At 37.8% G+C, this 144,179-nt stretch overlaps 1 long non-coding RNA gene across 1 annotated transcript; it reads right to left on the bottom strand.

Moving 5' to 3' along the window:
• Positions 1-57,926: 57,926 nt before the first annotated feature.
• On the bottom strand, positions 57,927-134,079 carry LOC309639256. The gene is made up of 2 exons (XR_014251561.1): positions 130,882-134,079; positions 57,927-58,045 (listed from the first exon to the last, which is right to left on the bottom strand). It is a non-coding gene; the product is annotated as an uncharacterized lncRNA (long non-coding RNA).
• Positions 134,080-144,179: the final 10,100 nt, after the last annotated feature.

Genomic DNA, 144,179 nt, shown 5'->3' with positions numbered 1-144,179 from the left:
GTAACAGCTATAGTGCTCTAAAGTTGAAGTACATGGTTCCATGACTGGTAGGATTTGATTCAGCCTGGGAAGTTAGGGACCTCTTCCTGAAGAAATGGTTATTGAACTATGAGAGTAATGACTGATGATAGTGAAAAACATTTCAAGTTGGAGGCAGAGAAGGCTCCACACTATCAAAATGCAAGGGAGGTTTGATCATAGAGTCTGAAAGGAACAAAGAGAAGAGATTGGAATGACTGAAACAGAAATAGTGGGGTAGATTAAACAATAAGATAAAGCTGAAGAGGTAGGTAGGAGTTAGATCATATCCGATCTTGAAGGCCAAGTTAAGAAATACGAAGTAGAATTTAAGAACAATGAGATTTGAATGATTTTAAGTTAGAAAAACATATGATTCAAACTTGCATTTTGAAAATAACACTGGCTAGAATAAGCCAGTGAAGAGAAGAGAAGTGATAAAGATGGACCAGTACAGTGGCTATCATCAAAATTCTAGAAAGAAAAGATGACAACCTGGACAAAAGTTGTAGATGTGGATACGAAAATAAACAGGTGGGATAAAAATATATTTAGACAGTGATATGAGTAACACTTGGAATTAAACATGCATAGTTAGTGTCAGGGTGATTCCTAGTTTCCAGATTGCATAAATTAGATATATGATAGGGCCTTGTGCAAAGATAAGAGACATGTAAGAGGATTACATCAAATTTAATTTTAAACATATCGACATTTAAGTATTTGAAATATTTAGGAGGAGATGTCAGGTGAGCAGATGGCTAGACACATCTGAAGTTCAGAGATATCTCACCTGAATGTGTGTATTTGTGAGTTATCTTCTTATAATTGGTAACTCAAGAAGTAGGAGTGAATGAACTTGCTGAGGCAGGGAGTCTGAGTGATAAGAGAAATGGGAAGAGGACTCAGTTTTCAAAGTTTGAAAAATTTTTTGTACCATGAATGACAGGGCTCCCCAAAAAATTGATGATTCAGTTTCTAGGATAGCCTAAAACTGAATTAGATGCAGAACTGGGAAACTGGATAAAAGATACATGAGAATTTGAGAACATAGATTTTCTAGTAGCTATAGTCATTTATTCTTACTATAGATATATCTATAGATATATAGATTGACACTTTGATAATTACCTCTTGACTTTTATTTGAAGATCAAAATAGTAACCGATTATATGTGTTAATTTTACACCTTTTCTGCCAGTAAATAGTGCTAGTAAAGATATCATTCATAATGTTGTTCAATGTCCCTGATATGAAGACTTCAGTGACAAATTTTCTCCATAGCTTTTGTTTTCACCTAATTCAGAATGTTTCTGAGAAGGTAACTCTCCCTGCTATCCAATAATCAGGTCATTCTTCCCCTCAAGCTAAACCCTTAGTATCTTTTTAAAATGTAAATATCTTTTCTTTGGCTTCAAAGCTCTTTCCTGCTTTGCTCATGTGTGTATTTGTTACCCTCAGATATCTAGGCTCCCCACTACCACACTATCTTTGCTGCCTTCAAATCAACTTAATTATGTAGGTCAGCGGTCCCCAACCTTTTTGGCACCAGGGACCAGTTTCGTGGAAGACAATTTTTCCTCGTATGGTTGGGAGAGGGGATGGTTCAGCGGTAATACAAGTGATGGCAAAGGATGGGGAGCAGCAGATGAAGCTTTGCTTGCTCCCCACCGCTCATGTCCTGCTGTGCTGCCCGGTTCCCAACAGGCCGTGGACCAGTACTGGTTCGCAGCCCAGAGGTTGGGGACCGCTGATGTAGGTCATTCTTTTCTTTCTTTTTCTAGCTTCTGTCACTTCCTTGCATCTTCTCACATCTTATCCATTGGGCATTCCTACAACTCATATCTCCCCATTTTCATTGCTCTTTTTTAAAGGTGAGATCTTCCTCCAGGGGTTGAGAGTTACACCCAAGGCTCTGAAGATAAACATGTGAGCAATATGCAAACTAAACTGATTAGTTAGTTCAATGCATTGTGGGAATACATAAAAATAGGTAAACATAAATGTTCCTGCCCTCCAGTTTTCTTATAATTTACCTTAAGTGTAGAGTATATTTCATCCCTGTTTTCCCCTTTCCAGTTTGAAAACCAACTCACAACTAAGATTTGTATGGAAGGCAGTATGGTTAAGACAATTAAAAAGTGCTATTTAAGGGAAGCCCAACCTCTTCTTCTTGCACCACTTTTGAATGTTCTAGTCAATCACTTCCCCTTACCTTTTTGATAAATCAAGACTATAATAATGCCAATATATTATTATAGACTTTTTTATCAATGGTTATAAAACCAATAGATTTTTATTGCACTAATTTGTTGCTTTGAACCTGTGTATGTATTTGAACTCACCATATGACATGTATGAATCCCGCCCCATCTTCAAAATTTGGGTCAATGTCTTCTTTCTCCTTTGATACTCAACACTAGGAAAGGCTAATACATTAGTCCTCCAAACCATTTTTAATTAATAATATTTGAGTAAAAATGACTTCTACTCTAACATTTTAATATGGAAGTTATACCTATCTGTCTGTAGTCAAGATATGATATGGTTTGATGTCTATCAATTCAAACAAAATAAATAATTAACCCAACACTCATGCATCTCACAGTGTAAAGGAGACATGGATGTAGGTGGCTGTATTACAGGTTTCCCCTGCTATCCAAAATTAAAGTGTTCCTATGAAATCTTTCATAAGCCAAAATGTCCTAAAGTGGATAAGCAATTACCTCAGGATAGATCTTGCTAATGGAGGCAAAAAATAAATCGAGATTAAGCACATATGCTACCAGAGATAGTTCAAAGCTATGGCTGCTTGATGAGAGATGCTGAGTGTGGTTCCCAGGGAAGGAGCTTGGCTGTGCCGCTTTCACTCTTTGGGTGCCCACTATCTCTATGATATGGAAAAACAAACGCTGAATAATTTTTGTGTTTTGTCTTTTTTTCATAAGAGAATATCTTCTTCAGATTTCTGTCAGTCAGTGAAAACAGGTATTAATGTAGGTCTTTTGTAATAGTGAAGTGGCATAAAGTAAACTCTTGAAGAGTGGGGAATACCTGTATAGGCTAGCAGTTCGCCCTGGGCAAGTACTTCATTCAAGGGGGTGGCACATTTCACTGGAGGACTTTAAAAGTTTTCTGATGGGAATTGGAGCATTTTCAAGGTGAAAAAATATACAGGTATAGAGAGTGGAAAGAATGCATTATGTCCAAAAATCCTATGAGTGCAGGAGATTGGGGCTATGCTTCTAAATACATGGGTATGAGGTTGTGAGGCTGGTTTAGGACCCAGCATGGAGAGTCTACAGTGCTACATTAATAGAATGACCCTTATCCTGGGATGTCCAGAATACTTAATGGCTCTGATTATTAATAGCAACCTTCAGTCTCTCAAAAGTACCTATTTTTTTTCTTTTCTGTCCATGCCTTGCGGCATGTGGGATCTTAGTTCCCTCACCAGGGATCGAACCCGTGCCCCCTGATGTGGAAGTGTGTAGTCTTAACCACTGGACTGCTAGGGAAGTCCCCAAAAGTACCTGGTTTTGATAGCAGAATATATGATTATCTTGTACATAAGGAGCTGTGACAGTGTTGTGTAGATCAATGCTTTCCATAGTGCATCCAACAGAATACAAGTACTGAAAAATGTTAATAGGGACTCTGAACAAAAGGCTTCTATAAACTGTTGTGAGAACGTTGTATATGATTTACATCCTTCTTAAAGATTTGCAATGCATGCTTACAAGTCCTGTAGTGTAGAAACTTATTTAAATGTTTTAACAATTTTTGACCACAGAAACCTTTTTATCACAGGACACAAAGTAACATCAAGAAAGTGGGAATGGTTATCTATTGATTGGAAGAGGGTTATAGGATAAGTGTTCATGCTGTAGGGACATTAATCTTTAGCAAGTTGTGTTAGTAGGTGACAAACACTGGAGGTGGCAAGATAAATTGTGTTTTTAATATTTTTGCTTATGTTGTATCTTAACCCAGGATGACAGATTGCATTTTCCAACAATGGATGCAATAACATCTTACATTGCACATGGTCCTCCAGAACCTTACCACTCCTCCACCAAAAGGTGGAGACTACATCTCTTCCCCTTGAAACTGAGTCAACTTTTGTGGCTGTCTCAAGCAATAGGATGTCACACAAGTTAAGGCATATGACTTCCTAATATGACTTCTCTTAGGGCCTAAGAGAGGATAGAAATCCTACCCAGCTCTTTCTCAGGATTTGCACTTTTGGATCCCTGAGCCACTCTTTAAGAGGTCCAGCTACGCTGAATCTGTCATGCTAGAGAGACCACGTAACAATAAGAAGAGATGCCAGATGCTCCCAGACTGTTCCTCTGCCAGGCATCTGGGTCTTCCCAGATCAGATACCAAACATGTGAGTGAAGGAGACGTGAAGATGACTCCAGCCCCAGCCACTGATTACAACTGCATAAGATGCCCTAAGTAAGAACTACCTAACTGATCTCAGTCAGCCACCCCCTAAAACTGTTAGAGATAATAATGAATGACTGGTTTGGTTTAATGTCACAATGCTTGGCATGGTCTGTTACAAGGTATTCAATGGCTGGAACATCTTTATTTATAGCAATTTTCAAAAAATCATAGAACATAATAAAATTTAAAAATAAAAGTAGTGTAAACAAGAAAGTAAAAGTAGAAGATAAAATGAAGGTAAATGTGAGGTCAGTCCATAACACATGATGTAATTTCCTTAAATTGGTTAAAGGTGTTCCCGAATTTGGTTATAAACTTTCTAACAGCCATAGCCACCTTGATCTCTTACATCATCAGCACTGGTCAAGGGGATAGGTGGAGTCTCATATTAGAGAAATGTCCCTTAAAAGAGGAATGGGAAGAATGGGCAATGAGCACAAAATGGGGAATATCAAAGTCAACAGCAGACAGGGATACTCAGAGTTTGAAGTAGGAGCACAGCAAGGGAAGCAAATAATATTGGATATGAACAAAAAACATTATAAAGGAAGATTTTTAAATAGCATTGATTTAACTTGACAAAAGAGAAGAAAGAATAGAATATAATTCTGGGACTTCGAGCCCAGGTAGCTAAGAGAATGGTGCTCTATTAAGAAAAGGTGGAAAACAGAAAGACAAATGCTTGCAAGAACAATCTTATTTAAAATTTTGCAGAGGGTCGGGCATCTGGACAGTAATATTCAACTCAGAAAGCAGACTGAAAGGGGGGGGTGGGATGCAGAAAGTTAGTCAAATTGTAAAAAGTTCTAAGATTTGTTAGTTGTTTCCTTGATGGTAACAGTTGAAGATGTGACAGTCAATGAGATTGTCTGGGGAAAGTGTTTAGGGAGAGAAAAAAATAGAGAATGCAAACTCTCAAGGAAGCAAGGGTGAGCATGCTAGAGAAGAAGATGGACAAAGGGGGAAAAAACATGGAATTAAAAGTTGCACTGTTAGTTAATCATTACTCCAGAATGCCAACTTCTTTTTGATGAAGGAAGAGGAGAGAAGTAAGGGAAAAGTTAAAAGACGTGACAAAGAAGGGAAAGGAAAGAAAGACGAAGAGAAGCAGTAGAAGAGCCTTAATCAGACTATGAAATATTGACCTCTCCAAGTCCTCCAGCTGACTCAGAACTTGGAAAAAACTGATTAGGGTTTTGTGTGTGCAGTGAGGGGCACCCCTTGTAATGCTCCCTGGAGCCAAAAAAGGACAGTCCCACTATATAGCCCTGGGTTGAGTTAATCAAGCTGGCTCTGTAACCAAGATGCTGGCTGTGCCACTCTGATCCCTTAATGTGCAGCACAAACCCATTTACTTGTTTGATTTTGCTCCTTTTTGGTAAAAAATTTACATAGTTTTGCATTAGCTCAATTTGCAAAAGTTGAGCAAACAGTGCAATTTTCTGTAATTATGCCAGTGCAAGACAGAAGTAAAGTCTGGCTGAGAGAGGTTTCATCTGAACTGAAAAGACATTTGGTGGAAATGGAGCATGAGAAGAAAATGAAGATCTGTTTAAATTGGCTCTGGCCAAAGTGAGAAAGAATAGAACACAATTCAGCTAACACTCTAACTGAAATAAAAGTCTTTGTTTTCCCTCTTCTCCTCTAAAAGTTGTCAGGTGGGCATAAGTACACTACACATATGGTGTTATGTCTGCCCTCCCAGAGAAGAAACAGACACCATTGTAATGGCTGCCAATGTGATTTCCTCACTCATAAACACATATACTACTTCTTCGACTGAACTCCTTTATTCTTCATGCTGACCCTCTATTTTGCACATCTCATTCATTTACTGTCCCAAAATATCCTATAGGAACAAAACCAGGAAATTAAAGAAGGAAGTTCATTTTGTCAAGGGCCAACCAAGTGCATGGCTTTGGCTAGAAATCAGTGATGAAATTTGGAAAGCTGGAGAAAGATGTAATTGTTTACAACTTTGGGTGTGGGGCAGTAGGGGATGCATTTCAACATCCCTGTCAATCTCTGAATTGTGGAAAATTGGTATGACTAGACCTTTTAGTCTTCTCTAATTGAAATGTGGTCTAGATAGGGATGGTTTGCTTCTATAAATTAAGGAATGAAGAGGAGACTCCCTGTTTCTCTGTTAATTTGATCTTTTTAAGCAACAGGTCTGGTTGAATCTAATCCCAAATTAGTCCTTTTCCTTGTTTATTTTAACTTACATAGTCTGATCCAGCTGGGTCCTGTCGATATCTAGCTATGGCTTTGACAGAGTCATTTGTTATCTTGATGCCTCTATCTCTTTATCTTTAAATTAGTGTGCTATATTATAGGACCTCTAAGCTCCCTGGCCACTCAATATTTTTTTTATCAGAATATCATTATAAACATTTCAATTAAATATAGATATTATTTTCTATATATTTAAAGGTAAAGTGACAATAATCACTTTTTATGGAAGTCTTAAGTGAAAAGATAACTTTGCAATCTGGAACTGAGGGAATGGTTTCCCTTTCTGAACACTCAGATAAAGGGTAAACCTGAACTTTTGTAAATGGGTAAACTCCATTAAATTCCATTCCATATCTATTTATTTTTGTGGAATCATATAATTACTATTTCATATATATGCATATTAATTATACAATATTGCTCTAATGGACATATTTTGTTTCATCCTGCTCAGCATTAATCACTTCTTTGCTTTTAACAACCACCCAGTTTTCCTTTGTGGTGCCATCTTACCCTAAGTCCACAGGATTCTACTGAGACTGTCAATTATCATGCCCCACTTTCTTAACACATGGGTTCATCTAGGTTTATCAGTCACATAGACTATTCCTCTGATTTTAGGTATATTAAACTAACCAGTTAATCTAAGCAGAAGCTTATGTGAGGTTTGATGTATCAATTCTGAGGGAGGAAAAGTCTCTTTTCCATCTGAATAATAACACATAACAATGTAAACCTCAAAGTACCAGAGGCTGTATTTTTAGTCATTTGGGGAAACCTGCCTGAGAATAAAATGAACATAATGAAAGATCAGGGATGGAGATGGAGGAAGTGAGAGCAAGAGAGAAGGAGAAAAACAATGACCTGATTTGGATCTGGCTATGCACACAGTTTAATTACTGCCCTTGGACTTCCCAGATACATAAACCAATATAATGCTCATTGTAGAGGATGAGATTACTGTTCAGATTACTCCTTCCCTTGCTACCACCTCCATGGGAGGTGTATACTCCCCTCTACTTTGATGTTGAGTTCTTCCCCACAACTTGCTTTGCCAATGGGATGCTAAAAAATGTGATGTTAAACAGAGACTCAACATGTATTTGTCCCACTGAGCTTATCCTCTAGTGCCCCTTTCATCTCCATGAAAAGTGCTACTTGTCTTCAACCTGAGCTTCATAATTTATATTCATGGAATGGACACGACCCATAGCAAGAAGCCAACCCTAGCTATATCTGCACCTTAAAGCTGAGCTGTTCAATTGAGATCAGCTCACCAACTAACTCTTGAAAGAAAATAAATGATTGTTACTTCAAGCCACTGAGTTTTGGGGGTAGTTTGTTAGACCAATAGCTCAATACATATGCTTTAAAAAATATAACCTAGTTTGAATCAGGAATCTGTTCCTTGCTACTGAATGAATTTTGACTAATATGGAAACGTTCATTTCTTTAAAATTATAGTTAATCTGAGCTTTTATAATTGGGAAAATTCCAGGATCTGTCTCACTTTGCAATGTTAGATGCAATAAATAGGAGAGAGGTAAAAAGAACTGAAGAATAAACAATGAGAGAATAGGAAGTGTTGAGAAAATAAGAGAGAAGTGGGAATGAGATAAGAGAATGAAGAGCAGTAGCAAATCAGTAATTCTAGCTACAGACTCCAAATTTCTAAAACTCACACCATAAACTTAAATATGATTAGAAATTATTAATTTTCCACCCACCCTACCTTTGCAAAGAATAAAATGAAATATTAAAGTTAATGTACAACAAACAAACAAACAAAGCAAAAAACACTCAGAAGAAAATTTGGAATAATATGGAACAATACAAAGGTATTGTCTGTAATATCATTTTGGTCAAAATAGAGTGCTTTTGTCTTTCTTTATTTTGTTTACTGTATCTTCCCAATGGTCATAATAGTTAACTGCCACACAACCAAGTAGACTATAGAATGGCCTATGGAATTTAATTGTTAATAAGATCAGTGAAATAACCAACATGACAGCAGAATTGTTTTAAACAGAGAAAGTGACAATCTCATTGATTTTTTGCTGGTCAGCCTCTGAATAGTCAATATGATGCCCATACAAAGTGACATATATATATATATTTTTTAATTTGTAGGTGTCTGAGTCAAGAGTAGGCAAAACCAAACCTAGTATAGAGACTACTCTGCATCTCCAAGAGATTCTAGACTTTGAGCTGGATTATAGGAAAGCCTGCAGGAAAAACTTATCAATTCATATTTAATACTGAGAGAGGTGATTCAGGGAAGTCATCCATGCTATTTAACCAATATGTCTGCTATCCTCCTTCTAGAAACATGGCAAGTCTTCACTTTCCTGTACCGCTAAAGCCAGGCCAGGCCATGTGCCTTACATTGGCTAATAAAATATTACCAGAAGTTACATGTTACTTCCAGGCAAAAGCCTTTACAATCTCTGTGTGACTTGCTATCTACTTGTACCCTTGCAGATGACTAGTAATGTTCAAAATCATGAAGTCTCCATTGGTGCCTGATTGAAGATGACATGGAACAGAAAACCCTGCTGACCATAGATGCAGACATAGCATGAGTAAGAAATAAAGTTTTGATTTTATGAGCCATTGAAATTATGGGGTTGTTTGTTAGTGTAATATAATCAAGCCCTGAATGATATTTGGGGGTCCTAATATCTCAGCAGAAAAGCAGTAATATGAGCTGGAATCTCTTAGATATATTCTACACTGAATGTTATCTCCTTTTCAGTAGTCAGTTCTTTGGTTGGTCTAGAGAAATTGAGAAATTAACTAATCTTAACCATTTTACATATAGTCATAGAAAACTTATTCCTTTTTTGTTCTTCTCTTTTAAAATAAATTTTAACCTTGGAACTCTTTCTTTGTAATGTATGTGTATGGTTGTGTGGATGAAGAGAGGTGACAGAAGATGAGGCTTTATTCATTTTAGTTATTCCTGCTGTTTTCCCTTATTACTGATGTTTCTCCTTCACCTCCTCCTTGGACAGCAGAGAAAGAACACTACAAAAAGCAATCTTTCACACTTAAAAGAAAGCCGATGGCTTGTCCTGGGTGTGTTGTCAGGAAAAAAAATAAGCTGTGTCACTCCAATAACTGTGAAATTTCTTTGCCCCTAGAGAGGGCTGCTTCCTGTATCTTGGCCAAGTCATGACTTTCTTTCTTTATAAATGCAGCCAGTGTGATCTCCAAAGAGATAAATGATGAACAAGGTGGAGGCTATTTATAGTCTGGCTAGGAAAAACAATTTCACTTAACAAGGATGTCAGTTAAAATAATTAATGTAGATCAAGTGGACATGTGAATAGAGGAGGCTGTTGGAAAGTGGTTAAATAGACAGCCTGATCCAGGAAGAAATATACCATTCAGATACTTGGGATTCATTTCCCTCAGTGACCTGGGCATTTATTGGTGAGATGCTCACCCAAGGCTTTGAAAGACCAGGGAAATGCTTTTCTAGATTTCATTAAATGCAGCATACACTCACATTGAACAAAGCAGGTGGGTTTGTGGTTAGAACCTCTGGTCTAATTCAAATTTGCCTCCCCATTTTAGATCTTTCTTTGAGTTTCATTCAGAGATAACAGAGATGCAAGTGAAATGTGTGGCTTTTATTTGGCAACAACTTACTGAGTACCTTCTATTGTTTTCCTTGGTAATAAGCCCTCACACCACATAGATATTGTCCTAGAATATCATGTTAAAAGGAAAACAAGAGAACAGAGAACTAACACCATGCAATTAAGTGTTATGTGAGTCTAAATAAGATTTCACAAGTAAGATATAGCAGCCTGTGTAGGTGTGGTCAGAAAGGAGTATATAGAAGAAAGTGGGCCTTGAATAAAAGAGTATATACCAGACCTCTTGATGAGCCTGAGAAGTAAGGCAATGTCCTTACAAGCACACTCAGGTGGTCCTCTACTGTAGGTGAGCCTGGGTGGCTCCCATCTAACTCCTAAAGTGACCATCCAAAACCTGGGTGTGACTCAAAACAGCCAAAGCTGAAGAATGTGAAGAGTTTGGAGAATTAGCTTTAGCCTACCAAAGTGCAGTGAACTTGGGTCTCATCTCTCCACTCTGGTTTAACTGAATGCTGAAGAAGTCATAATATCATAGCTACCTGATTACAGGCAGTGGAAATCAGAACACTCAAACTTTTTTGTTTTACAATTTGGTTTTACTCCTATGCACATATCTTCGTAGTGAAATAGAAACAATTATTTCAGATATATTTATTCTTTAGCATTTGTTATTTCCATCTCTAATGATACTTTTTTTTTAGTTATTTCTGAGATATACATTTTAAAGTAATAACTAGAATTATGACTTATAACATTATACCAGAACATACAAGATTTTTAGAAATTTCATGTAATGTCCGAAACATTTATATTAACATATTTCCATACAAATAACCCCGTGAAAGTTTAGTATTAGTTGTTCTGTTTGTTTGTTTTTTTATAGTGCAGGTTCTTATTAGTCATCAATTTTATACACATCAGTGTATACATGTCAATAGCAATTGCCAAATTCAGCACACCACCATCCCCACCCCACTGCAGTTTTCTCCCCTTAGTGTCCATATATCTGTTCTCTACATCTGTATCTCAACTTCTGCCCTGCTAACCGGCTCATCTGTACCCTTTTTCTATGTTCCACATACATGCATTAATATACGATATTTGTTTTTCTCTTTCTGACTTACTTCACTCTGTATGACAGTCTCTAGATCCATCCACATCTCAACAGATGACTCAATTTCATTCCTTTTTATGGCTGAGTAATATTCTATTGTATATATGTACCACAACTTCTTTATCCATTCCTCTGTTGAGGGGCATTTAGGTTGCTTCCATGACCTGGCTATTGTAAATAGTGCTGCAATGAACATTGGGGTGCATGTGTCTTTTTGAATTATCGTTTTCTCTGGGTATACACCCAGTAGTGGTATTGCTGGATCATATGGTAAATCTATTTTTAGTTTTTTTAAGGAACTTCCATACTGTTCTCCATAGTGGCTGTATCAATTTACATCCCACCAACAGTGCAAGAGGGTTCCCTTTTCTCCACACCCTCTCCAGCATTTGTTGTTTGTAGATTTTCTGATGATGCCCATTCTAACTGGTGTGAGGTGATACCTCATTGTAGCCTTGATTTGCATTTCTCTGATAATTAGTGATGGTGAGCATTTTTTCATGTGCTTCTTGGCCATCTGTATGTCTTCTTTGGAGAACTGTCTATTTAGGTCTTCTGCCCATTTTTGGATTGGGTTGTTTGTTTCTTTAATATTGAGCTGAATGAGTTATTTATATATTTTGGAGATTAATCCTTTGTCCATTGATTCGTTTGCAAATGTTTTCTCCCATTCTGAGGGTTGTCTTTTCGTCTTGCTTATGGTTTCCTTTGCTGTGCAAAAGCTTTGAAGTTTCATTAGGACCCATTTGTTTATTTTTATTTTTATTTCCATTACTCTAGGAGTTTTATAGTGTCCGGTCTTACATTTAGGTGTCAAATCCATTTTGAATTTATTTTTGTGTATGGTGTTAGGGAGTGTTCTAATTTCATTATTTTCCATGTAGCTGTACAGTTTTCCCAGCACCACTTATTGAAGAGAATGTCTTTTCTCCATGGTATATCCTTGCCTCCTTTGTCATAGATTAGTTGACCATAGGTGTGTGGGTTTATCTCTGGGCTTTCTATCCTGTTCCATTGATCTATGTTTCTGTTTTTGTGCCAGTACCATATTGTCTTGATTACTGTAGCTTACTTCTGTAGTCTCATGGGCAAGTTATTTAAATCTCTGCCTCAGCTTCACCAACTACAAATAACATCTATTGGAGCAGATTACACTTAGGTAAAGTAAAACAGTATATACAAGTAAACGAACAATAATAGATGCTTCCTAAATATTAGCTAGCTTCCTACTTAGCTTAGAAATCTGTCAAAGAGGGAATTGACTGAATGTCTTGAAAGTCAAGAAAATTGAAGCCATGAAGTTTCTGAGTGATAATAATCACTCTCATCTGGACAGGAATCTGTCTTGGATCTGGCCTCCAAATTCCTGCATGGAGTGAGTATTTTTATCAAATAACCTCTAATAATTTCAAAGTCTAAAATATCTAATTCTGGTACAATTTCTTGAGTTAAAAAGATTGGCTGACTTACCCAAAGACACAGAAAGTAATTACAATTTTTGAATTAGAAGTCAGATCTCTAGACTTTTAATCCAAAATACTTCTTCCAAATATAATAAGCACAGGAGAGTTAAAGGCAATTCTATGAATCAAGTCCTCTGTCCTCCCTCTCCTGAACTCTTACACTCCATAGGAGGCTGTCAGATGTGGCCCGTCTACAGCAGAGGACATGTTTCTATCTTGAGAAAAGTTTTCTTGATGTGAGGAGAGTTGGAGTTCACCAAGCCCAGCCTCAACAAGTGGAAACCCCAGAATCAAAAGTTAAGAACGTGGAACGCCAAGTCTACACTGCCTCGAGCTGAATTGTAATGTGGGTCATGCAGCAGGATTTCAAAGTTTAGTGGAGGTTGGATTAGAAAAAGCACAGATTTATAACAAATGAGGGGATAACAAAGAAACTGCAATAAGACCCCTAAAGCCCATGTCTGGATGTGTTTGACTGGTTTAAAGAACCACTGAAACAGGCAAAAAAACACAGTGATGCTTGATTTAGTGGGAATTGTTTTAAGCAGGCTCTTTCCTCTTAAACTAAAGGAGATTGCTTGTTAATGAGAAAACTGAGGTTCTAAAATAAGGAAACTGGGGGTTGCCTTCAAGGTGGAGAAGGAGTAAGACGTGGAGATCACCTTTCTCCCCACAAATACATCAGAAATACATTTATATATGGAACAACTTTTACAGAACACCTACTGAATGCTGGCAGAAGACCTCAGACTTCCCAAAAAAGCAAGAAACTCCCCACATACCTGGGTAGGGTAAAAGAATAAAGGAAAAACAGAGACAAAAGAATAGGGACAGGACCTGCACCTCTGGGAGGGATCTGTGAAGGAGGAAAAGTTTCCACACACTAGGAAGCCCCTTCACTGGAGGAGACGGGGGGAGTAGGGGTGGGGCGGAAGCTTCAGAGCCATGGAGGAGAGCGCAGCAACAGGGGTGCAGACGGCAAAGCAGAGATTCCTGCACAGAGGATTGGTGTCAACCAGCACTCACCAGCCAGAGAGGCTTGTCTGATCACCTGCCAGGGCAGGTGGGGGCTGGGAGCTCAGGGTCGGGCTTCAGAGGTCAGATCCCAGGGAGAGGACTGGGGTTGGCTGTGTGAACACAGCCTGAAGGGCGCTAGTGAACCAAAACTATCTGGGAGTGAGTCTGGGAAAAAGTCTGGAACTGCCTAAGAGGCAAGAGACCATTGTTTTGGGGTGCGTGAGGAGACGGGATTCATAGAACCACCTAAATGAGGTCCAGAGAGGGGCACAAGCTGCGGCTAACAGTGCAGACACCAGAGACGGGCAAGAGATGCTAAGGTTGCTGCTGCAGCCACCAAGAACCTTGTGTGCAAGCACAGTTCACTATCCACACCTCCCCCCCAGGAGCCTGTGCAGCCAGCCACTGCCAGGGTCCCGTGATCCAGGGACAACTTCCCTGGGAGAACACACAGCACACCTCAGGCTGGTGTAACATCACACCAGCCTCTGTCGCTGCAGGCTTGACCTGCATTCCGTACCCCTACCTCCCCTGGCCTGAGTGAGCCAGAGCCCCCTAATCAGCTGCTCTGTTAAACCATCCTGTCTGGGTTGGGAACAGAGGCCCTCAGGCGACCTACATGCAGAGGTGGGGCCAAATCCAAAGCTGAACCACAGGAGCTGTGTGAACAAAGAGGAGAAATGGAAATTTCTTACAGCAGCCTCAGGGGCAACGGATTAAATCTTCACAATCAACTTGAAGTACCCTGCATCTCTGGAATACCTGACTAGACAATGAATCATCCCAAAATTGAGACAGTGGACTCTGGGAGCAACTGTAGACTTGGAGTTTGCTTTCTACATCTAAATTGTTTCTGGTTTTATGTTTATCTTAGTTTAGTATTTAGAGCTAATTATCATTGGTAGATTTGATTATTGACTCAGTTGCTCTCTTCTTTTATATATATATATTTTTTTCTCTTTTTGTGAGTGTGTATGTGTATGCTTCTTTTGTTTTAGTATATTTTTTAGTGCTTGTTATCATTGGTGGATTGGTTTTTTGGTTTTACTGCTGTCTTCTTTCTTTCTTTTTCTTATTACTTTAAATTTTTTAATAATTTTTTTCTATTTTAATAACTTTATAGTATTTTATTTATTTTTTCTTTCTTTCTTTCTTTCTTTCTTTCTTTCTTTCTTTCTTTCTTTCTTTCTTTCTTTCTTTCTCTCTTTCTTTCTTTCTTTCTTCCTTTCTTTCTTTCTCTCTTTCTTTCTTTCTTTCTTTTTTTCCCTCCCTTTTATTCTGAGCCATGTGGCTGACAGGGTCATGGTGCTCTGGTCAGGTGTCAGGCCTGAGCCTATGATGTGGGAGAGCTGAGTTCAGGATATTGGTCCACCAGAGACCTCCCGGCCCCACATAATATCAAATGGCAAAAGCTCTCCCAGAGATTTCCATCTCAATGCTAAGATCTAGCTTCACTCAACAACCAGCAAGCTACAGTGCTGGACACCCTATGCCAAACAATTAAGAAGACAGGAACACAACCCCACCCATTAGCAGATAGGTTGCCTAAAATCATAATAAGCTCACAGACACCCCAAAACACACCACTGGACGTGGTCCTGCCCACCAGAAAGACAAGATCCAGCCTGATCCAACAGAACACAGGCACCAGTCCCCTCCACCAGGAAGCTTACACAACCCACTAAGCCAACATTACCCACTGGGAGCAGACACAAAAACAACGGGAACGGGGGCTTCCCTGGTGGCACAGTGGTTGAGAATCTGCCTGCCAATGCAGGGGACACAGGTTTGAGCCCTGGTCTGGGAAGATGCCACATGCCACGGAGCAACTGGGCCCGTGAGCCACAATTACTAAGCCTGCGCACCTGGAGCCTGTGCTCCACAACAAGAGAGGCCGTGATAGTGAGAGACCCACACACCACGATGAGGAGTGGCCCTTGCTCACTGCAACTAGAGAAAGCCCTCTCACAGAAACGAAGACCCAACACAGCCATAAATTAATTAATTAATTAATTAAAAAAAAAAAAACACACCAGCAACTCAGAAACCTCCTGGTGCACCCCCCCGAGCTCTGCCCATCCAAGGATAACCTGATAGCACACAGAAATGTAAAAAAACAAACAAACAAAAAATAAAACAAAAAAAAACACAACAACAATGGGAACTATGACCCTGCAGACTGCACAAAGGAGACCACAAACACAGTAAGTTAAGCAAAATGAGAAGTCAGAGAAATAAACAGCAGATGAAGGAGCAAGGTAAACACCCACCAGACCAAAAAAATGAGGAGGAAACAGGCAGTGTCCTTGAAAAAGAATTTAGAGTAATGATAGTAAAGATGATCCAAAATCTTGGAAATAGAATGGAGGAAATACAAGAAACATTTAACAAAGACCTAGAAGAACAAAAGAGCAAAAAAACAATGACGAACAAGACAATAAATGAATTAAAACTACTCCAGAAGGAATCAATAGCAGAATAACTTAGGCAGAAGAACGAATAAGTAACCCGGAAGATAAAATAGTGGAAATAACCACCACAGAGCAGAATAAAGAAAAATGAATAAAAAGAATTGAGGACAATATCAGAGCCCTCTGGGACGACATTAAACGCACCAATATTTGAATTACAGGGGTCCCAGAAGAAGAAGAAACACAAAAAGGGACTGAGAAAATATTTGAGATTATAGGTGAAAACTTCCCTAATATGAATAAGGAAATATTCAATCAAGTGCAGAAAGCACAGAGACTCCCGTACAGGGTAAACCCAATGAGAAACATCCCAAGACACATATTAATCAAACTATCAAAAATTAAATGCAAAGAAAAAATATTAAAAGCAGCAAGGGAGAAGCAACAATTAACATACAAGGGAATCTCCATAAGGTTAATAGCTGATCTTTCAGCAGAAACGCTGCAAGCCAGAAGGGAGTGGCAGGACATATTTAAAGTGATGAAACGGTAAAGCCTACAACCAAGGTTACTCTACCCAGCTAGGATCTCATTCAGATTTGACAGAGAAATTAAAAGCTTTAGAGACAAGCAAAAGCTAAGAGAATTCAGCACCATCAAACCAGCTCTAAAACAAATGCTAAAGGAACTTCTCTAGGCAGGAAACACAAGAGAAGGAAAAGACCTACAATAACAAACCGAAGACAATTAAGAAAATGGTAATAGGAACATACACATTGATAACTACCCTAATTGTAAATGGATTAAATGCTACAACCAAAAGACATAGATTGGCTGAATGGATACAAAAACAAGACCGATTCATATGCTGTCTACAAGAGACCCACTTCCGACCAAGGGACACATACAGACTGAAAGGGAGGGGATGAAAAAAGATATTCCATGCAAATGGAAATCTAAAGAAAGCTGGAGTAGCAATTCTCATATCAGACAAAATAGGCTTTAAAATAAAGACTATTACATGAGACAAAGAAGGACACTACATAATGCTCAAGGGATCAATCCAAGAAGAAGATATAACAATTGTAAATATTTATGCACCCAACATAGAAGCACCTCAATACATAAGGAAAATGCTGACAATCATAAAGGGGAAATCTACAGTAACACAATCATAGTAGGGGACTTTACCACCCCACTTTCAGCAGTGGACAAACAACCAAAATGAAAATAAATAAGGAAACACAAGTTTTAAATGATACATTAAAAAGATGTACTTAATTTATATTTATAGGACATGCCATCCAAAAAAAGCAGATTACACATTCTTCTGAAGTGCTCATGGAAGATTCTCCAAGGTAGATTAAGCTTTGGTAAATTTAAGAAAACTGAAATCATATCAAGTATCTTTTCTGACCACAATGTTATGAGACTAGATCTCAATTACAGCAAAAGATCTGTAAAAATTACAAATACATAGAGGCTAAACAATACACTACTAAATAACCAAGGGATAACTGATGAAATCAAAGAGGGAATCAAAATACACCTAGAAATAACTGACAATGAAAACAGGAAAACCCAAAATCAATGGGATGCAGCAAAAGCAGTTTTAAGAGGGAAGTTTATAGCATAGGATCCTACCTCAAGAAACAAGAAACGTCTCAAAAAAACAACCTAATCTTACACCTAAAGCCATAAGACAAAGAAGAACAAAAAAAGTCCCTCAAAGTTAGCAGAAGGAAAGAAACCATAAAGATCAGATCAGAAATAAATGAAAAAGAAATGAAAGACAGCATAGCAAAGATCAATAAAACTAAAAGCTGGTTCTTTGAGAAGATTAAAAAAAAATTTGATAAACCATCTGCTAGACTCATCACAAAAAAAAGAGAGAAGACACAAATCAATAAAATTGGAAATGAAAAAGGAGAAGTAACAACTGAAACTGCAGAAATACAAAGGATCATGAGAGATTACTACAAGCAACTATATGCCAATAAAATGCACAACCTGGAAGAAATGGACAAATTCTTAGAAAAGCACAACCTTCCGAGACTGAGCCAGGAAAAAATAGAAAATATGAACAGACCAATCACAATTACTGAAATTGAAACTGTGATTAAAAAGCTTTCAACAAACAAAAGCTCAGGACAAGAGGGCTTCACAGGCGAATTCTATCAAACTTTTAGTGAAAAGCTAACAGCTATCCTTCTCAAAATCTTCCAAAATATAGCAGAGGTAGGAACACTCCCAAACTCATTCTATGAGGCCACCACCACCCTGATACCAAAACCAGACAAAGATGTCACTAAGAAAGAAAACTACAGTCCAATATCACTGATGAACATGGATGCAAAAATCCTCAACAAAATACTAGCAAACAGAATCCAACAGCAACTTAAAAGGATCATATACCATGATCAAGTGGGGTTTATCCCAGGAATGCAAGGATTCTTCAATATCGCAAATCAATCAATGTGATAAACCACATTAACAAACTGAAGGAGAAAAACCGTATGATAATCTCAATAGATGCAGAAAAAACTTTTGACAAAATTCAACACCGTTTATGATAAAAACCCTCCAGAAAGTAGGCATAGAGGGAGCTTACCTCAACATAATAAAGGGCATATATGACAAACCCACAGCCAATATTTTTCTTAATGGTGAAAACCTGAAACCATTGCCTCTAAGATCAGGAACAACACAAAGTTGCCCACTCTCACCACTATTATTCAGCATACTTTTGGAAGTTTTAGCCACAGAAATCAAGGAAGAAAAAGAAATAAAAGGAATCCAAATCAGAAAAGAAGAAGTAAAACTGTCACTGTTTGCAGATGACATGATACTATACACAGAGTATCCTAAGGATGCTATCAAAAAACTACTAGAGCTAATCAATGAATTTGGTAAAGTAGCAGGATACAAAATTAATGCACAGAAATCTCTTGCATTCCTATACACAAATGATGAAAAGTCTGAAAGAGAAACTAAGGAAACACTCCCATTTACCATTGCAACAAAAATAATAAAATATCTAGGAATAAACCTACCTAAGGAGATAAAAGATGTCTATGCAGAAAACTATAAGACACTGATGGAAGGAATTAAATATGATACACAAAAATGGAGCTATATACCATGTTCTTGGACTGGAAGAATCAACATTGTGAAAAATGAATGTAATGCCCAAACCAATCTACAGATTCAATGCAATCTCTATCAAAATACCAAGGGCATTTTTCACTGAACTAGAACAAAATATTTCATAATTTGTATGGAAACACAATCAAAGCAATCTTTTTTTTTTAAATTAATTAATTAATTTATTTATTTATTTATTTTTGGCTGTGTTGGGTCTTCATTTCTGTACAAGGGCTTTCTCCAGTTGCGGCGAGCGGGGGCCACTCTTCATCGCAGTGTGCGGGCCTCTCACTGTCGCGGCCTCTCCCGTTGCAGAGCACAGGCTCCAGACGCGCAGGCTCAGTAGTTGTGGCTCATGGGCCTAGCTGCTCCGTGGCATGTGGGATCTTCCCAGACCAGGGCTCGAACCCATGTCCCCTGCATTGGCAGGAAGATTCCTAACCACTGCACCACCAGGGAAGCCTCAAAGCAATCTTGAGAAAAAAAAATGGAGCTGCAGGAATCAGGTTCCCTGACTTCAGACTATATTACAAAGCTACAGTAATCAAGACAGTATGGTACTGGCACAAAAACAGAAATATAGACCAATGGAACAGGATAGAAAGCCCAGAAATAAACCCATACACCTATGGTCACATTATCTTTGACAAAGGAGGCAAGAATATGCAATGGAGAAAAGACAGCCTCTTCAATAAGTGGTGCTGGGAAAATTGGACAGCTACATGTAAAAGAATGAAATTACAATACTCCCTAACACCATACACAAAAATAAACTCAAAATGGATTAAAGACCTAAATGTAAGGCCACAAACTATAAAACTCTTAGAGGAAAACATAGGCAGATCACTCTATGACATAAATCACAGCAAGATCCTTTTTGGCACACCTCCTAGAGAAATGGAAATAAAAGCAAAAATTAAAAATGAGATCTAATGAAACTTAAAAGCTTTTGCACAACAAAGGAAAACATAAATGAGACAAAAAGACAGCCCTCAGAATGGCAGAAAGTATTTGCAAATGAAGGAACTGACAAAGGTTTCATCTCCAAAATATATAAGCAGCTCAGGCAGCTCAATATCAAAAAAACAAACAACCCATTCCAAAAATGGGCAGAAGACCTAAATAGACATATCTCTGAAAAAGATATACAGATTGCCAACAAACACATGAAAGGATGCTCAACATCACTAATTAGTAGAGACATGCAAATCAAAACTTCAATGAGATATCACCTCACACAGGTCAGAATGGGCATCATCAAAAAATCTACAAACAATAAATGCTGGAGAGGGTGTGGAGAAAAGGGAACCCTCTTGCACTGTTGGTGGGAATGTAAATTGATACAGCCACTGTGGAGAACAGTATGGAGGTTCCTTAAAAAATTAAAAATGGAACCACCATATGACCCAGCAATTCCATGACTGGGCATATACCCTGAGAAAACCATAATTCCTAAAATGCCATGCACTATAATGTTCAGTGCAGCTCTATTTACAATAGCCAGGGAATGGAAACAACCTAAGTCCATTGACAGATGAATGGATAAAGAAGATGGGCACATATATACAATGGAATATTACTCAGCCATAAAAAGAAATGAAATTGAGTTATTTGTAGTGAGGTGGATGGACCTAGAGTTTTTCATGCAGAATGAAGTAAGTCAGAAAGAGAAAAACAAATACTGTATGCTAACACATATATATGGAATCTAAAAAAATAAAAAAAAGGTTCTGAAGAACCTAGGGACAGGACAGGAATAAAGACAGAGACATAGAGAATGGACTTGAGGACATGGAGATTGAGAAGGGTAAGCTGGGATGAAGTGAGAGAGTTGCATGGACATATATACACTACCAAATGTAAAATAGATACCTAGTGGGAATCAGCCCCATAACACCAGTAGATCAGCTCGGTGCTTTGTGACCACCTAGAGGGGTGCGATAGGGACCGTGGGAGGGAAACGCAAGAAGGAGGAGATATGGGGATATATGTATATGTATAGCTGATTCACTTTGTTATAAAGCAGAAAGTAACACCCCATTGTAAAACAAATATGCTCCAATAAATATGTTAAAACAAAAACAAAAACAAAAAACAAAACAAAAAAAAACCCTAAAACTAGAACTACCATATGACTGAGCAATCCCACTGCTGGACATATACCCTGAGAAAACCATAATTCCAAAAAATCATGTACCACAATGTTCATTGCAGCTCTATTTACAATAGCCAGGACATGGAAGCAACCTAAGTGTTCATTAACAGATTAATGGATAGAGAAGATATGGCATATATATACAATGGAATATTACTCAGCCATAAAAAAAAGAAACGAAATTGAGTTATTTGTTGTGAGGTGGATGCACATAGAGTCTGTCATACAGAGTGAAGTTAAGTCAGAAAGAGATAAAAAATAGCATATTCTAACACATATATATGGAATCTAAAAATAAATAAATAAAGGTTCTGAAGAACCTAGGGGCAGGACAGGAATAAAGATGGAGACATAGAGAATGGACTTGAGGACACAGGGAGGGGGAAGGGTAAGCTGGGACAAAGTGAGAGAGTGGCATGGAAATATATATACTACCAAATGTAAAATAGATACCTAGTGGGAAACAGCCTCATAGCACAGGGAGATCAGCTAGATGCTTTGTGACCACCTAGAGGGTTGGGATAGGGAGGGTGGGAGGGAGATGCAAGAGAGAGAATATATGGGGATATATGTATATTTATGGCTGATTCATTTTGTTATACAGCAGAAACTAACACACCATTGTAAAGCAATTATACTCCAATAAAGTTGTTAAAAAAATAAAATAGGAAACTATATGCAAAAATGAATTGTTTAGGGGCATTAGATACTGTGAAGGGCAAATGTAGATTAGAATGAGAAGTGTCATAGAAGGAAACTCCCAATGATCAAAATATTTCATAGTTATTATGGAAATGGGGAATAAAAAGGAATTAGAAGGGAGCTAGGGAAGTTCTTTGCCCAAAACAGAGTCATTTCAAATGATTACTCAGGTCCTCATATATGTGTCCAAGCCAAACATTTTATAATCTCCATTTCTTGGAATATTAAAATTTATTTTCATGAGTAGCAAAACATCATCCCTCTTTTAAAATAAAAAAATACAAGAATAGTGTTTAAACAAAACTGTAAACTGACATGGATACGTTTTTTCAATGACTGATTTAAATTAGCATCTTCCTGCTAGAGCAAAAAATAAAAATAAATATCATGAAACTAAGGGTTTCCAATTTCACAACTTCCAACCCACACTCTGCCTCACCACCCTGGTTTCCTTTGGAGAATTTGTCTCAGACAGATGGTAGTGAGTTAACAAGTCTAGACTGTGGGAGTATATTTCTGCATTTGCATCTATGTGGTTATATAGAATAATTTTTCACTGAAATGGCATGTATCATTGGGATGAGCTCCAGGACTTTACGACTTCTCCCTCCTCAGTTGAATATAGCATGTATACAATTTACTCTGGCCACTGCAAAATTCCACCACAGCTGGAATGGAGAGCAACAGCTGCTTGCCAGCACACAGCAACAGGGCACAACCGTTTAGAATCGTAAATGAAGAGTCAGCCTTCGATAGACACTGCAGGGGGAATTTAAAGCAAGAGGAAGCAATTAGTTGAACTGGAACAGAGCCAGGCAAGTAGGACCAGATTTTCCCCAACTTTGGGAAGGAGAACGCAACGTGTGATACGTGAGCATGCTGTCGGTCTAGGCTCACAGGTGAAGGCATTAGGAGCAGGGATGAACTGATCATTGGGATCCTCTTTTGGACTAGGAAGGTGGATTGAGTTCCTGATTCAACCAGAATACCTTCATTTTTAAGCCTCTTATCTAAGTACACACCCAACCCCAACGTTGTTTACCTTATGAGATCTGACAAGATTACAGTTTGAGGGAGGAGGTCTGTAACACTCTCTGACAGTGCTTGACTTGGCTTTTAATAGAAATGGGCCGAAATGTAGAGACCTTGTGCATTGGAACACACAAGATTGGCTAGCTTTTTTGTTTTTTTAACAGCTTTATTGGAGTGTAATTGCTTTACAATTGTGTGTTAGTTTCTGCTTTATAACAAAGTGAATCAGCTATACATATACATATATCCCCATATCTCCTCCTTCTGTGTCTCCCTCCCACCCTCCCTATCCCAACCTTCTAGGTGGTCACAAAGCACCGAGCTGGTCTCCCTGTGCTGTGCGGCTGTTTCCCACCAGCTATCTATTTTACATTTGGAAGTATATATAAATCTATGCCATTCTCTCACTTCGTCCCAGCTTACCCTTCCCCCTCCCCGTGTCCTCAGCTAGCTTTTATAGCAGAAGCTTCAGAGCTTCTCTGTGGCAGCTGGAGTGGAGACCTATAAGCTGATATAGAAAGAGTCTTTTCTTTCTAATGGGAGCCACCACATTACATTCCGTTAATTACATCACGTCATGTCGGGTCCCCATGTGAAATGACACAGAGGAATACGTGGTGACCTGAGATAACTGTGATGAATTGCATCCCGAACAGAGGCTGGCTTTGAAAGGCATCTGATGTGTCAAAAAAGGTAGTTCCTATGTCTGTGGGAGTCATGGGTGGTTTTACCATTACACATCACAAAATATTTTCACAAAATATTTAAGGATAAGATTATGTGTGAGCCAACAGAGGTTTTTTGCCAACTTGTATTTTTATTAGTGAAGTGCAATAATTTTACACCAAAAATAATAAAAATTATAATTATTAAGTAAATAAAACAGCTTCTTTCAAAGGGATTAATTTCCCAAAATCGGATTAGATGATAGAACTAACATCAGAGAGGGGTTCAGTCTAACAGTTGTTTGTTTCCTGAATTTGAGATTAAAAAGGAGCATAGGAGAAAGTAACAATTGTCTAGTCAGCCATCAAGTAGGATTATTTACAATAAGTTTCTCTGAAATTGTAATAAAAGATAAAAACAAACATCTAGAACCACACTGTACAATCTGGTAGTCACTAGTCGCATGAGGCTATTCAAATGCAAATCAAATAACAAAATTAAAGGGTCAGTTCCTTAGTTGTAATAGCCACATTTTAAGTGTTCAATAGTCTATGTGACGAGGGGCTGCTTTATTAGACAGCTCAGATACAGAATATTTCCATCATGGCAGAAAGTTCTAAAAGCAGCCCTGGATGAAAAGAGAGAGAAAAAAAAAGAAATTATCCCTATGTTTCTGATTTCCTCACATATGTTGACAAGTAGACTAAATATCTGAGTGATTAAATGAATTTTTTTTTCACTTTTTATGCAGATCTTTTCATGACATAGACAAAGTTTCATTTTATTGTGTGGAATTAGATGTTTATTTTCTCTTTGCTTGCCATGATTTGTAAATGATGTTTTCCCACTAAAATGCCCAGAATACAGGTTCCTTTGGAATGCAAATGAGCATCATTATTAGTAAAACCAGGTTTGGAATTTAGTTGTTGATGTTCTCAGCAGAATGGAAACGCACACACAGAAAACCACTTTACTGTTCCCTATAAAGAGGCCAGGGTACTGACTTTTTAGTTGGGAAAGACCCACTCATAATTTCTAAGTCATGTCATTCACAAGCCTTTTTTTTTTAATTTAATTTAATTTTTTTTAATACAGCAGGTTCTTATTAGTCATCAATTTTATACACATCAGTGTATACATGTAAATCCCAATCACCCAATTCATCACACCACCACCCCCATCCTCCCATGGCTTTCCCCCCTTGGTGTCCATAAGTTTGTGGTCTACATCTGTGTCTCTATTTCTGCCCTGCAAACTGGTTCATTTGTACCATTTTTCTAGGTATGGTTAATATATATTTTATATAATTCTAGGTATATATTTCTAGGTATGGTTAAAATATATATTTTCTAGGCATATATGCATTAATATATGATATTTGTATTTCACTTTCTGACTTATTTCACTCTGTAGACAGTCTCTAGATCCACCCACATCTCAACAAATGACCCAATTTCGTTCCTTTTTATGGCTGCGTGATATTCCATTGTATATATGTACTACATCTTCTCTACCCATTCGTCTGTCGATGGGCATTTAGGTTGCTTCCATGACCTGGCTATTCTAAATAGTGCTGCAATGAATATTGGGGTGTATGTGTTTTTTGAATTATGGTTTTCTCTGGGTATACGCCCAGTAGTGGGATTGCTGGATAATATGATAATTCTATCTTTAGTTTTCTAAGGAACCTCCATACTGTTCTGCATAGTGGCTGTATCAATTTACATTCCCAGTGCAAGAGGGTTCCCTTTTCTCCACACCCTCTCCAGCATTTGTTGTTTGTAGATATTCTGATGATGCCCATTCTAACTGGTGTGAGGTGATACCACACTGAAGTTTTGATTCACATTTCTCTAATAATTAGTGACGTTGAGCAGCTTTTCATGTGCTTCTTGGCCATCTGTATGTTTTCATTGGAGAAATGTCTACTTAGGTCTTCTGCCCATTTTTGGATTGGGTTGTTTGATTTTTTAATATTGAGCTGCATGAGCTGTTTATATATATTGGAGATTAATCGTTTGTCCATTGATTCATTTGCAAATATTTTCTCCAATTCTGAGGGCTGTCTTTTCATCTTCTTTATGGTTTCCTTTGCTGTGCAAAAGCTTTGAAGTTTCATTAGGTCCCATTTGTTTATTTTTGTTTTAATTCCATTACTTTAGGGGGTGTATCAAAAAAGAGCTTGCTGTGATTTATGTCAAAGAGTGTTCTTCCTATGTTTTCCTCTAAGAGATTTATAGTGACCAGTCTTATATTTAGGTCTCGAATCCATTTTGAGTTTATTTTTGTGTATGGTGTTAGGGAGTGTTCTAATTTCATTCTTTTACATGTAGCGGTCCAGTTTTCCCAGCACCACTTATTGAAGAGACTGTCTTTTCTCCATTGTATATCCTTGCCTCCTTTGTCATAGAATAGTTTACTATAGGTCTTTGGGTTTATCGCTGCGCTTTCTATCTTGTTCCATTGATCTATGTTTCTGTTTTTGTGCCAGTACCATATTGTCTGATTACTGTAGCTTTGTAGTATAGTCTGAAGTCAGGGAGTCTGATTCCTCCAGCTTCATTTTTTCCCTCAAGATTTCTTTGGCTATTCGGAGTCTTTTGTGTCTCCATACAAATTTTAAGATTTTTTGTTCTACTTCCGTAAAAAATGCCATTGGTAATTTGATAGGGATTGCATTGAATCTGTAGATTGCTTTCGGTGGCATAGTCATTTCCACAATATTGATTCTTCCAATCCAGGAGCATGGTATATCTCTCCTTCTGTTGGTATCATCTTTAAATTCTTTCATCAGTGTCATATAGTTTTCTGCATACAGGTCTTTTGTCTCCCTAGGTAGGTTTATACCTAGGTATTTTATTCTTTTTGTTGCAATGGTAAATGGGAGTGTTTCCTTAATTCCTCTTTCAGATTTTTCATCATTAATGTATAGGAATGCAAGAGATTTCTGTGCATTAATTTTGTATCCTGCAACATTACCAAATTCATTGATTAGCTCCAGTAGTTTCCTGGTGACATCTTTAGGATTCTCTATGTATAGTAACATGTCATCTGCAAACAGTACTTCTTCTTTTCCAATTTGTATTCCTTTTATTTCTTTTTCTTCTCTGATGGCCGTGGCTAGGAATTCCAAAACTATGTTGAATAATAGTGGTGAGAGTGGACATCCTTGTGTTGTTCCTGATCTTAGAGGAAATGCTTTAAGTTTTTCACCATTGAGAATGATGTTTGCTGTGGGTTTTTCATATATGACCTTTATTATGTTGAGGTAGGTTCCCTCTATGGCCACTTTCTGAAGAGTTTCTATCTTAAATGGGTGTTGAATTTTTTCAAAAGCTCTTTCTGCATCTATTGAGATGATCATATGGTTTTTATCCTTCAATTTGTCAATATGGTGTATCACATTGATTGATTTGCGTATATTGAAGAATCCTTGCATCACTGGGATAAATCCCACTTGATCATGGTGTATGATCCGTTCAATGTGTTGTTGGATTCTGTTTGCTGGTATTTTGTTGAGGATTTTTGCATCTATATACATCAGTGATATTGGTCTGTAATTTTCTTTTTTTTGTAGTATCTTTATCTGTTTTTGGCATCAGGGTGATGTTGGCCTCATAGAATGAGTATTGGAGTATTCCTTCCTCTGCAACTTTTTAGAAGTGTCTGAGAAGGATGGGTGTTAGCTCTTCTCTAAATGGTTGACAGAATTCACCTGTGAAGCCATCTTGTTCTGGGCTTTTTTTTGTTGGAAGATTTTTAATCACAGTTTCAATTTCATTACTTGTCTTTGGTCTGTTCATATTTTCTATTTCTTCCTGGTTCAGTCTTGGAAGGCTATACCTTTCTCAGAATTTGTCCATTTCTTCCAGCTTGTCCATTTTATTGGCATAGAGTTGCTTGTAGTAGTCTCTTAGGATGCTTTGTATTTCTGAGGTGTCTGTTGTAACTTCTCCTCTTTCATTTCTAATTTTATTGATTTGAGTCCTCTCCCTCTTTTCCTTGATGAGTCTGGCTGATGGTTTATCAATTTTGTTTTTCTTCTCAAAGAACCAGCTTTTAGTTTTATTGATCTTTGCTATTGTTTTCTTTGTTTCTATTTCATTTATTTTGCTCTGATCTTTATGATTTCTTTCCTTCTGCTAACTTTGGGCTTTGTTTCTTCTTCTTTCTTTAGTTCCTTTATGTGTAAGGTTAGATTTTTTATTTGAGATTTTTCTTGTTTCTTTAGGTAGGCTTCTGTAGCTATAAACTTCCCTCTTAGAACTGCTTTTGCTGCATCCCATAGGGTTTGGATCGTCGTGTTTTCATTGTCATTCATCTCTAAGTATTTTTTGATTTCCTCTTTGATTTCTTTAGTGATCTCTTGGTTATTTAGTAACGTATTGTTTAACCTCCATGTAGTTGTGCTTTTTACGGTTTTTTTCCTGTAATCCATTTCTAATCTCATAGCGTTGTTGTCAGAAAAGATGCTTGATATGATTTCAATTTTCTTATATTTACTGAGGCTTGATTTGTGACCCAAGATGTGATCTATCCTAGAGAATGTTCCATGCACACTTGAGAAAAAGCTATAATCTGCTGTTTTTGGATGGAATGTCCTATAAATATCAATTAAATCTATCTGGTCTATTGTATCATTTAAAGCTTGTGTTTCCTCATTAATTTTCTGTGTGGATTATCTGTCCATTGGTGTAACTGAGGTTTTAAAGTCCCCCACTATTACTGTGTTACAGTCAATTTCCTCTTTTATAGCTGTTAGCAGTTGCCTTATGTATTGAGGTACTCCTTGTTGGGTGCATATATATTTATAATTGTTATATCTTCCTCTTGGATTGATCCCTTGATCATTATGTAGTGTCCTTCCTTGTCTCTTGTAACTTTCTTTATTTTAAAGTCTATTTTATCTGATATGAGTATAGCTACTCCAGCTTTCTTTTGATTTCCATTTGCATGGAATATTGTTTTCCATCCTGTTCCTTTCAGTCTGTATGTGTCCCTAGGTCTGCTGTGGGTCTCTTGTAGACAGCATAAATATGGATTTTGTTTTTGCATCCATTCAGCAAGCCTGTGTCTTTTGGTTGGAGCATTTAATCCATTAACGTTTAAGGTAATTATCGATATGTATGTTCCTATGACCATTTTCTTAATTGTTTTGCGTTTGTTTTTGTAGTTTCCTAAAATGCGAATGTTGTTGCATTTAGTCTTGTCCCAGAGGTCTCTTAGGCTCTCTTCATTATTTTTTCTTTATTCTGTTCTGCAGCAGTGAATTCCACCATTCTGTCTTCCAGGTCACTTATCCGTTCTTCTGCCTCAGTTATTCTGCTATCGATTCCTTCTAGTGTATTTTTCATTTCAGTTATTATATTGTTCATCTCTGTTTGTTTGTCCTTTAATTCTTCTAGGTCTTTGTTAAACATTTCTTGCATCCTCTCAATCTTTGCCTCCATTCTTTTTCCGAGGTCCTGGATCATCTTCACTATCATTATTCTGAATTCTTTTTCTGGAAGGTTGCCTATCTCCACTTCATTTAGCTGTTTCTCTGGGATTTTATCTTGTTTCATCTGGTACTTAACCTTCTTCCTTTTATTCTTTCTGTGAATGTGGTTTTTGTTCCACAGGCTGCAGGATTGTAGTTCCTCTTGCTTCATCTGTCTGCCCTCTGGTGGATGAGGCTATCTAAGAGGCTTGTGCAAGTTTTCTGATGGGAGGGACTGGTGGTGGGTACAGCTGTCTGTTCCTCTGGTGGACAGAGCTCAGTAAAACTTTAATCCACTTCTGCTGATGGGTGGGCCTGGGTTCTCTCCCTGTTGGTTGTTTGGCCTGAGACGACCCAACACTGGAGCCTACTTTGGCTCTTTGGTGGGGCTAGTGGCAGACTCTGGGAGGGCTCATGCCAAGGAGTACTTCCCAGAACTTCTGCTGCCAGTGTCCTTGTCCTCACGGTGACACGCAGCCACCCGCTGCCTCTGCAGGAGACCCTCCAACACTAACATGTAGGTCTGATTCAGTCTCCTTTCGGGTCACTGCTCCTTCCCTTGGGTCCTGATGCGCACACTACATTGTGTGTGCCCTCCAAGAGTGGAATCTCTGTTTCCCCCAGTCCTGTTGAAGTCCTGCAATGAAATCCCACTAAGCTTCAACGTCTGATTCTCTAGGAATTCCTCCCCCCATTGCCAGACCCCCAGATTGGGAAGCCTGACATGAGGTTCAGAGCCTTCACTCCAGTGGGTGGATTTCTGTGGTATAAGTGTTCTCCAGTCTGTGAGTCACCCACCCAGTGGTTATGGGATTTGATTTTACTGTGATTGTGCCCCTCCTACCCTCTCACTGAGGCTTCTCCTTTGTCTTTGGATGTAGGGTATCTTTTTTGGTGAGTTCCAGTGTATTCCTGTCAATGATTGTCCAGCAGCTAGTTGTGATTCTGGTGTTCTCAAAACAGGGAGTGAGAGCACGTCCTTCTACTCTGCCATCTTGGTTCAGGACCGAATATCTTTATGTATTGACTGCATCCCTCACTGTAAAGTAGGTGAGTAGGGTCTTTGCCTCTTTCATGCAGTGTTTTTTTTCCAGAAGAACAGGATCAGGCAGGAAGTCCCAGCCCTCAGACCTGTGGCATGGTTACAGTTCTCTGTGCATAAGGATCTGTCCCTTTTGTTCTTAGAGTCTATATGCAGGCTCCTGGGGTGTCAACCCCACGTCTGCCAAGGTACAAGCCCAGAGCAACTCGAAACACGCCGTTTCTTTGTTGCAGGGGTCAGCTGTCCTTCCTGGTAGCAGCCAGTGCCCATTAGTCTTCCCAGGAGACCGTCACTACCAGTACCTGGCATATCTCCACTGAAGAACAGCTTCATAGCATTGCTCTCTCTTTCTGACCCAGCCCAAGTGCCAGCACATTGTGATGGACCAGCTGGCTTCTTCACCAAGTCCCTCAATCAGGAAATGCTTTCTTCTTGTGAACACCACAGGAGATGCTCCCATGGCCTGGTCTGAGTAGGTGAAATATGGGGTTTCCCACAAAGGGAAGCAAGGCATGCTGGAGCCTTCAGGGTGCACTTTGTGGCAATGAATGGGAAAGGACAGGGAAAGTAAGGCTCAGTCCAGTTATTGGGGCAAGGAGAGGATGGCAGTGGATGTGGTAAATGTACCAGAATCCAGCCCACGATGCTGCCACCTATTCTTCTCATTCACAAATCTTAACCCTCAAAGTACACCTTACCAATAATGTAAAAATGGCAGTCCATTTTTCTCACCCAAATAAATATAAATAATAATTTAATAATATAAATAATATTTATACTTTTTAAAAAGTTACTTGTAAAATTTCCCTCCACACAATAAAAAATAATTTTTTTGGAATTCATGTCCAAGAAAAAAAAAACAATATGAAATGCCACATTCTTTCAATATATATATATTTTATCCCATAAAACATTTGTGAAATGGTTAGAGAAAGTATTTTTCCCAGTATCACATCTAGCAAAAAGAGTGCCCCTATCATCTCCCCCTGAAGCTTAGTCAACAGTAATGGTGTTACTGACAGAGCCAGTACTAGAAAACAGATACTCTGACACCGATCCAGGATTCTTCCTAAGTAGGCTGCGTTTCCCACCTTGAATCCAGATTGGGGAATCTCAGGAGTGCAGAAAAGAATAGGGTTTTATGAATTGAGCAATGAGTAACTGCCAGCTGTTTTCTTCAAATTCCCTGCTCTGAATGGTTTAGGCAAACAAGGGTACTGCTTCTTTCCTGAAACTCATTATTGTCAATAATGTTATTTTATTACTTAGCTGCAGCTAGCTTTTTAATACAAGTATGGGAAACTACATGATTTACTATGTTTTTAATATTTTATAATTACAAGCTAGAAACAGTTGGGATGTGGTGGGTAAGGGTGAAGGATTGTACTGTAGCTGGAAAAAAATCAATACCTACTCCCGAGATAGGGTACTTGACCAGAAAGGATATTGCAAGATACAAAAAACACAGATATGAAATACTATTGCTCTGAAGTTTTTTTTTTTTTTAATCTTCTTGTATCACCAGCACAAAACACAGATCAGATAGACCTACAGAGGCACTGTAATTCACTGTTGATTTCTTAAGATTATGTAAATTTGTATGCAATGTAAATTGTATATTAGTTCCTGAGATACCTCCTCTTTCTTGGAATTAGCATTCTTTTAAAAATTGGAATATGCTGTAAAAATGAACTGATGGAACATTACATTGTAGCCTATTTAAACTTCCACTCTTTGTCTAGTAAATTTGGCCAAGTTATTTAATCTCTTTGGGCTTCAGTTAACTCATTGAGGTAATATAATCTGAATATTAATCCTTAGATCCCATCTCTACAATTCTGTGAGTTTATAATTTTCTAAGTTGACTATTCCTTCTCTGTCTCATCTTGTTTTTAGGAAATGTTGACACTCAATTGGGAATCTCATGCAGACTCTTATGCCTAGATTTTCACCAGCACACACTGTACAATGCTTCCTCAGCCAATTCTACCTCCCCAGCAACTTCTGCAGCCTGAGCCTGTCCAGCTCTAAAGGACAAGTTGAATGCCAAACACTGACCTCTCCCTCCTTGCTCTGATTCTCTGAGATTATACTCTCAGATCAAAATAAATTCTGGCCTATTAACCTAAATGTCATGGAATAGTACCTTGTTAAGTATGGAAAGCAACAAAGACACTTTTCTTGACCAAATTTTAGTCGGGCTTCTCTGAGCCCTATTTTCAACTGTGCCTAGATTTTGGGCATCATGGCCCTGCTGGGCCTGCCTACCTCAGTTTTAACAGGAATCCTGCCAAGTCACTTTAATGAGAATTCACCCCACCACACACACACACACACACACACACTCTTGATATCTGGTCACCCTGGCCTGCCTTCAGCAAAATCTTGTTAAGTTATTTCAGCAAGAATCTCCTATCCTTTGGGGATATTTCTCTTAATAATTTTTCATCCACTGACCCAGCCCCCCATTCTGCTTATTGGCTTTATATCCCACCTGTCCTTCATGTACATAGAATTAAACCCAGTTCCATACTGAGGTCTCTTTTTTTCCTGTTGAAATAGCTTCTGAATAAAATCTGTGTCTATTGTTTTAACTATAGCCTGGTTCTGGTTATATTTGACAAAGAGATCTTAATTATCTGACAATCAAATTATTTTACAGATGAAGAAATCAAAACCCAGAAAACATTAATGGTTGTCCAATGTTTTTAATCCAATTAAAGATATACCCAAGATTAAATGAGGCCTCCTGATTACTGTCCAATGTTTCTTCTCTTAGAGTACGTATCTTATCCATTTCTTAACTTCTATTCTGGATATATTCTTAATGTTCCTTATGTCTCTAATAGGTAAAAATTCCTCAAGTCATACTCTCTCACAATATACTTACATTTTGGTTGATACATAAACTCTTTCAATAGAATACAGTGGTGAAAACTGGTCTTTGAGAGCCCTGCCACCCTTTTTCTATGATAGTGAGAGTGTCACCTAGAATATGAGCACATGATTGGCCAGGCATTAAGCACTGTCAGCTAGGTGCCCTTTATTTCTCTAATAATATTTATTTATTTATTTATTTATTTATTTATTTATTTATTTATTTATAATGCTGAGAGCAGTAGGGTTGCTTACCTAATTCTGTCATGTTTCGTTTCTCGATGTATACAGAGGAAGACAGTTTTAGTAATCTATTTATGGTTTAGTAAGAGTATTAGTCATCAGACCACAATCAATCATTTTATTGCTTGGAATGTTACATGTTAGAGCTAAAATGGACTTTGGTGAACATGACTTCTGGCTACCTGTTTTTATGTAAGTGAATCCTGAATCTCAGGTAACTCCCTTCATTCAATCTCCAGATATTTATGTGCAGCCCTCTGTTTTCCATGTGAAGGCGACCATGCAAGCAAATGATCTAGAAGGCCTGACTGGCTGAGTGGATGGTTGGGTGAGGCTTATGCCTTGCATCTTTCATCTTCCCTATAGTAGAAATATTAATTTATGCTGTCTAACAGACTCCTTTAATGAAAAATCAACATATTCTGAAATGACCAGCCAGTTAGGTTTAGAGATTCAATCTGTGTAGAGTAAACAAAGGTGATTTTTCAACTTCTCTTACTGGACTGATGTAAAAAAAAAAAAAAAAAGAGTGTTCTAAATGTGGAGATAAGATGAAAAAACTGACAAGAATAACTAAAAACATATATGTGATGAACAGAAAGTAAAGGTCAGAGGTGAAAATCAAAATTAAATAAAGGGGTCCTCGGGAAGATGGCGGAAGAGTAAGACGCGGAGATCACCTTCCTTCCCACAGATACAGTAGAAATACATCTACACGTGGAACTGCTCCTACAGAACACCCACTGAACGCTGGCAGAAGACGTCCGACCTCCAAAAAGGCAAGAAACTCCCCCCGTACTTGGGTAAGGCAAAAGAAAAAAGAAATAACAGAGACAAAAGAATAGGGACGGCACCTGCACTAGTGGGAGGGAGCCGTGAAAGAGGAAAGATTTCCACGCACTAGGAAGCCCCTTCGCGGGCGGAGACTGCGGGTGGCAGAGGGGGGAAGCTTCGGAGCCACGGAGGAGAGCGCAGCCACAGGGGTGCGGAGGGCAAAGCGGAGAGGTTCCCGCACGGAGGCTCGGCGCCGAGCAGCACTCTCCAGCCCGAGAGGCTTGTCTGCTCACCCGCCGGGGCGGGCGGGGCTGGGAGCTGAGGCTCGGGCTTCGGTCGGATCGCAGGGAGAGGACTGGGGTTGGCGGCGTGAACACAGCCTGAAGGCGTTAGTGCACCACAGCTAGCCAAGAGGGAGTCCGGGAAAAAGTCTGCAGCTGCCGAAGAGGCAAGAGACTTTTTCTTCCCTCTTTGTTTCCTGGTGCGCGAGGAGAGGGGATTCAGAGCGCTGCCTAAACGAACTTCAGAGACGGGCGCGAGCCGCAGCTACCAGCGCGGATCCCACAGCAACAGGGGCGCAGAGGGAAAAACGGAGAGATTCCCGCACAGAGGCTCGGCGCCGAGCAGCACTCTCCAGCCCGAGAGGCTTGTCTGCTCCCCCGCCGGGGCGGGCGGGGCGGGGAGCTGAGGCTCGGCTTCGGTCGGATTGCAGGGAGAGGACTGAGGCTGGCGGCGTGAACACAGCCTGAAGGGATTAGCGCACAACAGCTGGCTGGGAGGGAGACCGGGAAAAAGTCTGCAGCTGCCGAAGAGGCAAGAAACTTTTTCTTGCCTCTTTGTTTCGCGGCGCGCAAGGAGAGGGGATTCAGAGCGCCGCCTAAACGAACTCCAGAGAAGGGCGCGAGCCGCGGCGATCACCGCAGACCCCACAGCAACAGGGGCGCAGAGGAAAAAAACGGAGAGACTCCCGCACAGAGGCTCGGCGCAGAGCAGCACTCACCAGCCCGAGAGACTTGTCTGCTCCCCCGCCGGGGCGGGCGGGGCTGGGAGCTGAGGCTCGGGTTTCGGTTTCGGTTGGATTGCAGGGAGAGGACTGGGGCTGGCGGCGTGAACACAGCCTGAAGGGGTTAGCGCACCACAGCTGGCTGGTAGGGAGTCCGGGAAAAAGTCTGCAGCTGCCGAAGAGGCAAGAGACTTTTTCTTGCCTCTTTGTTTCGCGGCGCGCAAGGAGAGGGGATTCAGAGTGCCGCCTAAACGAACTCCAGAGAAAGGCGTGAGCCGCGGCGATCAGCACGGACCCCAGAGACGGGCGTGAGACGCTGGGGCTGCTGCTGCCGCCTCCAAAAAGCCTGTGTGTGAGCACAAGTCACACTCCACATCGCCCCTCCCGGGAGCCTGTGCAGCCCGCCACTGCCAGGGTCCCGTGATCCGGGGACAAGTTCCCCGGGAGAACGCACTGCCCGCCTCAGGCTGGTGCAACGTCACGCCGGCCTCGGCCACCGCAGGCTCACCCCGCCTCCTCTGTACACCTCCCTCCCCGCGGCCTGAGGGAGCCAGAGCCCCCGAAGCAGCTGCTCCTTTAACCCCGTCCTGTCTGTGCGGGGAATAGACGCCCTCAGGCGACCTACACGCAGAGGCGGGTCCAAATCCAAAGCTGAACCCCAGGAACTGTACGAACAGGGAAGATAAGGGGAAATCTCTCCCAGCAACCTTAGAAGCAGCGGATTAAAACTCCACAAACAACTTGATGTGCCTGCATCTGGTGAATACCTGAATAGACAACGAATCATCCCAAATTCAGGAGGTGGACTTTGGGAGCAGGATATATTAATTTTTCCCCTTTTCCTTTATTTGTGAGTGTATATGTATATGCTTCTGGGTGCGATTTTGTCTGTATAGCTTTGCTTTACAATAGCTTTATTTTACTTCACTATATTATAGCCTCTTTCTTTCTTTCTTTCTTTCTTTCTATTTTTTCTCCCTTTTACTCTGAGCCGTGTGGACGAAAGGCTCTTGGTGCTCCAGCCAGGCATCAGGGCCGTGCCTCTGAGGTGGGAGAGCCAACTTCAGGACACTGGTCCACAAGAGACCTCCCAGCTTCACGTAATACCAAACGGCAAAAATCTCTCAGAGATCTCCATCTCAACATCAAGACCCAGCTTCACTCAACGACCAACAAGCTACAGTGCTGGACACCCTATGCCAAACAACTAGCAAGACAGGAACACAGCCCCATCCATTAGCAGAGAGGCTGCCTAAAATCATAATAAGGCCACAGACACCCCAAAATACACCACCAGACGTGGACGTGCCCACCAGAAAGACAAGAGCCAACCTCATCCACCAGAGCTCAGGCACTAGTTCCCTCCACCAGGAAGCCTACACAACCCACTGAACCAACCTTAGCCACTGGGGACAGATACCAAAAACAACAGGAACTACGAACCTGCAGCCTGTGAAAAGGAGACCCCAAACACAGTAAGATAAGCAAAATGAGACGACAGAAAAACACACAGCAGATGAAGGAGCAGGGTCAGAACATACCAGACTTAACAAATGAAGAGGAAATAGGTAGTCTACCTGAAAAAGAATTCAGAATAATGATAGTAAGGATGATCCAAAATCTTGGACATAGAATAGACAAAATGCAAGAAACATTTAACAAGGACGTAGAAGAACTAAAGAGGAACCAAGCAATGATGAAAACCACAAAAAATGAAATTAAAAATACTCTAGATGGGATCAATAGCAGAATAACTGAGGCAGAAGAAAGGATAAGTGACCTGGAAGATAAAATGGTGGAAATAACTACTGCAGAGCAGGATAAAGAAAAAAGAATGAAAAGAACTGAGGACAGTCTCAGAGACCTCTGGGACAACATTAAACGCGCCAACATTCGAATTATAGGGGTCCCAGAAGAAGAAGAGAAAAAGAAAGGGACTGAGAAGATATTTGAAGAGATTATATTTGAAAACTTCCCTAATATGGGAAAGGAAATAGTTAATCAAGTCCTGGAAGCACAGAGAGTCCCATACAGGATAAACCCAAGGAGAAACACACCAAGACACATATTAATCAAACTGTCAAAAATTAAATATAAGGAAAACCTATTAAAGGCAGCAAGGGAAAAAAAACAAATAACACACAAGGGAATCCCCATAAGGTTAACATCTGATCTTTCAGCAGAAACTCTGCAAGCCAGAAGGGAGTGGCAGGATATACTTAAAGTGATGAAGGAGAAAAACCTGCAACCAAGATTACACTACCCAGCAAGGATCTCATTCAGATTCGATGGAGAAATTAAAACCTTTACAGACAAGCAAAAGCTGAGAGAGTTCAGCACCACCAAACCAGCTTTACAACAAATGCTAAAGGAACTTCTCTAGGCAAGAAACACAAGAGAAGGAAAACACCTACAATAACAAACCCAAAACATTTAAGAAAATGGGAATAGGAACATACATATCGATAATTACCTTGAATGTAAATGGATTAAATGCTCCCACCAAAAGACACAGGCTGGCTGAATGGATACAAAAACAAGACCCATATATATGCTGTCTACAAGAGACCCACTTCAGACCTAGAGACACATATAGACTGAAAGTGAGGGGATGGAAAAAGATATTCCATGCAAATAGAAATCAAAAGAAAGCTGGAGTAGCAATTCTCATATCAGACAAAATAGACTTTAAAATAAAGACTATTACAAGAGACAAAGAAGGACACTATATAATGATCAAGGGATCGATCCAAGAGGAAGGTATAACAATTGTAAATATTTATGCACCCAACATAGGAGCACATCAATACATAAGGCAAATACTAACAGCCATAAAAGGGGAAATCGACAGCAACACAATCATAGTAGGGGACTTTAACACCCCACTCTCACCAATGGACAGATCATCCAAAATGAAAATAAATAAGGAAACACAAGCTTTAAATGATACATTAAACAAGATTGACTTAATTGATATTTATAGGACATTCCATCCAAAAACAACAGAATACACATTTTTCTCAAGTGCTCATGGAACATTCTCCAGGATAGATCATATCTTGGGTCACAAATCAAGCCTTGGTAAATTTAAGAAAATTGAAATAGTATCAAGTATCTTTTCCGACCACAACGCTATGAGACTAGATATCAATTACAGGAAAAGACCTGTAAAAAATACAAACACATGGAGGCTACACAATACATTACTTAATAACGAAGTGATCACTGAAGAAATCAAAGGGGAAATCAAAAAATACCTAGAAACAAATGACAATGGAGATACGACGACCCAAAACCTATGGGACGCAGCAAAAGCAGTGCTAAGCGGGAAGTTTATAGCAATACAAGCCTACCTCAAGAAACAGGAAACATCTCGAATAAACAACCTAACCTTGCACCTAAAGCAATTAGAGAAAGAAGAACAAAAAAACCCCAAAGCCAGCAGAAGGAAAGAAATTATAAAGATCAGGTCAGAAATAAATGAAAAAGAAATGAAGGAAACAATAGCAAAAATCAATGAAACTAAAAGCTGGTTCTTTGAGAAGATAAACAAAATTGATAAACCATTAGCCAGACTCATCAAGAGAAAAAGGGAGAAGACTCAGATCAATAGAATTAGAAATGAAAAAGGAGAAGTAACCACTGACACTGCAGAAATACAAAAGATCATGAGAGATTACTACAAGCAACTCTATGCCAATAAAATGGACAACCTGGAAGAAATGGACAGATTCTTAGAAAGGCACAAACTGCCGAGACTGAACCAGGAAGAAATAGAAAATATGAACAGACCAATCACAAGCACTGAAATTGAAACTGTGATTAAAAACCTTCCAACAAACAAAAGCCCAGGACCAGATGGCTTCACAGGTGAATTCTATCAAACATTTAGAGAAGAGCTAACACCTATCCTTCTCAAACTCTTCCAAAATATTGCAGAGGGAGGAACACTCCCAAACTCATTCTACGAGGCCACCATCACCCTGATACCAAAACCAGACAAAGATGTCACAAAGAAAGAAAACTACAGGCCAATATCACTGATGAACATAGATGCAAAAATCCTCAACAAAATACTAGCAAACAGAATCCAACAGCACATTAAACGGATCATACACCATGATCAAGTGGGGTTTATCCCAGGAATGCAAGGATTCTTCAATGTACGCAAATCAATCAATGTGATACATCATATTAACAAACTGAAGGAGAAAAACCATATGATCATCTCAATAGATGCAGAGAAAGCTTTCGACAAAATTCAACACCCATTTATGATAAAAGCCCTGCAGAAAGTAGGCATAGAGGGAACTTTCCTCAACATAATAAAGGCCATATATGACAAACCCACAGCCAACATTGTCCTCAATGGTGAAAAACTGAAACCATTTCCACTAAGATCAAGAACAAGACAAGGTTGCCCACTCTCACCACTATTATTCAACATAGTTTTGGAAGTGTTAGCCACAGCAATCAGAGAAGACAAAGAAATAAAAGGAATCCAAATCGGAAAAGAAGAAGTAAAGTTGTCACTATTTGCAGATGACATGATACTATACATAGAGAATCCTAAAGATGCTACCAGAAAACTCCTAGAGCTAATCAATGAATTTGGTAAAGTAGCAGGATACAAAATTAATGCACAGAAATCTCTTGCATTTCTATACACTAATGACGAAAAATCTGAAAGTGAAATTAAGAAAACACTCCCATTTACCATTGCAACAAAAAGAATAAAATATCTAGGAATAAACCTACCTAAGGAGACAAAAGACCTGTATGCAGAAAATTATAAGACACTGATGAAAGAAATTAAAGATGATACAAATAGATGGAGAGATATACCATGTTCCTGGATTGGAAGAATCAACATTGTGAAAATGACTCTACTACCCAAAGCAATCTACAGATTCAATGCAATCCCTATCAAACTACCACTGGCATTTTTCACAGAACTAGAACAAAAAATTTCACAATTTGTATGGAAACACAAAAGACCCCGAATAGCCAAAGCAATCTTGAGAACGAAAAATGGAGCTGGGGGAATCAGGCTCCCTGACTTCAGACTATATTACAAAGCTTCAGTAATCAAGACAGTTTGGTACTGGCACAAAAACAGAAATATAGATCAATGGAACAGGATAGAAAGCCCAGAGATAAACCCACACACATATGGGCACCTTATTTTTGATAAAGGAGGCAAGCATATACAGTGGAGAAAAGACAGCCTCTTCAATAAGTGGTGCTGGGAAAATTGGACAGGTACATGTAAAAGTATGAAAATAGAACACTCCCTGACACCATGCACAAAAATAAACTCAAAATGGATTAAAGACCTAAGTGTAAGGGCAGACACTATCAAACTCTTAGAGGAAAACATAGGCAGAACACTCTATGACATACATCACAGCAAGATTCTTTTTGACCCAGCTCCCAGAGAAATGGAAATAAGAACACAAATAAACAAATGGGACCTAATGAAACTTAAAAGCTTTTGCACAGCAAAGGAAACCATAAACAAGACCAAAAGACAACCATCAGAATGGGAGAAAATATTTGCAAATGAAGCAACTGACAAAGGATTAATCTCCAAGATTTACAAGCAGCTCATGCAGCTCAATAACAAAAAAACGAACAACCCAATCCAAAAATGGGCCGAAGACCTAAATAGACATTTCTCCAAAGAAGATATACAGATGGCCTACAGACACATGAAAGAATGCTCAACATCATTAATCATTAGAGAAATGCAAATCAAAACTACAATGAGATATCATCTCACACCGGTCAGAATGGCCATCATCAAAAAATCTAGAAACAATAAATGCTGGAGAGGGTGTGGAGGAAAGGGAACACTCTTGCACTGTTGGTGGGAATGTAAATTGATACAGCCACTATGGAGAACAGTATGGAGGTTCCTTAAAAAACTACAAATAGAACTACCATACGACCCAGCAATCCCACTACTGGGCATATACCCTGAGAAAACCATAGGTCAAAAAGAGTCATGTACCAAAATGTTCATTGCAGCTCTATTTACAATAGCCAGGACATGGAAGCAATCTAAATGTCCATCGACAGATGAATGGATAAAGAAGATGTGGCACATATATACAATGGAATATTACTCAGCCATAAAAAGAAATGAAATGGAGGTATTTGTAATGAGGTGGATGGAGTTAGAGTCTGTCATACAGAGTGAAGTCAGAAAGAGAAAAACAAATACAGTATGCTAACACATATATACGGAATCTAAGGGGAAAAAAAAAAAAAAAAAAAAAAAAAAAAAGGCCATGAAGAACCTAGTGGCAAGACGGGAATAAAGACACAGACCTACTAGAGAATGGACTTGAGGATATGGGGAGGGGGTGGGGTGAGATGTGACAGGGTAAGAGAGTGTCATGGACATATATACACTACCAAATGTAAAATAGATAACTAGTGGGAAGCAGCCGCATAGCACAGGGAGATCAGCTCGGTGCTTTGTGACCATCTAGAGGGATGGGATGGGGAGGGTGGGAGGGAGGGAGATGCAAGAGGGAAGAGAAATGGGAACATATTGTATATGTATAACTGATTCACTTTGTTATAAAGCAGAAGCTAACACACCATTGTAAGGCAATTATACTTCAATAAAGATGTTAAAAAAAAAAAAAAAAAAAAAAATTAAATAAAGGAATAATAAAGGAAAGATTAAATATAATAAATATACTCATGACTTAGGGTTGAACTACATTGTAAACAAAGAGCAGTTTCCTTTCAGTCAAGGTATTTGTCAAATGTGTTTTATTGTTTAGAAATGATGATTGCCATTTCCAAAATTTCTCCAATTTCATACCTTTAAGTTGAAAGCAAGGCATTAATCCAATGCCTGCTAAATGTGTCCCCATGGTCTGAAACTCTTGAGGCTGTACATTCATTACTCCACACCTGGGTGTGGAGGAAATTCTCCTGCATTTCCTAGGCAGTATTGGTCACTGGATCCACTGTTACCCACTGCACTCTATGCAAACCTCTAAATTTTTACTGTATTATATAATTTTCTCATAAACTCCTATATTTCTTATATACTATATTGCAATAATATTTTACATGTTTTTCTCTTTTACTACACCACTATTTATTCATGGGTAAGACTAGATTTTTTTTTTAACATCTTTATTGGAGTATAATTGCTTTACAATGGTGTGTTAGTTTCTGCTTTATAACAAAGTGAATCAGTTATACATATACATGTTCCCATATCTCTTCCCTCTTGCATCTCCCTCCCTCCGACCCTCCCCATCCCACCCCTCTAGGTGGTCACAAAGCACCGAGCTGATCTCCCTGTGCTATGCGGCTGCTTCCCACTAGCTATCTATTTTACATTTGGTAGTGTATATATGTCCATGCCACTCTCTCACCCTGTCACATCTCACCCCTCCCCCTACTCATATCCTCAAGTCCATTCTCTACTAGGTCTGTGTCTTTATTCCCGTCTTGCCACTAGGTTCTTCATGACCTATTTTTTTTTTTTCCTTAGATTACATATATATGTGTTAGCATACTGTATTTGTTTTTCTCTTTCTGACTTACTTAACTCTGTATGACAGACTCTAACTCCATCCACCTCATTACAAATACCTCCATTTCATTTCTTTTTATGTCTGAGTAATATTCCATTGTATATATGTGCCACATCTTCTTTATCCATTCATCGGATGATGGACACTTAGGTTGCATCCATGTCCTGGCTATTGTAAATAGAGCTGCAATGAATATTTTGGTACATGACTCTTTTTGAATTGAGGTTTTCTCAGGGTATATGCCCAGTAGTGGGACTGCTGGGTCATATGGTAGTTCTATTTTTAGTTTTTTAAGAAACCTCCATACTGTTCTCCATAGTGGCTGTATCAATTTACATTCCCACCAACAGTGCAAGAGGGTTCCCGTTTCTCCACACCCTCTCCAGCATTTATTGTTTCTAGATTTTTTGATGATGGCCATTCTGACCGGTGTGAGATGATACCTCATTGTAGTTTTGATTTGCATTTCTCTAATGATTAATGATGTTGAGCATTCTTTCATGTGTCTGTTGGTAATCTGTATATCTTCTTTGGAGAAATGTCTATTTAGGTCTTCTGCCCATTTTTGGATTGGGTTGTTTGTTTTTTTGTTATTGAGCTGCATGAGCTGCTTGTAAATCTTGGAGATTAATCCTTTGTCAGTTGCTTCATTTGCAAATATTTTCTCCCATTCTGAGGGTTGTCTTTTGGTCTTGTTTATGGTTTCCTTTGCTGTGCAAAAGCTTTTAAGTTTCATTAGGTCCCATTTGTTTATTTGTGTTTTTATTTTCATTTCTCTAGGGGCTGGGTTAAAAAGGATCTTGCTGTGATTTATGTCATAGAGTGTTCTGCCTATGTTTTCCTCTAAGAGTTTGATAGTGTCTGGCCTTACACTTAGGTTTTTAATCCATTTTGAGTTTATTTTTGTGTATGGTGTCAGGGAGTGTTCTAATGTCATACTTTTACATGTACCTGTCCAATTTTCCCAGCACCACTTATTGAAAAGGCTGTCTTTTCTCCACTGTATATGCTTGCCTCCTTTATCAAAGATAAGGTGACCATATGTGTGTGGGTTTATCTCTGGGCTTTCTATCCTGTTCCATTGATCTATATTTCTGTTTTTGTGCCAGTACCAAACTGTCTTGATTACTGTAGCTTTGTAATATAATCTGAAGTCAGGGAGCCTGATTCCTCCAGCTCCATTTTTCGTTCTCAAGATTGCTTTGGCTATTCGGGGTCTTTTGTGTTTCCATACAAATTGTGAAATTTTTTGTTCTAGTTCTGAGAAAAATGCCTGTGGTAGTTTGATAGGGATTACATTGAATCTGTAGATTGCTTTGGGTAGTAGAGTCATTTTCACAATGTTGATTCTTCCAATCCAAGAACATGGTATATCTCTCCATCTATTTGTATCATCTTTAATTTCTTTCATCAGTGTCCTGTAATTTTCTGCATACAGGTCTTTTGTCTCCTTAGGTAGTTTTATTCCTAGATATTTTATGCTTTTGTTGCAATGGTAAACGGGAGTGTTTTCTTAATTTCACTTTCAGATTTTTCGTCATTAGTGTAGAGGAATGCAAGAGATTTCTGTGCATTAATTTTGTATCCTGCTACTTTACCAAATTCATTGATTAGCTCTAGTAGTTTTCTGGTAGCATCTTTAGGATTCTCTATGTATAGTGTCATGTCATCTGAAAACAGTGACAGCTTTACTTCTTCTTTTCTGATTTGGATTCCTTTTATTTCTTTTTATTCTCTGATTGCTGTGGCTAACACTTCCAAAACTATGTTGAATAATATTGGTGAGAGTGGGCAACCTTGTCTTGTTCCTGATCTTAGTGGAAATGGTTTCAGTTTTTCACCATTGAGGACAATGTTGGCTGTGGGTTTGTCATATATGGCCTTTATTATGTTGAGGAAAGTTCCCTCTATGCCTACTTTCGGCAGGGCTTTTATCATAAATGGGTGTTGAAGTTTGTCAAAAGCTTTCTCTGCATCTATTGAGATGATCATATGGTTTTTCTCCTTCAATTTGTTAATATGATGTATCACGTTGATTGATTTGCGTATATTGAAGAATCCTTGCATTCCTGGAGTAAACCCCACTTGATCATGGTGTATGATCCTTTTAATGTGCTGTTGGATTGTGTTTGCTAGTATTTTGTTGAGGATTTTTGCATCTATGTTCATCAGTGATATTGGCCTGTAGTTTTCTTTCTTTGTGACATCTTTGTCTGGTTTTGGTATCAGGGTGATGGTGGCCTCGTAGAATGAGTTGGGGAGTGTTCCTCCCTCTGCAATATTTTGGAAGAGTTTGAGAAGGATAGGTGTTAGTTCTTCTCTAAATGTTTGATAGAATTCGCCTGTGAAGCCATCTGGTCCTGGGCTTTTGTTTGTTGGAAGATTTTTAATCACAGTTTCAATTTCCGTGCTTGTGATTGGTCTGTTCATATTTTCTATTTCTTCCTGGTTCCGTCGCGGTAGGTTGTGCATTTTTAAGAATCTGTCCATTTCTTCCAGGTTGTCCATTTTATTGGCATAGAGTTGCTTGTAGTAATCTCTCATGATCTTTTGTATTTCTGCAGTGTCAGTGGTTACTTCTCCTTTTTCATTTCTAATTCTATTGATTTGAGTCTTCTCCCTTTTTCTCTTGATGAGTCTGGCTAATGGTTTATCAATTTTGTTTATCTTCTCGAAGAACCAGCTTTTAGTTTCATTGCTTTTTGCTATTGTTTCCAGCATTTCTTTTTCATTTATTTCTGATCTGATTTTTATGATTTCTTTCCTTCTGCTAGCTTTGTGGTTTTTTTGCTCTTCTTTCTCTAATTGCTTTAGGTGCAAGGTTAGGTTTTTTTTCTTTTTTTTTCTTTTTTTATTTATTTATTTTTATTTATTTATGGCTGCGTTGGGTCTTGATTTCTGTGCGAGGGCTTTCTCTAGTTGTGGCAAGCGTGGGCCACTCCTCATCGCAGTGCGCGGGCCCCTCACTATCGCAGACCCTCCTGTTATGGAGCACAGGCTCCAGACGTGCAGACTCAGTAACTGTGGCTCTCGGGCCCAGTTGCTCCGCGGCATGTGGGATCCTCCCAGACCAGGGCCCAAACCCTGTACCCCGCATTGGCAAGCAGACCATCAACCACCGCGCCACCAGGGAAGCCCAAGGTTAGGTTGTTTATTCGAGATGTTTCCTGTTTCTTGATGTAGGCTTATATTGCTATTAACGTCCATCTTAGAACTGCTTTTGCTGCATCCCATAGGTTTTGGGTCGTCGTGTCTCCATTGTCATTTGTTTCTAGGTATTTTTTGATTTCCCCTTTGATTTCTTCAGTGATCACTTCGTTATTAAGTAGTGTATTTTGTAGCCTCCATGCATTTGTATTTTTACAGATCTTTTCCTGTAATTGATATCTAGTCTCATAGCGTTGTGGTCGGAAAAGATACTTGATACAATTTCAATTTTCTTAAATTTACCAAGGCTTGATTTGTGACCAAAGATATGATCTATCCTGAAGAATGTTCCATGAGCACTTGAGAAGAATGTGTATTGTGTTGTTTTGGGGTGGAATGTCCTATAAATACCAATTAAGTCCATCTTGTTTAATGTATCGTTTAAAGCTTGTGTTTCCTTATTTATTTTCATTTTGGATGATCTGTCCATTGGTGAAAGTGGTGTGTTAAAGTCCCCTACTATGATTGTGTTACTGTCAGTTTCCCCCTTTATGGCTGTTAGTATTTGCCTTATGTATTGAGGTGCTCCTATGTTGGGTGCATAAATACTTACAATTGTTATACCTTCCTCTTGGATCGATCCCTTGATCATTATATAGTGTCCTTCATTGTCTCTTGTAATAGTCTTTATTTTAAAGTCTATTTTGTCTGATATGAGAATTGCTACTCCAGCTTCCTTTTGATTTCCATTTGCATGGAATATCTTTTTCCATCCCCTCACTTTCAGTCTGTATGTGTCTCTAGGTCTGAAGTGGGTCTCTTGTAGACAGCGTATATATGGGTCTTGTTTTTGTATCCATTCAGCCAGCCTGTGTCTTTTGGTGGGAGCATTTAATCCATTTACATTTAAGGTAATTATCGATATGTATGTTCCTATTCCCATTTTCTTAAATATTTTGGGTTTGTTATTGTAGGTGTTTTCCTTCTCTTGTGTTTCTTGCCTAGAGAAGTTCCTTTAGCATTTGTTGTAAAGGTGGTTTGGTGGTGCTGAACTCTCTCAGCTTTTGCTTGTCTGTAAATATTTTAACTTCTCCATCAAATCTGAATGAGATCCTTGCTGGGTAGAGTAACCTTGGTTGTAGGTTTTTCTCCTTCATCACTTTAAGTATATCCTGCCTCTCCCTTCTGGCTTGCAGAATTTCTGCTGAAAGATCAGCTGTTAACCTCATGGGGATTCCCTTGTGTGTTATTTGTTGTTTTTCCCTTGCTGCTTTTAATATGTTTTCCTTATATTTAATTTTTGATAGTTTGATTAATATGTGTCATGGCGTGTTTGTCCTTGGATTTATCCTGTATGGGACTCTCTGTGCTTCCAGGACCTGAGTAACTATTTCCTTTCCCATATTAGGGTAGTTTTTAACTATAATCTCTTCAAATATTTTCTCAGTCCCTTTCTTTTTCTCTTCTTCTTCTGGGACCCCTATAATTCGAATGTTGGTGCGTTTAATGTTGTCCCAGAGGTCTCTGAGACTGTCCTCAGTTCTTTTCATTCTTTTTTCTTTATTCTGCTCTGCAGTAGTTATTTCCACTATTTTATCTTCCAGGTCACTTATCCGTTCTTCTGCCTCAGTTACTCTGCTATTGATCCCGTCTAGAGTATTTTTAATTTCATTTATTGTGTTTTTCATCATTGCTTGGTTTCTCTTTAGTTCTTCTACGTCCTTGTTAAATGTTTCTTGCATTTTGTCTATTCTATTTCCAAGATTTTGGATCATCTTTACTATCATTATTCTGAATTCTTTTTCAGGTAGACTGTCTATTTCCTCTTCATTTGTTAGGTCTGGTGTCTTTTAACCCTGCTCCTTCACCTGCTGTGTGTTTTTTGTCTTCTCATTCTGCTTATCTTACTGTGTTTGGAGTCTCCTTTTCACAGGCTGCAGGTTCATAGTTTCCGTTGTTTTTGGTGTCTGTCCCCAGTGGCTAAGGTTCATTCAGTGGGTTTTGTAGGCTTCCTGGTGGAGGGGACTAGTGCCTGTGTTCTGGTGGATGAGGTTGGATCTTGTCTTTCTGGTGGTCATGTCCACGTCTGGTGGTGTGTTTTGTGGTGTCTGTGGCCTTATTATGATTTTAGGCAGCCTCTCTGCTAATGGATGGGGCTGTGTTCCTGTCTTGCTAGTTGTTTGGCATAGGGTGTCCAGCACTGTAGCTTGCTGGTCGTTGAGTTAAGCTGGGTCTTGGCATTGATATGGAGATCTCTGGGAGATTTTCACCGTTTGGTATTACGTGGAGCTGGAAGGTCTCTTGTGGACCAGTGTTCTGAAGTTGGCTCTCCCACCTCAGAGGCACAGCCCTGATGCCTGGCTGGAGCACCAAGAGCCTTTCATCCACACGGCTCAGAATAAAAGGGAGAAAAAAATAGAAAGAAAGAAAGAGGATAAAATAAAATAAAATAAAACTATTATAATAAAAAATAAGAAAATAATTAAGAATAAACTTATTAAGAAAAAATTTTTTTTAATTTTTAAAAATAGATTTATTAATTTTTTGTAATAAAAAATGAGAAAAAGTTAAGAAAATATTTATTAAGAAAAAAAGTTTTAATTTTTGAAAATAAAAAGTTTGAAAAAGCTTCTTAAAATTTTTTTTAATTTCTAAAAATAGGAAATAAGGAAAAAATTATTTAGAAAACATTTATTAGGAAAAAAAATTTTTTTAAGTAAAAAAAGAAAGAAAAAAAAAAGAAAAAAAACGGACTGACCTAACCCTAGGACTAATGGTGAAAGCAAAGCTATACAGATAAAATCTCACCCAGAAGCATACACATATACACTCACAAAAAAAGGAAAAGTGGAAAAATTAATATATCCTACTCCCAAAGTCCACCTCCTGAATTTGGGATGATTCATTGTCTATTCAGGTATTCAGCAGATGCAGGCACATCAAGTTGTTTGTGGAGCTTTAATCCGCTGCTTCTGAGGCTGCTGGGAGAGATTTCCCTTTCTCTTCTTTGTTCATACAGCTCCCAGGATTCAGCTTTGGATTTGGACCCGCCTCTGCATGTAGGTCGCCTGAGGGCGTCTGTTCCCTGCCCAGACAGAACGGGGCTAAAGGAGCAGCTGCTTCGGGGTCTCTGGCTCACTCAGGACGGGGGGAGGGAGGAGTCCGGATGTGGGGCGAGCCTGCAGCGGCAGAGGCTGGTGTGACGTTGCAGCAGCCTGAGGCACGCCGTGCATTCTCCCAGGGAAGTTGTCCCCGGATCACGGGAGCCTGGCAGTGGCGGACTGCACTGGCTCCCGGAAGGGGCGGTGTGGAGATTGACCTGTGCTCGCACACAGGCTTCCTGGTGGCGGCAGCAGCAGCCCTAGCGTCTCCTGCCCATCTCTGGGGCCCACGCTGATAGTCGCGGCTCGCGCTCGTCTCTGTTCATTTAGGCAGCGCTCTGAATCCCCTCTCCTTGCGCGCCGCGAAACAAAGAGGCAAGAAAAAGTCTCTTGCCTCTTCTGCAGCTGCAGACTTTTTCCCAGACTCCCTCCCGGCTAGCACCAAAGCCGGAGCCTCAGCTCCCAGCCCCACCCATGTCGGCAGCCGAGCAGACAAGCCCCTCGGGCTGGAATTCCATGCGGGAATCTCTCCATTTTTCCCTCTGCGCCCCTGTTGCTGTGGGATCCACGCTGACAGCCGCGGCTCACGCCTGTCTCTGGAGCTCCTTTAGGCAGCGCTCTTAATCCCCTCTCCTCGAGCACCAGGAAACAAAGAGGGAAGAAAAAGTCTCTTGCCTCTTCAGCAGCTGCAGACTTTTTTCCGGACTCCCTCCTGGCTAGCACCGAAGCCCAAGCCTCAGCTCCCAGCCCCACCCGCCCCGGCAGGTGAGCAGACAAGCCTCTTGGGCTGGTGAGTGCTGCTCAGCGCCGAGCCTCTGTGCGGGAGTCTCTCCGCTTTGCACTCCGCACCCCTGTGGCTGCGCTCTCCTCCATGGCTCCGAAGCTTCCCCCCTCTGCCACCCTCAGTCTCCGCCCGTGAAGGGGCTCCTAGTGTGTGGACACCTTTCCTCCTTCTCGGCTCCCTCCCACTGGTGCAGGTCCCATCCCTATGCTTTTGTCTCTGTTATTTCTTTTTTCTTTTGCCCTACCCAAGTACGTGGGGATTTTCTTGCCTTTTGGGAGGTCTGACGTCTTCTGCCAGCGTTCAGTGGGTGTTCTGTAGGAGCAGTTCCACGTGCAGATGTATTTCTACTGTATCTGTGGGAAGGAAGGTGATCTCCGCGTCTTACTCTTCCGCCATCTTGCCTCCGACCCCAAGACTAGATTTTATTTGTATTTTTTTATCCACATGACCTCAAGGAATAGTTCTGGTTACTTGGCCCTTCACCACCTGCAGAGGCCCCACCACAATCTCCAGATATGATTTCTACAAATCCAACAGATCTTAACATTAGCCCATATGAAAGAGAGAATAAGCCAGAGAGAAGATAATCATATTGAAATAATAGAACATAAGAATTAAAGTTCAATGAAACAGATGTCATGAAGAAAATAGAAAAGTATTTATTTTTTTAAAAAAATCTGCAGAATATATTGAAAACCTACCCACTGGAAAACACCTGGGAGCTGGAGGAATCATTAAAAAAAGATCCTTTTGAATGCATTAATTATATTAAGATACAATTCATAAAACTACTTAGGCTAAAATTAGAAGTTTTCCTATTGTATTGAAGCCAGAGTGGTAAATGATCAGAGAGGCTGGGAATATTATTGGAACAAGTATTTTTTCCTGATACCTGGAGATTTGGGGATTAATAGCACTTTGATAAAACTAAATTAGGCTTTATGTCCATAAGAGTAGGTTGAACCTGATGTATACTCTCTGTCCTGCACAAATCCAGAATTTTGAAGGAGTTACGCTTTCAGTGACACTATAAGCTAGAAAACAATCCACATGTTAGGAAAATATGTCAGAAGTAAAGCCTACCTATTTCCATGGTGCTTCTAGATGAAAAAGTTTTAAGAATAATAAAATAATTATTATATTAATTAAAATATACTCAGAGAAGACTCATAATTTATTCTATTAAAATTTAATATATAAGTTTTATCTAATAATTTGTAATAATAATCTTGCTAGTAAATGATTCTGGAATTCACATTTACACAGCCCACATGGGAAATGCAAGTTAAGAGTACAGTGTTCCATGGTTGATAGCACCACTTTATACTCTGAAAAGAAAACAAATTCTCTCTGGGGAAACATGTCTTCAATTGAGGCCAATCAAAATTTCCACATATGAAATTTAGCTAAATATTCATTGATAGAAAAAAATTAAGTCAACAAGACTGAGAATCAACAAAAACATAAACTGTGTATCTTTATCGCTAAAGACTCCTGAATTCTAACTCTTAGAAATATATTTAAATATATTAAAGTAATTAAGGATTGTCAATATCATGACTAAAGAAAAAAATGGTAAACAACAAAATTGGCTAAATAAGGAAAATTTTTTTAAAAATGTTAGTATAGTATAAAATTGTAAAGCTAATGTATAATATCGGGGTTAAGAACAATAACATATTAATATATTTCACCACATTAATAAAGAAGAAAAATAACATGACTCTTTCAACAGACCATTTTTAAAAGCACTTAACAATACTTTTCACCTAATTGTGATTCAACTAGAAAGGAGATTTCTTAACCTGATAAATAGTAAAAGAAACTTACCATTAACATCTTACTTTCCAGTGAGTCACTTAGAATAGTTCTCTTTAATTTCAGGAAATGCAAGCCATTTCCTGAATGCAAGTGCAAGTGATCCTAGCCAGTGATCCTAGCCAGTTCAAGAGACAGTAAACGAGAGAGAAGGGGAAATAAAATAATTAATAACAGGGAATGTGACTGCATAAAAAACTGAAAGAAACTATAAATTTGTAATAGAAGTAATAAGAAAGTTTAGGAAATTGCTGAATACAACAGTTTTTAAAAGTTCACACATACAAAAAATAGCTTTTAGAAGACCAATAGAAATGCATAATCTATTTTTATAAAACAAACAAAAGAGGTACATGATGTATATGGATGAATTAACAAAATGTTATTAAAAGACATCAAGGAAAATTTAAACCAGTAATTTGTAAAAGATACAGTGCTATCCCCTGAGACACTTCATATGTTTATGATGGTGTTTTTGATTGACACAATGATTGGAGAAACTACTAAATTTGAGGGTCAGATTTCAGAGAAGATAGTTATTTTGTAATAGGAGTATTTCTCCCACATTCTTTATAGCAGAGTATCAAGAAATAAGTTCTAAATGTTATAAACCACAAAAGTTCTATATATGCTATTTATAAATAGATAGTTTTGTAGTTGGAAATATAAACAAAGTAGAGAAATTAAAGAAAAAAAAACTACATAAACAAAAAAAAAAATACCCTAAACTTAGAAAATGTCATTTAAGAATGGGTTCTACCTTTCTTTGAACAACAGAAAGCTGAATAGAGAGCTTAAACCAGAAAGTTTCCTATTACTCATGTAAAAAAACATGGGGGATTAAGCAATCCAGAGCTAGTGGAGGCATTCAAGCACCTCACCAAGAAAACTTGCTCCTTGTATTTCTCTGTTCCACAATCCTTAGTGAAAGCTTTTATTCTGTGATCACAAGATGCTCATTTCCACTGAGATTATTGTTACCACATTCTGAGAATTCAAAAAGTAACGGAAAAAAAAAAAGTCAAATAAAAAATAGGAACAAAGAACCAGGGCACCAAATAGAAAAATAGTAACAAATATGGTGCACATGTGTCCAAATATAACAATAATCATTTTGACTGTCAGTGGCACATACACCACTAAAAATACAGAGATTGTCAGAACAAATCAAAAAATAAAACACATCCTAACAAATTTAAAAGATTAGAAATCATACAATGTGTGCTCTCAGATCCCAATAGAACTAAACCAGAAATCAATAACAGATTCATGGAAAATCTCAAAATACAGGGAGAATAAACATCACACTTCTAAATAACACATAAATCAAAGAAGAAACCTGAAGAGAAATTAACAAATATTTTGAACTAAATGAAAATGAAAACAACTTATCAAAATTTATGGGTTGCAGTGTAAGTTGTGCTTGGAGGGAAATTTATAGCACTTAATGCATATATTAGAAAAAAAAAGAAAGCTCTAGAGTCAATAAGCTAAGTCTCCACCCTAGGAAACTGAAGAAAGAAGAACAAATTAAATAAAAAGTATGCACAAGAAAAGAAATAAGTAGAGCAGAAATCAATTAAATTGAAAACAGGAAATCAATAGAGAAAATCTGTGGAACCAAAATTTAGGTCTTCGAAAACATCAGTAAAATCAAAAAGCCTGTAGCCAGGCTAACCACTGGGGGAAAAAAAAAAAAAAAAAAGAGAGAGAGAAGACACAAATTACTAATATTAGAAATGAAAGAGGGGACATTGCTACATCACTGGGGACATTAAAAGGCTAATAAAGGAGCATTATGAACATTTCTATGCCCACAAATTTGATAACCTGAATGAAATGGTCCAATTCCTTGAAAGACACAATTTGTCAAAACTTACACAAGGAGAAATAGACAATCTGAATGGGTCTATTCTATTAAAGAAACTGAATCAATAATAACCTTCCAAAAGAGAAAGTGCCAGTCCCAAATGGGTTCACCATTTCAGGAAGAAATTGTTCCAATTCTCTATAATCTCTTTCAGAGCACAGATGCAGAAAGAATACATCTTAATTCATTCTATGAGACCTGCATTACTCTCATGCCAAAATACACATAGACATTACAAGAAAAGAAATCTACAGACCAATATCTCTCATGAACATAAAACTCTTAAAAGTCAACAGTAAGAAAACAAACAACCCTATTAAACAAATTAGTCAAAGACCTTAACAGACACTTAATCAAAGATATACAAATGGCAAAAATTATAAGAAAAGATGTTCCACACGATATGTCATTAGAGAAATATAAATTGAAGCAATGAGATACCACTACAAACCTATTAGAATGGCCAAAATCCAGTATACTGATAAAACCAAATGCTAGTGACTGTGTAGAGCAACAGCAGTTCTCATTCATTGCTGGTGTTAAATGGTACAGGCACTTTCAAGCATAGTTTGGTGAAGTCTTACAACACTAGACAGGATCCCATACAACTCAGCAATCTCACACTAATCTCACACCTTGGTATTTACCCAAAAGAGTTGAACACTTAAGTAGACACAACAACCTGCATACAGATGTTTAGAGAAGATTTATTAATAATTATCAAATCTTGGAAGCAACTATGGTGAATGGATAAATAAAACATGGTACATTCAGACAACAAACTAGTATTCAGAGCTAAAAATAAACTATCAATTCATGAAAAGACATGGAGGAAACTTAAAAGCATTTTACTATATGAAAAAAAAACAAACTGAAAGGCTACATACTCATATGATTACAACTGTATGACATTTTGAAGAAGATAAAACCATGGAGACACCATAAAAATATCAGTGGTTGCTGGAGGTAGTGGAGGGAGGGAGGGAAGGACAGTCAGAGCACAGAGGACTTTTAGGGCAGTAAAATTTCTCTGTGTAATACTATACAAGTGGACAATTGCCACTTGTCGAAATACATAGAAAGTACACCACCAAGAGTGAGCCTTAAAGTATGGACTTTTAGTGATTATGCTCTGTCAGTGTAGGCTCATTAAATGTAACAAATGTACCACTCTGGTGAGGATGTTGTTAATAGCGGAGGCTATGCCTGTGTGGGGGCAGGAGGTATATGGGAAATCTCTGTATCCTCCAAGCAATGTTGCTGTGAATCTAAAACTGCTCTAAAAACAAAAAGACTTATATATAGATACACACATAGACATAAGACATGTAGATATAAGACATATATATATATATATATATATGTGTGTGTGTGTGTATCTATATATACCTTCTTTATGTATGTAAAAAAGATATGCCACACTAACACTCATCAAAAGAAACCTGGAGTGTTCATTTTGATATCACACAAAGTATATTTCAAAGAAATGATATTACCAGAGATAAGCATAATGATAAATGAGTTGATCGAGAGGACATAAACCAAAGTTGATTCTTTGAGACAATCAATAAAATGGATAACATTCTAGTTTTATTAGGAAAAAGAACAAGATGGAGAGGGGAGAAACGAATTACCAATATCAGGAGTAAGAGTGGTAACATCACTATACATTCTACAGATATTTAAAGAATAATAAAGAGATATTGTAAACAACTTCATGCCTGTAAACTGGACAACTCAGATTAAGTGGAAATTTTCATTGAAAAACAAGAACTACCAAAAGTGTTCCTATAGCTAATAAACTAAATAATCTTATTTATAATAAAAATATTAATTTGTAGTTTGAAACTTTCCACAAAGAAAACTATAGGCCCAGATAACTACTTTGGTAAATTCTACAAAATATTTAAGAAAGAATTAATACTAATTTTACACAACTCATGTAAAAAATTGAGGGTGACTCCTGCTCATCAAGGTTAGCATTACTTTGATGCTAGAATGAGACAAAGACTTACAAAGTAGAAAACTACAAATAAATATCTCTCATGCAAAGATTCAAGGTAAAGTTTTAGCAATTCCTACAATATATGAAATGAGAATGAAAATATACCATGATCAAGTGTATTTTATCTCATGTATTGATGGTTGGTTTAATATTTGAAAATAAATCATTTAATTCACAAAATTAAGAAACTAAAAAAGTAAACTCATATAAGCATCTAAGTAGACACATCTGAAAATTTTCAACATCTATTCCTGATAAAGACTGTGAGAAAACTAGGAATAGAAGGAAACTTCCTCAACCTAATAAAAGGTATCTATGAAAAATTACATACTTAAAGGTAAAAGACTCAATACTTTTCCCTTAGGATAAAAAACAAAATAGGGATGCCACCTCTCAGAATTTTTATTCCACATTGTACCAGAAAATCTAGCCAGTACCATAACAAAAGTAAAAGAAATAAATGCACCAGATTAAAAAGAAAAAAAAAGTTAAACCTTTTTTTATTTGCAGATAAAATATAAATATGTAAAAATCTGATAATATCTACAAAATGTTACTAAAGCAAATATGTATATTTAATAAGGTTGCCATGCAGAATAATCATGTCCAAGAAACAATTTTACTTTTACATACTGGCAACAAAAATTGAGAAATTTAAAATTTAAATTATCATTTACTATATTGCCAAAAATGTAAAATATTTAGGGTTAAATCTGGCAAAAGATTTATAACACCTGTATGCTAAAAACTAAAAAATCCTGAGTAAAATTAAAGAACACATAGACAAAAGGAGAGATGCTTTGCCAATAAGTCAGAAAACTTCCCACAAATTAGTGTATAGATTCAATACAATGCAAATAAAAATTCCAGCAGAACTACTGTAATAATTGACAAGCAAAACCTAAAATTTCATAGAAATGCAAAAGCCCTAGAATACCCAAAACAACTTTCAAAAAGAAGAGTAGAAGGGGCAGCTTCAAGATGGCGGAAGAGTAAGATGCGGAGATCACCTTCCTCCCCACAGATACATCAGAAATACATCTACACTTCGAACTGCTCCTATAGAACAATTACTGAATGCTGGCAGAAGACCTCAGACCTCCCAAAAGGCAAGAAACTCCCCACGTACCTGGGCAGGGCAAAAGAAAAAAGAAATAACAGAGACAAAAGAATAGGGAAGGGACCTGCACCAGTGGGAAGGAGCTATGAGGCAGGAAAGGTTTCCACACACTAGGAAGCCCCTTCGCGGGCAGAGACTGCAGGTGGAGGAAGGGGGAGCTTTGGAGCCACAGAGGAAAGTGCAGCAACAGGGGTGTGGAGGGCAAAGCGGAGAGATTCCCACACAGAGGATCGGTGCCGACCAGCACTGACCAGCCAGGGGCTTGTCTGTTCACCCTCCAAGGCGGGAGGGGACTGGGAGCTGAGGCTCGGGCTTCGGAGGTCGGGTCCCAGGGAGAGGACTGGGGTTGGCTGCATGAACACAGCCTGAAGGGGGTTAGTGCACCAAGGCTAGCCAGGAGGGAGTCCAGGAAAAGGTCTGGAACTGCCAAAGAGGCAAGAGACTTTTTCTTCCCTCTTTGTTTCCTGGTGCACGAGGAGAGGAGTTTAAGAGCGCTGCTTAAAGGAGCTCCAGAGACGGGCGTGAGCCGCGGCTATCAGCACAGACCACAGAGACGGGCATGAGACGCTAAGGCTGCTGCTGCTGCCACCAAGAAGCCTGTGAGCAAACACAGGTCACTATCCACACCGCCCCTCCTGGGAACCTGTGCAGCCCACCACTGCCAGGGTCCCGTGATACAGGGACAACTTCCCCGGGAGAACACATGGCACCTCAGGCTGGTGCAACATCCCGCCAGCCTCTGCCACCGCAGGCTCGCCCTGCACTCCGTACCCCTCCCTTCTCCTGGCCTGAGTGAACCAGAGCCCCCGAATCAGCGGCTCCTTTAACCCCGTCCTGTCTGAGCTAAGAAAAGACGCCCTCAGGAGACCTACATGCAGAGGCGGGGCCAGAACCAAAGCTGAAACCTGGGAGCTGAGCGAACAAAGAGGAGAAAGGGAAATCTCTCCCAGCAGCCTCAGGAGCAGCGGATTAAATCTCCACAGTCAACTTGATGTACCCTGCATCTGTGGAATACCTGAATAGACAACAAATCATCCCAAATTGAGGAGGTGGACTTTGGGAGCAAAGATATATTATTTTTCCCCCCTTTTCTCTTTCTGTGAGTGGGTATGTGTATGCTTCTGTGTGTGATTTTGTCTGTATAGCTTTGCTTTCACCATTTGTCCTAGGGGTCTGTCCTTCCTTTTTTTTTTAAATTTTTTTCTCAATAATTATTTTTTACTTTAATAACTTTATTTTATTCTACTTTATTTTATTTTATTTTATCCTCTTTCTTTCTTTCTATTTTTTCTCCCTTTTATTCTGAGCTGTGTGGATGAAAGGCTCTTGGTGCTCCAGCCAGGAGTCAGGGCTGTGCCGCTGAGGTGGGAGAGCCAACTTCAGGACACTGGTCCACAAGAGACCTCCCAGCTCCACGTAATATCAAACGGTGAAAATCTCCCAGAGATCTCCATCTCAATGCCAAGACCCAGCTTAACTCAACGACCAGCAAGCTACAGTGCTGGACACCCTATGCCAAACAACTAGCAAAACAGGAACACAGCCCCATCCATTAGCAGAGAGGCTGCCTAAAATCATAATAAGGTCACAGACACCCCAAAACAAAACACCAGACGTGGACGTGCCCACTAGAAAGACAAGATCCAACCTCATCCACCAGAACACAGGCACTAGTCCCCTACACCAGGAAGCCTACACAACCCACTGAACCAACCTTAGCCACTGGGGACAGACACATTAAAACAATGGGAACTACGAACCTGCAGCCTGTGAAAAGGAGACCCCAAACACAGTAGGTTAAGCAAAATGAGAAGACAGAAAAACACACAGCAGGTGAAGGAGCAAGGTAAAAACCCACCAGACCTAATAAATGAAGAGGAAATAGGCAGTCTACCTGAAAAAGAATTCAGAATGATGATAGTAAAGATGATCCAAAATCTTGGAAATAGAATAGACAAAATACAAGAAACGTTTAACAAGGACCTAGAAGAACTAAAGAGCAAACAAACAATGATGAACAACACAATAAATGATATTAAAAATTCTCTAGAAGGGATCAATAGCAGAATAACTGAGGCAGAAGAACGGATAAGTGACCTGGAAGATAAAATAGTAGAAATAACTACTGCAGAGCAGAATAAAGAAAAAAGAATGAAAAGAACTGAGGACAGTCTCAGAGACCTCTGGGACAACACTAAATGCAACAACATTCGAATTATAGGGGTTCCAGAAGAAGAAGAGAAAAAGAAAGGGACTGAGAAAATATTTGAAGAGATTATAGTTCCCTAATATGGGAAAAGAAATAGTTAATCAAGTCCACGAAGCACAGAGAGTCCCATACAGGGTAAATCCAAAGAGAAACACGCCAAGACACATATCAATCAAACTATCAAAAATTAAATACAAAGAAAACATATTAAAAGCAGGAAGGGAAAAACAAGAAATAACACACAAGGGAATCCCCATGAGGTTAACAGCTGATCTTTCAGCAGAAATTCTGCAAGCCAGAAGGGAGAGGCAGGATATACTTAAAGTGATGAAGGAGAAAAACCTACAACCAAGGTTACTCTACCCAGCAAGGATCTCATTCAGATTTGATGGAGAAGTTAAAATATTTACAGACAAGCAAAAGCTGAGAGAGTTCAGCACCACCAAACCACCTTTACAACAAATGCTAAAGGAACTTCTCTAGGCAAGAAACACAAGAGAAGGAAAACACCTACAATAACAAACCCAAAATATTTAAGAAAATGGGAATAGGAACATACATATCGATAATTACCTTAAATGTAAATGGATTAAATGCTCCCACCAAAAGACACAGGCTGGCTGAATGGATACAAAAACAAGACCCATATATACGCTGTCTACAAGAGACCCACTTCAGACCTAGAGACACATACAGACTGAAAGTGAGGGGATGGAAAAAGATATTCCATGCAAATGGAAATCAAAAGAAAGCTGGGGTAGCAATTCTAATATCAGACAAAATAGACTTTAAAATAAAGACTATTACAAGACACAAATAAGGACACTACATAATGATCAAGGGATCAATCCAAGAAGAAGATATAACAATTGTAAATATTTATGCACCCAACATAGGAACACCTCAATACATGAGGCAAATACTAACAGACATAAAAGGAGAAATTGACAGTAACACAATCATAGTAGGGGACTTTAACATCCCACTTTCACCAATGAACAGATCATCCAAAGTGAAAAAAAATAATGAAACACAAGCTTTAAATGATACATTAAACAAAATGGATTTAATTGATATTTATAGGACATTCCATCCCAAAACAACACAATACACATTCTTCTCAAGTGCTCATAGAATCTTCTTCAGAATAGATCATATCTTGGGTCACAAATCAAGCCTTTGTAAATTTAAGAAAATTGAAATCGTATCAAGTATCTTTTCCGACCACAACGCTATGAGACTAGACACCAATTACAGGAAAAGATCTGTAAAAAATACAAACACATGGAGGCTAAACAATACACTACTTAATAACCAAGTGATCACTGAAGAAATCAAAGAGAAAATCAAAAAAGACTTAGAAACAAATGACAATGGAGACACGACGACCCAAAACCTATGGGATGCCGCCAAAGCAGTTCTAAAAGGGAAGTTTATAGCAATACAATCCTACATTGAGAAACAGGAAACATCTCAAATAAACAACCTAACCTTGAACCTAAAGCAGTTAGAGAAAGAAGAACAAAAAAACCACAAAGTTAGCAGAAAGAAAGAAATCATAAAGATCAGATCAGAAATAAATGAAAAAGAAATGAAGGAAATGATAGCAAAGATCAATAAAACTAAAAGCTGGTTTTTGAGAAGATAAACAAAATTGATAATCCATTAGCCAGACTCATCAAGAAATAAACGGAGAAGACTCAAATCAATAGAATCAGAAATGAAAAAGGAGAAGTAATAACTGACACTGCAGAAATACAAAGGATCATGAGAGATTATTACAAGCAACTCTATGCCAATAAAATGGACGACCTGGAAGAAAAGGACAAATTCTTAGAAATGCACAACCTGCCAAGACTAAACCAGGAAGAAATAGAAAATATGAACAGACCATTCACAAGCACTGAAATTGAAACTGTGATTAAAAATCTTCCAACAAACAAAAGCCCAGGACCAGATGGCTTCACAGGCGAATTCTATCAAACATTTAGATAAGAGCTAATACCTATCCTTCTCAAACTCTTGCAAAATATAGCAGAGGGAGGAACACTCCCAAACTCATTCTATGAGGCCACCATCACCAGACAAAGATGTCACAAAGAAAGAAAACTACAGGCCAATATCACTGATAAACATAGATGCAAAAATCCTCAACAAAATACTAGCAAACAGAATCCAACAGCACATTAAAAGGATCATAGATCATGATCAAGTGGGGTTTATTCCAGGAATGCAAGGATTCCCCAATATATGCAAATCAATCAATGTGATACACCATATTAACAAATTGAAGGAGAAAAACCGTATGATCATCTGAATCGATGCAGAGAAACCTTTTGACAAAATTCAACACCCATTTATGATAAAAGCCCTGCCGAAAGTAGGCATAGAGGGAACTTTCTTCAACATAATAAAGGCCATATATGCCTAACCCACAGCCAACATCGTCCTCAATGGTGAAAAACTGAAACCATTTCCACTAAGATCAGGAATAAGACAAGGTTGCCCACTCTCACCACTATTATTCAACATGGTTTTGTAAGTTTTAGCAACAGCAATCAGAGAAGGAAAAGAAATAAAAGGAATACAAATTGGAAAACAAGTAAAGCTGTCACTGTTTGCAGATGACATGATACTATACACAGAGAATCGTAAAGATGCTACCAGAAAACTACTAGAGCTAATCAATGAATTTGGTAAAGTAGCAGGATACAAAATTAATGCACAGAAATCTCTTGAATTCCTATACACAAATGAAGAAAAATCTGAAAGTGAAATTAAGAAAACACTCCCATTTACCATTGCAACAAAAAGAATAAAATATCTAGGAATAAACCTACCTAAGGAGACAAAAGACCGGTATGCAGAAAATTAAAAGACACTGATGAAAGAAATTAAAGATGATACAAATAGATGGAGAGATATACCATGTTCTTGGACTGGAAGAATCAACATTGTGAAAATGACTCTACTACCCAAAGCAATCTACAGATTTAATGCAATCCATAACAAACTACCACTGGCATTTTTCACAGAGGTAGAACAAAAATTTTCACAATTTGTATGGAAACACAAAAGACCCTGAATAGCCAAAGCAATCTTGAGAATGAAAAATGGAGCTGGAGGAATCAGGCTCCCTGACTTCAGACTATACTACAAAGCTACAGTAATCAAGACAGTTTGGTACTGGCACAAAAACAGAAATATAGATCAATGGAACAGGATAGAAAGCCCAGAGATAAACCCATGCAGATATGATCACCTTATCTTTGGTATAGGAAGCAAGCATATACAGTGAAGGAAAGACAGCCTCTTTAATAAGTGGTGCTGGGAAAACGGGACAGGTACATGTAAAATTATGAAATTAGAACACTCCCTGTCACCATACACAAAAATAAACTCAAAATGGATTAAAGACCTAAATGTAAGGCCAGACACTCTCAAACTCTTAGAGGAAAACATAGGCAGAACACTCTATGACATAAATCACAGCAAGATCCTTTTTGACCCACCTCCTAGAGAAATGGAAATAAAAAACAAAAATAAACAAGTGGACCTAATGAAACTTAAAAGCTTTTGCACAGCAAAGGAAACCATAAACAATATGAAAAGACATCCCTCAGAATGGGAGAAAATATTTGCAAATGAAGCAACTGACAATGATTAATCTCCAAAATTTACAAGCAGCTCATGCAGCTCAATATCAAAAAAACAAACAACCCAATCCAAAAATGGGCAGAAGACCTAAAAAGACATTACTCCAAAGAAGATATACAGATTGCCATCAAACACATGAAAGAATGCTCAACATCAGTAATCATTAGAGAAATGCAAATCAAAACTACAATGAGATATCATCTCACACCGGTCAGAATGGCCATCATCAAAAAATCTAGAAACAATAAATGCTGGAGACGGTGTGGAGAAAAGGGAACCCTCTTGCACTGTTGGTGGGAATGTAAATTGATACAGCCACTATGTAGAACAGTATGGAGGTTTCTTAAAAAACTAAAAATAGAACTACCCTATGACCTAGCAATCCCACATACTGGGCATATACCCTGAGAAAACCATAATTCAAAAAGAGTCATGTACAAAATGTTCATTGCAGCTCTATTTACAATAGCCAGGACATGGAAGCAACCTAAGTGACCATCAACAGATGACTGGATAAAGAAGATGTGGCACATGTATACAATGGAATATTACTCAGCCATAAAAAGAAACGAAATTGAGTTATTTGTAGTGAGGTGGATGAACCTAGAGACTGTCTTACAGAGTGAAGTAAGTCAGAAAGAGAAAAAGAAATACTGTATGCTAACACATATATATGGAATCTAAGGAAAAAAAAAATAAAGGTCATGAAGTACCTAGGGGCACAACGGGAATAAAGACACAGACCTACTAGAGAGTGGACTTGAGGATATGGTGAGGAGGAAGGGTAAGCTGTGACAAAGTGAGATAGTGGCATGTACATATATACACTACCAAACATAAAACAGATAGCTAGTGGGAAGCAGCTGCGTAGCATAGGGAGATCAGCTCGGTGGTTTGTGACCACCTAGATGGGTGGGATAGGGAGTGTGGGAGGGAGGGAGATGCAAGAGGGAAGAGATATGGGAACATATGTATAACTGATTCACTTTGTTTTAAAGCAGAAACTAACACACCATTGTAAAGCAATTATACTCCAATAAAGATGTTAAAAAAATTTTTTTAAAATATATAAAGAATACTTTAAAAGAAAAAAAAAGAATAAGAGCAAATTTAAAGGAGTAAAACTACCTGAATTCAAGGCTTATTATAAATCTACAATTATCAATATAGTGTGGTCTTGATGAAGAGATAGACACATAGATTTAGTGATCAAAAGAGAGTCTGGAAGTAGACCCACACATATATGGAGAACTGATTTTCATACAAGGCACAAAGGCAAGTCAGTGGAGAACGGATAGTTTTTTCAACAAATGGTGCTAGAAAAATTGGATATTACTTGCAAAGAAATGAATGTTGATTCTTATCTTATACCATATACAAAAACTAACTCAAAATTAATCATAGAGTTAAAAAAAAAAACCCTGAAAAGTATGAAACATTTGCAAAATAGAGGTCCTTTGTGATCTGAGATTAGGCAAACAGTTAGATTCAATGCAAAAGAACAAAATATAAAAGACAAATTGGTAAGTTCGAACTGATCAAAATTAGGAACCTAGGCTCCTTGATACATACTGCTAAGAGAATTAAAACACACGCCTAATTTTCTGTTGGCAGAAAATAATTGCAAGACATATCTCTAGTACAAGACTTTTATTTAAAATACAAAAAGAACACTTGGAATTCAATAATAGGAATGGAAACAATCAAGTAAAAATATGGACAAATGATTTGAACACAAACTTCACCAAAGAAGATGCACAGATGACAAATGAGTACAGAAATAAAATGCTTAATACCATTTGCCATTAGGAAAATGCAATTTAAAACCACAATGAGAAACCTCTATACACCTGTATTAGAATGTCTAAAATTAGGAAGAGGTTGATCATGTGATAGAACTGAACTCTCATACACTGCTTGTGGGGATATGGAAGAGTACAACTATTTGGGAAATTGTTTGCCAGTTTTCTAAAGAGTTAAACATTCATCTACCTTATGACCAAGACATCCCACTCCCTGGTATCTACCCACGAGAAGTGGTGAAATCATATGTCCACACAGGGACTTGTACGTGAATATTCATATCATCTTTATTTGTTACCAACAAAAAACTTAAGCAATCCATATGCCCCTCAAAAGGTGAATGGTGAAACAAACTGTGGTATCTCTACACAATGGTATACCACTTGGGAATAAAAAAGGATGAGGTATTGATGCAGGCAACAACATCAATGGATCTCAAAATAATTGTGCTGAGTGAAAGAAGCCAAAAAATAAAGAATACTTACTGTAGTATTGAACTTAGATAAGATTTCAGAAAATGCAAACTAATCTACAATGAGGTAAAGCAGATCAATTCTTACCTGAAGAATAGATGAACCCAGTGGGGCAGGAAAAAGGAATTACATATGAGCACAAGGAAATTTTGGGGAGTGATGTATCTTGATTGTGGTGATAATTTTGCTTGTGGATACATATTTTAAAACATCAAATAGTACATTTTAAATATGTGCAGCTTGTTGTATGCCAATTATACCTCTATAGAGTTGTTTAAAAAAAGTGGCTACTTCTTAAATCATTTTAAAATTTAGTGTTATCTCTTACTTAAATCAGAAAAGGATAGATGATAATTTTTTTTTAATAATAACAATAGGCATATCTAACTAAAGCCCCCCCAAATATTGTTTACTTTTACATAAGAAATAATTATATGTTAATTATTATGCAAGTCATCTTCTAAGTTATGAAATATTGTCACATGAATCATATTACTCTTATGAAAGATGGACTATTATTTTCATCATACTTACTTTTATACATGAGGAAATTGAAATATGGAGTGGTTAAGAAACTGACTCAAGGTCAATTAGCTGGTAAGTGATAAATCTCGTATTGAAACATGATAGTTAGTTGGATTTTAGAGTACATTTATATAACCACTAAAGTATATAGCCTGTGTTACAGCAGAAAATGGAATCCTGCAGTGTGTTCAAACATACACATATGTCAATTTGAGAATATCCCAAGAATATGAGGATATTTTACAAATTAAAAATCTATTAATGAAATTCACTACTTAGCAGATCAAAGGAAAAAAATCCTGTATACTTATCTGAAATGATAAAAGCGTTTGATATTACTCAACAACCTTTCACGATTGAAAACAAATCTATGATCTTTTAACAAACCCTTTCCTCATGAAGAGTATCTACCAAATAATTTTGAAAAAATATTAAACTTAAGGGTGAAAAATGAGGGGAAAGTGGCAGAGCTGGGTGGTGATGGTGGGATGAATTGGGAGATTGGGATTGACATATATACACCAATATGTATAAAATAGGTAACTAATAAGAACCTGCTGTATAAAAAAAATACATAAAATAAAATTCAAAAAAATAAAACAAAAAACTTAATGGTGAAAAGTTTAAAAATCTTACCATTTCTTTCAAAAGCAAAAAGAATGTCCACTATTACTACTTCAATGGTGTACTAAAGGCTTTGGGTATTGCAGTCATGTAAGAAAAATACCAATAAATAAAGCATAAAAGAATCAGAAAGGCAGAAAGAAAATTATCACTATGATTGTTTATATAAAAAAATCTATGATAATCAATAGACACTCTATTAGAATTAGTAAGACAATTCATCAAGACTACTTGTTTCTGATTAAAGACCTAAATGTAAGTCCAGAAACTATAAAACTCTTAGAGGAAAACATAGGCTGAACACTCTATGACATAAATCACAGCAAGATCCTTTTTGACACACCTCCTAGAGAAATGGAAATAAAAACACAAATAAACAAATGGGACTTACTGAAACTTAAAAGCTTTTGCACAGCAAAGGAAACCATAAACAATATGAAAAGACAACCCTCAGAATGGGAGAAAATATTTGCAAATGAAGCAACTGGCAATGATTAATCTCCAAAATATACAAGCAGCTCATGCAGCTCAATATCAAAAAAACAAACAACCCAATCCAAAAATGGGCAGGAGTCCTCAATAGACATTTCTTCAAAGAAGATATACAGATTGCCAACAAACACATGAAAGGTTGCTCAACATCACTAATCATTAGAGAAATACAAATCAAAACTACAATGAGGTATCACCGCACACCAGTTAGAATGGGCATCATCAGAAAATCTACAAACAACAAATGCTGGAGAGGGTGTGGAGAAAAGGGAACCCTCTTGCACTGTTGGTGGGAATGTAAATTGATACAGCCACTATGGAGAACAGTATGGAGGTTCCTTAAAAACTAAAAATAGAACCACCATATGACCCAGCATTCCCACTACTGGGCATATACCCAGAGAAAACCATAATTCAGAAAGACACATGCACCCCAATGTTCATTGCAGCACTATTTACAATAGCCAGGACATGGAGCAACCTAAGTGTCCTTTGACAGATGAATGCATAAAGAAGATGTGACACATATATATAATGGGATATTCCTCAGCCATAAAAGAAACAAAATTGAGTTATTTGTAGTGAGGTGGATGGAGGTAGAGTCTGTCATACAGAGTGAAGTAAGTCAGAAAGAGAAAAACAAATACCTTATGCTAACACATGGCTAACACATATATATGAAATCTATTTAAAAAAAAAAATGATTCTGAAGAACCTAGGGGCAGGACAGGAATAAAGACGCAGACGTAGAGAATGGACTTGAGGACCCAGGAAGGGGGAAGGGTAAGCTGGGACGAAGTGAGAGAGTGGCATGGACATATATACACTACCAAATTTAAAATAGATAGCTAGTAGGAAGCAGCTGTATAGCACAGGGAGATCAGCTCTGTGCTCTGTGTCCACCTAGAGGGGTGGGATAGGGAGGGTGGGAGGGAGATGCAAAAGGGAGGAGATATGAAGATATAAGTACAGATATCGTTGATTCACTTTGTTATACAGCAGAAAGCAACACACCATTCTAAAGCAATTATCCTCCAATAAAGATGTTAAAAAAAAAAAAAAATTTTGTTCCAGAAGAAATAACATAGCTGCTCTTGGAAAAATTATAAAATTTGCTTAGGAAATAATACCGAATTATATGGGGAGGTCATTAATAAAATTCTGATATAGCATTTAATAAATGAAGCAATAAATAATAAATAAATCTGAAAATATAAAAAAGACTGCTTGTTTCTGACTCAATATATAAAAATCAATGTCATTTATATATACCAGCAATTAGAAAATATAATTTTAAATTGATGGCTTTTAAAATAAAAAGTATCTATGATAACAATGATTAATCTTATCTGAAAATATGCCAGAACTTCATAGCGAAAATTATAAAGCTTTATTGAAGAAAACATATATTGTAAGGTTGAATTTACCCCATAACTATGTATTGATAGACTTCCAAAAGAAATCCAAGAAGATTGTAAATTTATCATAAAATTAATGTGGTAAAACTAAGGGCCTTGAATACACAAGACAATTTTGAAGAACAAGGCTGGTACCAGATATCAGCACTTAAAATAATATACCCAATTTCATTACATCTAAAATATATATTGTCTGTCAATTAAACTATATACCTAAATGTTTACTAATATCAAACATGCATAAACAGTTACTTTTATATGTATTAAAAGAACTCTTAGGCTTACATGTACATGTGTATGTGTATATGTATATACATATATACATATACACATACAAACATATACCTGTGCGTACATATAAAGAAAATTATAAGTGCAATAAATTGACTAAGAGATTATGGAAATATTTTCTCATTCAGAGTCTGAATCTTCTAAATTATTTTTCCAGAGTTATCAATGTTTACGTTTTTTCTTAGATTACCATTCTTTGTAACATTAAAAGTGCTGGTGATTCTCATATCCTTAAAAAGTTCTTCACTATTATCTCCAGAATTTTCACCCAAGCTGCAGATACATGTTCTTTAAGTTTTAATGCTGCACTTTGTTGATGTTACCAAAAGGTACCAATAAAACATTTCAGACAACTTCTGGGACACATATTTTTTCCTTGAATAATTCCTATATGATTTGTTGACTGAAATATTGAGGAATTATGATTATCCTGTCATGCCACCAGGAATAACAACTAAATTAATGCATAAGTAGGCACATAACATATTTCCCATCACAAATGTCCCCTGGCTTAGAGTGATTGTAAGATGCCATCAATTTTAAGGTGTGTCCTAATTGTAGAGATGTTAAAATATGAAAAATATGTATATTATGAGTGTTGAAATATGGCACTGTAGAAAAAATTTAATTCTCATTAATCAGTAGAGAATGGATATGGGCTAGTCAATAAATGAGATGTGTTCATGTGTGGTTATTGCATCATGATTAGTAATAATAAAAATTAAATTAAAAACCTGGGAACAACAAAAATACCCAATATCTGCATGATGGATAAGTAAATTGTTGGTCATTTCTAAATAAAATAATTTATAGAGGTGAAACCAAATAAAATTTAGTTATATTTTTCAACATAGATGAATCACAGAAACAAAAACAAAACAGATAAATAAATTATGTAAATTAAAATGACAGAATAAACAGTTAAAATGAATTGAATACAGCTATATATAAAACATGGTTAAATCTCAAACATATAACACTGAGAGAAAAATTATATAAAATATTTTGATAAATTATGATAACATAATTATAAAATTTAAAAAAAGACAATTCCATAAATCGCACAAAGTACTTAAAGTTCTATATAATGGTATAGAAAATAAGGGCACGGTAGAAAGGAAGGAGGAAGGGATCTCAGGCAAAGGGAATAGAAACAGAGAGAAAGGCCACCTGTACTGGGAAAGGAGGGAACTGTGGTGATCCTCTGAGGGAGATAGATTAATTTCATGCAAGTATAGAGATAGGAAGAAATATTGCCATATCCATGTAACTAAATACTTGAATTTCCAACACCAATGTTTTGCATGATCTCTTTTCCAATGGCTTAACTGATTCCAAGGAATATATGACCAATACTTGGATGGAAAACACCATTAGTGCATTTTTTATGGCATTTTCTTATTTCATAAAAGTTGAATAATTTTATTGAAAGTCTCACATTGAAGACATAATTGTGTTGGGTGTTGTGATTTAATCTTGGTATAACAGAATCTTGTTTAGCCATTTACCTCAATAATATGTATTTATCTCAATAATATCTCATTTATCTCAATAATACCCCAAATTCTCAAGTTGACTGTCTTAAGTTGAGTAGTCCCTTTCATCCTCATTATTGTGTTTATATGCCCGTGTAGCAAAGAAGTAGATCCTAAAGATTTTGTTCATTCATCCTTGAAGGTTGAATTAATATTAGTTCTTTTAAAGAGCAGAGAGCAAGGAGAATTCCAGCAATAGCAGCTTGTTTGGCTCTTTAAAGACTTTTTTCTGTTGAAGCAGAACTTGCAAGGACTGAGTTAAATGCTTGCCTTAAAAAAATATGACATTCTTTCTCATTCCTTTTGCCCTTATTGTACAAAATGTGAATCACACATGAACCAATTAAATTATAAAACAAAAACATACTATAAGCAATTTCACCCTCACATACTTTAGTAGATACTAAAATATGTAAACTACTTCATAGTTTAAAATATACTTTCAGTTATACTGTTCTATTTGGCCCACATAACAACTCAGTGACAGAAACTAGACTGGTATTATGTTTCTTGTGCTAAATATGAGAAAAATGAGCTCTTGAAAGTTTTTTTTTTTTTTTAATTTGACATGAGGGGGTATTGCCACAAACCATATAAAACTGGGAGATTTTGCAAATACGTGAGGATATTAGCCAGGAAAAAGTATATTTCATTTGTTTTGTTCTTTTTTGTTCAACATTTCTTCAGGGTTCCGAATATAATCTAGTGGCTAAATCCAAGGAAACATCAAGTAAACCCTAACATTACCTCTTGGTTTGCAAACAGGCCCCAAATACAGAGGCAGCCGCTCCAGACTGATAGCTGGCGGTATTAAGAAGAAAGGAACTTACACTGGAGGCTTGTCTTGTGTGCCTCAAGACTAGTAGATCCTGCCCCCACCCGCCAGAACCTTAAGAGTTTATAGAGAGGCCTTAATGGGGTTCAGTCTCCTACACTGTCCAAATGGTCTCACCAAAACATTACTCTCTCAAGGCTGCATCCTTGAAACCATCTCCCACTGTGGGAACAGTGGGCAGAGGGTGCATTCCAAGGATGGGGGAGAGACAAGGAGCCTCCTTTTGCCCAGGTCCAGTTATGGACCAACAGGCAGTCATGTCCATTTGATGACTTCCTCCAGCATTACCGATGACTCAAATAGTTTGAAACACTTCTTTCTGGAAGATTGTCTTCCATTAATTCTTCTCTAATCCTTTTACTATTTATATATCTCAACTGTCTTTCTTTAAAGAGGGCTTTGGATTTTCGAGGGTAATTTCAGGATATCCGAAATTAATAAGTGTTGAGCAAATCCAAATGATGCTTGAGTTGAATAGAGAAAAAGTTGAGAGAAAAGTTTTTTGATAGATAAGGCTGTGTTGATGGCAGTAATTAGAGAGTCAGCTAATGTCCAGATCATACATCTTTTCTGGGAGCATCACTGACCTTTCAGAAGGGATGCCTTCAGAGGATCTAAGTGTGGGGCAATACTTTGGGGTCAGGTGAATACTTGGCATAACTGCTCAAGATAAGGTACACAGGTTGGTTGAGTGCCTCTCATCCCACTGAAGTAAAGGCATGAATTCTGATATCCTCTACCTTTCATTTCAAAACAACTCAGAAAACTGCCTGGTGTCTAGCCCAGCTCCCATGTAGTTGGTATGGAAAGATCATTGGGATGAATAGAGAAACATGCTGAACTAGTTCCTCTTCTATTGATGCTTCAGGAGTTTTCCTGGAAGTGAACCTATAGTCATTCAGCTTTGTGTTTATCTGCTGTGACAACTATATCATAGGTATAACTGCCTCCTTTGGTAGTGCCCATGCCTGTGAATAGCAGAGAGTACTAGAAGTGAGCTCTCGAAGAATCCTTCCCCCATTCTACTGAGGGATGGCATTCAGAAAGGGTTGAGGCTGATTCCAAAGCCTTGGTTCAAGCTTTACACCTACATAAATAACTTTGAATGGGCAAGGGTTTTATATCTTCACTGTATATCCAATGCCTGTCCCCCTCCTGCTCAGCCTCCACACTCACAGCTCACCTGTCCCTTCTCCTGTAGCTGTCTCTAGATTGGAACTGTACTCTATGTGTTTCTGTTTCTTTTGTATTCTCAGCAGAGCTGTGTACCACTTTATTAAGAAGCTTCAGTTTAGTGGAGAGTAAATGTGAAGTGCTATTTTTCTCTAGTCACTGCTTTCTACTATGTTCTGTCCACTGCCCCATCCCTTCCTAAGACCTCAGGTGGATCTCAGGGCTTTTGTTCAAACTTTTTCATCACTTTCAAACATTAAACATGCAGTCCAGTTAAAAGTTCCAAACTCCATTTCCTTCATTTCTTTTTCATTTATTTCTAATCTCATCTTTATGATTTCTTTCCTTCTGCTAACTTTGGAGATTTTTTGTTCTTCATTCTCTAATTGCTTTAGGTGTAAGGTTATGTTGTTTATTTGAGGTATTTCTTGTTTCTTGAGGTAGGATTGTATTGCTATAAAAAGAATGAAATTAGAACACTCCCTAACACCGTACACAAAAATAAACTCAAAATGGATTAAAGACCTAAATGTAAGGCCAGACACTATCAAACTCTTAGAGGAAAACATAGGCAGAACACTCTATGACATAAATCACAGCAAGATCCTTTTTGACCCACCACTTAGAGAAATGGAAATAAAAACAAAAGTAAACAAGTGGGACCTAATGAAACGTAAAAGCTTTTGCACAACAAGGGAAACCATAAACAAGATGAAAAGACAAACCTCAGAATGGGAGAAAATATTGGCAAATGAAGCAAATGACAAAGGATTAATCTCCAAAATATACAGGCAGGTTATGCAGCTCAATATCAAAAAAACAAACAACCTAATCCAAAAATGAGCAGAAGACCTAAATAGACATTTCTCCAAAGAAGATATATAGATTGCCAACAGACACATGTAAGGATGCTCAACATCACTAATCATTAGAGAAATGCAAGTCAAAATTACAATGAGGTATCACCTCACACCAGTCAGAATGGCTGTCATCCAAAAATCTACAAATAATAAACGCTGGAGAGGGTGTGGAGAAAAGGGAACCCTCTTGCACTGTTGGTGGGAATGTAAATTGATACAGCCACTAGGGAGAACAGTCTGGAGGTTCCTTAAAAAACTAAAAATAGAACTACCATATGACCCAGCAATCCCACTACTGGGCATATACCCTGAGAAAACCATAATTCAAAAAGAGTCATGTACCACAGTGTTCATTGCAGCTCTATTTACAAAAACCAGGACATGGAAGCAACCTAAGTGTCCATTGACAGATGAATGGATAAAGAAGAAGGGCACATATATACAATGGAATATTACTCAGCCATAAAAAGAAACAAACTTGAGTTATTTGTAATGAGGTGGATGGACCTAGAGACTGTCATACAGAGTGAAGTAAGTCAGAAAGAGAAAAACAAATACCATATGCTAACGCATATATATGGAATCTAAAAAAAAAAAAAAAAAAAGTGGTTCTGAAGAACCTAGGGGCAGAACAGGAATAAAGACGCAGATGTAGAGAATGGACTTGAGGACCCAGGAAGGGGGAAGGGTAAGCTGGGACGAAGTGAGAGACTGGCATTGACATATATATACTACCAAATTTAAAATAGATAGATATTGGGAAGCAACCGCAATGCACAGGGAGATCAGCTCAGTGCTTTGTGTACACCTAGAGGGGTGGGATAGGGAGGGTGGGAAGAAGGTGCAAGAGGGAAGAGATATGGGAATATATGTACATATATAGCTGATTCACTTTGTTATACAGCAGAAAATAACACACCATTGTAAAGCAATTATACTCCAATAAAGGTGTTAAAAAAGTACAGACTCTGGAGCCAGATTGTCAAAAAAAAAAAAAAAAAAATTCCAAACTCAGATCTGATTTAAATTATTCTATTTCCCTCTGCCAGGGGCAGGTGGGTTTGTGACTCAAGGGAGTAGCAGTGGAGGTTGGTGTCTGTCTTTACACTTTTCTCACTCCAGATGGAGTCTGTGGAGTGGGGGCATGGTCTTAATCTGGGACACCCCTCTCCCTCCCTTTCAGGAACAAAGTTTTATTGTGCTTGGATGCTGGAATTGAAAATTAAGTAGAGATTTTTTTTTATACACTTTGATTTTTCATCCTCTTAGAAAGGAAGAGAGGCATTTGTGTCTTGCTTCAGACAGAAATGGTTCTCTCAATAGCTCCTAACCTACAGCTATGGACTCCATGTAAATGTGGGTGGTCTGCTTGTGTTTTGGAATTGTGCTAAGCCTCATCCTGGCCCCCTTTGTCACCAAGGACACCCATCAAAGAGGGGCAGCCTTGGCACACTTTACTCTTGCCACCATGACTTCGTGTCCTCCTCTAAGCTCTGTGATCCTTCACATGAAACCCTGTATGCTCTGGGGTTCTCTTCTGTATCTTCAGTGGGTTCAGGGAAAACTATGCCACAGTTTCGAGTCATACTGCCATTAAAATTGCTCTAGTAAACCATTGCCTCCAGAAATCTGCAAACAAGACTCCAGCATCCGCCTCTATATGCTCATAGACCCCCAAACCCTGGGGATCACTTTAAAAGTTAAGAAATTTCTCATCACACTGCTCTGCACTAGGCATTTGGGCTGCAGTTTCCATAGCTCAGAAAGGCCATTTCTAATTAAAATGTCAGTATTTCTTTACAAGTAATACTTCTGAGGTTCCCCCTCACTTAGAATCTCTTCGCCAAGAGTGGGGGCGTATAACCTCTCACCACAAATACTGCACTTCCAACCCCTCCTACTTCCTTAACTTACTTCCACAATCTTCTGATGTTAACAGGAAATCAGGAGACTTGCTTAGAGAGTTGGTGGTAGTAGAATACAATCTATTACCTTTTAATGAGCTCCAGAGAGCACTTGGCCCTGAATTTTTGCTGTAGCTCTTGTGAGATTAGTATTGACTAACCACCCCTATTTGTACCCAGCTTTGGGGCCTACTTACAATTCTAGAACAATAAAAGTGATCCCAAATCACCACCCTATTTCACAATTGTACATAGAAAGAAGCAAGATTGGTTGTTTATTCTAAGGTTTCCTTGGATAAGAGAAATTTGGAGAAAGCCAAAAATTCTGATTCCTAAGACAAAGTCCATAATTACCTAAAACCCAGGGGAAGCTGTGCTAGGCTTCCACAAGTATGTTCTGAGTTGAGGACAACGCACTGTGAGTTAGATTAGCCCTGATCAAAGAGCCAAGGCTTGTGGGTAAAACACTATTGTCCAAGATGGAATCAGTCTACTTTCTCATTGCATGTATATTAGTACTGCCTAAAGAATTGTATTTCTTTATGTACTCTCCAATATTACATTTTTGTACATTGACTTTCTCATAAAGGAGGGTCTTTCTAGCCCTGAGCATTTATGCTTCTCATAGTTCTAGTATAGTCACTTGTATTTTGAAAAATTGTTTTGGTTTTTACATTTAATATACTAAATCTCAAATCTTATGTTATGCTAAAATGTTTACACTCTCTTCAAATAATAAAATATTTGTGTTGATAAACAATGGAAATTATTCTCATTACCTATATATATTATATTGTACAAATAAAATCATTTAAAGGGTAATATGTCCAGTTTCTTTGTAATCATACAAATTTAATTATTAACTTAATTTGAAAAAAAGTATATTTCTGGAGACAGGAAAATAGTTATTCAGTCAGAATCTCTCTCTCCTTTTTCTCGCTCCCCGTCCCCTCTCATATATTATATATTTATATATACTTTGTAAATATGGTTGTACATATATATATTTGATTCACATACTATAATATGTATAATTATATATAATATATAATTTGATAAGACATAGTATGATAGAGAGAAGATGGAGAGATCCCTCACTCAACTCTAAAACATTCTATTAGTTTTCAAATCCAATTAAGTGATAGATATTCACAAATGTGGTTACAATAGTATTTGATTTATAAGAAATCAACTGACATACAACTCCTGAGTAAAACCCCTCTTGCATTTGGGACAGACACCTATTTTAACATCTTATGCAAGGATGTTCCAGTTATGAAAATATTTCCTCTTAGCTCCAAATTCACTCTTCAATACATGCTCTGCAACAATGAGTGGAGCGCCTCAAGAATTTCTCCTTTATGGTAGGATGTTAAACTTTCTCCTGAGCAGGTGCTAGAGGACTATTGAAGGAGAAAAGGGCTCTGCTGTGGATTTTTGGCAGACTAAGTTTGGTCAACAGTTTAGGTGTGAGGACGGCCTATGGTCCTCTGCCATGACCATGGACCTAGAAGGTGTAGTTTCTCAGCAACCTTGCCGCTCCAGCCTGGACCAGTGATCACTCTCTCACAGACCTCCCTCAGTTCTAGGTCCTCCACTCTGGATGGAGGGCTGATGAACAGAAGCAGCACTGGGAATCAGGGTGGAGAAGAAAGCCAAGATTGAAGTTGGAAACCATAATAAAGGACATGAGCCAAAGAGGCAAGGTATAAGGAAAGAATGGAAGGTAGAGATAGGTTCAGAGAGGTCCAGCCAAGGATGGAGAGGAGACTGTTCAGGTAACTAAATCCTGCTCAAAGGACAAGGAGCAAATTGGACCTTTCAAATGCCATCAGAGCAAGCAAGGATTGCTCATCAAAGGAGCTACACCTCACTGAACCAACATATCCTTTACTGATGTTTCCTGAGCACACACTTTGAGCAAGGCATTACGCTAAGTACATCACAGGTTCCAAGTTAACAAGAAAATAGGCCAGCCAGGAAATCTCTTGAAGTTACATCCAGTCTTAAGATTTATAATTCTACTTTGCGTCAGTAATAATTAAATGAGATTAAAACATAAAGCAACTTCTTAAATAACATTTAAGATAAAATTTCATACACATTCACATCTGAATATAATTTATTTGAATAATATAGCACAAAATAAAAATACTGTGGTAAGTTGCTAATAAATCACATTTTCTCTTTTTAATACACTGTTTCTGTGTCATAGGTTTCACAAGGACTTACATAAGACATGGGTCTGGCCACCAAGGGACATAGAATTGGGTTGAGCAAAATATATGTTAATTTAATAATGAAATGACTTGTTCAAATAATACATATGAAAGATATTCGAGAAAGAGGGCTATTATTGGCTGGTTTAATAAAGAAGGCTTCACTGAGGGAGCAGGGATTGCGTTGGATCTAAAAGAATTGGAACCTGGAGAGAAATTTAGTGTTTCTGAAGAGAATTAGTTAGACCTTATGGAGGGTTTATCAGGGCACCATGTGGTCTGTAGAGGAAATTATGGAAAATCAGATTGGAAATATATAATGGCTCCACACTGTGGAAGATATTTCTAACACTATTAGGAAAATTCAATTTGTCATTACAGCTGACTTCAGTAGCTTGATAATACATGAATAACTACTAAGTGCTTTCTGTGTTTTCTACAATTTCTCACTTGTTTATCCCTGGATAGCACCTTTGCTACAGAGGGATATATAGCTTCAAAAAGCACTCAGTGTTTACAATTCTCTCGAGTTTATTTGTGTATTGGCATCATTCCCTCTGTTTCACAGGCAGGACTTGTGGTGCGATGTTTGGCAGCCATCACACGGGCCATGAGTTCAGTCTGTGCCTGTGTCTCCAGATCGCATTTAGATTGCCTTGCCCTGAAACACCTTCTACCCTTAAGTTGGCTGAATGTGAGTTCCCTTGGCCTTTGGTTTCACTTTCTCTACTTGAGACTCATGGCTATGGGTTTGGCTGACTGTTTAGGACTTTGCCCTTGTCTATTAATCTTGCCCTGCAACAGGGGCTTTACTCAGGGGTTGTATGCCAGTTGATTTCTTATAAATCAAATACTATTGTAACCACATTTGTGAATATCACTTAATTGGATTTGAAAACTAATAGAGTGTTTTAGAGTTGAGAGAGGGATCTCTCTCTTTGACCTCAGATGCAAGTCTTTCAAGGTGAGCCTGCCTCTTCCCTATTCAGGCGATATCTCTTTGCTTGACATGCCCATGAAGAAATCAGCGTGACCTGCAGAACTGCTGAGGCTGGGAGATGGAAGGGGTCTTCATTAGGCCAATCCAATCTCTAATCAGATCTTCTCCAGCTGGCAGTAGGTGATGTGGAATTATTACTGGTCTGCTGATGGAGGAGGCATAAGGAACCCTGAGGAAAGTGGATGCTTCTCTCCCTCCTCCTATTACCAAGACAAGCCCCCCACCAAACACCTGGTTTCTCCCCCACCTACTGCCAAGCCCCCTCTTTCTCTTCAGCACAGGCAACTTCTGAAAGTGCCATTCCCCTGAGAAAGCTTGTTTCTAAATCTCCAAAAATTTGGTTCTTTGTAGAGTGCTTTTAAAATTTCTCTCTGACCTATCCTTAAAGAAGTGAAGATATTACAGCTATGCTCTGAATTGTTCTTAAATGTCTGGTTATATGTAAGTAAAGCAATCCCTGTCCTGATTGTACCACTGCAAAGGACACATGGTGTACAGGGCCTGCAGAATGTTCTTTTTATTTATTTTTTTTTTTTTAACATCTTTATTGAAGTATAATTGCCTTACAATGGTGTGTTAGCTTCTGCTTTATAACAAAGTGAATCAGTTATACATATACAATATGTTCCCATTTCTCTTCCCTCTTTCATCTCCCTCCCTCCCACCCTCCCCATCCCATCCCTCTAGGTGGTCACAAAGCACCGAGCTGATTTCCCTGTGCTATGCGGCTCCTTCCCACTAGTTATCTATTTTACATTTGGTAGTGTATATATATGTCCATGACACTCTCTTACCCTGTCACATCTCACCCCACCCCCTCCCCATATCCTCAAGTCCATTCTCTAGTAGGTCTGTGTCTTTATTCCCGTCTTGCCACTAGGTTCTTCATGGCCTTTTTTTTTTTTTTCCCCTTAGATTCCGTATATATGTGTTAGCATACTGTATTTGTTTTTCTCTTTCTGACTTACTTCACTCTGTATGACAGACTCTAACTCCATCCACCTCATTACAAATACCTCCATTTCATTTCTTTTTATGGCTGAGTAATATTCCATTGTATATATGTGCCACATCTTCTTTATCCATTCATCTGTCGATGGACATTTAGATTGCTTCCATGTCCTGGCTATTGTAAATAGAGCTGCAATGAACATTTTGGTACATGACTCTTTTTGACCTATGGTTTTCTCAGGGTATATGCCCAGTAGTGGGATTGCTGGGTCGTATGGTAGTTCTATTTGTAGTTTTTTAAGGAACCTCCATACTGTTCTCCATAGTGGCTGTATCAATTTACATTCCCACCAACAGTGCAAGAGTGTTCCCTTTCCTCCACACCCTCTCCAGCATTTATTGTTTCTAGATTTTTTGATGATGGCCATTCTGACCGGTGTGAGATGATATCTCATTGTAGTTTTGATTTGCATTTCTCTAATGATTAATGATGTTGAGCATTCTTTCATGTGTCTGTAGGCCATCTGTATATCTTCTTTGGAGAAATGTCTATTTAGGTCTTCTGCCCATTTTTGGATTGGGTTGTTCGTTTTTTTGTTATTGAGCTGCATGAGCTGCTTGTAAATCTTGGAGATTAATCCTTTGTCAGTTGCTTCATTTGCAAATATTTTCTCCCATTCTGATGGTTGTCTTTTGGTCTTGTTTATGGTTTCCTTTGCTGTGCAAAAGCTTTTAAGTTTCATTAGGTCCCATTTGTTTATTTGTGTTCTTATTTCCATTTCTCTGGGAGCTGGGTCAAAAAGAATCTTGCTGTGATGTATGTCATAGAGTGTTCTGCCTATGTTTTCCTCTAAGAGTTTGATAGTGTCTGCCCTTACACTTAGGTCTTTAATCCATTTTGAGTTTATTTTTGTGCATGGTGTCAGGGAGTGTTCTATTTTCATACTTTTACATGTACCTGTCCAATTTTCCCAGCACCACTTATTGAAGAGGCTGTCTTTTCTCCACTGTATATGCTTGCCTCCTTTATCAAAAATAAGGTGCCCATATGTGTGTGGGTTTATCTCTGGGCTTTCTATCCTGTTCCATTGATCTATATTTCTGTTTTTGTGCCAGTACCAAACTGTCTTGATTACTGAAGCTTTGTAATATAGTCTGAAGTCAGGGAGCCTGATTCCCCCAGCTCCATTTTTCGTTCTCAAGATTGCTTTGGCTATTCGGGGTCTTTTGTGTTTCCATACAAATTGTGAAATTTTTTGTTCTAGTTCTGTGAAAAATGCCAGTGGTAGTTTGATAGGGATTGCATTGAATCTGTAGATTGCTTTGGGTAGTAGAGTCATTTTCACAATGTTGATTCTTCCAATCCAAGAACATGGTATATCTCTCCATCTATTTGTATCATCTTTAATTTCTTTCATCAGTGTCTTATAATTTTCTGCATACAGGTCTTTTGTCTCCTTAGGTAGGTTTATTCCTAGATATTTTATTCTTTTTGTTGCAATGGTAAATGGGAGTGTTTTCTTAATTTCACTTTCAGATTTTTCGTCATTAGTGTATAGAAATGCAAGAGATTTCTGTGCATTAATTTTGTATCCTGCTACTTTACCAAATTCATTGATTAGCTCTAGGAGTTTTCTGGTAGCATCTTTAGGATTCTCTATGTATAGTATCATGTCATCTGCAAATAGTGACAGCTTTACTTCTTCTTTTCCGATTTGGATTCCTTTTATTTCTTTGTCTTCTCTGATTGCTGTGGCTAACACTTCCAAAACTATGTTGAATAATAGTGGTGAGAGTGGGCAACCTTGTCTTGTTCTTGATCTTAGTGGAAATGGTTTCAGTTTTTCACCATTGAGGACAATGTTGGCTGTGGGTTTGTCATATATGGCCTTTATTATGTTGAGGAAAGTTCCCTCTATGCCTACTTTCTGCAGGGCTTTTATCATAAATGGGTGTTGAATTTTGTCGAAAGCTTTCTCTGCATCTATTGAGATGATCATATGGTTTTTCTCCTTCAGTTTGTTAATATGATGTATCACATTGATTGATTTGCGTACATTGAAGAATCCTTGCATTCCTGGGATAAACCCCACTTGATCATGGTGTATGATCCGTTTAATGTGCTGTTGGATTCTGTTTGCTAGTATTTTGTTGAGGATTTTTGCATCTATGTTCATCAGTGATATTGGCCTGTAGTTTTCTTTCTTTGTGACATCTTTGTCTGGTTTTGGTATCAGGGTGATGGTGGCCTCGTAGAATGAGTTTGGGAGTGTTCCTCCCTCTGCAATATTTTGGAAGAGTTTGAGAAGGATAGGTGTTAGCTCTTCTCTAAATGTTTGATAGAATTCACCTGTGAAGCCATCTGGTCCTGGGCTTTTGTTTGTTGGAAGGTTTTTAATCACAGTTTCAATTTCAGTGCTTGTGATTGGTCTGTTCATATTTTCTATTTCTTCCTGGTTCAGTCTCGGCAGTTTGTGCCTTTCTAAGAATCTGTCCATTTCTTCCAGGTTGTCCATTTTATTGGCATAGAGTTGCTTGTAGTAATCTCTCATGATCTTTTGTATTTCTGCAGTGTCAGTGGTTACTTCTCCTTTTTCATTTCTAATTCTATTGATCTGAGTCTTCTCCCTTTTTCTCTTGATGAGTCTGGCTAATGGTTTATCAATTTTGTTTATCTTCTCAAAGAACCAGCTTTTAGTTTCATTGATTTTTGCTATTGTTTCCTTCATTTCTTTTTCATTTATTTCTGACCTGATCTTTATAATTTCTTTCCTTCTGCTGGCTTTGGGGTTTTTTTGTTCTTCTTTCTCTAATTGCTTTAGGTGCAAGGTTAGGTTGTTTATTCGAGATGTTTCCTGTTTCTTGAGGTAGGCTTGTATTGCTATAAACTTCCCTCTTAGCACTGCTTTTGCTGCGTCCCATAGGTTTTGGGTCGTCGTATCTCCATTGTCATTTGTTTCTAGGTATTTTTTGATTTCCCCTTTGATTTCTTCAGTGATCACTTCGTTATTAAGTAATGTATTGTGTAGCCTCCATGTGTTTGTATTTTTTACAGGTCTTTTCCTGTAATTGATATCTAGTCTCATAGCGTTGTGGTCGGAAAAGATACTTGATACTATTTCAATTTTCTTAAATTTACCAAGGCTTGATTTGTGACCCAAGATATGATCTATCCTGGAGAATGTTCCATGAGCACTTGAGAAAAATGTGTATTCTGTTGTTTTTGGATGGAATGTCCTATAAATATCAATTAAGTCTATCTTGTTTAATGTATCATTTAAAGCTTGTGTTTCCTTATTTATTTTCATTTTGGATGATCTGTCCATTGGTGAGAGTGGGATGTTAAAGTCCCCTACTATGATTGTGTTGCTGTCGATTTCCCCTTTTATGGCTGTTAGTATTTGCCTTATGTATTGAGGTGCTCCTATGTTGGGTGCATAAATATTTACAATTGTTATACCTTCCTCTTGTATCGATCCCTTGATCATTATATAGTGTCCTTCTTTGTCTCTTGTAATAGTCTTTATTTTAAAGTCTATTTTGTCTGATATGAGAATTGCTACTCCAGCTTTCTTTTGATTTCCATTTGCATGGAATATCTTTTTCCATCCCCTCACTTTCAGTCTATATGTGTCTCTAGGTCTGAAGTGGGTCTCTTGTAGACAGCATATATATGGGTCTTGTTTTTGTATCCATTCAGCCAGCCTGTGTCTTTTGGTGGGAGCATTTAATCCATTTACATTCAAGGTAATTATCGATATGTATGTTCCTATTCCCATTTTCTTAAATGTTTTGGGTTTGTTATTGTAGGTGTTTTCCTTCTCTTGTGTTTCTTGCCTAGAGAAGTTCCTTTAGCATTTGTTGTAAAGCTGGTTTGGTGGTGCTGAACTCTCTCAGCTTTTGCTTGTCTGTAAAGGTTTTAATTTCTCCATCGAATCTGAATGAGATCCTTGCTGGGTAGTGTAATCTTGGTTGCAGGTTTTTCTCCTTCATCACTTTAAGTATATCCTGCCACTCCCTTCTGGCTTGCAGAGTTTCTGCTGAAAGATCAGATGTTAACCTTATGGGGATTCCCTTGTGTGTTATTTGTTTTTTTTCCCTTGCTGCCTTTAATAGGTTTTCCTTATATTTAATTTTTGACAGTTTGATTAATATGTGTCTTGGTGTGTTTCTCCTTGGGTTTATCCTGTATGGGACTCTCTGTGCTTCCAGGACTTGATTAACTATTTCCTTTCCCATATTAGGGAAGTTTTCAAATATAATCTCTTCAAATATCTTCTCAGTCCCTTTCTTTTTCTCTTCTTCTTCTGGGACCCCTATAATTCGAATGTTGGCGCGTTTAATGTTGTCCCAGAGGTCTCTGAGACTGTCCTCAGTTCTTTTCATTCTTTTTTCTTTATCCTGCTCTGCAGTAGTTATTTCCACCATTTTATCTTCCAGGTCACTTATCCTTTCTTCTGCCTCAGTTATTCTGCTATTGATCCCATCTAGAGTATTTTTAATTTCATTTTTTGTGGTTTTCATCATTGCTTGGTTCCTCTTTAGTTCTTCTACGTCCTTGTTAAATGTTTCTTGCATTTTGTCTATTCTATGTCCAAGATTTTGGATCATCCTTACTATCATTATTCTGAATTCTTTTTCAGGTAGACTACCTATTTCCTCTTCATTTGTTAAGTCTGGTATGTTCTGACCCTGCTCCTTCATCTGCTGTGTGTTTTTCTGTCGTCTCATTTTGCTTATCTTACTGTGTTTGGGGTCTCCTTTTCACAGGCTGCAGGTTCGTAGTTCCTGTTGTTTTTGGTATCTGTCCCCAGTGGCTAAGGTTGGTTCAGTGGGTTGTGTAGGCTTCCTGGTGGAGGGAACTAGTGCCTGAGCTCTGGTGGATGAGGTTGGCTCTTGTCTTTCTGGTGGGCACGTCCACGTCTGGTGGTGTATTTTGGGGTGTCTGTGGCCTTATTATGATTTTAGGCAGCCTCTCTGCTAATGGATGGGGCTGTGTTCCTGTCTTGCTAGTTGTTTGGCATAGGGTGTCCAGCACTGTAGCTTGTTGGTCGTTGAGTGAAGCTGGGTCTTGATGTTGAGATGGAGATCTCTGAGAGATTTTTGCCGTTTGGTATTACGTGAAGCTGGGAGGTCTCTTGTGGACCAGTGTCCTGAAGTTGGCTCTCCCACCTCAGAGGCACGGCCCTGATGCCTGGCTGGAGCACCAAGAGCCTTTCGTCCACACGGCTCAGAGTAAAAGGGAGAAAAAATAGAAAGAAAGAAAGAAAGAAAGAAAGAGGCTATAATATAGTGAAGTAAAATAAAGCTATTGTAAAGCAAAGCTATACAGACAAAATCGCACCCAGAAGCATATACATATACACTCACAAATAAAGGAAAAGGGGAAAAATTAATATATCCTGCTCCCAAAGTCCACCTCCTGAATTTGGGATGATTCGTTGTCTATTCAGGTATTCACCAGATGCAGGCACATCAAGTTGTTTGTGGAGTTTTAATCCGCTGCTTCTAAGGTTGCTGGGAGAGATTTCCCCTTATCTTCCCTGTTCGCACAGTTCCTGGGGTTCAGCTTTGGATTTGGACCCGCCTCTGCGTGTAGGTCGCCTGAGGGCGTCTATTCCCCGCACAGACAGGACGGGGTTAAAGGAGCAGCTGCTTCGGGGGCTCTGGCTCCCTCAGGCCGCGGAGAGGGAAGTGTACAGAGGAGGTGGGGTGAGCCTGCGGCGGCCGAGGCCGGCGTGACGTTGCACCAGCCTGAGGCGGGCAGTGCGTTCTCCCGGGGAACTTGTCCCCGGATCACGGGACCCTGGCAGTGGCGGGCTGCACAGGCTCCCGGGAGGGGCGGTGTGGAGAGTGACTTGTGCTCACACACAGGCTTTTTGGAGGCGGCAGCAGCAGCCCCAGCGTCTCACGCCCGTCTCTGGGGTCCGTGCTGATCGCCGCGGCTCACGCCTTTCTCTGGAGTTCGTTTAGGCGGCACTCTGAATCCCCTCTCCTTGCGCGCCGCGAAACAAAGAGGCAAGAAAAAGTCTCTTGCCTCTTCGGCAGCTGCAGACTTTTTCCCGGACTCCCTACCAGCCAGCTGTGGTGCGCTAACCCCTTCAGGCTGTGTTCACGCCGCCAGCCCCAGTCCTCTCCCTGCGATCCAACCGAAACCGAAACCCGAGCCTCAGCTCCCAGCCCCGCCCGCCGAGCAGACAAGCCTCTCGGGCTGGTGAGTGCTGCTCGGCGCCGAGCCTCTGTGCGGGAGTCTCTCCGTTTTTTTTCTCTGCGCCCCTGTTGCTGTGGGGTCTGCGGTGATCGCCGCGGCTCGCGCCCTTCTCTGGAGTTCGTTTAGGCGGCGCTCTGAATCCCCTCTCCTTGCGCGCCGCGAAACAAAGAGGCAAGAAAAAGTCCCTTGCCTCTTCGGCAGCTGCAGACTTTTTCCCGGACTCCCTCCCAGCCAGCTGTTGTGCGCTAATCCCTTCAGGCTGTGTTCACGCTGCCAGCCTCAGTCCTCTCCCTGTGATCCGACCGAAGCCGAGCCTCAGCTCCCAGCCCCGCCCGCCCCGGCGGGGGAGCAGACAAGCCTCTCGGGCTGGAGAGTGCTGCTCGGCGCCGAGCCTCTGTGCGGGAATCTCTCCGTTTTTCCCTCTGCGCCCCTGTTGCTGTGGGATCCGCGCTGGTAGCTGCGGCTCGCGCCCGTCTCTGAAGTTCGTTTAGGCAGCGCTCTGAATCCCCTCTCCTCGCGCACCAGGAAACAAAGAGGGAAGAAAAAGTCTCTTGCCTCTTCGGCAGCTGCAGACTTTTTCCCGGACTCCCTCTTGGCTAGCTGTGGTGCACTAACGCCTTCAGGCTGTGTTCACACCGCCAACCCCAGTCCTCTCCCTGCGATCCGACCGAAGCCCGAGCCTCAGCTCCCAGCCCCGCCCGCCCCGGCGGGTGAGCAGACAAGCCTCTCGGGCTGGAGAGTGCTGCTCGGCGCCGAGCCTCCGTGCGGGAACCTCTCCGCTTTGCCCTCCGCACCCCTGTGGCTGCGCTCTCCTCCGTGGCTCCGAAGCTTCCCCCCTCTGCCACCCGCAGTCTCCGCCCGCGAAGGGGCTTCCTAGTGCGTGGAAATCTTTCCTCCTTCACGGCTCCCTCCCACTAGTGCAGGTGCCATCCCTATTCTTTTGTCTCTGTTATTTCTTTTTTCTTTTGCCCTACCCAAGTACGGGGGGAGTTTCTTGCCTTTTTGGAGGTCGGACGTTTTCTGCCAGCGTTCAGTGGGTGTTCTGTAGGAGCAGTTCCACGTGTAGATGTATTTCTACTGTATCTGTGGGAAGGAAGGTGATCTCCGCGTCTTACTCTTCCGCCATCTTCCCGAGGACCCCCCCAGAATGTTCTTTTGAATATCCTACAATAGTCTGAGGATGTATTTCACCTTTAGAACTGTTAAATAATTATGTATGGTCAAGCCTGGTATAAGGAATCTAGTGAAATAATGTAATTCTGAGTCAAAAACTGAGTTTACTTTTAAAAACATGGTTAGGATTTATAAATTGGCATTAATCACTTACATGCCATCATTTCTGAGACTGGATCCCAACCCACATGGCCTCTGCAAGACCTACACTCCATAATGAACATAGTGTCCTGACAATGGGCATCTTTATATTATGACACTTATTATGTTGTATAATAATTGGTTATTTATATATCTTTCTCTCCATCTAGACATCTAAGTGACTCTGTCATAGCCATCTTTGTGCAATGTTTGGCACATATAGTGTGAACAATAAACATTTAGTAAATGCATAAAATATTGACCAAGAATTACTTTAGTGAAAGTGAGACAGTTAAATAGGTCTGTGGAAGTTTTTCCAAAATGTATTTTTTTTCCTTTGGCTGACATGATTGTATGTCATTTTCTTTGTTTCTCCTGATTACTGTCATTCTGTGCTTTCCAAATTTTCTAAAATGAACATGTATTATTCTGTTAAATCAGAGAAAAGAAAGTTAAAAATTAAGAAAAAACATGTCTGTAGTGATATAAACAGTTTTCCCTTTTACAGCCATAATTAAGAGAAAGCATCAAATATAATCAAAAGTGTGGTCAGTTTGGAAATGTCAATGGGTCTGCTACTTGCTTTTCTCTCTTGCAGGCTTTACATGTATACAGTCTAGGAGATACATAATCCACAGATGGGGATCTTTGAGGGAGGATGATGAATGCATGCTTTTTTATTCTTCAATGAAATTACAAATCTACTTACCTAAAAGAAGTTAATTTTTTGGATGCTAAATAGATTCTTCCATGTGCCATACAGGTGAAGTTCTTTCGACTTGTTTACTAGCGACAATACAAATGAGAGCATTGGAAAGCTGACCCTCAATGGGAAAGATTTTAGCATCTTCCTTTGCCTTCAGTCAGTCTCTGCATGCAAATTCAATTTGAAAATGAAAATACAGAACTTTCTCCTTCATGGAATGAACGATCCTCCAGAAAGTCCCTCTATCTCAGTCACCCACACAGTGAGTCAAAAAAACAAAAACAACTTGAATCTACTAATGCAATGGCAAGTCATATTTTAATTATTCCTTGTGGCTTGATTTTTGATCTTTTATATAATTTAAAGAACATCAATTCTGAGAGAGCACTAATAATTCACTCAAGTCTTTTGCAAATGTTCTTTTAGCTCACATGCACAGGATTGAGACCAGTCAAAATGGTCAGCATTATAAGCAGAGTCCCACCAGCCTCCCTGCCTCTGTCATCTTTCACTGAATTGTTCCTTTCCTGGGCCTCTCGGGCAGCCCCATGCTGCCCCATTTCAGATATGATCAATGTATGCTGTGCTTTCCTTTCGAAAATATCTCCCATTCTACTTATAGGGCCTGATCTCAGCCTGTCATGTGATGAGAAATTCTTACACATTTGAGAATTAGTGAGCAAGGCTTAAAGTTCCAACCTTGTGGGCACATTCTCTCCTGTGCCCTGAAGCTCCTAGTCCAAGGATAACCTCTGACTCAGTTTCTAATCCAAATGCAGAATGACATCCTTGTGCTCAAGGAATAAAGCCCAGAGCACTCAATAAATTGGCCCAAGGAAAGTTCTTCAGTCTTATCTCCCAAAATGCCTCTTTTACAACTCTACTGACCAAGCCTCCTGTGCACTTCTCATTCCTTGAAAGAGATGGTTACCTCATGGGCACGTGTTTTGATGTTTTATTCCTTCAGTGCTCACATTTCTACCCTCACTCCTTCCTCAAAATTAACACTTCTAAATTCAGCACAAATGCTTGCACCTTTTAATAGACTTCCCTCCTCTCTCCTTAGGATCATAGAATGGTTCCCTTTTCTTCTCTCTCAAAGCACTTTCCTTTATGACAGTCTTCATTTATTGACTTGAGTTATAGTTACATAGATATATAAACCCACTAGATTTTAAATTTACAGAAGATGGTACTACTTCTTTGTATGTACTTGAAGATTAATATAGTGGCTTGACCATAGTTAGAGCTCGACTAAATTTTAGTGGGAATTCAGAATTATTTAAATTTTATCTTAGATGAGTCAACACTTATTTGATAATTAAAATCCTAATAATAGAATTTTATATGTTTTAGGTAAGGGAAATATTTTGGGACTATTTATGTTTTTCCATTTTGGATTTAAGAAAGTCGTATTATGAGTGACTTCTTGCTCTTCCAAGATATGAGGCAAGTTCTACACTGTGTGCTATGGAGGTGCTCTTTATATGGACACTCAGTGAGAACACATGAAGGAAAAGCTGGTAAAGGGAATGTTCTGTAGTTTTATGGTTCCACATAACTAATCATTAGGTAAGTACAAATGAAGACTTAAGGTTATGGAATTTACCAGTTACCTAACAAATCAGAGGTGTCCATCATCATGAAAGAGAATCTCCTTAGCTGAGGAACCATGTAGTAATTGTGTTGAGAAATAAAATGAGGAAATTAATATCTGAAATATTCGCAAATAACTTATAGCAGTACTTCATAGAGAGTAAGCACTGTATAAGTGTTTGCAAAATAAAATAATTAATTCAAAAAATTTAAATAATGTTATCTATTTAACCACTTTAATGGCTATTATGTAACCATTCTTACAGGTAAGCTGGGTGATATGTGTGATGACTGTTTCAGGGGACTGACCTAGCACTTGTTAAGGCTTGGGTGTAATGAAGTACTATAGGCATTTAACTTGAGGATGGTAATAGAACCAAATTGACTGGAAACAGAATTTACAATGAAGACTAGGGATTCTAAGAAGAGGTAAAAATAGGCTAGAACCAGATTGTGAAGAGCTGTGAATTGATTTTAATACTAAAGAGTTTAATTGTGTTATGTAGATTCAGGACACAAAAGATCAATATGGAAAACAAAGATGGCATAACATCCTACAAAACTGCCCATATCATTTCCTGGTGAGAAAAAGGGCTCCTGAAACCACACTTGTTTTTTTATGGATTAATGGAATTGCTGAAATGGAAGGAATTGGGAGAAATTTTTTGGATCAAGTCTTTCCAAACACAATAAGGAAACTGAGGTTCAAAAAAGTTCAGTGATTTCATGAAGATTCACACACTGGCCAAGTGACAGAGTAGGGACCACAACCCACATTTTATGTTCTATACTCCAGGTCAGTATTCCCCAGTCCTGATCATCTGATGGAGGTTATTAAAGCCAGTGATAGTTTCATGAGCCCAACTCAAGCCACACAGATGACTCCTGAACTCTTTCCTTTATCAGGGATGGATATGGTAATTAAGAAGAGCTTAGCAAAAGAAATCATGGTATGACAACAAAAACAATTGATGTATTTATCTTTATGTCTATGGACAAGATACCATGTTAGTCTTCAGAATAAGAGAAGAAACAAAGAAGGATAAAAGACAAGTCCCTCATACATCCTAGTGTGTTTAATCACCCTGATTCAGCTTACTACACAGGCACACACACACACACATATCCACAACCAAGCTCACCTCTTGTCTTCTGGACACTCACAATGATTATAAGCTTCCTCCAACTCAGGAAGGGAAACACTATAACCAGAGAAACAATTCTATTCTCAAGATTAAAGACATATAGCTTAAGAAAAAGACTAAAGTCCATTTCTTGTCTTTCTTCATGAAATCTTGTCTCTAGCCTCTACATATTTTCATTTCTCTTTATATAATGTCAATTCCTGTCACAACCATCACTGATAATTGCTATACCCATTTGTAGATACTGCCCAAAGTTTAGGCCATCACTTTTTTTCATCCTGTTCCCTACAACTTACTAAGACTTGGAGGAGCAATTGCATATGTGTAGAGATCAGCCAACGACTGATCCTACTAGCTGCCCCACTCTTATAAAAGCTATAAAATTTTACCTGTAGAACAATTTTTTCAGAAATAATTTCATTTTGGTACTGATTTTATAAACTTCCCCAGCTATAATGAGGTATAGTTGACAACTAAAAATTATATATATTTAAGGTATATGACATGATGTTTTGATATCCTTATACATTGTGAAATTACCCCATCAAGCTAATTAACGTATCCACCACCTCACATAGTTACCTTTTTATTTACATTTTTCTTTTTTTTTGTGGTGAGAACATTTTAGATTTACCTTCCTCGCAAATTTCAAGTATACAATACACTATTAGCTATAGTCACCATGCTTTATGTTAGACCTCCAGAACTTATTCATCTTATAACTGAAAGTATGAACCCTTTCACCAGCATCTCCTAATTTACCTCAGTCAACAAACCCTGTAACTAACATTCTACTCTCTGTTTCTATGAATTCAATCTTTCTTTTTTTTAGATTCCACATATAAGTGAGATCACACAGTAATTGTCTTTCTGTGTCTAGCTTATTTCACTCAACATAATTCCCTCAAGTTTCATCCATGTGGTTGCAAATGGCAAGATTTCCTTCTTGCTTATATCTGAATAATATCCCATTGTGTATATATACCGCATTCTTTTTCATTCATCTGTTGGTAAGCATTATAGGATGTTTCCATATCTTGGCTTTGTGAATACTGCTGCAATAAACATAGAAGTGCAGATATCTCTTAGAGATCTTGATTTCATTTCCTTTAGATATACACCCAGAAGTGGGACTGCTAAATTATATGATAGTTCTATTTTCAATTTTTTGAGGACTCTCCATACTATTTCCAATAATAATAGTACCAAGTAACAATTTTAAGAGAGCTTTAAGAGAGAGACTATCCTTTCCCCATTGTGTACTTTTGGTGTCTTTGTCATTCTTTTCTTTTTTTTTTTAATAAAAGGTTGACTTCTAGTTAGGCTACAGTCTAAAAGATATAAATTGATTCAAATCTATGACAAACAATGAAGTTTCTGGTAGGAAAATGCTTGTTTGTGTCAACTGATTGGGACAATTGAAATGCCAGAATTCTTTAATTGTCACTAATATACAGTATCGCAGACACAACAGTATTCCATCCTGATTAATTCAATGATTAATCTTTTGCTTTAAGGACAGGTTTTGGAGACTTTTAGTTTTCAGCAACACACGTCATAGAATATGAAAGTTTGTACTTCATTTTAAATACTTCAAAAGCCAATGAACTAAGAGGTCTTATATATTTTTAAAAATTATATGGTATAAAACCACATTAAAAGATACTAACAATACAAAGAAACTCAGGTAGTGTGCCTGATGAGTGTTGAAAGCAATATGAAGTATAGCTAAAAGGCAAAGGAGGTTTCAGCTTGGGATAGAATTTTATAAGACAGAGATTAGAATTTGGAAAAGGGGGACTTCTAGATAAAGAAAAAGCATGGTCCAAAGGTTAGAATTATGTTTTGGGGAGTGTGAATAAACTAGTGTAACTGATGCAGAGGATACAGCTTAGAAGATAGGTTCAGAGTCCCTGTGAAACAATATGCAAATATGACAAGGTCATATGTGGGGGCAATGATGGCATTCAAAAAAGCCAAGCTGTCAAACCATTTCTCTGTCCTTGCAAAAGAGTAAGTCTGTCAGAGGGTTATAAATGAGTTGAATTCATGTTAAGTCTAGGCAGACAGGAGACTTGGAAACAATCCAATGCATGCGATTAAAGCTCGCCATCCATGGCTTTCTTGATGCTCTTTCTTTTTTGGGGAATTGTTTCCAATCTCTGCTCTGATTATCCACATCCTCTCTGCTCATACTTTAAGGCCCATCTCCTCAGCATCACCTTCCCTACCTGCTCGACCCTCAATGATCTCTCGATTGTCTGAATGTCACTAGTTATGATGCTTGATTAAGGAAGATTTAAGATTAATTTAGCAGTGAGGAACCGCATGAAGTGAAGAGGGCAATGCAGAGTGACAGAGAGGCCATTTAGAAGGTTATTTCCATATCCACATTTGAGGTAATGAAAAGATGAATGCGGGCAGAGAGACTGGAAATGGGAAAAAATATGTTAAAGAAACCACATGAATTAGCTATTGGAGAAGAAGAAGGCAAGAAAGGAAGAAATCCACAATTAGCTTTTAAGTTTGAAGAATTAAATTGACACCATGAAGAGATTCCTAAGGAAGCAGATATACGAAGGAATGAGTCACAAGGAGTGGCTGGGGGCAGACGCCTGGAATTTTAAAAGAGGATGCACTCAGGGAAAGGTGTTGAAGCTGTGTTGGTAGATTGAGGTGGTGGCTGGGGTTGGGGCCCTATAGTGCTTATATAGGTATTTAAGATGTGAAGGTCATCAAGTTAATCAACCTGTCACTTAGTTAATATGTATTAATCGATTGATAACTGTGAGTAATACTCCTTTCAATGTAGAGGGAAGCCTGAGTCCACACCACAACATTTCAAAATATTAGAAAAATGCAAGAACCACCATAAACACTGAAACTGAAAAATCCACAGTGACATTAGTGGCAATAACATTTTTCTTTTTCTTCCTTTCTATTCAGTCATTATTGGGATTTTGAACTCAGAAAGTCCACTATCTAATTTTAATGTTTTCTGGAATTGAATCTATGCTCTTAAATAAACAGTTTCTCTTCTCTGTTATTTTCAGCTGATATGAAGGCTTATGGTTTAGACCAAACAAGGAAGAAAGGGCTGGTGACATTGTTATCAGGTTGTTTTTTTATTTAAGCAATTCTTTTTGATGTATGTACTTTCCTATCTTCTGCTCTAAATATTAATATAGTTTTCACATGCAAAATACCTACATACACATAATAAATAAGAAGTCCCAAACTTGAAGCTTTTGGGAATTTCAATTTGATTACTTTAAAAATAAAACTGCTGTCAGCTTTGTTTGTGGAGAAGGTTTAGCAGCTCTGTTTACTCTAAAAGTAATCACTTCTTGATTCAAACTGCTTCACCAGTAAATAGAATATCTTAGGACATTAATTATATGGGAGAGAAGTCAGCAAGAAGTAGCTGTTACAATTCATTACTGTACAAGAAATAGCAAGAGATGGGATAAAACGTAAAGACGGAGATAATTGTTATTGCTTGGCCATGAATAGGATTGGGATAGATGGACTGGAATTGGTTTATCTTTCTCCTTCATAATAAACCTGAACGTAGGCAAGAGAGGGAAGTAGAGTAAAAGTTTAATGCTCTGGAATACTGCAGACAAAAGAGACACCTGGTAACACTTTATGAAAAAAAATATATAAATTAACATTTTTATATAAAATAATTTATTTCAGTTCATATAGTTCGACAAGACCCCATGAACTATTTTGCCTTAGGTGTACAAACTTTCCTTTATAGCAATCCTTCTCAAAGGAGATTTTATTGGGGACTAGAATATATAAAACCTGCTCTAGTGATGTTGCAGGGCAACTTGGTTTTTAGCTGTGTACCTGCACCCTGTCTCCCTCCCTTCACTCACCTTGGCACCTTGAGTCACCCCTGAAGAATTCTGGCACCCTGCAGAGCACAGTGCGAAGACCTCTGATCTAGTTATTTCATTTTACAGATGCTAAAATCAAAACCTAGAGAGAGGCAGCTACTTGCTATAACTTATTAAATTGTGAGGAAGCTGACTAAAGAAAAGGTCCCTTTGTTCAGGTGTGCTCTTCTTAGCCATATACCTTCTACTTCTTATTTGAGGACAAAAACATCAGAGGGGTATTTCAGTGTCATTAACTCAGCATCTTCCAGCTTCATCTTCAAGTAATGCTTTCTTCCTATTGGCCCAGGTTTAGACAATACTTTCCCTAATTTGACATAAATATTAGAATAGTTAGCTTATAGCAGGCAACACTCTGGAGAGAGAAGCATATGATAATTTAACTCGGAGTCCTATGAGATTTTGTCTGTGACTAAACAGCAATGAGCATCAGGTTAGAAACAATTCCATACTAGGACATAATATACACAAGACCTACAAATATTTTGTTTTTTGTTTTTTCATTTTCACTTGTTGTTCCAAATGCTCCTGACCATGTGGAGAGAACCATACTCATTGGTGTATAATCCCAGTGTAAACGCTCAGAGCCTATGCAACCACACAGGTATGCAAAGGTGAAAAAAGATCGATTGTCATAAGACACTGAATGACAGATTAGAGTTAACGCTGAAAGTGCAACCTAGGCAAGATAGGGTTGTGTGGCTTAGTGTCTGGAAGGTAGAAGGATAAAGGAAGGAAATAAAACAGAGTGGAAGAAGATTACTGCTGGGGCTGCATGGTTGTAAGAGAAGATTTGAGAGAGTAAAAACAAGAAGAGGAAGGAGTCAAATATCAATAACATTGAAAAAGAGCAGCTGTTCCTACCATTGTCAATCATTTGGGGCAACATGGAATCCTATCCAGTTGGGTTCTGGAAGTGTTGTGTTTTCATCACTGTCTCTGTTCCTTACCTTAGTGAATAGAGTAAGAGATAAAGATGAGGTTCCTAAACCTCCATCCTGGAATTCGAGGCCTGGTACCTGGCTTTAAGTGATTTGACAGATTTCCCTACCTTAAACCCAAGAAACTGAAAACCATTTGCATAAACGTTCTTTGATTTCCCCAATGGGGGTTATATTCACATCACTCTTTTATTTCCCCTCTTCCTAGATATGCCTCAGATCTCAAAGAGGAGAGTTAGACTGCTCAGGGGACACCAATTAATACCTCACTTTTCACTGTAATTGATACTAGCTGCAGAGAAGCCTGCTGTGTCTATGCTCCATACGTGCTGTGTGCCATGGCCATCTCTTGATCATTCTCTTTCCTGATGGCTGCACAGGTCATTCATAATGTAGCTCCGCAGAGAGAGGGTCCACGTGCACAGCAACATCTTCCCTCTCACAACAATTTTCTCATCAGAAACACTCCAACACGTCTGTTGAAGTACAGAAACTCTCAGCATGTTATCTTAATGTCAACTATATGAGTTCTTGCCCTACCTCTGCCATTAATTCACTGGATGAATTTGATAAATCACTAAATTCATTTTGACTTTAGGTCACTCCTTTTATGGATGGATGTAATAACTCATAATCTACTAATCCAATGGAGTTATTTGTGGGATTGAATTAGATAAATATGTGCAAGTTTCTTATAGCAAGGTATAGAAAATACACTAGTGTAGGGTCTTATGATTAATATTATCAGATTAAGAATATTTATATATTAATATCTCTATTGTTTGATTGTAGAATATACATATTACATAATATTGTAAATTATCACCGTATAATTTAACTTGCAAATATGTTAGGTAAGGCAAATATACAAAACACATGGTGTCAGATTCAGTCTTTGGAATGGTAGATACCAGCCATCCATATAGTCCTACCCACTTTGCTCCAGTAGAAATATCTTCATTTCCACACATTGAGAGTCATTCATTTGTTTAACAACTAGACAGTCACTAATTTACATTTACCCAATTCAGGACCTTCCTGGAACCAGCTACTTTGTAAGGTTCTTGTTATCAAGGAGTACCTAGTCTGTAAAGTAGAAAATTATTACAATTAAATCTAATAAGTAATTTCATTTAAATGCACATATAAAACAGTGGAAGCAGAGTGAAGTAAAGGAAGAGACATTTCTATTTTTAGCACCACTTAAAATGAAGAGACAGATTTAGAAACATTCATGGTTATTCTTCAAGTCTAAGCCTGGGCAGAATTTTAGAGACTATCATGCTCCCCCTATCTCTTACTTTTTAAACTGCGATGAAATATATATAAAAAAAAAAATATTTTAAATGTTTAATTCAGTGCCATTAATTACATTCGTAATGTTAATCCAGCACTAATAATATATATTTCCAGACTTTTTCATCTCCCCAAACAAAAACCATTTCCCTTCCCCACACCCCATCCCTGGTAACCTCTAATCCAATTTTTGTATCTATGAATTTGGCTATATAAGTGGAATCATACAACATTTTTCCTTTGTGTCTGCTTTTTTTCACATAGTATAATAGCAAAATATTTTTAAAGTTCATCAATGTTGTAGCATATATCCAAATTTAACTTCTTTCTATGAATGAATAATATTTTATTGTATTTATATACCACATTTTGTTTATCCATTCATCTGTTGATGAACCCTTAAGTTGTTTTGACTTTTTGACTATTGTGCAATGGACATTGGTATACAAGTATCTGTTTGAATCTCTGTTTACAATTCTTTGGGGTATATATAGAGTGAAACTGTTGGCTCACATGAGAATTCTATGATTCTTTTTTTTCAGGAACTACCAAACTTTTATTCAGTGGTGGCATCATTTTACATTCCCATCAGCAATGCACAAATATTCCAATATCTCCATATCCTTGCCAACACTTGTTATTTTCCTTCTTAGTTCCTTTATTATAGTCAACCTAGTAAGTGTAAAATGGTATCTCATTGCACTTTTAATCTGCATTTCTCTGGTAATTAGTGATCTTGAGTATCTTTGTAATTTGCATACTTTATTTGGAGAAATACCTATTCAAGTCATTTTTCTATTTTTTCATTGCACTGTTAGTTTCTTTTGTTGTTCAGTTGCAAGATTTCTTTATATATTTTGAACACTAAATCCTTATCAAATATATGATTTGCAGATATTTTCTCCCATTCTGTTAGTTGTCCTTTCCTTTTCTTGATAATGTCTTTGGTGAATAAATTTTTGGCTTTAATGAAGTCCAAATGATGAAGTTCAATTTATCTATTTTTCTTTTGTTGCTATGGTTTTGGCATCATATCTAACAATCCATTACCAAATCTAAGACTATGAAGGTTTACTGCTTTAAAAGTGCAAGTCATGTAAAACAAAAGAGAAAGTGATAATGTGATAAGCATGAAACATAGAGAAGTGATAGAAGTATATTACATTCTGGAAGATGCGTCCCTAAACACAGTTTAGGAGGAGAGCAACAGAGAAAGTCCCTGAGGCAGGGTATTCTGAGTACTGTAATATCTCATGAACACCATCTACCCTAAAAGACAAAGAGCCAGGTAATAGAAGGATGGGGATCATTGCTATTCAGTTCCACAAAACCATATTACATCCATGCCTGATAGACACCAGGAATTGACATAGCATGCAATCTGAAATCCTTCAATAGGTAAAAGAAGGGTATTATACCAACAAACAAACTGACATAACCGTAGTTAAGGCAAATTCATACAATCTATCTGTTGATAATCACTGATACTCTTTATATTGTAATTTGCTCAAATATGAGTTAAATAAGAAAAAAGAAAAAAAGAGTAATAGAAGATGTACTGTACTATAAGGATAGAGGAACCACATACAAACACTTAGAAAATAGCAGACCCTTGGTGGATTGTATTATTGACCCTGGTTTTTCACCTCTACTTTTATACATGCCCTTTGCCGTATGATTTTAGAATTCCTTTCACTAAGGCAGAATGTATTTCCCCACTCCTTGACTTTAGTCTGGGTCAAAGTACATTTCCCCATCCCCTGATTTGGCCAGTAGAATGAGGTAAATGTGATGGTGTGCCAGTTCTGAGCCTACACCTATAAGGGCTTGCATGCTTTGGCTTACCCTCGTGCATATCCATCATCATCAGGAGAAAAGAATGTCTGAGCTAGCCAGTTGGTCAGAAATAGGATAAAGCACAAGTAGGATAAAGCCTCTCTGTCCAATCTAACCCAGTTGAACCTAGTCTAGATCAGCCAATACCCACAGGCAACCCACAGACACATGAGTGATGATGAACCATTTTTGTTTGATTCATTAAGTTTTGAGGTAGTTTGAATATACAGTTGTTAACTAAAGCAGACCCTTAAACTGATCTATTACAGGAATCAGAAAAAAATGTAGAAAACTGAAAATTTCAAAAGATTGTAAGGATTATTTGGCCTCCATGAAATATAAACAAAATGTATAAGAAAATAACTCTTGAGATTAAAAAAACTGAAATAAAATTAAAAGTAAGAAAAAGGTGTTTTAAAGATGTAATGTAAACAAATAATTCAAGAAAAAATAAGAACATTCATAGAAAATACAAATATAATTCATGAATAGGATGAACTAGAAAATCTCTCTCACAATGTACAGTGAAATATAAAATAAAGAAGTAAATAAGTAAAAAAACATTTTTTTTTCAAGTGAAAGAAATTTCCCTGAATCAGAGGAAAGGGGTTATTTTGAAAATTTAGATCAAAGAGTTTTAACCATAGCTCCAAGAAATCAATGACAAGAAACCTCTCTTTCATAGATTCTGACAATAATTTTAGTTGAAAAAGTATAAAAATGTGTGTACAAATAGACATGTAGAATTTAAAAAAAGGAATACCAAAGGGGGAAATGGCTTTGCCTCATACTTCTCCTCTTCAACCTCAAATTCTGGAAGACAACAGAATAAAGATTACACTTCATTAATTCATGACAACTTTATATTTCAAAATTATAAGATAATAGATAAATATTGTAAGATAATTAAAGACTAAGAATAGAAATGGTTTTTAAACTTTACTCAGTAATTATTAAGTTGACTGAAAATGAAACAAGATTGAAAGCTCAAGATCAAGGCTGCTGAGGTATAAAACTCTGCATGTCTATTTGTAATCTTTGTGATTCTCAACTCAGAATTTCACTTGAATTATACTATAGATTATAAGGTGGTTTCCATAGCCACAGGGAAAAGTGTGGTACTTCAGGTTAATCCTTTTGATATTTTCCCAGAATAAGAAATGTGTTTCTTTTAGCAGAAAAATTCCAAAGAAAAAAACATAATTTTTATCTCCACAAATGCTGAGGAACTTAAGAAATTACTTAGAGGTTTTCAAAATGAATACTGAATGACCTAAGGCATTCTATGATTAAAAAAATAAAAATAGAATAATAACCATAGATGACGTCTCATTCAAAATCTTATCTATAAATCCCTTGTTATCAAACAAAATAGTCAGTATACTCTCAAGTGCAAACAATAAAGCATAAATATTATTGTAATGAAGTGTACAAATTTTTTAACATTCATTGCTTCTGGATTTTTTTTAAAAATAAATTTATTTATTTATTTATGGCTGTGTTGGGTCTTCGTTTCTGTGTGAGGGCTTTCTCTAGTTGTGGCAAGTGGGGGCCGCTCTTCATCGCGATGCGCGGGCCTCTCACTATCACGGCTTCTCTTGTTGCGGAGCACAGGCTCCAGATGCGCAGGCTCAGTAGTTGTGGCTCACAGGCCCAGCTGCTCCGCGGCATGTGGGATCTTCCCAGACCAGGGCTCGAACCCGTGTCCCCTGCATTGGCAGGCAGACGCTCAACCACTGCGCCACCAGGGAAGCCCCAACTTCTGGATTTTTTTTCTTTCTTTATTTGTAAATTTTTCCAGGTTTCCTAGGAAAAGAGATTATTTTTATAACAGAAAAATATTTTTAAAAAGAGGAATGCAATTCCTGTATACTGCCTCCTAGTTAGTTTTTTGTGTGATCTAGTGACTACCATATTTGTATTTTAGTGGTAAAGTTTACATAACTATTTTGGAGAAATGATGTGAGAAGAAACAGGTGTTTCTTTAATTTTGCTACAAGTCCTGTATTTTAATATACAAATGACAATTAGCTGCACTACTAATTGTAAATCATGCAAAGTTTAGTATTCATTGTCAAAGATAAGACATACAAATCAACAATATGATAAAATTTTATGATATAGTAATAATGTCACATTGTATTATGATTATTTGTAAGTACTCATCATGTTTCTATGAGTTTTTACATGAATAACATGCAAATATATATAAATAGTTACTATTTCGAGTGTCATTATAATACCATTTCCAGAGCCATTTAGCCTATTGTCTAGAAACAGGAAGTTAACAGAGTTTGAACCTCCAAAAATTATGAATTTTAACTAGAAACTACAGAGCAGTATTTGACCTACAGTGATTGCCTTGGAGAAAACTCACCTGCACATTCATTTCCCTATCTGTGTTATTCATGAGCCTGTGGCTCCATGGTTCACTGCCTACATCAATTACTTTTAAATAGTTTGATACTTCAAATGTAGTCTAAGATAAGGTTTCTTCCTGGAACATTTGAGGATTCGGCTCTGGTCAGTACCTTATTGTTAATTTGCAAATGGGTTCTTGGAATAATACCATGTTAATGGTGGCTGTGAAATGGGGAAATCATTGGTGGTGTATTTGAAATCATAGTCTCCTTGGAGATCATCTTCAGGCATAGTACCTAAAATCACTGTAGTGAACACTTGAAAGTAATTTAAAATAAAACAAAATATTATTTTCAACTTTCTCCCACCTCTAGCAAAATCGGAAATCTTATTTTCACATAGTGTTAAACATTAGGCTGACACTTCTATGTTCTCCTTTTCTCAGTGTTTCAGATCTGTAGTTGATTGTCTCTCCCTGTTAAACACAGGTTATAGGATTTTAATGGGACCTTATAACTAAATCTGAACTCTGATGTTTTGGAAAGCTTATGATCTGAAGTGGCAGAGAGGTGGTCAGTTAAGATGGGGCTAACATTGCTATTTAAAACTGTAACAATTTTTAGTTCCTTTATATAAGAGTTTAGAGTCATCTGTGAACTTGAGTTATTCCCCTGATAAGGTGAACGGTAAGTAACTTAAATGAGTCCTTTATTTATTCAAGGAAGAAGGAACTTCTCTTTCAAATTGGGAAATTCTAGAAAAGAAGTAGTAAAACTTATCTGTAAAAAATATACAGAGAATTGGATGAAAGTAGTCAAAATGTACAAATCTCCAGTTATAAGATAAATAAATATGAGGCATGTAATATACAACATGTTAAATACAATTAACACAGCTGTATGCTATATGTGAAAGTTGTTAAGAAAGTAAACCCTAAGGGTTCTCATCACAAGGAAATTTTTTAAAAATTGTGTACCTATTTGAGAGGATGGATGTTCACTAAACTTTTTGTGGTAATCATTTCATGATGTAGGTAAGTCAAATCATTATGCAGTATACCTTAGACTTATAGAGTGTTGTATGCCAATTATATCTCAATAAACCTGGAAGAAAAACAAAAGAGAGAACAGAGTAAAGCAGAGTATATCACTGATAGTAAGCATAAAAAATGTAAAAGATTTGCTTCTCCTTGTGAGAGACTGAGAAAGAGATTGAGAGAAAAAAAGAGGGTCAATGTGTATTTTTATCCCTTCTCAATGGTCCTCAGAGAAGTGGGAGAGGGGAAGCTCAAACTCTGGGAAAGGGATCATAGTTGGAGGCACACATGTTAGGAGAAGGCATATCTCCCTGCCACACATGGAAACAACTAGGCAAAGCAGAGGAGTAGCTAGTAAGGGACATATCTGGTTGGAGTATGGCTGTGACTCTAGCAATAGTCATATCTAGTAGTAATCATTGATAGTAGGTTTGATTTCTTGCCTTCTAATTTTCTTCCATCATCCTCAGATCATCAGTGAAACTGCCTTTGATGACCTGGTCTTAATGTTGTCTTGGGATGTTCACATAATGTAGAAACAGATTTGGGGAGAAGTGAGCTAAGTAAACAGAATGAAGAAACCAAGTAAAAGATGATTATACAATGATCTTCAGGGAGTAGAGGAATTACAGGCAGCAAAACAGCTACCAGTCTGGATCCATCTGACAGGCAGATTTTCAGGACGTGTAAACATTGCATATTAAATATGTGATACAAGATAGGTATGTAAGATTGTGCTTTCAATACAAGCCATGCGGCTGTGATAGAAGCACTTTAATGCATTACTGGTATACAGAGGAGAAAGTGGCAAATCTACCATGTAGGCAAAAGAGAAATGTTTTAGGAAAAGATTCACAAAGGAAATGATGCTTGAGCAAATTCTTTTTCAAAAAAGGGAGTAGGTTAGTTGATGTTATGAGAATACAACAAGCATCCTAGGCAAAGGAAGAAATTTTAAAAATTAGGAAGAAGTGTATGTAATTCAGTACGATCAAGAGTATAAACAGGTAGGACTATTAGCAATATGGTAGTCTGGGGCTAGATCATGAATAGTCTTATATTCCCATAGACTATCTTTGCAAACCACACATAGTGGTCCAAATTCAGATAACAGATGTATTTTTTATTGACCACACAGTATTTTTTTTAAATTAAAATTGGTTGCAGAAAAATTGAGGTTTCACATAAGATTCAAATTTCTGCCTCTTTTGAAAAATCAGGAGAGTTGTCAATATTGAGCATGGATTGCTGGATGGCAAGAATTGATAGAAGCTGAAGAACAGTTCTCTTCTTGACATGCACGTGTTTACTCCCCAAACTGCTTCTTTCTTTTATGTTAACTGACTGGTCTCTGTTGACTTTGTGTTTGCCAAACTTGATCGAGGCCCTGCGTTCATTTCAGGATCACCCACATTTCTTTCCATCTGGCTCCAAAAACCTCTTATATCTGCTTAGAAACCATTCATTCTTGCTGAGGTTCATCATAATTTTTGCCAGCCCAGGTATTTTGAAGTTGATTTTCTAAAGAAGAGCCAAGACCTCACTTTAAAAGTAGAAATCGAAGCAGGCAGAGGGGCTCTTTTTGGATGGTAAATTAGAACAATAAAAATCACTTGCATTTAAATTTTTTATTCCGCTCACTCTGCTCTACTTACAGTGTCTGACACAAAGGTAGATGCAGAATACTGTACTGGATATGTTAAAGCTGTACCTATAAAATTATTTTCTAAGTATGTTTCAAGCATTATAAGGCCCTGCGATGTTCTCCCCAAGTAAAGAATCTTAGAGCAAAACAATAATTTTGGAAATTGAGTGTCCTTCTCATGATGATTTTGAATACATTTTAACATATCTTAAAAGTTACCCCTTTTCCCACAACAGTCAATTCTCTTACGCCAACTGGGCGTCCTACACTTCAACTCAGTTCTAATACTAAACACCTGGAGTGAGTGCAGACCCCGTGAGTTAAGGACTCAGTCCCACAAGACTTTCCTTACTTCAGACACTAGCCACAGGTCTTGGGTACCCTCAGGTTACTTGTACTTCTGCCCAACAGGCTACAGATTTGGGGGTTCCCATGACACTCCACACTCAAGTTCAATAATTCTCTAGAGCCACTCACAGAATTCAGGAAGGTGCTATACTTAAATTATAATTTTATTCTAAATGATGCAACTCTTAAACAGCCAAATGGAAGAAATAAATAGCACAATGTAAGGGAGAAGGGCACAGAGCTTCATGCCCTCTCCACAAGTTCCATCATCCCAGGACATCGATATTCACCAATGGAGAAGCTCCCCAAACCTCGTTGTTCAAGAGTTTTTATTGACGCTTCATTATGTAGGCATGGTTGATTAAATCATCGGCTATTGGTGACTGGGCTCGGTCTCCAGCCCTTTTTCCCTCCCTACAGATCTGGGGTAGGGCTGAAAGTTCTAACCATCTAATCAAGTAGTTGTTTTTTCTGCAACCAGCCCTCATACTGCAGCCATCTAGGGACCTCAAGAGTCATCTCATTAGCATAATGACACTCCTATCACTGAGAAAATTCCAAGGGCTTTTGAAACTCTGTGCCAAAAATTGGGGACAAAGACCCCATATTTTTTATTATACCACAGAAGCCCTTTAGTAAACAGATCTACTTATTTTTGTTTAATTTGGTGTTAACCATAAAAGTTTGTTATAGAAATATTTGATAACCAATTTATATTATATGAAATGAAATTTTGGAAATTTTAATTTACAAAATAGCAAAACAATTAATGGGAACACCCAGAAAGTGTATTATCTTTTGTAAAATTAAACAAAGAGACAATAAAATAAAAACAAAACCTGCTTGTGTATCTAAATTCAACCATTTCTGAGTATGACTAAATTGTTCAGCTGAAAGTGTGTACTTCCAGTGCTTTCAGATTTCCAGCCATACCTAAAAGAAAAATAGAGATAACAACACATTTTTTAGCCTTCCCAGTTGTGCTTCCAAATTCTAATTCCTGAGTGCAGACCCAAGGGCAGAGCAGGGGATGACTGAGAAGGGGATCTGAGCTGGCTCTCCAATGTGGATTGCCCACTAGGCTGGCCTGTGCATGCCAGCCAGTGGTGAAGCTCTCTTTTTATTAGTGCAGTTTTACCCGAAGAACAGTAACCCTTCAGGAGGGTTCAGGACACACACACATATCACACCTACACTATCCAGAGCCAATGCTCATTGTCCTGAGAACCCATCCTGCCTCCCAGGTAGCAGTGAGCTGGGCTGAGGGGCATTCTGTAGAGCTGTGCTGAGCTTGGGGCTGCGCTTAGCCTCAACTTTCCAGCTGTGACAGCTCTCACTAGACAAGTGGAAGCTAACAATTCTAAGATGTAGAGTAGGTGGCTTGATTTTTAAATCCAATGAGTTAGCAACTTGATTTATCTATAGATATTATAACTTCAACATAAATGGAGATGCCTTAGCTTCTTCCTTTTTGCATTTCAAATGCTTTCTTATAATAAGTTGCTCACTTTTTCATTCCTAACCCATATAGTCATATATTGTCAAGTGAGCAAGAACTTAATAACTGGCTTCCAACCAGGCTTTTTATTAATAAAACCAGAACAATAATATCATACCTATCTATCATAGCAAGTTATAGCAGCTAATAGTCAATGTTTATTGAATTAATGCTTACTTAGATCTTTATAGACAACCCTATTTTGAGCACTTTATATACATTAGCTAATTACATGGCTACTTTTATTATTGCTAGTTCACAGTTAGGAAACTGAGGGACAATGTCAAGTCACTTGCCCAAGGTCACAGTATTAATAGCTATGTTAGAATTCACACCCAGGCAGTCTGCTCCATCGCCCACACTTCGCCACTCCATTCATACAGCTTCTTTATTGAGGAATAATCATGGGAAGAAGTAAAGCACTTTGGAAAAAGCAATTCACTTCATCAATATATTTTTGATATTTATAATCAAATGCAGTGCAAAGCATCCCATGTGTGTTTGTGTATATACACATATTCATATATTTGCATACATGTGTATATGCACACACATGCATGCATAAGAGGTGTCTGTATGTGTGTATGTCTGTGTACGTGTGTATTTGTGTAACTTCAGGAAAAGAGCAATAAGGCCGAAAGAGCTATCATCAGTCTAAAATAGAATCATTTTATATTGAGGTAAGATACTACAGGATTATACCAATTTGAATATTTTAATTAAATTAATGAAACTATTTAGCTTTTAAAAATAACCTAAATTCTAATTGAAATAAATAATTACATCAAAGTGTCCTTTCTTAAGTTATTTTCTTCTTAGCCCTCACGTCTGTTCCTCATATGCACAGCTGACTAACTGCTTTCTCCTTGGTGACTGTGCACCAGGGCCCTCAGTCCCCTTTGACCAAATTGAGGGAGGTAATCCAGTATCCACTCAGCATCTGAAACCTCCTGTCTATCCCTGTGGTCGACTCCAGCCTCTGGACTCCCTTCCTCCAGAGGTTTCCTGAACTGAAGCCCCGTTGGTTTGCATTTTTAAGTGCACTTACCTAAGATACCGAACTCTTTACACCTTGGTTCTCTTTCAAATCCCAAGTTGCTTGAGGACTGAGACACTTTCTTCATCCCAAAAGCTACAGCAGACCTCATATAAATAAAAGACTGTCAGTAAACTGTGAGCTTATTTCTGATCTTCCATTTCCCTATTGTAACCCTTTAAGCAAGTCCGCTACTTGCTTTTCTATCATAGCTTTGCTGATCTCCTCTGGAAAATGAAAGAACAAAACTAGAAGCCTGGACAGCTCTGAGGGGCTGTGTTTGGAGTACAGAGCAAGTGATGGCAAAACAGAGGAAACATCAGGATGGCTGGTTGGACTGCAACATGTGGACTTGTTATGTTCAGATGTGTTATATTCAGGTGTCGAACCTCCTTGAAGGAGTTGCTCTTCTTTGGGTAAAACTGGTCTAATAGTGAGAGCACCAGCACTGCTGTAAGGACATAGCAATGGCACAGATCTCATCAGCAGTGGGGCTTCTGGATTTCATTTGGTCTGAAGCTGTTCCATTATGGGGCAAGGTCAGGAAGGCAACTAACAATTATTAAGTCCCCCCTGTGGTTGGGACACTATGCTAGAAGCTTTTAATTGTTATGTAACATAAGCCTCACAACAACTAAAATATTACATATAACAAATTATCCATATTTTATGGATAATAAAACAGAAGCTTATTTAGAATTAACTTAGTCAAAGTCAGCCAATAAGCATTAAAACTGACACCCAAACTCAGGTTTATGTGACTTGCAAACTTGTATTCTGATTTTGAACTAATGGTTCATAATCTTAGCCACTGCATTTGGTTTTCTAAAAGCTGTCTTAGCCCGTGGCCTTCTTGCTTTCCTTTGATAAATAGATTGGCCCATTAGTCAAAGAAACAGAGCAGTTCATATATATGGAGAAAATTTTTAAACAAAGGCTTAAACACTCAGGAAAGCTGGTGCTACAAAATCTCATTTTATTTCACCAAAGTACTTATTTTTGTCTGTAGTACTTGGAAGTGTTCTGGCTCTTTCACTTATGCTTTGAGCAAAAATGTTCACATTCCTTTCTCTTTATACAGTCTAAAATGCAGTAGAATTAGGTTTAAAAAAAGTGTATTCTTTGAGGCAAAATAACTTGCAAGCAAGTCTCGCAGGTAGTTGCTGGGTAAATTGATTTCTGTGTACAAAATGTCCTTTCCCTGATTTGTTGATAAAATTTTAATGTTATACATGTTAGAACTATTAAACATATCCTCCAAGCATGGGGCTTTTATTAGTGTTATGGTTTTTCCTTTTATCAGTTGTTTTGTTAAGACTTTCACATTATGCTGAACATTGGGCAGATCATGGTGATACAAAATAGGATGCTAACTATTACCAAAGGTACTCCTTGCATTATCTTTACTTGCTGCTCTGAGCATTAGGTCAGATCATGGAAAATAATAAGGTATACTTTAAGGAAAATTGATGAATAGAACTTTAGAACCTATTACAGTTTAGATTTAATACGAAGCATGGTCTTTCTGTGAATCTGTAGGCTTACCAAAAAAAAAAAGAAAGAAATGCAGAAAAGCCTGCTTCAGCAGAAGCACTAAAATTATATTAAAATGTAAGTGGTAGTCAAGTGAGACCTGCTGCCAATGGTAGTCTCAGTGGATCATGACTGGGCAGAATGTGTGTGATGAGGTTAAGGGGAAGTCCAATGGAAAGCAACATGCACGGAGCAAGTTATTCAGAGTTGCTAGTCAGATATTTAGATTTATTTCCTGCCATTCTTTTAAGAACATGACGCACCATGTTATTTGTGGTTGTTGTACCACACTCAACTCAGAATGTTATCTGGGCCTTGGATGCTCCCCTTTCACTGATCTGCAATGCCCTGCTCTCTACTCTGCAGCATCTAAGTCATTGTCACTTTGACTACCTAGGTTAATTGTTACCTCAGTCAGTCAATATATATCACATGAACATCTATCTCATTTGCTAGGCACTATTAAGAGGATATATTAAAAGGCTAAGAAGAATGCTAGTGGTAAGGAGGCCAACTGAGGCTCCATATTATCAAAGGAAACCTCCAGAACAGGTGTGACTTGAGTTGTAGGGGATTTGGGTTGGTGTAAGGTTTTCCAAATTTCAACTGCCACCTACAGGTCTATTTATTTTCTATTAATAAAAACAATATTTTTAAGTTAAGCCAATTTATTCAGGAAACTTCATATCCCTGAAATAAATCATATACATATATATTTTTATAAATAAGTCATATATATATATATATACACAAATATATATATATATATATATATATATATATATATATACTTTTTTCCTGAATTTAAGTCATTAAAGCAACAAGAGCTAAGACAAAGACAACAAAATTGAAGCAATATTTTGAAACTGGAGCTCTTACCTATTGCCAGCCTAAGGCCCTGAATCTAATGTCTACTCCAATTTTGTTAAATACTTGATATTAGCTCAGATATAGGGACCTACTAACCCCCAAATGAGACTTTCATCTTCATACAATCAGTAGCATTGAAATAGAATTGAAAAGGGAATAAATCTCTCATTATGTGATTCAGTGACATTTAATGCTTCATGAACAAGTTATTGGAATGAGTACGAATCTTGCACTGGAAGTCACCTTGTATAGTGTTAGTGCTACACATCCTACACTTTGAAAAGACTGAATTATTGGAAAGATGAAAGAGAGGAAGTTAAATTAAAAAAGAAAAAAAAAAAGAAAGCAAGGGTAGTGGGTGTCCATGACTAAGGTGTTTCAGAAGACCGTTAAGCCACTCTAAGCAGGATTCTTTTTTCCTTCCCTAAACTCTATTGTACAATCATCTACACGTAATTTAGATATGACTTATTTCCTTCCTGATAATATAGTCTCATTTTATGCAGGAAACATGTCCAACACCTCTTTGTTACTCCCTCAGCAACCAACACAAAAGACATAATAACAAACATAGGAAATGTTACTTCGTTGGAGTGTTTGCTGAGTAAGTAGTTGCACTCAAATATAACTAAAGAAAAACGTTGGAAATAATAATTTAGTTGCTGATTAGTCATCACACCATTGGTGACAGTGTCTGAATAAGTGCACATGGGTGGGATTGTATCCACAACTGAGTTGGCTCCCAGTCCCAGATGTGATAAAGGCCTCCATTTACACCAGGAAGGAGAATTAGCACAAGAAGTAACCTGAGTCCATTTCACAGGACTCTTTTTAACCTATTCACCTGATGTACTAGGAATAAATTGTGTGTCTTCAAGTCTTTTCTGTCACTAAATAAATAGTAATATTCTTGAATTTCTGAAATACTATAAATTTATTGACATGGAATTTTGTATAAAAGAACCAAGGTCATTCAACATTTGGAATGTCCTAAATAATCCAAAGAGACTTGTGCACATTAAGATGAGATTATTGTTCTTATAGAACCACCTCAGAAAGAAATAAAGCAATGAGAACCAACCTCATTGATGAGGAATCATATATATATATATTTAACTATTTAACTATATATATATATAGTTAAATTATATATAGTATATATTATGTATAATGATTATATTATATATACTATTACATATTATATTACATATAATAATGATAGTATATATAGTCATTCAAATGGAAAAAGTTGTGCTTTAAAGGAAATAAACTATAGAATAAAAATAAAAATTAACAGGCTGAGCCCAGCCAAACCCAGACTGCTGTTTTCTGCTCTGTACATTCCTGTGAGGGACACTGTGATATACATCTGGTTTGCATGACTTTCTAGAAAATGTAATACTAAATGCTACTCAATATTATGTAAGCTCACATATATACACGAGCACACACACACACACCCACACTAATTTAGGCTGAAAAAACTTTCGTGGAGACCCTTAACAGTGAAAACCTTTCTGCAGCCTTTGCCCCACCTCCAACTATCTCGCATTTCAATCCCAACTCTATCTAGTGGAAAAGGGAAGGCAGTCTGCTTCCATTGTTCTTCTGTTTAAGTGAGATAAGATCCTGTACTTACACTCTGTACATATTTTCCCTTTATCTCCACAGTCATTGTGTCTTAGCTTGTTCTTTGAGTTTAATGACTTTATTTTTTGCTTTGTTTTGCTTCTTCATATCTCTTTGGGTTATGAGATCTTTACTGATTTCAGGAGTTGGTCCTTTTTTTCTTCTTTGAGTCCTTTTTTGCTCACTGTTAACTGGTTGACTTAAAAAATGTGTCAAAAACATATGGAAATTTTCTTTTCCTCCTTTGTTAGTTCAACTTTCCTTTAGAAACTAAGAACAGTTGAAATTTATATTCATAGTTTGTTTTGGCCATTTAGTGATATCCTTACATTCATTCTCCTTTCAAAATGCAGCTTCTTTCAACAAAGACTTAAATTGATAGGTCTCTTTTGTATAAGATAGTTTTGAATTAATCTGGCAGCATGTGATGTGCCTGTGACTGCCTTACATCTTGTTTCCTCACCTGTAAGATTATACATCCTTCATCCTTGTTTATACACCACAAGTGTTACTACTTCATATAAATAAATGCTTTTTTGGAATAAAGCTGACTTATCTGTTTCAGAATTTGCAGCTCTTTTCATATCACAAGTTAGTGAGTCAGCCACATCTCTAAGGCCAGTCCTAACAATATTACCATCAACCAGGAAAATAACAATAACGGGAAAGAAGTACAAGGATGGCATATAATACCAAGGTTAGAAGATAACTGAAGTGAAGACCAACCTATATGAAGTCACTGTGTAGTTTTTTTTTAAATCAAAGACCTTGCTTAGATAAGAATTTGAATGAAGAATCAACTCTTAAACATGATGCTATGAATAAAATGAATCCAAATGCAAAAACATGCAGAACATATACCATATGCCCAGAAATGTGCTAAATGTATCAAAGGATAAAATATAATCAACATTTATTATCCTTGCCCTTAAAAGATCTTGTATTCAAGGTAGAGAACCAAGATTTAAAAACATGAATCAAGAAGAGAAGTAGTCTCAGAGGAATGTAATTAAGTTGGAAATGTGCAGTGGAGGTTATTTATGTTATGGAAGTGAGGGAGGACAGATATTATCTTATGGGGCAGCACTGCCAGGCAAGGCATTGTGGAAAGTTAAGGAGGTGTGTGGAGCATGAGTCTATGGAGAAGATATTCTATAGATACCTCTAGCCTGGAAATTCCTTTTGTAGACATAATTGGTAGGGAAAAAGTTAATAGTTACAGCTAAACTATAGCACTGGAGGCCAAAATCAAGAAACTTAACCCTCATAAATTCTCTTACAGTTAAACACATTGAAATCACAATTAATGTTGTTTTTTTAAAAGGTTAGGTAGATAAGATCAAACAAATATACATCATGTCCATTTCGTCTGTGCTAATATAAATATAATCTCTTCCTCCCTGATACAGACCACTTCATCTCGAGGAATAGAGCAGCCACTTTTGTAGGCACATGGAGTCTCTAGACTACCTATGTAGAGTAAAGGCTCCATTGACACCCTGTTTAACTGATAATGTGATGTTTTAAAAATGTATATTTCTAATATCCTCCCACTCCAATAAAACATCTTCATAATCTCCTCCTCAGATTAAGAATAATATAAATAAATATAAATAAATACATTGAGTGCTGGATCAAGTGTTCTATACATTTGTGTATATGAATTTGAATTGTAAAGTAAAGGTTTTTATTTTTTTAAGAGCTAGAAACCATGGCATTACCTTGGAGAAATGCATTTCTATATCAAGGATGATGAAATTATATAATAATGTTGGAAAAGCTTTGAGCAAAAGCTAATTGTCAACGAGCTCCTGCACTGGGATTCAGTGAAGCTGCTTTTATTGATGCATGGCAGTACTCTTCAAATGCTCAAGTGACACAAGCCTGGCAGGGATATTGACCATCACAGTAGCCTAAAATGATAAATGAAAACTGAGAAGATGAAATTTGGCAAGCATAGCTGTAAAAAGTTAGTGGGTTCTTAACAGGTCTAAAATTATGGCTCAAAATAGTCACAAAGTTTCAAAAAATCTATGATATCAAAAATTGTTAATTATGAGCTCCACATCTCTGAGAATATCGAAACATGTTGGAAGATACTTAAAGGCTTTTGTGCTAAGAATGTAGAATTTGGTGGGAAATTAACTATGACTGACTACTGAAGCCATTAACATCACTAATATTTCTTTTGCACCCACATACACAGAGATGTGACCTGTATCTCTTCCAGGTCACCAAACTACCCAACCCTGGGGCTGAAAAATTTGACTATGCAAACTGAGATTACCAAAAAAAAAAAGAAAAAAACACAAATGAAAACTTAATAAGAACTTTCCCCAGTGAATTTCCAATGACCTTCCCCCTCCATTTCCTAGGACAACCAGCCACAGTTGCCTTAGTCCCACAGACACTCTTTAGTCCTGTTGTGGTTGGGAATTTCAGTAGTCACTTTCTTATTTATCACCAGGTTTGTACAAAAGTAACCACATCCAAAGCACCTACCCAACCAATATTAGTAATGTCCTTTTACTTCCTGATTAAAGTGCAAAGTGCTTTAAACATCAGTGTAAACACATTTATTTCTTTCTTAATTTGTGAGGCCACTTTGCTAGCAGAGATCAGAGTAGAGGAATCCAAGATGTATTGATTTCTTTCTTCATGACTATTTAATCGGTTAAAGTGTGCGCCACTTGCAAGTGTCAAGATGCTGGTTACATTTTAATAAATGTCCTCTTTGGTAGATCAATACTTCTCAGTCCCCAAATAAATAAATAAGTAAAAGCACTGTTCTCTCATAAGTTAATGGGGAGAAAATCTTTTTACTATCGTCAGTCATCATGACAAACAAGAATATGAAAAGTGTTAATGAAATGACCAGCTGTCTATAAAATAAAAGACTTGTAAGACAGTCTCCTTTCTTCCCTTAATTTGATGAAACAAAATGGAAAATTACACTAGTACCTATCCAGCGTGAAATGATGTTAACAAGCAGAAAAAAATGCTATAATGAAGGACTTCTAGGATGTACTATGTATAGTCTTACTTGTAAAGAGGGAATTACTGGGCAGAGCTCTAGCCCTGAGCAACATCCCACCCCCTACTGAGGAGAATCACAGCTATCATCACGTCCCTCGGGATGTAGCTCCATTCGGCACAATACAACAAATTGATGTTCACAGCATAATAATTATCCATGTGCTGCAAACAATAGGCCACACAATTACCAACCAGGGCAATGCCCTACACAGGCAAAGTGAAGTTGCAAAATGAAGCGATTGTACACATAAGTGAGGCAATAGCCCCACAAAAAAAGGATGTGCACAACTTGTTATTTATTGAGCATTGTTTGGGAAGAAAGGGTTGCAAATAAGTGAATTTTCCAGAACACTGAAACTTACCATTTAAGCATAAAATGTTTCATTTTTAAAATGCATTCATTGTGAATGGATATCTTACTTAAAATATGTTACTAATTTCTTTATTAGTATATATATGTGTGTGTATTTGTATAGGTATATATATACAAAGTGTGTAAATGTGATTATATTTTGATATCTCTCTTCATTAAACAAACAAAAAAGTGAATCTTTTTCTAAGGAAAGGTGACGCAGAAAACACTACCTGGGCTGTCAACCACATTCAGGTAACACTTCCTGGTTTTCTGCATAAGTATGACAGGGGACACCTGAATATACTGTAAGCCATCAATTGAAAGACTTATCAGGTTCTTACGTAAACACCACAGATGCAAAGCAACATAAACAGAATGGCATTCCTAAAATTAAATGGGATACAGTTGTAGATGGTTTAAATAGTTTGGTGTCATTTCTTATGAACTTTTGTTTTTGTCTTTCTAGAGAGTTGAGCGTAGTGGGATGATTGTGGGGTTGAAGAAGAAGCCTGATGTAGTGGTCATGTCTTTGTTGTGAAGCTCAAACTGCCTGGGCTCAAATCTTACCCCACACTTAATATCCATATGTTGATGGAAATCTTATCTGAACCTTTCTGAAATCCTGAATTCTGTCCACAAATTAAAAATAGTTAAGATCCTTATACTACTTGTGATTTTTAAATAACATCATTCATACAAAAAATATTTAGCCCTTTCATTGACACTTATTAAGGGTTCTATAAATGTTAGCAATTTACATAAGAAAAGGATGAGAAAATTGATTAAATAGGAATCTGACAATGCAGATACAAATGATAAGCATGAAGCATGAGAAAGACTATAAAAGGAAGAGGAAAGATTGCAAAAACAATAGGAATGAAGAAAGGAGTAAATAAAGAGAATCCAGGGGACACCATGCTCTTGAACATTCACAGAAAAATCACTATTTCAGTATTAATAAATATTTATCAGGCAATATCACAGACTAGGCACAATGCCAGAAAAATTAAATTACATCAGATAATCTATTTTGCACCAACATCATTGAGGTGAAATTTGTCATTGCCATTGTGTAGATGAGAAAAACAAAACCTAGAGTAAAGGAATACTGTAGACAATATGGTAAGATTCAAACATATTATTTAAATACATTATCTTTGGCTCTAAATCTAATGTGCTTTTCACCCTATCACAGAGTCTACATATATTATTTTTTTTTCTTCCTTGTCTCTCCTCATTCTGATCCACTTTCTCCTTCTCCTTCTGTGTCTTCTGAGCACTTCTTAAGTGTGAAGCACTGTAATGAGAGGATAATTAAAATTAGGTCTCTACCCTTAGAAATTTCAGAGTCCATTTGAGGACAAAAATATATGAAAATATGCATAAAACTTAACAGATGACTTCTCCAACAGGGATATGAGTGAAGTTTTATTGTTTTTCACTTCTACCTCTGCTTGGAATGCTTTCTCTTCATTTCTAGGTTCCTAAATCCTGATATCCATCTTTCAAACTTCAAGTCAAATTTATCCTTCTCTTCCATAACTCTACATGCCCAGTGACCCCCTCTTATTTAGATCCTTCCATGATTTATAATCTATACTTGAAGAGCCTGTTGAGAGACATAGTACGAAGACCCATTCCCAGAGTTTAAGATTTAGTATCTCAGTTGGGTCCTGGGAATTTGTACTTTACAAAGTTTCTAGATGATCCTGACACTGCCGATCCGGGGAACTTACTGGGCCCCTCTGGCCACCCCACAGCACTCTTTCAGAACTTGCAAACATAGCCCCTTGGTCTTAGCTAACGTTCTCACTTCATATGCTCAGTTTCCTACTTAGTCATTTTGTCCCTTGAATCCAAGGGATATTTCTTGTTATTCCTTGCACTTACTCACAGCTAGTAGAATATTATGACAGTCAATAGTATACATCTAGAAAATGTGTTTTACTTGCCTCATTGATTGGTAGACTGCTTTACTGATGACTCAGTGGCTAATTCTCTCCATCACTTCCACCTCTTATGACAACTCCATCCAGAGCAGCTAGTATGTGTGAACTCAGAGTACTATGTGGAAACGGAGGTGAGCGTTTGTAGATATTTGTATTATCATATCTAACAAAAAAGATCTCTCAAATAATGATACTTATAACTTTTCTTCATGCTTACTTGCAGGGTAATACATTGACAGTTGCCTCGGAAACACTCTGAATATTCTACATTTTCTATAATGGAAAATCTTGCCTTTGCCTTATCATTTACACAATCTCCCTCATTTTTGTATTTTTCTGAAAATACATAATGAGATCTGAATGCTGATAAATGTCATTTTTGAGGACATAATTATTGTATTCATGTATTACCCTCTTCATAAACCTATTTTTGTCAGTCAAGCTTCAGAAGGACAATTAACTAATAAAAAATAAAATTTTAACTAATGTTATTTAAAATTATGTTTTAACTGACCTCTCTCTAGTGTCCATTTCTTTTTCACTAATGCATTTAAAAATTGTTTTTATTATCCCTTCCCTCTATAAATCAGAATTAAAGTTGGCATTTCCATGTTTGATTTTGAAAAACAGAAGTAGAATTAGTCAACTTTTTCAGAGTATATATCATTGGACACAGACTACCCTTAACAATTCTGAATATCTGGTTCCAAAAACCCAGTTTCTGGGTATAGCCACAGCAAGTTGTATTTTCTACTAGAGTCAGCAGAGTCTCCATTAGTTATTGTTACTCTTTACTCAGTTTTGAGCTAGACTTTCCCAGAGTGCCAATTACGTCCTGAGAGCAAGTTCACACACCACAAACTAAAGAATAAGTTTGACAATTATCCTATTAATTTGATCTATGTTTACAGGTAGACGGTCAAACCAGATAATTCAGTACAGATAACTCACCCAAAGAACTTATTATCTGGACTGGTTATCTACATAGATCAAATTAGACCTTAATAACTCCCAAATCTCCACTTTACTTTATGTCCTATAGACATAACCAAAGGTGATTCTACCCGTTATAGCCCATGCATGTCAACCTATCTATTTGCAGAAAAAAGATTCAACTTTCAAAGTTATCACATATTTACGGAAAAGTTCCTGAAGTCTGGAAGTGTCAAAATAGATGCTCATGGATTATCATTACATGTATTCTCCTTAGATCAACCAGAATACACATTTCCTTGGTATTACCATTATCTTTGTTTTGTATAGTATGAACTCTAAGATTGGTTTAAATATGTCAGTCAGGGTCCACCTGACCACTTATATATAGATACCTCTACTTGTCAATGAAAAGTGTTTTACTCTTGATCTTGTCTTAGCTATGAGAATCTGATGGCAAAAATGTTAAATCAATCTAAACATATACTGTTAAAAGTGATTATTCAGGCATCTCTTCTTTTAGAACTCATAATACATGACTACTGCACTCTTCAAAGGTAAAGAAGATAATATTCATGTATGTATCACAAGAACCTCTCTGAAGCATAGTAGATATTCAATAACTGATTGAATAAACATGAATATTATAGGAAAAAATAACAATAAGGAAAGAAATATGGTAATGAGATCACTAATCTCATGACACTAAGATAACCACTAGGATATTTTGGTACATTCTTCCAGAAAGGGTTCAATGCATACTTTATGTACTTTTAATATTACATCATATTATGGAAAGAGCTTTGTAAACCTTTTTTACTAACTAGTATATCAAACTGTTCTTCACATAAATAAATATACTTCTGTGTCTGTGAGAGACCCCTGGCTGTATATCTTTTCAACACTGCCATTCTCCCCACCTTGTACTGAAGCCCACCTCATCCCATTCAGGCTCTGACACCTTATATGGACCTACCTCCATGGTTCCTCCTTCTTGGGCTTCAAAACCTGTGCCAGGCTGTCCCACCTTGAGCCCTACTTGGACTCCAATACTGAAGATTCTTTCATCACCACACTTGGGCTCTGACACACTTTCTGGGATGTTCCTCTGTGTGGGTGCCCTTCCCACTGGCTAATTCTCTGACACCCACATCAGGGCACCAGCACATGCTGACATCCTTCTCTCTTCACTGGGGCTCTGACTCCCCATAGTGAACTTTCCTCCTTTGTGGATGTACTACTCACCCTATTTGACCCATCAATGGCTATTCTCAGCCCCCATATTTATGTTTACTTCATTCTGTCCACCTAATGGCTTTAGGACTGAGTTGTTGGAAGGGAAGGGAAGGGAAGGGGAGGGGAAGGGAGAGGAGTGAGAAAGAAGAAAAGATCTCTTTTTTTATAAAAAAGAAAGTAATAATACTTAGGTGTTTAGTAAGAGTCTGGCTCTGTGCTAAATGTTTTGCCATGTTATCACATTCAAATCAAGCAATGCTCCTCTAGAATGTGTACCACAATTATTGCTGCCATATCAATCATGTAAATGATCTAAGGGACATTAAGAGAAACTCCCCTATTATCAGAGTATAAGTCTTAAAGGCAGTATTTGAACACGTACTTATCTAATACCAAACCATGTTCTTAACTATAAGCTATAATGCTTCTCTGCCTGTAGTTTTTAACTCTTGGTTTTTATATTGATACTATAAAAGAAAAATAATACCAGTTTTCCTATTTTAAATGTGTGATTTTGCTAAATTAATGCAGGTTAACAATTCTCCTTTATTTTTTATTGTACTATGATTATCTCAATTATTTTCCTTTTATTTTTATTGTCTTACCTTGTCTCTTAATGTATCTTATTTACTTTTAATTTTCATTTTTCCAGTTAATCTTATTTATTTTTACCCCTTTCTTTATCTTGTTTTTTTGTCTTTTTATAATGTTTTCTCAGTCAAATGTTACTTGTTTGTTACTTGTTTTTTCTTAATACATTTTTAACATATTTCTATAAATATGAAACAAAACAAACAAAAAATCACACAGAAAGAGAGTGACCATGAGGGTATAATGGGAACTAAACAAGAAGACCTCCTCTTGGTTAACTCTTCCTGCTTTCTACCGTAGTACCTGCTTTCTTTCCACATATAAACCACATGACTAGTTCAAAAATAAATCTGAAAAGACAGAAGACCTTGTAATCACTAAAACCATCCACAAAATGAGAAGGTCATTTTTTTTTTTTTTCTTTTTAGCATAGGAGCTCACATTCAAAGCAAATCCTATTTAGAGATTACTTGTGTAGCATAGACAAGAACCCAAGATTACAAGTCAAGTGGTGGGTAAGGGAATGTATGTAATCTGGAGCCCTACCCACTCTAGAGCTCTGCCTGAGCATGCATCACCACTAACTGGAGTGCTCGTTAAAATCCAAATTCCTGGACCTCACCTCCAGAGATTCTGGTTAAGTAGATCCGGGGTGAAGCTGGAAAATTTGTACTTCTAACAAGCTCCCAGATGCTTCTGATGTTATTGTCCAAGGACCACACATTGAGTAACACTGAATTAGTCTATTATCTACAATACTCACAGCCACAAAATACTGTGACGTATCTCCAGTTTTTCCCTACTATCCTCCCTAATTCAAACATAAAAATGTTTATTATCAACTTGTCTTCCATGTCCTGGTCTTTAAAGCATTTCTACCAAGGTCTTTTGTTATGTAGATGGAAGAATAAACTTGCCTGACTTCCATACTCAGAGATTAAAGAAAAAACGTTGACTTGATTCCAAACTTGATTTAGTGTCATCTCACAAATTTGTTCTAGACTTTGTATAGCTAAGAGAGGAGTCAAAATGCATATAAGCCACTGATGGTCCTATTTCTTACTCCTGATGAGCCCAAGGAGGCAAAATTTCAAAACATATGGAGCTTATGCTAAAAGTATCATTAAAAAAAAAAATGGACTGTATATATTCCACATTCTTCCCCTACAGAATTGTAAAATAACTTCTTCAACAGAAAGACAATCAAAAGTAAATGCTCTTATAGGTTCATCTGAACACCTGAAGCCTCTGCTAAACAATTTCCAGCAACCCATTGAAATAAAATACAGTAAGAAGTTCTTTCATCCATTTCTAAATCTTGGACAATTTCTTTTCTGTCAGTAGACATTTTAGAAGTCTCTTCCTAAGTCAGAAAAAGAAAGACAAATACCATATGATACCACTTATATGTGGAATCTAAAATATGACACAAATGAACTTATTTACAAAACAGAAACAGGCTCACAGACAGAGAAAGCAAACTTATGTTACCAAGGTGGGGGTGGGGGAGGGATAAATTAGGGGTTTCGGATTAGTAGATACAAACTACTATATATAAAATAGGTAAACAACAAGGTCCTACTGTATAGCACAGGGAACTATATTCAATATCCTGTAATAAACCATAATGGAAAAGAATATGAAAAATAATATATATATATATATAAAACTGAATTACTTTGATGTCCACCAGAAAGTAATAGAACATTGTAAATCAACTATACTTCAATTTAAAAAAATAATTAAATTCTCTTCCTCACAGATTTTAATTTCTTTTAGTTGCAATGTCTTTATCTTTCATTAAAGGCTGCTATACACATACAGTTTTATATGGAGTCTATAAAGGAAAATGCGGGGGGTGGGGGAGCGGCAGGGGCAGGAGGAAGGCAGGGGTTGTCACACGGGGAAATGAGTCATGCCTCACCTCTTCACCACTCACCAGGGGACCTTACTTACAGCAGGCGCAGTGGAGACAAACTGAAACCAGACTTCATGAGTTCAGACCAGTGCCAGCAACTAGTTCCTGGTTATCAGAAAAAGTAGATCAGTGGGTACTCCCTATCAAGGAGGTTAACGTTTTTTAGAGAATATAGTTCCACTTAAAGGAATGAATGACTAAATGATTGGATTTCAGATGGGGATATACATTAGTGCTGGAAAAATTTTAGAGCAGAAGGAAAATGAATGAGGATATTAAGGTAAAGCCAACTACAGAGCTATTTAATCCTTTTTTGCCTCACAAGTCAACACACCTAACTGACCTTCCTGAGGGATTATGGGAGTCCAGTGCCTGATGGTGGATTCCAATTCCCATTGAATGGGAGTTGTTATGAAAACCTGCCTTGATTTCACAACCACCTGCTAAAAGAAGTTATCTCCCTGCCAGCTCTCAGAAGGAGATAGGCCAGAAGGAGAGTAGGCTGACAGCCCTGAAATGTGCCCTGGGTTTTGCAGCTGGAGAATGTAAGCACAGAATATAAGCACATAGATCAGAGTGGTGATTCAAGAAAATCCTGTCCCACATGGATTCTGATAAATATGCAAGCACTAAAACATTAAGTTACCTTTGTCAGCAATCTTAGATCCAATTTTTTTTTTCTTTCCTGCTAAGTTCTTCTATTAGTCACAATGATAATGATGCTAATAATAATCTACTTATTACAGCTTCTGGAATGATTCTTAATAATTTATGATCTCCATTTTTGTCTAAAATTCAGCACAATTCAGCCTAAAAAAAGGAAAAATATGAAGTTACACACAGAAAATGAATTATGCACCAAATTGTAAATATTCCATTTCTTTTGCTGATCTGAAAATCCCCAAAGAAATATGAACACTTGATTTAAAATTCAGCTGCAGTGACATTTCCTAGCTGGAAAGAATACTTGCACAAATTCCCAAGTATTTGCAAAAAAAATAACTATTTTGGTGGAGGATACTAGTACATTCTAATGTGTTTTTAAAAACTATCCTGTGCTTATATTCTCAAACATGAATAAAATATTTCTTAGTGGAAGCTTGTTCTCTGAATAGACTTTAGCGACATTTCCTCCAGAAGGGGCTTTGCGTTGCTAGGGATAATTTTGCTATAGTAAAGAGACATGTGACAGCAACTTCCTGCCTGAAGAGTAGCAAAAGTCATATAAATGCCTACAATTACACTACAGACTTGACTATTAGATATCTTGGCCAACTGATAAGTCACAACTGAAAACGATGCACCCACTAAAGTCTAAGAGGATATGGGAAGCCTACCTGCTGTGTTTTCACTGGAATTTTCAAACATAAAAATTCAAATAAATTAAGCTTAGAGAAATGTCTTTTTTTTTTTCCTAGTGACTTTTGGTTTCCTTATTTTATGTTTTTACTGTTGTTATTTCTTTAAAATAAAACTATGACCATATTGGTTTCCATTCCTGACCAGCTATGTTAAATGATTTATGTTAAATCAAATATACCAGTTGTCCAAGTACTTGAGGCATGTGGGACAATAAGCAGAAAATATAAGTTACCCAACATCCTTCTTTATATTGATGATTTTCTCGGAACACACAGACACATAAAATCATTATTGCACCCTAAATATCTTAACACTGCAGTGAATAGTTGATATAAACAATTTTATTTTTTGCATATTAGCTATAATAGGTACATCAGTAATAATAGCTTCCTGTGACATTAATTCGTATAACATTCACTCAACACATATATAGTGACTATATATTTTAAAGCTTTTTCGTGCCCTTTAATTAATCACACAATCCTGGAAAATGGCAAGACAAGGATAGTTTACCCTATTTTTTCTATGGATAAATTGAGAATTACAGAGTTTATAAATTAGAATTCTAGGTTTCTGCCTCCTACCATGAATCATAATTAATTGTCACTCAAGAGGAAGTCTACGGATTCTTGGTTTCAGCATCACTGAGGGCTTATGAACAATGTACAGTCTAAAGCTCTAACACAGGAAATCTCTACAGAATCAGAATATCAGGACCCTATAATTACATTTAACAGGCACCTCAAATGACCTGCTTCTAGTAAGTTCTTCCCTAAATATCTCTGTTATTTATTTGTTATTATTGTTATTTATTCTGTTATTTATTTGTTGGTGTCATCAATATTACCTGGTACCTGCATAAGTGTGCTTTTAATCTGGAACAATGACAACAGAAGCAGAGATCCTGTCAGACAGCCCAAATTAAAGAAAAAGATGATGGTAGGGGGTGCCACTTCACAGAAAGGCCTCTGTGTCTGAAAGAAATGGGAAGTTAGAAAGTAAACACCGCAACAGAGTGGCCACTTGTAGGGGGCAGCCAGGTGTGTGCAATCCAGGTCTCATCCTTCTCCCAGCTGCATAAAACACTATTACCAAAGAATTTCAAATTAAGCAACAGTTAGTGGAACAAAAATGGGTAGATTTTTTAAATCAATTAATTAATTAATTAGTAACTGGTTCTCACAAGGCAGGTACTCGAAATGTGAGTAATAAGATTTACTTTTTCTTTAAATTTTATTGGAGTATAGTTGATTTATAATGTTGTTAGTTTCAGGTGTACAGCAAAATGATTCAGTTATACATATACATATATTCATGCTTTTTCAGATTCTTTTCTCATATAGGTTATCACAGAACACTGAGTAGAGTTCCTGGTGCTATACAGTCAATCCTTGTTGGTTATCTATCTTATACATAATAATATGTGTACGTTAATCCCAAGCTCCTGATTTATCCTTCCCCTACCACATTTCCCTTTTGGTAACCATAAGTTTGTTTCAGAAAATAAGATTTACTTTTAATGTCCTCCCATTCCCCTTCCAAAACGCTTCTTCTTTCCATACCTGTACACTCCAGTCCCAGACACTTTCCAACTTCTCTGACAGCCTTTAAAAACCCAAATGATAGGGTCTCTAATGATGGAGTGTGAACCCAGCGATGACCGCTGAAGGATTACATATCAGCTCTTCAACCCTCCCAAATGACTCAGCACAGATGGCGCCTCCTCCTCTGCTGGGCAGACAACATCCTGATCCTTAGATTGGTGGCCAAAACAATTCTGTTTATATTCCAGCTTACTTCAACTCAGATTGCCCTCGGTTTCACTGCAACTCATCTATAAGTCCAGGCCGGGACAGGATTGGGACATTTCTCATCTCTGGTCCCTTCTTTCTATACTTTGAGTGAGATGTGTCCCATAGGAGCTGCCAAGTCAAACTTTTCAGTTCTGTGTTATTCACCACAGTAAGGCAGCAAGTTGCAGAGAACCTAAAGAGCCAATCGATTCCTGCAGGGGGAAAAAAATCAATCATACCCTGTTTTTGTCATTGTTTATAAAACAAAACAAAACAAAACTAGTAATTGACCTTTTTTCACTTTTTCTATAGTTTCATTGTCCTTCAGGAAATAATGCTGTTGAAAAGCAAAAAGTGATCAATCAAAATAAAATTCACATGCAGGCTTTCATTGTATCTTCCTACTAATATTTTACATATGTCTTTGTTAGATACCGCAAAGAGTTTATCACATGCTATTATAAAATGATATGCAACACACACAGACACACACACACACACACACACACACACAGAGTTTCCAGTGAAATGCTGGCATTATTGCAATTTGCAAAATAACCAAATACCACATTGTGGTATTGCTAAAATCAATTAAGCTTTTGCTTTTCCCATAAGGTATATCTAACAACAATTCTCTTTCTCTCTCTCTCTCTCTCCCCCCCCCCCACTTCCTCCAGTCACCCTCCCTATTTGGTCTTTTGGCTCATCAATATATCATAAAGCAAATGTGATGACTCCTCCATATATCTGCTTTTCAGATTTCATTCACCTCTGACCTGTAATGTTCCAATTTAGCTAAAGTACTTTTATTTATGCTACTCCTTAGACCTATACATTTTGATCAAAGAAACGACACTCGCTGTTCAGTGCCTTCAGAGAGCACTTTGCAGGTACCATCCGTTCAGAAAAAGCAGTCACCCAATACATGAGATTGTGACAAGGTATAATGTAATGGTAGTTATGCGAACCTCCAATAAACCAGTGCTACTTCACAGATTACTTGGAGAGAAAGTCTCTTAGCGTGCTTGAAGAAGTATGAAATGAATTTCATTTCCTTCTCATTTGCCTTGCTTCTGAAAGGTTTCATGCAAGATATGTGACCAACTATTATAGTACTAATCCATCCATGACAGAGCTCAATTTTCTTTGAGAATTTACTTCTGAATGGGCTTCGGAAATACTTGAAAGCTCAAAATTAAAGTACACTGAACAGAGCAGCCACTGAGCTGTGGACAACTGTCAGTCAAGAAAACCAGTCGGAACAAAATGTAAATTAGATTTTATTTTATTTTATTTTATTTTTGTAAAGTGATCTATAATGATGAGGTGGTAAAGTTTTATAGCCCATTTCCAAACAAGAACAATAAGGAAGGAAGTGGCGAGAACTGTTATGAGCTTTCCTCATTACTGCAAATGAAAACAGGGAGCTTGTGTTATGGAAACTCTGGAAGTGATGTGCAAACACTGGGGCTTGTTGCATGCACTCTTTGTTCTGGTGGGTGAGAAAGTGGGAGGAGGGGAACCACCTGCCAGTCACAGGAGATAATGTCCATAAAGCAACCCACACTCTTGGTGAGGACTGGTGGTCAGGGATGGCCCCACTGATGTTACCTGTGCCTAGGGCAGTTTTGATCCATTGAGAGGCAGGATTTTTTAAATCCAACACTGTTTGAGTCCAAAACTTTGGGAGGTTAGGAACCCATTAGGCAAAGTGGAAAACATGATTGGCAGAATTTCCATTCTAAATTGTGAATGGAAAGTTCCCCATGTACTGGGCTCAAAGGCTCATATTCAGGACCGAGCATAGACCCAGGCCTGCTCAGAGTAGAGTGGAGATACAAGAACAAATAAAGCTTCTTTATTGATTTGGAAACCTAATCTTTCTAGCAACAGCATGGAGGGGAGGGGAAGAGGATGAAGAGTGATGCTTCCAGAAAGTTCCCGATTTATAATATAAGCCACAAACTCAGGGTTAGGCAAGTGCTAAAAATGGAATGTACTTTTTCGCTGAAATGAGAGAAATTCAGTGACCAGACCAATGTGAACAATAAACACATGCTATTCTGGTTGAATTAGATACTTCCAGAATATTTTTCTTTCTTTTTGAGATGCATGGGCACATTTTTTTTTTTTAATTTTTATTTATTTATTTATTTATTTATGGCTGTGTTGGGTCTTCGCTTCTGTGCGAGGGCTTTCTCTAGTTGCGGCAAGTGGGGGCCACTCTTCATCGCGGTGTGCGGGCCTCTCATTATCGTGGCCTCTCTTGTTGCGGAGCACAGGCTCCAGACGCGCAGGCTCAGTAGTTGTGGCTCACGGGCCTAGTTGCTCCACGGCATGTGGTATCTTCCCAGACCAGGGCTCGAACCCGTGTCCCCTGCATTGGCAGGCAGACTCTCAACCACTGCGCCACCAGGGAAGCCCAATGGGTACATTTTAAGAAGGCATTGACAATTAAGGGGCAAACAGGCATGTGTATACCTGATGATGACTTTACATGAGACTTCACTCTCCATCCTTACAAAAGAGATAATTCTCAAGAGAGAGTTACATCATTAAAATAGAAGTCCACCTGGGTGTGATGATGCCAAACAGGGGAATGAAATGAAGGTGGAGTGTAAGATTTCTGATATCTTACAGGGACAGCCAGCAAAACTCATTCCACAAAACTTTCCAGTGTTTTTGCTTATTTGTTTGTGTTTTATAAATAGAGGGATTTTGTTTCCTCAGGCAGGAATTCAACTTTGAAACTGTAATCCAATCAAGACAAAGTGTAGATAGTGATTATACACGGTTTCACAGACCTCCAATGGGCTCCATCTACCAGGGTTTTTTTCATTGATGAACATTACTATAGTTTAACACATTTCAGAACCCACATTACCTCCCACCTGGGTGACAAAGGAGTAAGCCAGGGTGCCATGGAACCAGATGTTCTAGCCTCTCTCTGTGATGGTATTTCAGGACACTTAATTTAAAATGCCAGTTTAGTCTGAGGCCCAGAATAATGGAAAATTGGCAGATTGTCTTCTTTTTTGTCTTTTTTTTTAAAGGCCAAATTTAACATGTTTAAAACATCTTTCTAATTTTAGCTGTTGAAAATAAGCTTGGGCTTAACGTTGTATTTGAGGACAATAATTAAAAGAAGGTTATTTAAACTGATTTTAATAAACTAAAAGCTTAGAAAGGTCTTTGCAGTAAAAGAAACATTTAGGCATTGAGTTAATCATAAGGTGTAAAATCAAGCCTGGCATGGAAGGCCTTCTTTCCAAAGTTAAATTTTTAAATCTGATATGTTTCTTCAGTGAAATAAACGTTTGAAATAAGAGTGGGTAAGAGACGACTGGAAGAGGAGAGGATAAGAATGATGCCTCCAGAAAGTTCTCAGTCTATAAAAGAAACCACAAATTCAGTGTCCCTTAGCTGCTGGAAAGAAATACACTCTGAAGCTGAAGAGAAAGGATTTTAGTGAACAGATATATAAAGACAAGAGTCTCATGTCATTACGGTGTGAATAGACTACAGAATTTTCTTTTTCTTCTTCCATTTTTGGCACAACTTTTCAAGAGGCATTCACAGCTAGGGAGTTAGAGTATGGAGAGAGCATGATGGTGATCTCCTTTGAAATGTGGTTGAAAGACTTGGGGAATTTGAGCTGGAGGAGAGAAGACTGGAAGGTGAAAGGCAAGATATAGGGATTCAAGAGAACTATCACGTGAAAGACTCTCTATTTACTTCTACTTAACATGGATTTTGAAATAATTTAAGGGAGTGAGCAATAAAAAAAGCCCCTTTTTTTCCTGTCTATATTCTAAGATCCTAACAAGGATAAATAGCTGACGTTGCCATGAGGCAGTATGTGGTAGGGGAATCAAGAGCATGGGCTGCCTAATTCCCTAAGTTCTCCGTAGCTCTGGATACATTAATATATCTCTCTAGCCGATATTTTCTGTAAAATAGGTATGCATGTGATAGTACCACCTTAAACTGCTGTCCTGAGCACTGACTGGGCTAATACTTCTAAAGTACTTAGCGGATGTGCAGTACATATGAACCACTATCACCATGCCCATGTGAAAAGATGGCCTAGCAATAAAAGATGTTGCAAAATGAAAGGGCAAACCTGAATGCATATCTGTCATGGTGGCTGTAGCAGAGTGTTTGGTTTATGGGTCCTTCCAACTGTAGTGATTTAATTAAACATTACCTTAAAGAAGAATTCTTAGAAGTGGTTAAGAATCATTCTTCCTCCAAGAATAGCCTTGTCTAGCATGACTGGGCTAAGGAAAAGCTAACATAAAGCTTTCCAGAGTTTATCTTCTCCCCCTTATTTTTATTGTGGTCCTAAGAACCCCAGAGCCATAGAGACCAATATGGATGTTGGGCTGAGTTTGTGTCTCAGCCATATGGAGAAGCTGTGGAACCCTTGTTTTCTGATTTCTGTTTGTTCACAACCTATGCTACAAACTTCCCCAACAAATCTATCTGCACGTTTCCTTGTTCCTGCCCATGGACAGAACTGAGAGGATTTGGAAACCATGAAGCCAGGCAGAATCAGAGGATGGAGGTATCTTAGGCCAGGGATCACAGCAAGGAAATCTTCCCATCACACACCTTCACTGAACTCATAGGAGCAAGAAATGAACATGTATTGTGTTAAACCCCTGAGGCTTGGGGATTAACACAATATTTGCATTGTCTACCTTGACTGATAGACCAAGAAAATAAATATTAATCCTATTTTGGTAATGGATGAGGAAACAGAGACTTAGAAGGTCTCAGGTTTCTTTATTCCAATCCCATTCTCTTCTTGATGCAACAGGTGTCTTCAAAAGAGCAATCTAATAGAAACAGAACAAAATACATAGCACTGTTATGGTTGTGCATGTATCACATCCTTTGTATCCTTAAACCTCCCTACAACATGAGCATTATAATTATTCCCAATTAACTGCTGAGAAAATTGAAGCACAGAGATGTAAAATAATTTTTCCAGTGTCACAACTTAGATAGGTGGTGATGCCAGGATTAGAACTCAGATAACATTAATTCTGACTCTGAATGTATACCCAGCATACACCACAGGCTCTAGATAACAGGAGATTTCACTTCACTAAAAGACTTATGCCTTATGGGGAGCTGATCAACATGAAGAAAGGGCAGAAGTGAGAATTATATATAATCTGTGCCTCCTGCTTTTGATTTTGTTTTATTTTCAGTGTTTCTATGTAGGAATTGAAATCATCCAGGGACTTTGCAAGAGATCTGTCCATTTGCAGTAAGCAGAGGACCATTTTGCACAAGAACGCAGGAGCCTGAATGGTTGATATGCAACAGCAGTTGAATTACCTGCTGCTGGTTTGGGGTCCTGGCCAAAAGAGCTGAATTATCATCTTGTTAGTCACATTATAAGTGTGACCCCTCAACAGCAATGACTGAGAGCTACTTCTCGTTTACTCCTAACCAAGGTAATGAAAGACAGTGTACCAAAGACATTCTGTCATCACATCTAGTCAAAAGGGCTAACACCAGCAGTACAAGTCTTTGAAACCAGAAAAAGGAAAAAACTAATAAATAGATATATTCTGCTTGGTCCTTGTTTTCCTGTGTTCTCCTCAGCAATTTCACTGTAGCTAATGAATTTTGACATTATTTGGTGTCCATAAATTGGACTCCTCCTCCCCATTCCCCTCCCCTTCCCCATCCCATTGTTCTTCTTCCTCTTCTCCTTCTCCTTCTTCTTATTTGTCTTCTTCCTCTTCTTCCTCCCCCTCCTCCTTCTGTTATTATTATCATAATTTGTTCTTAATATAGAACAGATCTGTATTAGGTACAAAGAAAAGAGAAATCTTAAGTTATGTCTTCTAGAGCAAGTGTTACCACCATTTGTATTATTGGCAAATTTCCTTAAATTACCTTAGCCTCAGGTTTCCAGTGATAATTAAATCAATGATGTTTAAATCAGTCCTATTCAGTCTCCATGGATATCATGAATAATAATAATAATTTTAAAAGACATTGAATTTATATATACTTTAGTTTTAGTGAAAAAATGATATTAGCTGTCACAACTTTTGTCATCTCAAGCTAATCACTGTACCATTATGCTTTCCTATGCTTTGGGTATCCTCAATGGCTCATCTGGAATGGTGACCTCATATATATATATATATATATATATATATATATATATATATATAATCTTCGAATCTTGTAATTTAACTATTCTTTTTTTTAAAAAGTCATCAGACTTCCACAGATAAATTATAGGACACAGCCATCTTACTTAACACCAAACTCACAGAACACATTTATACAATCCATTCGGCAGTGTGTAACACATATAATATTCTGTTTTGAATTTTTATGCAATTTTGAAATGTATATACATTTTTGGTGTATTAAAGTTTATTTAATTTTTTTGGTATCAGCTTCCTCAAAGCAGGTATATCTTTTTACATCCACTGTAGTGTCCTGCACAGGGATTTGAACATAATAGCTGTCCAAAAATGTCTAGTTCGAGGAGCTTCAAGATGGCGGAAGAGTAAGACGTGGAGATCACCTTCCTCCCCACAAATACATCAGAAATACACCTACATGTGGAACAACTCTTACAGAACACCTACTGAACGCTGGCAGAAGATCTCAGACCTCCCAAAAGGCAAGAAACTCCCCACGTACGTCGGTAGGGCAAAAGAAAAAAGAAAAAAACAGAGACAAAAGAATAGGGATGGGACCTGCACCAGTGAAAGGGAGCTGTGAAGGAGGAAAGGTTTCCACACACAAGGAAGCCCCTTCACAGGCAAAGATTGTGGGTGGCGGAGGGGGGGAGCTTCGGAGCCACGGAGGAGAATGCAGCAACAGGGGTGTGGAGGGCAAAGCAGAGAGATTCCCACACAAATGATTGGTGCCAACCAGCTCTCACCAGCCCGAGAAGCTTGTCTGCTCACCTGCCAGGATGGGTGGGGGCTGAGAGCTGAGGCACGGGCTTCAGTCAGATCCTAGGGAGAGGACTGGGGTTGGCTGCATGAACACAGCCTGAAGGGGGCTAGTGCGTCACAGCTAGCTGGGAGGGAGTCCGGGAAAAGGTCTGGAACTGCCTAAGAGGCGAGAGACTTTTTCTTGCCTCTTTGTTTCACGGTGCAGAGGGGATTAAGAATGCTGCTTAAAGGAGCTCCAGAGACGGGCGCAAGCCGCGGCTATCAGCGTGGACCCCAGAGATGGGCTTGAGAAGCTAAGGCTGCAGCTGCCGCCACCAAGAAGCCTGTGTGCAAGCACAGGTCACAATCCACACCTCCCTTCTCAGGAGGCTGTGCAGCCCAGCACTGCCAGGGTCCCGTGATCCAGGGACAACTTCCCAAGGAGAACACATGGCACACCTCAGGCTGGTGCAAAGCCACGCAGGGCTCTGGCACCGCAGGCTCGCCCTGCACTCTGTACCCCTCCCTCCCCCCTGTCTGAGTGAGCCAGAGCACCCGATTCAGCTGCTACTCTAACCCTGTCCTGTCTGAGTGAAGAACAGACGCCCTCAGGCGACATACACACAGAGGCGGGTCCAAATCCAAAGTTGAACCCTGGGAGCTGTGCGAGCAAAGAAAAGAAAGGGAAATTTCTCCCAGCAGCCTCAGGAGCAGCGGATTAAATCTCCACAGTCAACTTGATGTACCCTGCATCTGTGGAATACCTGAATAGACAACAAATCATCCAAAATTGAGGAGGTGGACTTTGGGAGCCACGATATATATATATATATATATATATTTTTTCCCTTTTTCTCTTTTTGTCAATGTGCATGCGTATGGTTCTATGTGTGATTTTGTCTCTATAGCTTTGCTTTTACCATTTGTCTTATGGTTCTGTCTGTCTGATTTGGTTTTGTTTTTTTTTTTCCTTTTTTTTTTTTGGTATAGATTTCAGCCCTTGTTATTATTTGTGGATTTGGTTTTTGGTTTGGTTGTTCTTTCTTTCTTTCTTTCTTTCTTTCAAAGTACTTAAAAATTTTTTTTTAATAATTATCTTTTGTTTTTTATTTTAATAACTTTTTTATTTTATTTTATTTTATCTTTTTCTTTCTTTCTTTCTTTCTTTTTTTCTCCCTTTTATTCTGAGCCATGTGGATGACAGGCTCTTGGTGCTCCAGCCAGGCATCAGGGCTGTGCCTCTGTGGTGGGAGAGCCAAGTTCAGGACATTGGTCCACCAGAGCCCTCCAGGCTCCATGTAATATCAAACAGCGAAAATCTCCCAGAGATCTCCATCTCAATGCCAAGACCCAGCTCCACTTAATGACCAGAAAGCTACAGTGGTGGACATCCTATGCCAACAACTAGCAAGAAAGGAACACAATCCCACCCATTAGCAGAGAGGCTGCCTAAAATCATAATAAAGTCACAGACTCCCCAAAACAAACCACCAGATGTGGACCTGCCCACCAGAAAGACAAGATCCAGCCTCATCCACCAGAACACAGGCACTAGTCCCTTCCACCAGGAAGCCTACACCAACCAACTGAAACAAACTTAGCCACTGGAGACAGACACGAAAAAAAACGGGAACTACGAACCTGCAGCCTGCGAAAAGGAGACCCCAGAGACAGTAAGTTAAGCAAAATGAGAAGACAAAGAAACACGCAGCAGATGAAGGAGCAAGGTCAAAACCCACCAGACCTAACACATGAAGAGGAAATAGGCAGCCTACCTGAAAAAGAATTCAGAATAATAAGAGTGAAGATGATCCAAAATCTTGGAAATAGAATGGAGAAAACACAAGAAATGTTTAACAAGGACCTAGAAGAACTAAAGATCAAACAAACAATGATGAACAACACAATAAATGAAATTAAAAATTCTCTAGAAGGGATCAATAGCAGAATAACTGAGGCACAAGAACGGATAAGTGACCTGGAAGATAAAAGAGTGTAAATAACTACTGCAGAGCAGAATAAAGAAAAAACAATGAGAAGAATTCAGGTCAGTCTCAGAGACCTCTGGGACAATATTAAATGCACCAACATTCGAATTATACGGGTCCCAGAAGAATAAGAGAAAAAGAAAGGGACTGAGAAAATATTTGAAAAGATTATCGTTGAAAATTTCACTAATATGGGGAACGAAATAGTTAATCAAGTCCAGGAATCACAGAGAGTTCCATACAGGATTCACCCAAGGAGAAACACGCCAATACACATATTAATCAAATTATCAAAAATTAAATACAAAGAAAAATTATTAAAAGCAGCAAGGGAATAACAACAAATAACATACAAGGGAATCCCCATAAGGTTAACAGCTGATCTTTCAGTAAAAACTCTGCAAGCCAGAAGGGAGTGGCAGGATATATTTAAAGTGATGAAAGGGAAAAGCTTACAACCACGATTACTCTATGCAGCAAGGATCTCATTCACATTTGACAGAGAAATTAAAACCTTTACAGAAAAACAAAACTAAGAGAACTCAGCAAAACCAAACCAGCTTTACAACAAATGCTAAAGGAACTTCTCTAGGCAGGAAACACAAGAGAAGGAAAACACCTACACAAACCCCAAACAATTAAGAAAATGGGAATAGGAAAATATATATCAATAATTACCTTAAATGTAAATGGATTAAATGTTCCAAGCAAAAGACATAGACTGGCTGAATGGATACAAAAACAAGACAGGTATATATGCTGTCTACAAGAGACCCACTTAAGACATAGGGACACATACAGACTGAAAGTGAGGGGATGGAAAAAGATATTCTATGCAAATGGAAATCAAAAGAAATCTGGAGTAGCAATTCTCATATCAGACAAAATAGACTTTAAAACAAAGACTATTACAAGAGACAAAGAAGGATACTACATAATGATCAAGGTGTCAATCCAAGAAGAAGATATAACAATTGTAAATATTTATGCACCAAACATAGGAGCACCTCAATACATAAGGCAAATACTAACAGCCATAAAAGGGGAAATCAACAGTAACACAATCATAGTAGGGGACTTTAACACCCCACTTTCACCAATGGACAGATCATCCAAAATGAAAATAAATAAGGAAACACAAGCTTAAATGATACATTAAACAAGATGGACTTAATTGATATTTATAGGACATTCCATCCAAAAACAACAAAATACACTTTCTTCTCAAGTGTCCATGGAACATTCCCCGGGTTAGATCCTATCTTGGGTCTCAAATCAAGCCTTGGTAAATTTAAGAAAATTGAAATCATATCAAGTATCTTTTCTGACCACAATGCTATGAGACTAGATATCAATTACAGGAAAAACTTCTAAAAAATACAAACACATGGAAGCTAAACAGCACACTACTTAATAATCAAGAGATCACTAAAGAAATCAAAGAGGAAATCAAAAAATACCTAGAAACAAATGACAATGAAAACACGATGATCCAAAACCTACGGGATGCAGCAAAAGCAGTGCTAAGAGGGAAGTTTATAGTAATACAATCCTACCTTAAGAAACAAGAAACATCTCAAATAAACAACCTAAACTTACACCTAAAGCAATTAGAGAAAGAAGAACAAAGAAACCCCAAAGTTAGCAGAAAAAAGAAATCATAAAGATCAGATCAGAAATAAATGAAAAAGAAATGAAGGAAACATAGCAAAGATCAATAAAACTAAAAGCTGGTTCTTTGAGAAGATAAACAAAATTGATAAACCATCTGCCAGACACATCAAGAAAAAGAGGGAGAAGACTCAAATCAATAGAATTAGAAATGAAAAAGGAGAAGTAACCACTGACACTGCAGAAATACGAAGGATCATGAGAGATTACCACAAGCAACTCTATGCCAATAAAATGGACAACCTGGAAGAAATGGACAAATTCTTAGAAATGCACAACCTTCCGAGACTGAACAAGGAAAAAATAGAAAATATGAACAGACCAATCACAAGCACTGAAATTGAAAGTGTGATTAAAAATCTTCCAACAAACAAAGCTAAAGAAGAGATTGCTTCACAGGCAAAATTCTATCAAACATTTAGAGAAGAGCTAACACCTATCCTTCTCAAACTCTTGCAAAATATAGCAGAGGGAGGAACACTCCCAAACTTATTCTATGGGGTCACCATCACCCTGATACCAAAACCAGACAAAGAGGTCACAAAAAAAGAAAACTACAGAGCAATATCACTGATGAGCACAGATGCAAAAATCCTCAACAAAACAGAATCCAACAAACAGAATCTAGCAAACAGAATCCAACAGCACATTAAAATGATTATACACCATGATCAAGTGGGGTTTACCCCAGAAATCCAAGGATTCTTCATTATATGCAAATCAATCAATATGATACACAATATTAGGAAATTGAAGGAGAAAAACCATATGACCATCTCAATAGATGGAGAGAAAGCTTTAATCAAAATTCAACAACCATTTATGTTAAAAACCCTCCAGAAAGCAGGCATAGAGGGAACTTACCTCAACATAATAAAGGCCATATGACTAACCCACTGCCAACATCGTCCTCAATGGTGAAAAACAAACCATTTCCACTAAGATCAGGAACAAGACAAGGTTGCCCACTCTCACCATTATTTTTCAACATAGTTTTGGAAGTTTTAGCCACAGCAATCAGAGAAGAAAAAGAAATAAAAGGAATCCACATTGGAAAAGAAGCAGTAAATCTGTCACTGCAGATGACATGATACTATACATAGAGAATCCTACAGATGCTGCAAGAAAACTGCTAGAGCTAATCAATTAATTCGGTAAAGTAGCAGGATTCAAAATTAATGCACAGAAATCTCTTGCATTCCTATACACTCATGATGAAAAATCTGAAAGACAAATTAAGGAAACACTCCCATTTATCACTGCAAGTAAAAGAATAAAATACCTAGGAATAAACCTACCTAAGGAGACAAAAGACCTGTATGCAGAAAATTATAAGACACTGATGAAAGAAATTAAAGATGATACAAATAGATGGAGGGATATACCATGTTCTTGGATTGGAAGAATCAACGTTGTGAAAATGACTATACTTCCCAAAGCAATCTAGAGATTCAATGCCACCCTATCAAACTACCACTGGCATTTTTCACAGAACTAGAACAAACAATTTCACAATTTGTATTGAATCACAAAAGACCTCGAATAGCCAAAACAATCTTGAGACAGAAAAACGGAGCTGGAGTAATCAGGCTCTGGACTTCAGACTATACTACAAAGCTACAGTCATCAAGACAGTATGGTACTGGTACAAAAACAAATATAGATCAATGGAACAGGGTAGAAAGCCCAGAGATAAACCCACACACATATGGTCACCTTATCTTTGCTAAAGGAGGCAAGAATATACAATGGAGAAAAGACAGCCTCTTTAATAAGCGGTGCTAGGAAAACTGGACAGCTACATGGAAAAGAATGAAATTAGAACATTCCCTAACACCATACACAAAAATCAACTCAGAATGGATTAAAGACCTAAATGTAAGGCCAGACACTATCAAACTCTTAGAGGAAAACATAGGCAGAACACTCTATGACATAAATCATAGCAAGATCCTTTTAGACCAACCTCCTAGAGAAATGGAAATAAAAACAAAAATAAACAAATGGGACCTAATGAAACTTAAAAGCTTTTGTACAGCAAAGAAAACCATAGACAAGATGAAAAGGTAACCCTCAGAATGGGAGAAAATATTCACAAATGAAGCAACTGACAAAGGATTAATCTCCAAGATTTACAAGCAGCTCATGCAGCTTAATATTTAAAAACAAACAACCCAATCCAAAAATGGGCAGAAGACCTAAATAGACATTTCTCCAAAGAAGATATACAGATTGCCAACAAACACATGAAAGAATGCTCAACCTCATTAATTGTTAGAGAAATGCAAATCAAAACTACAGTGTGATATCATCTCACTCTGGTCAGAATGGCCATTTTCAAAAAATCTACTAACAATAAATGCTGGGGAGGGTGTGGAGAAAAGTGCACCCTCTTGCACTCTTGGTGAGAATGTAAATTGATACAGCCCCTATGGAGAACAGTATGGAGGTTCCTTAGAAAACTAAAAATAGAACTGCCATTCGACCCAGCAATCCCACTACTGGGCATTTACTCTGAGAAAACCATAATTCAAAAGTAGTCATGTACCAAAAAATTCACTGCAGCTCTATTTACAATAACCAGGACATGGAAGCAACCTAAGTGTCTATTGACAGATGAATGGATAAAGAAGATGTGACACATATATACAATGGAATATTACTCAACCATAAAAAGAAACGAAATGGAGTTATTTGTAGTGAGGTGGATGGACCTAGAGTCCATCATACAGAGTGAAGTAAGTCAGAAAGAGAAAAACAAATACCGTATGCTAACACATATGTATGGAATCTAAAAAAAAAAAAAAAAAAAGTCATGAAGAACCTAGGAGCAAGACAGGAATAAAGACGCAGACCTACTAGCTTACTAGAGAATGGACTTGAGGACATGGGGAGGGGGAATGGTAAGCTGGGACAAAGTGAGAGAGTGGTAGTGTATATATGGACATATATACATTACCAAATGTAAAGTAGATAGCTAGTGGGAAGCAGTCGCATAGCACAGGGAGATCAGTTCGGTGCTTTGTGACCAGCCAAAAGGGTGGGATAAGGAGGTTGAGAGGGAGGGAGATGCAAGAGGGAAGAGATATGGGGATATATGTATATGTATAAATGATTCACTTTGTTATAAAGCAGAAACTAACACACCATTGTAAAGCAATTATACTCCAATAAAAATGTTAAAAAAAAAATGTCTACTTCTTAATAGTGGCCAAATTACCCAAAGTTTACAATTCCAAACCCAGCAAAGGCTGTAGTCAGTAGAAGTTTATTACCTTTTTCAGGGGTCCTCTGCGTTTTGTAAGCAAGATTCTGCTCCTAACTAGAAATATTCTAAAAGACAAAGTGAGCTAATTCATAATCCTACTGATGTTCCTTATGATTTTCATGATTACTTGGAACTTCCTGGACAACCTTAGTAATTCCAGAAGATTCCAGCTATGTTACACTCATCAATGGAGATGACTCAAGACTAAAGAGTTGAGGTACACCAAAAGCTTCTGGCCCTGAGATTTACTATCAATGGACTGGTCCCCACCTAATTATGATTTGGCTATGTCTTACCTTCTACTTTATTCCCTGTGGTTATGGCAGGGCAGAACAACAAAGAATTCTGTACTATCAGCCACAGGAAGTAAAAGTGGAACATAAATATTTTTCATCTGCCAAGTAAGTATTTTTATTCCATGGGCATAGTGTTTTTTGTATTTAAAATGACAGATCCTGTCACAAAGGGTCTTAATATTCTATTGAAAACATATCTGTACTACAGCAGAGGTTAAAAAACTCATTTATTTATAAGACTCTCAGGTCCTATAGAGGTCTTCTGCCTCTTTCTCCCTGCAGACAGTTAATATCATCGAAAATAAAAAGCTGTTATATTATATGACAAGGCACAATAGTATTAAAAACAAACACAGCCTGGCTGGTGCCAGGAATGTGCTCCGATGCAAGTAAACTGTTGGCTTTAATGGAAAAAAGTAGGTGCTGTTTTTTGTTTTGTTTATTTCCATTTTTTTTCTTCCAGCTATTTTTACATTTTTTCATGCAGAACTGGATTCATTAAAAGTTACACAATTAAGTTACACAAAATAAAGTAGGCTTTATTTCATGGGGTTTTCAGGTTAAGAAACAATAAAACCACCACGGAGTAGATGAAGGATGAGAACGGATCCTGGAGCTGGCTGAGGCATAGCACGTCTAACCTAAGCTACAGAGAAGCTTGCAACTTTAACAAAGCAAGGGGCAACAACCCACAAGGGCTGGCTAAAAGGAAAAGGGGTGTTCACTCACTCCCCTGCAGCCAGTGTGGCCTTTTACTGCCTTCATCCCTGAAGCTTTGGAGCTTAGCTGAAAGATGGAGAGGACTCAGAGACTGACATTCTGCACCTGCTCAACACACGGTTAGTGGGATACAAGAGCATTTTCACCACACATCAGACACTCACTGGGCTTCCTCTAGGATTCCACAAATCTCACGTCTGAACACCAGCTCACCCAGTGAGGCCAATGGCAGCTGTGCTGCTGAAGTGAAGACCACAGAGAAAACAGGCCTCACAAGTCTGGTGGGACTACAGCCAGCTGCCATAGACTGGGGGATTACTGTAAGAGCCACTTGGAAACACATTAGCAAGCCTGTCTGGAAGAAAACAAATGCAGAGCCAGAGAGCAATTCAGTGAGACACTAGCTTGCCCATTCTACTTGAGCATACGAACTGGAAGGAGAAAATAATATGGTTGAGCCCTTATACACAGAAAAGCTTCCATTTAACTTTTCTTCTCTAAGCCAAGGTTCACAACAGGTGAGGAAGAAACAGCTGGAAGGAGGTGATAATTTCATTTTTTAATTTGTCTTCTCTGCTCTAGGCATTCTTCAGCTCAAAGCAATGCTTTCAGCTTCCTTCGGTCTGCTTGTTTGTGTTTGAAGAAAAACCAAATTAGATCAAGGACTTTATCAGTCAAGGCCACAGTCCACCTTGGATCAGTTCATTCAGCTAGGATTTAGCTAGTACTCCTATGGTGATGGCATTGCATAAAGTGTTATAGGGAATCCACAGTCCTCACCTTAAAGTACCTACAATCAAGGAAGGATTATAGACATGTCTTAAAAGCAGTGTCAGTGACAGGGATGCAAAACATGACAAACATTTGTAAGAGGAAGACATATATTAATTTCACTTAAAATACAATTTTGTTTTTATCTGATTATCTGAAAAATAATGCAGCCTGTATCTATTCTACTTGAAAGGCAGACAATTTATAAATATATGTTATTGTAAGCACAAGCATTTTTTCCTAATTATAAAGAGAAATTGTAAATTAAATAGATTTTGTTCATTTTTAGAGAATTTGGGGCTTGGAGTACAATATTTATCATTCCAATCATTCTAAAATGTATTCTATAAACTATGGTAATACTGCCTCAAAATGCAATGTTAGCACTCTGTTAGCCATGTGACACTATGATGAGAAGTCAACAATCTGGGACTAGGAAGAGGGTCTTCACTGGAACTGGACCAGGCTGGCACCCTGACTTTGGACTTCCGGTCTCCAGAACTGTGAGAAATAAATTTCCATTGTCTATAAGCCAAACAAACAAAATACAGTGGTTAAAAAAAAAAAAAGAAACCTGTTACAGCAAAGGTGAAAAATGTTTATTTTCAAAGATCTGAGATGATGCATCACAGAAGGTTAGACCTTCTACCATTTATAGTTCACTAGGTCACATCATGGAAGAAGAAGAGTCAACTGATATAAGATATGTGGTTTAGACTGTGATAACCGTTTCTAACAGTTTTCCTTCTCTAGCCTTCTTGGCCATAGCAGAGATTTCTTGAGCTCATTTGCATACATTTACATATCATTTAGAGTCTGAATTCCTGGCAAAAACTAGTTATAAGCAACCATGTGGCATGAAGTAGCACATGAAATTATGGAACAAACCTCTGCTTTCTTCTCTCGATGCCACTACTAAAGATACAATCTTAACAAAACAAGTTATTTTCTTCCTTCATAGTTGAATACTATCACGGATGTTATTTTTGACATATGTGGGTGTGGCTAGACATTGACATTCAACTATGAACATGTGTCTGAGATCAGTTTCTTTTCTTTTTTTTTTTTTTAAACATCTTTATTGGAGTATAATTGCTTTACAATGGTGTGTTAGTTTCTGCTCTATAACAAAGTGAATCAGTCATACATATACATATGTTCCCACATCTCCTCCCTCCTGCATCTCCCTCCCTCCCACCCTCCCCATCTCACTCCCCCAGGCTGTCACAAAGCACAGAGCCGATCTCCCTGCACTATGCGGTTGCTTCCCACTAGCTATCTATTTTACGTTTGGTAGTGTATATATGTCCATGCCACTCTCTCCCTTTGTCACATCTTACCCTTCCCCCTCCCCATATCCTCAAGTCCATTCTCTAGTAGGTCTGGGTCTTTATTCCCGTCCTGCCACTAGGTTCTTCATGACCTTTTTTCTTTTTTTTTTTTTATCCCTTACATTCCATATATATGTGTTAGCATACTGTATTTGTTTTCCTCTTTCTGACTTACTTCACTCTGTATGACAGACTCTAACTCCATCCACCTCACTACAAATAACTCCCATTTCGTTTCTTTTTATGGCTGAGTAATATTCCATTGTATATATGTGTCACATCTTCTTTATCCATTCATCCGATGATGGACATTTAGGTTGCTTCCATGTCCTGGTTATTGTAAACAGAGCTGCAATGAACATTTTGGTACATGATTCTTTTTGAATTATGGTTTTCTCAGGGTATATGCCCAGTAGTGGGATTGCTGGGTTGTATGGTAGTTCTATTTTTAGTTTTTTAAGGAAGCTCCATACTGTTCTCCATAGTGGCTGTATAAATTTACATTCCCACCAACAGTGCAAGAGTGTTCCCTTTTCTCCACACCCTCTCCAGCATTTATTGTTTCTAGATTTTTTGATGATGGCCATTCTGACCAGTGTGAGATGATATCTCATTGTAGCTTTGATTTGCATTTATCTAATGATTAATGATGTTGAGCATTCTTTCATGTGTCTGTTGGCCATCTGTATATCTTCTTTGGAGAAATGTCTATTTAGGTCTTCTGCCCATTTTTGGATTGGGTTGTTTGTTTTTTTGTTATTGAGCTGCATGAGCTGCTTATAAATCTTGGAGATTAATCCTTTGTCAGTTGCTTCATTTGCAAACATTTTCTCCCATTCTGAGGGTTGTCTTATGGGTTTGTTTATGGTTTCCTTTGTTGTGCAAAAGCTTTTAAGTTTCATTAGGTCCCATTTGTTTATTTTTGTTTTTATTTCCATTTCTCTAGGAGGTGGGTCAAAAAGGATCTTGCTGTGATTTATGTCATACAGTGTTCTGCCTATGTTTTCCTCTAAGAGTTTGATAGTGTCTGGCTTTACATTTAGGTCTTTAATCCATTTTGAGTTTATTTTTGTGTATGGTGTCAGGGAGTGTTCTAATTTCATACTTTTACACGTACCTGTCCAGTTTTCCCAGCACCACTTATTGAAAAGGCTGTCTTTTCTCCACTGTATATGCTTGCCTCCTTTATCAAAGATAAGGTGACCATATGTGTGTGGGTTTATCTCTGGGCTTTCTATCCTGTTCCATTGATCTATGTTTCTGTTTTTGTGCCAGTACCATACTGTCTTGATTACTGTAGCTTTGTAGTATAGTCTGAAGTCATGGAGGCTGATTCCTCCAGCTCCATTTTTCGTTCTCAAGATTGCTTTGGCTATTCGGGGTCTTTTGTGTTTCCATACAAATTGTGAATTTTTTTGTTCTAGTTCTGTGAAAAATGCCAGTGGTAGTTTGATAGGGATTGCATTGAATCTGTAGATTGCTTTGGGTAATAGAGTCATTTTCACAATGTTGATTCTTCCAACCCAAGAACATGGTATATCTCTCCATCTATTTGTTGAGATCAGTTTCTAATTGAGGGTTTTACTGGCAAGAATTCTAGTTTCCTGTTCAGCTCACAGGGATTTCTTCTTTGAGTAACCTTCCATAATGTTTGTGATAGTGTATGAATCACACATTTTGCTGCTTCTAAAATTTCATCTTTCTTGTTTGTAATTTTTTCTGCATGTGAAAACTTTCCTGTTCAACCTACAGAGCAGGGGCTGAGATTTCCTCATTTATTTCTCTGTGGGCTCTATTTTAGAAATGAGCCTAAAACAGTTGCTTCAGGTGTTCATAGAAGGAGAAAATGATCTCTCTTATGGGGAGAAGGAGGTTAGAAGGTGGTGTGTATATGATACGAGAATATTAGAATGTGGCTTTGTGCACATTTAGATTAATTACTTTGTCAAGTTTGTTTCCTAGGGATACACACTTCTGTTTTTAATACTCTATATGTAAGCTATTCCAGGGACAACATATTGTGACACAATAGCCTAACAGAATGGTCTTCACTCCTCTCCAGATATTCTTTCAGGACAAATTTACATATATAGAAATGTCTTTAACATTTAAAAGAGACAAAAAGTGTTCAATCAAGCTAATGGTGAGGGATCAGAATTCAGATGTTTGGATAACAAAGCTGGCAATTTCATGGTGTCTCTCTCTCTCTCTCTCTAAGTTTCTTTAGAGACCAAATGAGATAAATTGCTATCTGACCCATTGCCAGGCGATAAACATTAAATACTTTATCTAGGCAACCCAATCACCTCCACCCAGAGTGGAGAACTGGCCTAAATAATGAAGGTGTGTGTCATTCATCTCTTTGTCTGGCTCCTGGTAACCTTGACAGGAATGAGTGGAGACATGCTGATTTGTATATACTCAATAATTCAAGGTGTTTGCTTATCTTTCCTTGTCAGATGCTGCTCATCCTAAGTCTATGTTACCATCTAATTAGCCATTTTTTTAACTTTGCTTTTCCACATAAAACCTTCCTTTTTTTCCCATGAATTTAATTTGCAACCAGCCTTGCTTTTTATCAAATGTCACACTTATTTCATTTGTTAACACGTTTTTTAGTTTTTTATTCATATCTTTGATATGTCTTCCCCCATTTTTGATTCACCCTCAATGTAATAATCCATTTGATTTTGCTTTCTAAAATAGAAATAAAACATTTGTACTAAAAATATTATTCCTCAACTGTGCTTTCTGAAATCAGATGATGTATATTTTTGTCTCTGAATTCTTTCTCTGGTATATTTTCATCAGTTTTCCTGGCTTTTAGTGTTCTTATAGAATACTGTGCTTTTTCTGTTACTTGGGGTCTGATAGTGGTTCTTACCAATATAAATATTACAGCTGGTTCTCAATATTTCTGGTTCTCTTTTTTCTGAGTTTTCAAGGGTTCAGCCACTCCCTAACCCTAGGTCTTGGCATCTCCCAGTGACTTGTCTTTACCAATGAAATATAAGCGGTAGTGGCAGAAATATATATTTGCTTTCGTGAGACTCTACTGTGTAGTTCTTTCCCCTGCCTCAGTGGTCTTGGAGACAGTGCAAAGCTGAGCTAATCCTGGAGGACAGCTGCCCTGGGGACAGCAGAATTTGCCAGAAACCTTGGCTGAGTGAAGAATACATCTTTGCAATTTAAAAAAAAAAAAAAATTATTTATTTATTTATGGCTGCCATTGGGTCTTTGTTACTGCACACAGGCTTTCTCTAGTTGCGGCGAGAGAGGGCTACTCTTCTTTGTGGTGCGTGGGCTTCTCATTGCAGTGGCTTTTCTTGCTGCGGAACACAGGCTCTAGGTGCATGAACTTCACTAGTTGTGGCATGCATGCTCAGTAGTTGTGGCACACGGGCTTATTTGCTCCATGGCATGTGGGATCTTCTCAGACCAGGAATCGAACCCATGTCCCCTGCATTGTCAGGTGGATTCTTAACCACTGTGCCACCAGGAAAGCCCCTATAATTTTTAGTCTTTAACACTTAGGGAGCTGTTTGCTGTTTTAGCATAGCCTAGCATAACCTGATTGATACTCTTTATTTGCAATTATTCTGCAAAAGTATTTAGTCAGTGACACTCTGTCAGTCATAAACATTGAATGCCCAATACAAGGGAATTATAAAAGAAACTCTACCATAAATGACATTTTAACCTCATCAGGAAGACGAGCTGACAGACACAAAAGAAACTGAAGGCAAGCAAGGCAAATGTTTGACTAAAATGCTTAGTTGTGACGTATGAATTCTAAGTACAACAGAAGCTTCAAGAAAGCAAGACTTCCCAGTAGGATGAAATGGACCAGAAGAGAGTAGAAAATAAAGAATTCCAGGATATGGAAAAGGCAAGGCTAAACACAAATAAGACAATAGGCAAGATACATGGTGAGAAGGGTTTTCAGTGAGGGTCCATGAAGGAGAGAGTCCAAGTGAATGGACAAGGGCTTCTACCCCATCTTCATTGCTCTCCATTTCTTTCAGGTATCTTTTCTCCCAAAATAAACTGAATAATTTCAGATCAAGGAATGGGTTTTCTTCATTTCACCACCAGTAGTAGTGATAGTTCTGTGTAAAAAAATGGTTCATTTTACAGGCATACCTCAGAGACATTGCGGATTCAGTTCCAGACCAGTGCAGTAAAGAAAATACTGCAATAAATTGAGTCACACGATGTTTTTTTGGTTTTACCATGCATATAAAAGTTGTGTTTACATTTTCCTGTAGTCTGTTAAGTGTGCAATACCATTATGTCTGAAAACAATGTACGTACTTTTATTCAA

Source organism: Balaenoptera physalus (assembly GCF_965194825.1).
Source record: "Balaenoptera physalus genome assembly, chromosome: 12".
NCBI lineage: Eukaryota > Metazoa > Chordata > Mammalia > Artiodactyla > Balaenopteridae > Balaenoptera > Balaenoptera physalus.
The sequence above is the reverse complement of the archived record's forward strand: the minus strand, read 5'-3'. Positions and strand labels throughout refer to the sequence as shown.